Below are 144,179 nucleotides of genomic sequence, written 5' to 3'. Positions count from 1 at the left end.
ATATTCAATTCATGTTGACAGCAGGATCTGCCAGCTATGATTTGTTGGATATTTATCACCCACACTGCCAGTAGGCAGCAGATGCCTACGTTTCTATTACTGAAAACTCCCTGAAAAAAAAAAAAAACAACCAAAAAGGCTTAAATGGGACAATAATGTGCTGAAGCATCTCTTCACTCAGGTGGTAATTTCTTGTCTTAACTAGAATTTTAAACATCAGGCAACATGTCAGTATACCTATACCCCCAGTTCAGTGCTGAATTTTTAGGTCATTTTATTATTCTTTTCTGCTAATTGGTTTGTGACTGGCAGACTTTGAAGTAGTGTATTTTTTCTCTTATCATACTATCTGGAGAAGTGCCCAAAGCATATTAGCTCATCAGCCAGCCATTTGTACCTGCTGCTCACTGTCTGCTACTGCTAAATATATGCTAATGATGCTATCTGAATCTTGGGAGGACCGGGATGAATTTGTAAATTGTGCTTATGCCAGGAAAATGAATACTACTTACAAAGATGACAAAGAAAGCAGCTGCTTTTAGATGAGATGAATCACCACATTACATATTACTCTGGGGTACTAAATTATATTTTCTCTCTTTAATTCATTTTTTGGAAGCATGTGGTTGTATGGCAACTACAGCATGTGAGAAACCTTTCAAAGCCTTCTGAGATGGAATAAAGAGACAGTATCAGATTTATTATTTTTTAATAGACTTATGTTTAAGTACATACAATTCTGCTATAATGTGGGTTTTTTAGAGGTCTTCTCACATATTGTGTCCTAATTAGAAAACTGCAGCCTTTAGATATTTTATAAGGGTTTTTTCCTTTTTTTTAGCTATTAATTACAAGGGTCTTTTCAGCAACAGTGAGCAATGTTCAGCATGTCTGAAATGCTTATGTATAAAATATATCCAAAGCAATGGAATAATAGGAGAGCAAATCAAGCCAGTTTGAAATTCCAGTGTGGTGTGAAATAATGCAGCCTCTGTTGAATATGTTTGGTATGAAAGAACACTTTAAGCTAATTGTAAGTACAGCTGGAGTTTGAATTTAACATTTTTGAAAGATGATTAAGACACAGAAACAACTGCCTGAAAACTTAGGTTCTGCATTGGATGAAGATGCAGATAGGAGTTGGACTGAGAAGTAGAGGTAGGGATTATTTTAGAAAGCACTGCAGTTCCCCTTTCTTTGGTATTTCTGTGGTGCCCTTCCAAAGTGCTTTTTCTATATCTATCCTCTCCCCCCAAACTAAGACAGGAACAGGAGAGGTGAAGGGAATCGGTCAGAGACACAGAGCAGGTATTTTGGCCATCCCCCCGTGAAGTCGGCGATCGGCATCACTGGGCACGGACACCGCTCTCCCCTTGCCTGGCCATCGGGCTCAGCAGCTCCCAGTGCCTGGCAGTGCCACAGGCTGGGCTGGGAGGCAGAGTCTGGACTAAGGGGGGACTCCTGGGGGGGTCTGCAAATGAACCATTCTTTCGTCCAGGTCCAGAGCTGGTGAATCGCCAGGAGCTGGGCTGGCGCCAGGGACAGAGCTGCTGTCTCACAGGAAGGCTGGCAAAGGCAGCTCTAGTTTTCAAACCCTGTTTTCACGAAGTATCCAAAACATGCTGGACCAGGCAAACTGATCAGACGATCTTGCAAAATCCTATTCTCCAAAGTCTTAATACTTTCTGATTAAGTCATAGAATTTTCTTTCATATGATAAACCACTGGAATGAGAAACTTTTTTATTTGTCCTTGCTAGGGATGAAACAACATGAAAGGACCTTATATTTAGCCACAAAAAAATAGTTATCCAAAATAAATGGCCTAAAATATGTGCAGGAGGTGTGACTGAGAAACACAAAGATCATCTAAAGGAGTAAACTTAGGACACCGGGTTCTGCAGGGGGTATTGTAGCCCCCTGAACATCCCAGACCCCGAGAGCACCACGATGGCTTGCAGTCATCAGCCCACAGTCATTCTGGCCATAGGAACTGTGCTTAACCTCTTGGACACAGCACTGACATCCACTGCATGGGTTTTAGTACAACCCAGCAGCTTAAAAAGAAAAACTGAGAGGTTTCCTAGTCTCTGCACACACATCACCACTGGAAGATGACACTCTGTTAAATGTTTCAAGTGCTGGGTGAATGTATTGCTATTAGAGAGTGATTATGAGGACACAACCATCTCCAGGGACAGCAGGATTTTGCTGTGTAAGCCTGCAGCTCTGCAATGTGGTATTGCCTTCTAGCAAGAGGCCATGAGCTCTGCAGGGAATTTGCAAGGCCTCAGGACTAAGGCTTGTCAGGTGTGCTCTTTCTGAAAGTCTCTTGACCTGCCCACAGCTATGTTTTACTTTGTTTAACTGTGACAGTCATTTCTCTATTTGACCAGGTGTCTACAGCTAATTTGTTATACTTTTGTTTAACCTTGCATGGTACAACCATTGTTTTATATAGCTGGCAGTAGCAAGTGGTGATGCTATGTCGGATGAGAAGTTTAAGACTCTGACACAATGATGTAGGGCAGAGAAATAGATGCCTGGTACAATGGCAGAGAGTTTGAGAAGCAGAGACACAGGGTGCATCGCAGAGGCGTGCAGGGATGGAGTGATAAGAGGAGGGGCACAGGCTTGGCACCGGAGACAACTCATCAGGGGTCAGTTTTAGAAATATGGACCCAGAGCTGGATGAAACTGATTTTAGGCATAACAAAGAGAACAAAGAAATAATATCTAACATACATAAATGGTACCATACATAGTAAATACATTTGTAACATGGAGCTGTAGACCAGCGAAGAAAAAGAAAGGTGTAAAACTGTGTTGGCAAACATAATAAAATGTTCCCAAGTGCATCTCAGGGGAGGAAGAAGCATCCAGCACCATGAACATCACATTCCTCACAGTGCGGGACTCCATGGGCTGATGGTCAACACTGTTTTCCTCTCCAGCAGTCCAAATCTCCTGAAGGTCCAGAGGAGCAGTGGAAGGGTGAGCATAACTCCAAGGAAAGGGATAGAAATTAATAAATATATGCATTACAATTTTATTATTTCTATTATTGAGACTTTCACTGTACAGAAATGCTCTAACTGTATTATTAGTCTCCCTTTTCCTGCAATAACAACATCTAGACTAATAATGATTCTTGAATTAGACTGTTAAGATTTACATTATAGTAACAATAAATTCTTGGCTTTGTTTATATATATGGCATGCTTCCTCTTTGCCCACAAAGAAGATTTTGAGTGTAGTGGTGTGTTATTTCCCACAGAGAAGGAAAGGAAATGTTTATTGGCATCTCGGGAGTGCCTAAGCCAAGGCAGACAAGCCCTCCCAGCTCATTGCCCCAGTACTGACACTAACTGCATGGCTACAGTGGAGCTAACACCCTTTAAAAGTTATTTGCCAGGTCACACTTTTCTTTCATAAATTCATTTGCAGACACTGTTTCCTGAAGAAACAAGATGTTTCCAGCCATGAGCCACCCTGGAAAACCATGTCTATTGCTCAGTTTGGGGGCTGTGAGGTGAGCCCCTGCCTCTTGCTGAGTTCTGCTGGTCACACCCCTGGCCCAGGTCTGTGTCTGTGATCATTCTGGGTCATCCAACCACTTGCCCTTCAGCCTGGCCCATACCAGAATAAAAGTCATAGGTGGAAAAAAGACATTTAACGTATGTGGGCTGGGGAGCGGGAGGTAAGCAGGGATGATAATAACCATGTTGATCCCTGTCTATGGGAATGGGAAGACAGGGATTTAACAGTCATGGGAGTCACCTGGCCTTGACCTCAGGAGACAACATGTTTTGTCTCTTCCCTGGTTCTGCCTCGAGAGGTGTTATCCACATCAGTGTCTGAAGGTAAAAATATGACTTTCTTACCAGTAAAGACATGATGCTGAGGTTGTGTTGGGGTCACTGAAAGGAAATTTTGGCCATATCTGAAAGACTTGCACTTCCATTTTGGAAATGATGTGTTTATATATGAAACTGAGTTCAACTGTGAAAAATATTACTGTGCAGCTGTAAACATCAGAGGACCAGAGTGCTGCTTGAAATGTCGGGGAACAGTGGAAAAATCCTTACAGCTTTGGCAGAAGGAGATGGATGTGGGAAGAGAGGTTTTCATTACAGATACCATCTGATGGTAGTTTTACCAGGAAATAACTGTATATTTTTATTTTTGAAGGCAGGTTTCCAGTCTAATAATACTACTACTGCAGTCCGCTGAGAGTTGCTGTGCCTGTGAGAGTCCCACACGCTGAATGACTTGCCGTAAAGGAAGAACTGTGCTACCATGCAAAGTGAGGGCTTTGCTCAAATGGATCAGATCGGCTTGCTGTAGCTACATGGATACAAGCCTGCACATGTGTAGCGGGTGCAGAACAAGCTTGAAGAGAAATGAGCCCTTATTTTTTATTGCCTTTTCTGTTGCCTGAAATATCAGGACCATGATTGCAAGTTACAAATGCCTGTATAGTTACATACACACCCATACGTTCACATCCATTCTCTGTACTTTGAAACTAGCTGCTTATGCAAAATAAACTCTTGTGCATAATAATCATCACCAGCAGATGTGCGCCATTCTGACTACTAACTCCTCCCAATGAAATATCCTACTGCATACCCACTGCACAAGTCAAGTTTTCTTTTTGTTTTCCTCCAAATACACACATAATTTAAATTTTGTACTGATTTGCAGTTTCCTAGACTCAGAAGTTAATTACACCAACCTATACACTTGCCATATGTTCTATACACAGTGCTTTGAGAAAGTTCCAGAATTAACTGTAATAGTTTCAGAATCAGCATTGAGTGAGGTGGGTTTTGATGTATTTTTCAGAAAAAACCCCACTTGCATTAGGATTTGATGCAAAGGACTAGAATACATGCCATCTAGCCTGAAATGTGTAATTTGCATCTACATTAACTTTAGAAAGGTTTACTCTCGAATTATTTTTCTGTGGGAAAAGGAAAATTCAAGTCTATCCTGCTGAATTAGCAGTAATGGCATTAAAAAATACAATATTAAATGTAGTATTATCCTTGTTTGGGATTTAAATGAGGAGGTTAAGAACAAAATAAGAGATATTTCCCAGAATTATTCCTAGTATAACAGATCTTTTCTGTTAGGGCTGATATGAATGTATTTTTTATTCTTTACCCAAACAGCCCTCCAAATCTGCCTTTATTTAGGTCCTATCAGTGATTTCCTAATCTATACAGGTGGGTAAAATTATCACTGAGCTGAAATTTATGTTTCACCTAGGAGATACATAACCGAGACAAAAATGCTATCCTCTGTCCTTCTTGCGAATCTAATTCACAGCAACTGGTGTGAACGGCTTCCATGTATTTCCATTAGATTTGGAAGAGTCCATCCCACACCCTAAGTTTTAAAGCCTTAGTGCGGTTATTGTCATGATGGTCTAAGACTGTAAGAGAAGCAATATTCATAAATGTAGCAACTAATGCTTGAAGAAAAGAAACTTAACAACAATTCATAAGGTTTGGGATATACAAAATCTTTCTCAGCTACCTCTTCAGGACATAGTGGGCAGAGTTGCATACCCAAAAGTGCACGTTTTTCTCCAGTTGCATTACTTAGCCTGATAAAAGATTTCACCTCTTCCTTCCTCGTATTTCAAAGGAGGTTGCACACCTGGTGAATTTTTCAAAGACGATTACTTAAAAGGTTTCCATCAGTAAGAAAATTCTGTGTTCCTGTTAGGTGAAAATATAAGTATTTGAATCTCAGCTAAAACAGAACAGAATTTGTTCTGAACCGAAGACAGGCTGGGGACTTGACACCACATGGTAACACCAAGTAAATCTTACGTGGAATAGGATACTAGATTGAGATGTTGATGTGCCAATCCATAAAGACACAACTGAGATGTATGGAGGTATGAAGAATGGTGTGAGGAAGACAGATTACGCCTTACCATTCCACTTCATTGCACTGCTGAGTTAGCCTGACTTCCAATTTGTAAAAGTCTGCACTAGCCAGATATGGATATCAAGGAGATGAGGCTTCAATAGTGACCTATTGCACATATGCATAAGCACAGTTTCTTTAAAAACAGCAGCTTTCCATGGCCAAATGCAGACCTGAAGTGTATTTTCTTGGGTCGGAGGCAGTCCGAAAAAATTGGGATGCTCTTTCAACAATGCAGAAATCTCAGGCTCTGCTCAGTGAGCCTGATTTTGCTCTGACTGTGAGTTGCTGTAAGAAGGGAGCAAGTCGGCTCCTGGGAAGGGAATCGAGTTTGGGGTCATATGAGCCGACTCCAGCTCCAGCAGAGTAGCTGTGGATGAAGCACAGTGTTATAACTAATGGAAAAAAACCCTAACAATTTGTAATTTATAATGAATAGTTCCACCTACTTCGCATTGCACAGACCCCATTCCTCACATCGTTGTTAAAATTATTAATAGGAATCTTAATAGACAAAGTGGAGGTTGGCATTGGGAGCAAGAGAGGGAGGTCCCATTGGAGGCTGATCTGACCGTTCTGTGCTGCCTTGCTCTCCACCTCCTTACCAAAGCTAGTGTAAGAAAGCTGCCAGATATGTTTAATTGCTAATTTACTAAGTTAAATGTTTTATTATTGATACTTTCATCAAGAATGTACACTTCCAATATATGTTCCTCTCAAAATAACTGTTTCTTAACATCTGTGGCTGCTATAGGTAGAACAAATGCGCCAAGACAGCCAGATAGAGCCGGCTAAAGCAGAGCCTAAGGTATGTGATGCTTTTTGTGTAAACTGTGCTGACAACTAAAATGCATTCATTTTCATGACTAAATATAAAAGAAAAATGTGAGGTCTTCTCTATTATTGCAATTAAGGTACCGGGAACATTTTAGTGGAGCTCGAGTCTTGCAGGGACTAGCAAATATTCTGTACAAGCTGACCAGTTTCCTGCATTAATAGACTGGCTGCTGTCCAAACTGAGCCTCCTTTATGAAAATAGACACAGTTTTAAAGACATAACTTAGCAAATTCTTCATTTTTAACAATGATATAAGCAGTATAGTCAAGAAACACCTCCCAAATCTTTGCAGTGTTCACCTTACAATAGCAGGCAAGAGCATATAAGGGAAAATGATATACACAGACACTGGAAATAACTAAGCTGGGTTCCTGAACAAATGTCCAGTTATTTCAGGGAACTTTATATTTTGTGTTGGATAGTAACAGTGCTCTAACTTTTAGCCCCAAATAAAGGGAAAAGCCTGAAGAGTTGTGTTGTTTATGGAACATGGATTTGACTTTATATCCTAGACTGAGAATCTATGCACAATTTGGAAAGGGACTGCAGGGGCGGAGGAGGAAAGCGAGGAAAGAAACAGGATAAAAAAAGATTCAGAGGCAGACATTATTCAAAACCACATTCAAGGACACAGCCATAGTACATGGCTAGATACGAACTGGCTGATGAATAAATTCATTGCTCTACATTGCCTGTTAAGAAATCACATTTTATTCCTGCCAGAAGTTACTTACGTCCCACAAAGATATTTTTCCTTGAAGCTTTTTCTCTCTTTATAATCACTGAAATGAGATGAAAATAAAGTAGGAACCTTCCATTGTTGAGGTGGCTGGCAATATCTCTGAAACCTCGGGTGAACTGAGAATCTGAACCTGAATTTTTCAGATGGAAGTTCCCTAACCAAAACCCAAATCTGGATGCTTCATGCATTTTGCACACTCGAAAACCTACTTTGAATCTTTAATAATGTGTTTGAGGATCACTTCAAGTTAGATGTGCTCAGCTGTGTTGTACATTAAACAAGTTGCTAGAGGGAATAATTTTCTATAAAGGCAGGTAAATTTCTGTATGTCTGACATTAGGCAATTTTTTGTTTTCTCCCTCATTAGCAAAGCCCAATTGCGTTCTACAGAGCAAATTAATGCCTCTCCAACACAGAGCTGTCTCATTTTAGGTAACTCCTGCTCTTAAATTTGAAAGATAAAAATGACAAAAGTTACCTAATATTTACAGCTAATTGAAAACACATTCATTATAGATTTTAAAACCTGATCTTTTCTTTATAAAGTCATAGTGCCAGTGCTGAAGTTATTACTGGAAAACTAGATACTTTGGCCTGTATTTGTAAGAGACATTACCAAACCAAAACAGCTCTGGCCAAACTTGGACTCTGCATTAAACAGCATTTTGATGTGCTTAAGCTGGCATAAGAAGAAATTCTTTTGGCTGCTTCCAGTGTTAGCTGGGGAAGATGAAAGCTGTATACTAAATGCAAAAATCTCTGCTTTGCAGGCGGAGATGCTGTCTCAACTCTTCTTGCGCTACTCCTTTCCCCTTGTAAAGCAGCTAGATGTCAGAGGGAGCACAAGATGCTCCCCCATTGTGTGACAGTGATCTTTCCACAAAGGGAATGAGCTGATAACTTTATTATGAGCTGAAATGTGTTACGTCGCGGGGTAAGGTGCGTTACTGTGCAGGTGGAAGGTCACTGGGGGCAGCCGTGGGGTGCCAGAACATGCAGCAGGGAAGGAGAGCGGCCGTTCCTCTGGGCTGGGCCATGGGCAGAAAAGAAGTAGGTCAGTCTGACCCACCAGTAACAATGTGGTTTCAAATCAGGCAAGCTGGAGTCGAGCAGGTTTGCAGGTCAGAATGGAGTTTGCCCAGCTTACGGCAACCACCGGTTAGAACGGTGCCAGACAGGCAATTTTTCCCTGCTGACAGCGGCATTCCTCTCCCCACGGGAAGCGGCGGCTGGAAGGGGGATGCTGGACGGGGCAGCCAGGGCTTGGAGGCAGCGCGGTCCTGCAGAGGCAGCTGGCGGGTGTCTTTGGCATATATGCTCGCAGAACCCAGCTGCCAGGTGTCAAAGTGTTTCTGAGCTGTTTACGGAGTTCGTCCAAGCCGTTTGAAGAGAAGCAGGGTGAGGTTGCACTGCCTGCACAAACAAGAGCTAGCACAGTTGCCTGTTTCTTTAGCATAGAACTAATAATACAAAGAATAAATCATTTCTTTCCTTAGGAACAGTTTGTTAGTTTTAACAATCGATAAGGGAAATGGACCTGCAGTATAAGAGAGGTCACAGTTTTCTAGCTCCAAAACGCTCATGCTCCAGCAAGCCGCAAAAGCCTGGTACATGGGATGAATTTGTATCCCAGATTATGTCCCACAGAAATAAAAGCTAAAGATGTTTTTTGAATTTTCCATCAAAGATAAAATAGACTTTTATTACCTCTAAGTGCAATTGAAGTGAAATAAATTAATATGCAGTAACTACAAGTCCTTTGATTTGGACCCATCAGGGAGGTAGAGCCATAGGGAAGAGTTAGTATCTATACTCTATTGGTTTGGTTATAGTTTAATCGTGACTCCAAATGACAGGAATTTGAATATATTTCCATATATCTTATTTACATTTTGGAATGTGAAGGGTGAAATTGAGTATCTGGAAAATTATATTGCATATAACTTGAGAGATAGGTACAGTTCGATTTCCGAGTGTAGATGAGAGCAATTTCAAACTTAAGGTTGAATAAATGAACAGAAAAAAGCAAATGCCAAGTCAACCAATTGCACATGAAATTCAAACAGGGCCTTTTCTGGGAGCGCGAGAGTAGGGGGTCACCTCTAATGCAGACCTGGGCAGGTAGATGAGCAGAAACATCTGCAAGACAATTAGTCTGACTTAAGAGCCAGAGCAATCCTGCTGAGGCTTGTGCTGTAGAGGCAATCGTGTTACCCCTTGCATGTAAGTACTTGTTTGATGTCAATTAACAAATGCCTCACAACTTGAGCTGTGCCTGGTTAATAAGTGTAGAGAATGCAGATTTATACAGTAGGGCTCTGCAAAATGAACATGTGTGCTTTGGGCCTTATTCTCACCACTTCTTTTTGTGATTTCCTTTTGGCCATGTACCTGCTGCAGTATCCACAGTGAGAATGGTCCTCTGCTCGGAACAGCACTCCTCCAGCACCGGAGAAGGAAACAAACAACAGAATTTAGCCTCTGTCTCTTCTTTGCCGTGTCCCCATGAGCACATCAAGCAACCTGAACCTTTAAGGATGCAATTATCTATCCAGAACACCTCGTTTGGCAGAAGCATAGTGAACAGTTGCAGGCTGGGTTACTGCGCTGAGTCAGCTCTCTGATGGGTCAGAGGAACTCCCTCACTGGCCTGAGGAGGGTGGCACACAGGTAGAAACACCTCTCCTTAGTAAAGTAGAGCTTCTTTGCAGCCCCAAGCAGCCAGCAAGTTTTCATTCTTGCTCTCTGAATTGCTTTTTCCATCAAGTTTGGCTCACTGCTGCATGAGAACACTGCCAGGCACCTGTAATTTCTGCCATAACTAGTTCTCTTTGAGATTACCGTTATTTTCAAAATTGTGGTTTCTATGTCTATATCTTATCCCCAGAGCCCTGCGCAGTACCTGTAGAAAACTATGACACACTAAGTGCTAAACTTGGCCAAGAGGTAAGTTTACTCCAAGTGATATCAATATAGATCAGGCACAGTCAGGACTTACCTAAGTCCATCCTACCTGAACGCCAAAACCAATATACCCTTGCCTAGATAAGGAATATGCAGAACTCTTTTAAAAGATTAGAAGATCCCAGCCATTCAGAAGCACTTGATTCCTTGAAAATATGAATGCAGAACAAAGAGTACACTGGAAATGAATACTTTCAGAAATGTATATGGCAAGGACAGAACTAAACACTTAGGGACATGGTTTAGTGGTGGACTTGGCAATGTTAGGTTAACGGTTGGACTCGATGATCTTAAAGATCCTTTCCAAACTAAATGATTCTATTTTATTCTATTCTACTCTACTCTATTGTAATTTTGTTCTGTTCTGTTCTATTCTATTCTAAATATATTCACAACAACTATATCAAAACAGCTTTATTGCGCTGAGGACATCTGTGGCCAGAGACATGAAAAAAGTCAAGAAAGTCTTGACACTAGCACTTCTGCCAGAGATGAGTGATGGAAGAAATGAGGAAGCCCAGTATATTGAAGGGAGTTAATTTATTTCCAGGCTTGGAATAAACTAGAGCTTAACACCTTTCTGAGTAGCTGGCTGTTGGCAACCAGTATAAAGCTGATATATTAAATCTGCCCCTAGAATCAAATCTCACATACAAATGCTCTCGCATTAAAGCAGCTCAGCAGACCCGATGCATATTGGATTGCATCTGTAGAGCAAGAATGCAGGTAGTATTTCCTTGGCTCTTCTTTAGTGTCTTCGACACTGATTAAATCCTGCCTATAGTAGACAAACAGACTCAGCTGAGCAAAGAGCTATCACAGTCCCTCTGAAACCACTAAAATTTTTCTAGCTGGCCAGCCTAGCTATCATAACATCTGGCATGAGAAAGCACCCATCATATAAGCAAAGATCAAGCATGTCACTGCTCAGAGACAGGTGGGATCCATCCCCCTGAGACTGTGAGAGTCCTTTTTTGACAATAATTGGTCAAGATGAGATCACTTAGGTGGCGGTGCATCAGACCAGATGAGCGGTGACCTAACGGCAGTCTCCTGCACCACCTCTGCTGCCAGCTCAGCAGGTGCAGATGCAGCAGGAGCACTCTAAGAAGGGGGGGCACACCTGGAGCCCATGGGTCCAGCTACAGGGCTGTGGGGCAACACAACAGTAGGCTGCAGGGCTGCTCACCCCCCTACACCCACGCAGGAAGCAGGATGCTGCTGACTCAGGCATCCACGGGCAGCTCTGAATGGCTTAGCTGGGGTTTGTAATCTAAATCTTGCTGCATTTGTTTCGCCCACACAGCAAGGCAGCAATAAATAGCCATAGTAAAAATGATGAGCCATGAATCCATCTGTTTCTGTATCCTGTCTCACAAGGTGGGGCAGGAGAAAGGATGTGATGGGAGGGCATGGTCACAGGTGTGCAGCCGGCTTGGCAAGGGCACAGAGAGCAAGCACGCTCACCAGTATGCACCAAGGCTGTCCCAGTGATGGGGAGGTTCAGCTGGTAACAATACCTCTCCCAGAGTATACCAAGTTAGTAAAGGATCAAACAAAACCCTGATGTTCCATCTAATTCGTACTCATTTAAAGAATGTTTCAGTATGGTTTTGGCAATGAATGCAATAAGCTTGAGGAAGCACACTGCAAAAAGGACTTTATTGGTCAGGTTTTTATAATAGCACCCAGAAGAGATATTAAATACAGAATTAAATACAGATTATTCAAAAGAAGTTTGGCCAGTAATCAATAAAGACTATCAGTTAACATTAAACAAAGGCTGATTTCTGTAATTGTTAGCATGGCTTGTGCAATGCTCCAAACAAATGAATAGAAGTCAGAGTACAGCTGCCTTTTAAATCCATGCCCTAGATAGAAGACAGACACAGGGGATTTTGTGATTTGATCATGCAGAAGAATAGTCAGCTTTTGGCAATTGGATGATATGTTGTTGATTATGTGCATGATTTGTCGAATGTTTGAGGTGTCTGGGGAGGGGAGAGTTTCCAAGTTTCATTTAGAATATATATTGAACTTGTATTAGAGAAAATACACAGGAGAAGCAAGACCAGCAAAAAGAGCACAAACAAGAAGACATCCTGATGAGGAATCTGGACTTTCAGTTTCAGAGCAGATTAAAAGTACTTGTGCCCTATCAAATAAGAGTCTATAGAGAGAGATTTTAAAAGATGTGGGACACAGATTCATTTCATTGGAGCCACCTCTAGCATACTAAAGATCTGCAAGCATATTTAGGAAGTAACTTCACTCTTACACAATCAGACACAGTACCCCATCACATAAACCCACATGTGCAGTGCAGTGGTACCCTTCCCCTTCCCAAGGCAGCCCTGTTTGCCTTGGATAATCCACCTCTACACACCTGAGTATCTCTGAAGATTTAACCGTTCTTTGGGGCTACTATAAGCTACAGCAACTGCCAAAAGCACCCAGGAAAGTTGTTGCTAACAGAGGCCCCTACAGCATCTATACAGCCAGCCATCCTCCCCTGTGCAGGGGGTGGTGTGTGAGGATGGGGAGTGGGAAAGGGGAGGGCTCTTGTGTGAGTTACAGCCCTGCCACTGCAGCAGCTCTGTAGCAGCAGTGGGGTGGTGCATGGCTGCCCAAAAGAAAAGTGGGAAACCTGGGCAGAAAAAGACGAGAAAATGCTCAAGCACTGAATGAAAGACACAAGGAGTTGTGGCTTCCCCAAGGAGTTTGCCTTGATTAGTGTAAGGAATTAGGACATTGCACATCTTCACTTTGCATTTTGTGTTGATTGCAATGGCCAATGTACACAGCAATAGGCTGACAGGTGAGATCAGTAAAACAGATGCAAAAATAGGTGTGCTTTGAATCATATTTTATCACACAGTGCAATCTGATAAAAGAGCCAGAGAAATCTTTGTTTCCAGTGCCTGCAGTTACAAAGGATTTGAGCAGAGGTCCTCCACAAGAAATATTTCAGAAGGGGAGAAAATTAGGGTGGGGCTCTGTGACATTTCTCTGCCTATCAAAATGTAACTGAGATTGTATCACAAGGCTGGGACCATACAATGGACAAATCCGAAGGTTTTCAAGCAGAAGGAAGATTAGTCAAACTTGTGTTGTCCTTCATAATCCCACACGGAAACTCTCATAACTTTGGAATAATAGAGCTTGACACAGTGTCTCTGCTAGAGCTGCTGCTTATAAAGAATTGTGCTCCTTCCCTGCCACATGTGTAATACTGACAAGACACTTTTTCTTTAATCTGGCATTGGCTTCCTATTCTGACATTCCTCCTTTCCACATTTAAGTGGAATTTCCCTCCCAATAGGAAATCAGTAGAAAATCTCTCAGCAGCTGGAAAAAGTAATAAAAGAAGAGGATCAGAAAATTTGAATGTATGGAAGAATAAACTCTCCTTGAATCTGACTGCTAACAAAAACTTAGCTTGCAACTGCCTTCACATCCTGTTCTCACAAAGTAAGTAGGGCATGGATGATAAAATGATGGCCATACGAAGAATGGAAATTCTAGTTCAGAAAAGTGTTTCACATTTTGAAGTTTGACTTTATTTTAAGCTGGATAAAAGCCCAAAAATTCAGATTTCTTCCTAGTAAAATTCCAAAGCATTTTCCAGGCTGTTTGGTTTCAATATAATATACTTTTTTAAATGCTGTTCCAAAAGACAATGAATACATTACATTTTTTCCATTTTTAAACCGTTCCTGTGTACTCTGTTCCCTTTATAAACCATTTTGTTGCAATTGCACATTTCAGAGCAATGTTATTCCATGAAGTTCCCCTAGTGAGCTATAAGCAGATCTTCTACCTCCCTTCTCATCATTGCTCTGGACTACCCCAAACTGTAGCTCTCTGCAACTGGGGGGGTGGGGAGAAGAGACATTAATTCTTACAATGATTTTAATATGCACTTAAGAAGTGTCTTTTCTTAGTAAAACTCACTATGGTATTTTGAATAATCAGGCTGGCTGAAACATAAACACATTAATTCATGTTTCTGCCACAAAAAGAAGCTGCTGCCTTGGCAGCCCCGGAGGCAGGAAAATAAGAATCAGAGCTGCCACTGAACACTCCCAGTTGGGCTGCAGCGCGTCCATCTCTCAGCCAGAAACAAAGGAGCAAATCCCCGCTGTGAGAGCCCTGGGTGCTGCAGAGGCTTTCAGACCCTCTCCACGCCACAGCAGACAGCAGCTCCATAGATACAGAGGTGTGGTGCTGAGCAATGTGCAGCTGGTAGGAATTATTTATGGGCAATTTAGCAAATTAGGCTAACGATTCACATGAATTCGCTAACAGCGGTTGGTGCAGCGGAAGAGCCAGGATGGGGCTTTCCCCACTGGAGTGGGGAGCCCAGGCCAGCAGCCAGCGAAGCAGGATGGTGCCTTGTGAGGGGCTCCGCTGACCTCGGAGGGCTCACAGGGGCAAGCACAGATACCTGAACACCCAGGTTTGACAAGACTAGCACCTGTGATGATAATACTCTGCTAATACAGTGTTGATGGCTTTCCATTTGCCAGTGGGGTTGGATTCGCAGGTGTTTGGTCATGCACACCTTTGAGATTTGGCTTGTGTCAATGGAAGAATAGGAAATAGATTGATCCCTTAAAGAATTTAAAAATAATAATATATATGTCCATAAAACTGAAATAGCAATATCCCATTTCTATTTTAGATGTGCCTTGCCTTTAGACTGGGAGTGCTCTAAGTGACTAAAGTATGCAGGGTCCAGTGCCACATCCCAGTGCCTGGGCAGGAGCAGGGATGCCTGCCCGCTCCTGGCAGCACAGCTGGCTGAGGCAAGAGCAGCCAACTGGTGGGTCCAAACCTTTTGTTCCCAACACATTTCCCCACATTACAATGGTAAGCATGTAATCTACTTAGAGATATCAGTGATCTCATACAGGATTTTAAATGGGCTGGGCTGTAGGAAGACTATGACCCAACAAAGTGTTTACTTTAGCCCGTCTGATGGATTGCACGTCCCTGTGAGGTAATCCAGTTTGAGTAAAATCCAGCTGGCTCAAATCTCTGCTCCACTGATGAATTCAGTTAATATGTAAAATGAGTAAGGTGAGATGGAGTAATGCTAGAAAAAAAATGAAAAAGGGGTTCAACACCAGTGGTAACAGAGTTAGCTAAGTAACACTGGCCCAGTAACAGGTTTTATAATGTTTGTAGAACTCATTAAATAAAGCATTTGCTTTCATCACTTGCTTTTACAAAATTGCCTAAGTAGTTAATATTTTTCCCCAGGATTTGGGCTTTGGTAGGAAAGGACCTTGTCTTGTCACTGGTCACAGCCTCCTCCGCACAGCTTGGAAAATGGATCAAAATTAGGCAGTTTGCAGCGTTCATTCTCCAGAGAGAAGCTGGGCAGTGCTAGCTGGAGGTACTGAGGGTGCACAGAAGGAAGCCCAGGTGCCACTCCTGGCTTTGCTTTGCACGGTCATGTTTGTCCACCCATCCTAGCAAGTTGCATGGGAGCATTATGCTGTATCCCATACCATCATGCTGTATCCCATACCATCATGCTGCTGTTTGACCCTGAATGATTTGGTATTTCTCACATTAGTCTCCAAATCGAATGTAAGAAGCATTTCATATCATTATTTGTCCTGAAGAAAGAGCTATGCTGGGAATAAAGTAATTTTCAAAAATATAAGGTCTGGAGCTTCGGTTTGCAAGCCCATGCCTTTTCAGACCTAGGTTCGCTGCCTCAGACAAATAATTCCACAATATGGCATGCTGAGCTGGGAGCTGCCTGAATCTACTGCAGTGAAATCACTGACAATAACAACATACCCAAACTTCCATCCCCACTCCAGGGCTGAGGTGTTTGCTCCGGGATTCATTTTTAATGCTGCTATCCCTAAAGAAACAAGAACTCTTCTGAGGTAAGGTATCTAATGCAGAACTAATTTTTTAGGCAGGGAGATTTGCTCGTAAGTGGCCTATGGGATGAAATCTACTCCTTGTCTAGGAAAGTCTGCCCTTCCAACAAAGAATCCAGTAGGAGATAAGAAAAAATCTTTTGGTATTCTTATTCTTGAGATTATTGAGTATTTTTCCCTTTGAAAATAAGCAATTTACAAAAAGCATATTAAATGTATACCAATGAAACAACACTATGGTCAGCTGTTACACTTGGTTGACAACTGATGCTTATCTACAGCCACAGTTGCCACAGTCCTTATTCTGTCAGTTCTCCTACCAAATTCCAAAAAGGAAATCCTACAGTTCCTCCCCTCCTGATACTGCAAGCACTGTGGTCAGAAGTGAAGAATAAGCATGTGAGTCAGGTCCCTGATGCCATTATGCAGATATCCAGATGGGCCTGCTGACAGTTCATGGACCCATCAGCAGGAGACTTGACTGAATCGGGCTGGCCAGAAGCAGAGACAGATGGCCACCTGGGACTGGCACATCCTTACACACAGCTTGTGGGATCCACAGGAAAGTGGAGGCTTCCAGGAAAAAGGAGCTTTATCATCAAGTAGAATTTACAAGATCTGGCCAATGTGTAAGTGAGAAAGGGTACAGACTGCTAGTAATTGGTTTTTGAGAGGTGTACTTTCAAAATTTCCATCTTAGTTACACCAGTTAGTTGGCAGATCATGATTTTTCTTATTAGTTCAGCCAGCAGAAATGATGGAAACATCTAAGATTAGTCTGACTGCCAAGAAAGATTGTCTGTTTGGGTTATGGATCACAAAATGATGCAGCAGAACCACATGATGAAGGGTTAACACATGGTTTGATTAGCATGAATCTGTTATATGCTTTCAGGGTAATAATTACCAAGATAGCATCTGCTGAAGGCAAGGTAACCCAGGCCACATGGTTTCTTTCTTATAGAATCCACGCTCATTGTCATTTCCACAAAAATCCATAAACAATCAAAACCTTATTCTATTTCAGAAAAATATTTGTCTTGAAATAAGAAGAGCTGGGCCTAAGTTATGCCTTGCAAAGCACCTTTTGCAACCCAACCAATCCCAAATCTTCTCAGATTTACAAAAGACATTATTCAAAAACATACTCAATAAAACATGAGGTTTACCACAGAAGAACATGTTAAAAAAAGAATGCTTCTGTAGTCTGATTATTTTAATTAAGGAAGAATCACTAACAATTTCCTTTCTATTAATCTATTAAAAACCAATGTGTTCTTTTTTAAGCATTTTGTAAGTTACTAGAAATGGTAGAAAGCATCTTTCAACACCAAAGTAGTACATAAATCAAACTCTCACCCTAAATAAAGTAATTGCAGGAGGAGATCCGTATGGGAGTTTGGGTATACATCCCTTCCTGGCAAAGGGTATATCCCCCCTGGCAAAGCAGGGATTTGTTCCCAGGGTCTAGCAACACAGGTCAGAGGTCTGATCCAATTAATACATCTAATAGTCCTTGAATAACTTCTTTAGCCCTTGTAAATGAAGATCTGCTGCTTTCTGCAGCACAGATTCACTGAGGATTGAGATTACTGCATCCTGCTGGTTAGCCTACCTAGCCCTGCTGTTACTGGTCTTGCTCCTCACTGAATCCACCTTCCTTCCATCACAGCTGCTGGCACGGTCCTGCTGCTCTGTGCAGAACAAACTAGACAGCATGTAACAACAGCATCACCAGCTCAAAACCCCAGCTTTAGCCTGCCAAACCCACCTGGCAGTGGAAGGTGTGATTAAAATAAAGTCATCACTCTCCTCATCCTGCCTCACTTTCCTCCTTAAACTGTCTCTGTACTAAAGCTGATAAAATATTGACAGGCATTAGACAGCTGGCATGCAGAGTCCTGCCAGTTTATTGTGCAGTCTTATATGATTCTGTATGTCTACATGACAAAAATGAAGATATAACTGTGATATATGGTAAAACTGTGCTATCTCCATCAAGTCACAGTAAAGTCACAGTGATGTGTGCTTTAGCTACTGATAGCAGCATGTGCACCTGGGGCTGAAGGGCTTTTTCTACTTTGGGCACTAGTATATGTTGAAATGTGTCACCACATCTCCACTGCCTTGGTTACCCACAAGAATGGGCTCAAACTTGAACAGGCCATAATCACATCTATTGTCTACTATGCCTTGTACCTCTTCCAAATGTTGGAGCTACTTATTTCATATAATTTGAGAGGAGGAAAAAGATCTTCAGCCTTTTATTATAGGTCTGTTCAGTGCCATGGACAAGGCTGGAGCATCCTGGCACTGCTGCAGTATGAGCAAAGAGGGGTTAATTAAGAGGCTCAGAACACGATCATGAACAAAACAGCAGCATGGGTTTGGAAACACTGTCAATAAGCAAGACACACATAACCAAACAAAAGCTTTTCCTTCTGTGAGGCATCTATTTTGTTTTATTTACATCTCAAACATACCAGGGTCTTGGATTTGCTATACAGGATGCTTCTCCGTGGCAGGTGAGCTGAGAAGGCTGTGTTTTCAATTTAATGGTCATGGGAGTGAGGGTAGTAGAGGTCTTCAGTTGTCTACTCACTCTCCTTTATGGTTTGTGTTTTAAGGAGAAACGGATGGAGATCAAAATACAACTGAGGCCATTGTCCCAAGCTCTACTAGTCTACAGAGACGAGGTGAGAAAGACTAAACAGGACAGCCACCATGCATACCATGAGAGTCCACGTATCACCACATTTTTTTCCGCTTTCAGCATTCACATGCTGTACTACAAGTTCCACGCTAAGAATTTTAGCAAGGTGATATAGGATGTCATAATGGTAGAAAATAAATACATAAGATGTATGTGAATGCAACCCAAAATACAGATCATATTTTTAATACAATACAGATAAAACAGGTTTGAAGTTCAAATTTTACAGCCCTCAAGCCTAGTTTTTTGTACTAGGAGCACAGAAATAAATACCTGTGAAGACTCTGATTTGGAAACAGTCCTCATAACAATTCCTTTTAATTGGACATCGGGTTGCTAGTAATAGTATGAAATGCCAAAAAAAATGATGAGCAGGGACCCAAGAAGCCTGAAATGAATAAAACTCTGCTACATAGTAACTAAATCCTTGAGGTATCTTTGCCAAGATATAGTCTATTGTAAAATTTTACTGCTTTGCCCACTAGTAAGTTTTTAATGCCTTAAGAGTGAGAATCATGCTACTTACCTATGAAGTTATTTATTATACTGCATAATAATTCTTACCGTTATGGAAAATGTTTATGTGCACCTGGTAAGACTTTCATTTATTGCAATACTTGATAAAATTTTTCAAGATACAATGTAACTCAGCTACTTCAATATGAATATGAGAAAAAGTTTTTTATAGAGCTTTACAGATTTGAAAGACTTCAGAAGAAAACTTTGAGTTTGAAGAAGTTAACATAAAGAAGAGAAAAAAATCAGAAGTAGTGTATATCATTAACTATAAGAATTCTATCATTTAACAAATGAACATTACAAAAATATTAAAAGATTGATCTGAAATGCAATAAAACTAATACCAAAGCCATATCACTAGTTCATTATGATGAAAATGACTGGCATCCTCAGTAGATTCACATTCAGCCAGGCATTACCACCACGCTGGGTCACTTCCCTTTAGTAACAGCCTTGCTACTCTCTTCACCAGTTAATTACACAGACAGGTCCTCAGCCTCACCAAAAAAATGCCTCACATCTTCCGTAATGTTTCTGCAGAAGAAGCCAAGTCTTTCATATCTAAAGGTAGGCATTTTGTTTGTAAAAGCACTGTTTATTTTCTGTCCTAGTTCTGGTAACTTTTGACCTACCACACCAAATACACCATCATTTTTAGTATAGAAAGAAGTGTTAAATCCTTTTTTACCTCCTTAACCCTATTTACTAAACCTTAATGAATAATGGTCTGTTTAGTAAAAAATATGTGCTCATGTGTGTGACTAACTTGGCTGAAAGCATCCATATAGTACTCTTACTAAAAATACTAAAAAGTTTAGCTAATTGTAGAGCTGGCTTGAGATCCAGAACTCAAAAATTAGTCATAGATTTATGAAAACACTTCACCACCCTTGGGGAAAACACAGAAAAAGCACATGATCATCATTAAAAAGATTTTCTATCCCTGCCCTTTTCCTACACAAGACTACATTGTTTTAAGTGTCAGGACTAGTCTTCCTAGTTCCTACACCTTGTATTTTTTCCTGGATATCATTCATTATTTTCCTTGTGACTATCTCTCTGGGACTGACAGCTCCTGTTCTTGTTTTGTCCATCATTCCTGTGCACATTATATCCACAGCAGTTCTTCGGTTTATGACCTTCAGTTATGACCTTACAGGCAGCCTCAAGTCAGCTTCAGTCCCCAAGCTATTAACTTTTTAAAATATGTGCTTACATGTTAAATCCCTCAAAACCTTCTGGATATTTGACTGCAGAAAATTCAGAGAAGAGTAGTAGCAGTACAGCTAGCTGCTGCTTCCAGCTGCAAGGGCTGCCCCTTACAAAAGTTGCCCCTTTTACTTGTGAACACGACTTTTTACTGCTGGTCACAGAACTACAGCCCAAGCTGGGGTGAGGAAGCCCTGGCAGAGCTGTTTGCACCACCTATCACATCAGGGGAGATGTGGCTTCTCTTCATTCCCCCTTAAAGGACCTCATGTTTACAACAATGACTTCCTCAACACTGTGAGGTTGAAAATGGTGGCTGCGGCGAGCCATTCTGTCACAAGGAGAGAGAGGGAGAAAAAAAAATCCACAGATCTTATAGCTAACACCGATTAAAAAAAAAAAAAATACATACAGTATTTGGATGTACCTAGTTTTTCATAAATACAACAAAATTGGGTGTTTCCCCACTTAAGCATCTAACAGGCTTATGCATAAGGCAGCAGTACCTCTATATGTGTCAAACAGGTTAAAAAAGTTGTAGACTTATTTTCTTGAGAATGTTTTCTGTAGGGAATAACAATAAGGACGTCTTCTCACATCCTTCTCTATTCACAGCATCACAGAGCAGCTAAGACTAAAAGGCACCTCTGGCAATTGTCTACCCCAACCCCTTGCTCAAAGCAGGCTTACACAGAGCAGGCTGCCCAGGGCCCCACAACGTCTCTGGGCAACTTGTTACAGTGTTTGACCACCTTCAGATTAAAACAGCTATTTTTCTCTGTTTAAATGGAACTTCCTATATTTCAGTTCCTGCCTGTTGCCTCTCATTCTTTCACTGGGCACCACTGAGAAGAGCCTGGCTCCATCTTCTCTACTCCCCCATCAGGCTTTTATACACATTGATAAAATCCCTCTTGAGCCTTCTCTTCTCCAGACTGAACAGCTCCAGCTCTGTCAGCCTTGCCTTGTACATCAGATGCTCTAATTCCTTAATCGTCTTCATGGCCCTTCGCTGGACTTGCTCTTGTAGGTGCATGCCTTTCTTGTGCTCAGGAGCCCTAGGTTGGACACAGCACTCCAGATGTGACCTCTTACCATACTCTGGCCTACAGCAACTTTTCACATACAATTCCAGGTCGCATGAAGAAGTCGGTCTGAATGGAAGGATACAGATTTTATGTTATTAAACTGATTTTAAGTATCAGAGCTGCAGAAACAAACCACATAAGCCCTAGGGCATCATTAGAAGATGAGTCAAAGGCTATGCCTATCTGCCAAATACAAGAGGACCAGGAGTGAGTCTGAGCACTAGCAGCGTGATTGTCTACGCTGATTAACTGCTGGCTCACATCCTGGCTCTGCTCAGGACTCCTCCAGACAGCTCCCTCCAAAGCAGTACTTGGACATGAGTAGAGACATAGCTGACTGCAAGGACAAGTCCCAAAAGATAAGTCAAGTAAAATGGTACTTGAGAGATAGATACCAAACAATTGTGTTAGCTCTTCAGCAGGGGACTCTCAGGTTCAAGTACCATTGGCCGCACAACGGGGATATTTGTTCACCTCCAGTCTTTGCCAATTTCAGCTTGGAAGCAGAGGGGGAAACTCAAAACCAACCAAAACAATGCTACTAAATCTAATAGGGGCTGTCATCACACCTGACAGGGAAGGAGTAAAGAAGCTCGTTCTGAGTTTAGCCTAGACATGATTTGCATGACTCGCACCTAATTTCTTACCACCTACTGAAGGAGATTCAATTTTAATTATTTACTGATTACTAATTGCTGTTTTATAACTGAATATGTTTGTTCTCAGAGGAAATTAGAAATGGCCAGACTCATCTTTATTCATTTTTATATGCCTGTGCATTTACCCAGCTGTCGAGGGTAAAATGATCTAGACACAAACCACTAGGTATTTTTAGAACAATGTGTCTTAAGAATGTAAAACTGGCATGGCATATAGCTTTTAAAAGATCCTTCACCCAGCTCTTGTTTTTTTCAAGATATTGTTTAATACTGAGGGGCTGGAATCAAAATAATGCTACTGTAACTCCAGACACAAGAGACAACATTTGCAAATTCCATTTTCTAAATATGTTTTCAGATAGTAGATCAGTTCTGGTTATCGCATCCCACACCCCAAAGAAAACCATTGCTTTCTACCATTTAGAAGGACTGGAAGAAATGTTAACAGAATCAAGACTCTGCAAAAGCAGCAGGTGTGAACTAAATTAAACAGGAAGCATTCTGGTGAGCATGAATTTTGGTGGGGAAGGGAAGAGAGAAAGGCAGAGAAAACCTTCTCCTGATCCCTGCAGGGAAGGAGGTGATATTTCCATAAATAGAAAACACACGTTCACAGAACTGCCATTTCTTTTAAGCCAACTGCTGATGAGTCAGCAATTGAAGGCTCAAGTTTCAAACACTGCTAGTGTCAGCAAGCTCCTCATCCAAAGAAGCAGTGCTTTTGAATCCTCAAAGAATCAGAATACAGATACTACACAGAGATACTTTTTGGTGGCATTTCAAAAAAAGTTTGGGATCTCACTGTGGTGTAAATGCATCTTCCCTGTAGTGAAAACAGGAGGAGCAGTGCTGCAGATTCACAACATGATGGTTCTCAAGATAACAAGTATGTTCTAAGTAGAGATCTTCATTAATAAACAGCATTTCTACATCTATAGAAGCAACTATTTACCACCCCAGCAGCCAGTGGATTGACTGAATCAATTTTCTTTCTGTATTGCACCTCCTCCCTTTCACAGGAGACAGCAGGACACCATTCAGGCTTGCAGTATTTCTCTTTCCTTTTTCCTTGTTTGCATTCCTGAACATAACTGCAAGCTCCTGCTTTAAGTATGTGCAATCCAAGGAGCAATCACTAAGGACACATCATTATCATGCTGTGGACTGGCAGTCAAAAGAATTCACACATCAAATAACCCTCTCAAACCCACTGCACTTCAATCATCTCCAGTGAAAGAGCCATGAAAAGGAGGAGGCTTGGGCATCCTTCCAGCAAAGTGAAAGGTCACTCTTTGAGACTGTGCCCGTTGCATCACTTGGGCATCAAGGACTGAAAATGTGCATGGGTCAGGATATCAGAAGTTCAGTTTGCATTCAGGAGGCAAATGCCTGAATTGTTTGCATTCATAAGCAACAGTATTTTAGAAATGGCCTAAAACCCAAGAAAACAGTCAGGCCAGGATATGAAGATGGGTGCTGCACGGTGTTACAAATGAGCAGTCATGTAGCTCTGGGAGCTGAGCAAACATTCACTTTTGCAGTGAGACTTTGCACTAAATGTACCCAGCCAGTAGAAGGGCTCTGATGATTTTATTTGAAACAGGACACAGACACCCCCAACCAGCACATTTACGAAACTTAAGAAAACAAGTGGAGACTCTGAAGAGCAGCAAATGCCAAGGAAATGAAGAATTTGAGGCAAATTTCTATGAACCAGCAATGAAGAACAAGGTTTAGGAAACAGCAATAGGAAATGAAAAATAAAAACAAAGGGGGACAGTGAAGGTGAAGAAAGTTTGCAAGAATGAGAGCTGAAATCCTGCCTTTCCTGCAGGCCAGAGGACTTAGGTCATTGGCTTCAGCTGAGCCAAGGAGTTCACCGAAGGAACACTGGAGCTGTTAGGAGTCCAGGCAAGATTACTTGGTGGAAGATTTGAGGTAAAACTGAAAGACTTAGTGTGTTAAAAGCCCTGAGGAGAGCAAAAGCATTCTGAGCTGGAGCAAAGTTCAGCTGTGCTGAGGTTTTTAGAACTAAGAATACAAAAAACTATTACTGGCTTCGTCTCTATATAATCTGCTGTCCTGCTAACACACCACAGGGAGCTGAGGAAGAAGGTCCCTGGAGCCTTTTGTTTTGCTGAGAGCTACATGCAACCAGTGTACACTAACGTATTTCTACCTAGAATAAATACTTGGGAAAGGCTGTGATTTCAGAATATTTCTGAAGAGCAGGTTAGTGGTTGTGTCAGTGAGAAACAGCTTGGGAAACACCATAACTCTGGGAAACGGAGCAGTTGTGCCTGAGTGGCTGGCTATGCACTGCTTTGGCACATTTAGGCAAGCAGTTATGCAGAGGTGAACCAGGGAATTAGACTAAGGGGAGGACTGATGTACGCCATCACGAGTATCACCACTGACACTGCTGAAGGACCTGAGCATTGCAAACAGGAGTGGCTAATGCACTTGATTCCTCGATGATGAAGAGCACTGGCACATTTTTGAATAGTCACCAACCTGCAGAGGAAGGAGAGAAATTTCAGAAGAATTTTATACCAAGTTATAAATGTGTTTTGTAGATTTATGAACAACAACAAAAAATGAAACAAAATCACTGCAAAGCCTGGGTGACTTGGCAGCCTTGAAATGTTTCTCATGTGAGAATTTTAGACCTTTTCTTTCAGTATGAAACATGAGTTCTGTTGAATCTTTGGCCATTTATTTGCTAAACCACTTTCCCCAGAAAAGAGTAGGGAATTTAGCTATATTCTGCAAATCAGTCATCATGGATTTTGAAAATATTTTTTTTCCTTTTCTTTTTCTTCCCTGTTAGGGAGGAGGAAATGCAAATATGACAATCTACTTGGGTCTATGTGGAGTGAGTAGGATAACATCAGAAGAAAGAACTTGATCATTCATTGTGTTTCTACACTCCTAAAAAAACTCAAAACAAGCAAAAAGGTCAATAACTTATAACAAGATGCCAGTGACAAATGTAAGCTTGAGCTAAGCAATAGGAAGATCTAACCAGAAAAAGAGGGATGTCCAAAGCATTATATTGACATAATAAGAGCAAAATAATAGTCGCAGTTGCAGTCGCAGTAGCAGTAGCAATAATAATAATAATAATAATAATAATAATAATAATAATAATAATAATAATGACAACAGAAAAAACTCCCTGTGGTAACATAGATTTACCAGATACGCATTATGGGTTTTGTTAGATTCACATACCATTTGTGATACAGATGATCTCAGTGTCTGCTTCATAGATTTTATGACATAGTGTAAGTATGTACTAACTCTTGTGCTACTTATCAGACATAAATTACATTCATTCTTAGTCCTTTTGTAATTCTCATGTCAGAAATTTACAACAGATTATTTTCCACTCTACTTTATTGATCACAGTATCTCTGCTGCATCATGGAAAATTAATTCATTTTATGAAGTTACTGTGGTTTGGCTAAGACAGAGAAAGTGGTTTTATTGCATCTATAAAACATTTTCTTCTTTATTTAATGAAAAGATTTACTGGAATTTGCACTGAAGGAAAAATGTGCCAAGCTAGAAGATAGATAGTTGGCATAGTGCTCTATACATACATTGATGCAGGAAGGCTGATCCTTTTGTGAAGGGTGTAGCTTGAATAACAGAAAAAAAAGAAAGAAAAAAAGTATCCTTTGAAGAAATCTCAGAGATTTAACTTAAAAGAGTCTGCTATAAACCTTTCCATGTTTGACAGGACTAAAAATAGCATTTCACTTTTTTATCTGCCTGTACTCCACTTTTTGTTCCCAGAGCCTCCTCTGGGCAGACTCTTGTCAGAGCAGCCAGTACAGCAGTACCTACAAGTGGTACCTTGCTGGGCAGCAGTGGTGGAGGCCAAGAGCTGCAGCCAGGCTGGGAGTCGGGACAGACTTAACTGGGACAGGGGTTGGAAGACAGCTTGGGGGAGAAGGGAGCTGGACGGTGCAGCTTTACCTCTAGGGTGGGAGAGATTGCAAAATGGGAGTCTGTAGGATCTGGGGACTAAGGGTCTGGGTCAAGTGAGAGCGTTAACCAAATGGCCTGAGCAACGCATGCTGAACCCGGTTTGGGGGTAGGAATAGGCACATTGGAGCACTGCTCTTCTGTCTCTCTTCACTGTCTTCTTTCTAGCTCTTGGAAGCATACCAACCTCAAAAAAGAGAATTTCTGGTTTCTCTCTGACTTGCAAGTGTTACTAGTTAATATTAATATAAAACCATTGGAAGACTCAGAGTGTTATATGAAGTTATTGCAGACCCAATGCCTAAACATAATTACAGTAACACCACCGATGTAGAGACAACTTGACTCCAAAAACACTCAAAACTGCGTATTAAAATCAGACAGGTTTTTAAAACCAGGATGAGTAGCCAAAAACAAGTATCCCCACCACCACCCTCCTTATTCCCACCCATCGTGACCTTGCAATGTCCATCCTTTTTTCTTCTGGCTTTTGCTCTAATAACTTCCAGCAGCTTGTTGGCTTTCTAATAAACAGTACAGAGTCTCTCCTAGGTCTTTGAGGAGGTCTGCGTGTTCCGTAGGCATCTCGGAGTCTTGGCTCTCGCTTGCTCTTTGACACAAACAGGCCTCTGCAACTGCTGCGATGCTGCCTGGCCTCCCCCAGTTCTCCTTCCCCCCAGCTGAGCATGCTCAGGTCTCAGAGCAGACATGGCCTCCTCCCCATGATTTTATCTGACTTCGTGGAGCCAAAACAGGGCAAATGCAACAGCCAGATGCCAAGCTGCTCAGCCGCACTCTTTTAATGAAAGCTACCACACATTACAGACACAATAAGCTGTGAACACAAAAAAACAGTTACGATGTTTAAATTTATTGTGTTTACCCTGAAGCATGGTGTATTTCTAGTATACCAAAGACCCAAGGGAATGATATGGCTGAAACTAAGCAACGACTACAGCAAACTCAAACCAAGCCAAAAAACAGGCACCCACGTACACTCAGAGAATTTTTCTTCAAAAAATGGCCATGCCATATCTGATTTCTTGGTCAAAAACCCTCAAAGAAGGATGCTTGTACAAGCATCCGGGGAACTAAAATCCTTACTGAAAACTAAGGACTTAAGAGAGACATTAGACCCGTTATGACCTCCCTGATCTTCCCACCCTGCTGTACAGGGGTTAACAGCTCTTCACTCCCTGTATTGCCCAGGATGCAACTGCACATTTATCTACGCAGTTAATGTAATTAAATAGAAGTACAAGCAGTCCTGTAGAGCCTGCATTTATCCTGGATTTATATATAACTCAAAAGCCTTTCCTCATCCTTCCTGGCCATTTGGGGCTATGGGTCTGCGAGCAGCAGAGATGATCCAACAGGTTGCCGCTGTAAGGGAAGAGCTTGCTTCACCCTTCCTGCTCCTAGCCTGGGGCTCTGGCACTCCTCAGACCCTTCCACAAACTGATTAAACCAAGCTGAGGGTTTGGGTTTTTTAATTGTTGAATTTAATTGCTTGGGGAGAAGTTGGCACAAAGTAAGAGGAGAGAAAGAGCGGTGCTTTTTGGACCAGTGAGCTGTTGGGTTGCCTTATCCCACTTCACAGTAGGCTACCATTACCCTCTTGACCAGATGAAGGGTAGTGTCTCTCTACATAGGCTTCAGAGGAGAGGTGAGGGTGATCAATGTGCTGTATAGGGCACCGTCAAGGCAAGTGGTGAAATCCTCAGATCAAGAGCAAAGTACTCAGAAGGTGCTCCTTGGACAAACATGTTGGAAACACACAAAAATTCTGTGGTATGCAAGAGGTCAAACCACACGAGCTCATGGTCCCTTCTGGCCCTTTAATGGTCCCTTCCCACCTTCTAAAAATGTAAGAAAACAGGATAAATAAGTAAATAACTTGAAAACAGCCCATTGCTAGGCTTCAGGATTTCGGTTTGGACTTAAATCTAATTTTAAAGTATCCCTCCTCTCCTTGCCAAGTCTTTTAGACCTGAAAACACAGAAAAATTGATCCAGAAGTATGGGCTTCTAGAAAAAGAAAAAGAAGCCTTTACTCACAGATTTAAACGAGACAAACTGGCAAGTACCTTAAAGTATGTTTCAGTCAGAAGTTGCTGTACTAGCACTGCTTTTTTCTTCCCCTCCATCCTAAACAGCTATTGGAAACCTTTTGAGTTTAGATATTGCACCAACAGTGGGTAAATAGAGCAGCTCTTTGGTCTTGGCATGGGACCAGGATGAGGTCAGATTTGCTACAATAACAAAAACTGACAGAATTTAGAAAATGATTTAACAGTGGCACTGTATAGCTGCTGACACTGGCTGACTGCATGCAAAGGCAGCTGTACCGTAAGAGTCAGGGCATTTATTTTCTTGCTCTTTGGCATTCTCTTTCTTCAAGTCTTTATGCACCACCATTTCTATGGGAGATTATTTCAGAACAAACGCTCTGGGCTGGAACTAACCACATGACTGAAGTTGCTTCATTCAGGACTTAACTGAAAAATACTTTCTACTGTAAGGGATGATGTGAAATTAGGCTTCAAATTGTCTTCTACCCAGATACACTCTGTGAAAAGAATTCTTCAGTGCTGAGCTCTTGCCTTCATTTTTCCCTGGGTGGTACTGCTTTAGCTACTTTCCAAGGTCCAGATCTAAATTATGCTGTTCACAGTTTCAGCAGAAACTCCCACTGTGGCTAGGAAAGAAGTCACTTGCACCCCCCTACCTCTGCTGGCCTAACAGGCAAGCACACTGCTGACACTGCACTTTGCACTTCCTAGCAGTCTTGTGATTTCAGCTTTATTTTTTCCTTTCTCTGTTTTTTTAATTGTTTGGGATGCTTCAATCCCTCCCAACTCCCCATTTCTTAGGAGCCAAGATGAACATACTGTCAGTAGGTATGTATGGGCCTCCAGATGTTTTCAATCGATGTCCTAGCGCAGAATTGAGCCTTGAAGCTGAGAGCAGGCAGAACAGCGTGAGTCACTGTAAAAGGACAGGAGCACGAGGGCAGTTTAAAATAGTTTCTTTCTCCCAAGAGTGGTTCTTTCCCGAGGCCAGCTGCTGCTTCAACCTGAAAAAGGCTGTGAGTAGCTCTATTTTGATTTGGGTTCTGTGTCTTCATACTCCATATTTATTTGCTGCTCCTCTCTCTCCCCAGCTCTACATTTCACAGCCCTTTTCCTGGATTTTCCCTTTTCCTCCATTCTTTCTTTCCTTATAGGCCTATGCTGTGGCAGTGAGAGTGCTTGTATGCCTGGAGATCTGTCCCAGCTGCATCCAAAGCCTGTACCTGGGTGAGGTGCAGGTGTGCTCTCCCTCTTCCCCCAGAAGGGACCTATGCCATGGTCTCTCAGGTGAACCCATGTAGACTCCAGCACGACGAGGACTGTGAGGCATGCTATAAGGACCTAAGGTCCTTGCTGACCAGAATGTTTGCTGATTGCAGAAGGAAGAGGCTTTTGTATGAATCATTGTGACTCTTTGTTCTGAAGTCATTTTCCATAGAAGCAATGGTTGGTAGTCTGGCTGTGCTCAAGTTAAATGTTACATTTACCTGTTTAATTAACTGGACATAACTGAAAAAAAATCTGCTGTAAACAAGGTTGAGAAACAGCACCTTCAAGTTTGTTACTGTGTTTATGGAAGTCAGTCAAGCATACAGTGGCAAAATAATAACTGAGTTTTTGTTCTGTACATAATTTCCTTATTCTGGATTACATCAACTCTTGCCCACATACAATTAATGAACGTGACACACCACAGCTGCCAAATGCCGAACCCACCCAGACTCAGATATGTGTGCTCTACCCAGGCCACTCCCAATTTTTGTGTACATGAATTTTCACGCTGGTTTAGCTTCAAAAGGTTCAAACTGCAGTGCTATCAGTATGAGTGCTTCCCATGCTGGCTGGGGTAAAACCAGCTTAGTCTGCAATACACTTGGCTCAAACCCAGAAAGGTTTTTTAGGAATCACACTGTAAACCATGGCATATGGGCTAGCTTTCAGCAAAAAGCAGGGCTACAGCAAAGTGAAGGTCTTTGGAGAAGCAGAGGCTGTCAATCCAGGCTGCTAAAACAGGTAGCTCCTTACCTCTCTGTCTGGTAACTAGCTAAAACCTAGGCAGAGCAAAGACTTGAGGCAGAGAGAGGAGACAGTGCCTGGAGTCTTTAATCACAGAGGCACCAAGCACAAAGCCATGCTCTGTCTGTGGGGCTGGCGAGGTGAAACATCTGCCCGCATGTGTTGCTATCTTTTGGCCGAGCGAGCAAAGGCTGGACATGCTCCCTTTCTGCCTGCCTGCCCCACTGCCTGGAGCAAATGGTCCTGCCAGCCTCCCAGGAACGGCTCAGGCAGCAGGGCCTCGGACACCCCGACTTTCCTGAAAATCAAGAATGCTAACAGGGAAAATGGAAGACACGTGTTTTCCCATGTGGCATCTGTTTCACAACATTGAGCACTCCTGCAACTGTCTGTAGATCAAGCAACTGGTTCATGACTCCTGATGATGCATTGCAGTGTAGCAGTGCTCTGCTCATCCTTCCCAGGGTTTGGCCTTAGTGTCTGACACCCTAATAACTTCTTGTTCCCCTCACACACACACCCCCTGCCACAGGAAGGTGAATGCACATAACCCTGGGCATGGGAGAGCCTAGGGACCCTTAGAGGCAACTGTGGTCTGTGACACAGACTGTGTGGGACCCCAGTATGGGGAATGAAAGGATGGGGTGTAGACTGAGCCCTGATGTGGGGAAAATGTGCTGTGGAGGATCTGGGTAGACTCCTGCCAGCAGGGAGAGAGGAAGCGAAAGGAAAGCGTAGGGCTGCACACAGGAGAGGGGAGAGCCAAAGCAGCAGTAATATGCTCTGCCTCTTCCTAATTTAATCTCAGATGCCGATGTGAGACTTCTCCCTGTGCCAGCTTAAATCTGTTGTTCAGTTGCTCTGTGCTTATTCAGCCAAATATTCAAGCATGCAGTTAACTTTCAGGCACATGGTTCAGTCCCCAGGACTCCGGTGGGACTAAATCATGTGCTTAATTTTTAATTTGTTCTGAAGAGCTTTGTTGAACAGGAAGGGGACCTCCAGTGTACTTGAAGTTAAGCGTTGGAGGGCTTGGCTGAGTCAGGGCTAAGTCCGGACTTAGTCCAGCAAAATCAGTACCTCCAGAGTCACTAAAACAGAGAGAAGGGAGAGAAGAACCAGGCCCACTCTTTTTATGCATCTTTTCTTCTTGGCTGATGCTGTTAATGCCAGCAAAAGTTGGGATACTTCAAAAAAACAAAGCCATACTTCAAACATTATTTATGGGATAACAGAAACCAGGACAGGAGACTACCATTAAGCAACTTCCTATCTTAAAAGACACTGCATAAAAAGGCAGACTATGATATTGACCCTGGATTTCTTCTCCCATCACTTCAAAATTGTTATAAATGCTGACATGAGAGGTGCTGCTCCATGATGGCAGGGAAAGCAGAATTAGGACTGATCTTTACGATCATCTACTTTGAGCAATTCATGTTGTTGATCACATGAGCATCCAAACATTTATGTTTTATTTATAAATAAGCCAAGCCTTTTACAATTCACTTCCTGGTAAAAAGGCAGCATTCAAGCCACAGAAACCCTTTGTGTCATGTGCAGTGGTCATTATTCTGGGAAATCTTGACTGATGTCTATTGTATACTGAACGCTTTGTTTCAAGCTTGCAGAGGTCGTCCTGGGATGCTTCCCCACAATGTTACTGTGGCTGTGTTTAACAAGCACTTAAAACCCAGAGCGTGTATTTGTAGCAAAAATGAGAAAATGTGGCTGTATGTCAAGTGCTATTGAAAATCACAGCCTGCCCCAATGCTGGGGCGAGGGAATTTGTGCAATTATCAGCAGGAAACTTCTGGAAGCCTGAAATAATAAGAGGAATAATAGAAATCTAAGTATGCTTTAGGAATGTAAATACTTTTCCATTCCAGTATTGGGTATCTGTAAATAGTTTCATTTCAGAGATTTTTTTACAAGTTCCAGAAATATGACTATATGTATTTCAGAGTTGCTGGCAAGCAGTAGTCAAATACCTCTTGCTCTGGTGTGATGCAAAATTCTGCCTGTTTACATAAATTGCAAGGTTATTACTGTGAAAGCCAAGCCAGCCAGCTTGAGAAAATCCCAGTTAGCAGCCCTTGTGACATTAATTTTATGCTCCTTAAGAACAGGAAATACAGTGGTGTTTTCTAGAGGCTGAGTTTTATACAGACCCACTGTGTGCATCACCCACAGCAGTACAGTCCGTGACAATTTCTGATCCTCATTCTAGCATTCACCCACCAGTCAGCTTGGAAATCATTGAGCCCTGGGTACGTCCTTTTGCTCTGTCTTCAGACAATATGCTCACTGTGATGCACTCTAAGCAAAAGTTGCAGTATTCTTTCCTCTTTCACGGGTGTCTAGGAATCTCACTGTATAATTTGCTGGCATACCCGCTTATCAGGTTCAGAAGTAAACATCAGATGACTATGTGTGATAATTACTGTGCCTGCTGCCTTTTATTGACTTATTTTAACAGCAGGAATTGCATCATTTGTAAAAACAAGTCACTTTTCCCCCCTCTCAGAACTCCTATTAAGAGTTCAATGATTTAGAGTCCACCACCTCCACTTTCACAGTTTCTACAAATGCATTAACACTAAATTTTATAATGTGTTGCACAGGAAAATTATAGGACTATTTCTAGACTGAACAATGGAAACATTCAGTTGTCACAGAACAGCAGTGTGATGCTGACATTAATTTCCAATAGCCAAAGTTGCACCCTTCTTGAGATGAAATGGAGGGATGCTTGCAGCTGTAACCCCTGAAGCTTCAGCTGTGAGAGGTGCAGCATTAGACTGTCTTCATTCTGGCCTCAATTACTTGAATAACATTATGTCTGGTTTAAATAATTTTGGATCATCTGGTTCCTGGAGATGTCACATCACGGAAAAACTGCCAGCAGACTAATTTCTGCAAATACTTTTTTTTTTTTTTCCCCCCTAATCAAGTGGCCTTACATACAGTACTGCAAAGGTAACATGCAATGAAGAGTGCTCTTTTCCTACTAGATAAATCCAAGCTTGTCAATAACTGGATTCAGACTCTACCATCCCTGCTTCCCATTCCTGTTGCATAGTAGACCCAGAGGTAGGCAGGACCATTTGGGGCAAAACAACCTGCAGGAAGAAGAGTCAAACAAACCAAACTTTACCAAATCCCCTCGGGTAGCATAAGGGTATGTAGAAGATGAGAGCATCTGCTTCATTAAGGCCATCCAAGTAAGGACCTTTTCAATGTAAGCTTGATAATATATAAAGCAGGGAGTGCTAAACAGAGATACAAACCCGACAGATGAGGGATAGCGGAGATAATGCCAAAGACCAAAGGTCTCCAGTCACTGACTGATGGGCCATTGAGAAACTCTGGGCATAGCTTTGAAGAGGGACAACCTGGAGTTTGTAATGGATAAGAGGGGAAAAACAGGAGGAACAGGAGGATTTGGGATATTTGAGTCGGTCCTGTGGGACTGCAAAACTTATTAAGGAATGTTTATGGGAAGGGAATGGGGGAAGAAGGCAATGGGGACTGGACAGATAGGGGTACTGAGGCGCTGGTCACGTGTAAAACGGGGCTGCCAGTGTGCTTGTCTGAGCCCTGCTCCCGACCCTGCAGCCTCTCCTGCCTTCCAATTTAATCCTTTCCTAACTCTTTCTCTCCATAATCTCACCCTCTATCCCCTGTGTGTGTGAGGGCTGCAAGGATGAGGTGCCAGCGACCAGGGGGACGAGCAGGAGTGGGTTTGGTGCCACCCACTGGAGCCACAGCAGGGGTGGAGGTGTCCCAGGTGGTGACAGACACAGAGCGGAGCGAGTGAGGGTCCCGCTGCCAGCCGGAGAGCGTGCATGCCCTTGTGAATCCAGAGAGTGTCATGTCTGTGTGCCTGTGTCTGTGTGTGCAGTTGAATTTTCACTGCTGATGCTTGGCCCTGCACTGGAGCCCACAGTTGGGGTGTCACTGTTAGGTGTAAGGCCTGATTGAGGTCCTCATCCTCTCCATCTGGGGACCACTCTGGAACGTCCAGTCATGTCAGCTTTAGCAAACCATCCACCTCAACATCTTGCCAACATATCCAAGCTCCTCGAGCCTGGTTTCATTCCATCTTGCCCCTCTTCATTGCCGTGGTTTTTGCTTTTCCAGTGAGGTTCATGCACTGATCATACCATTCTGCAGTGCAGCAAGCAGATGCTCACATTTCTTCTTCTCTTGGTGTCGTGGCTACGTGAAGCAAAAAGCACTGAGTGTTTTCCAAAACATTTCTTTGGGATTTAAATTCCACCACTGAAGAAATTAATATAAGCCATTGCTACAAAGTCTTGTGCTTTCCAAAAAGCATTCTGCAAGGATAGAGTATTGGGTAAAAAGCAGCAGTAAACTTATGTGGAGGGTGTTTAGTTTCCTCCTGGATGAACTTTACAGTTGTTGTGTATTTTGGAGAATTACTAAAATATACATTATAAAGAGAGACTGATGGAATGTAGTTTGATTTATTGTATTTAGCTGTATATATTTTTGTCTCTAGAACAGAGTTGTCTGTCTCTAAACCATTGTCTGCTTCGTAAAAAACATCTTTTGCTCTGCAAGATCTATGCTCACACTTCATATGACACTTCATATTGACCATCTTTCTACTAAAACTTTATATTTTTACTGACTGAATTTTTACACTGACAGTGTAAGAATGAGGTAATGAGTTGGTTTAACTGTGACAGCTATTATCAGAATGAAATCAATGGTGCAGAAATAGTGGTTACTAGCATAATGCATAGCTGGTGCTTGCATCCTAACTTTCTTTTTAATGGCATACCAGAACACAGCTTCAAATTTGGATGCACTTCAGTTACAGAATTAATATTCTTATTCTTTCTGAAGAACTACATGCCTGCCCCTCCAAGAAAATGCTTAAGATCTCAGAGGAAAAGCTTTAAGATGATAATAGAGAGAAGGATTGACTTCAAAAGGTTTTTGTACAGAGGTAGGAAATTACCATTATCCGTCCACACCAAAATTCTATATATGTTTAGAGCTAACTGTAAAATTGTTTTCCTGCAGTTTAAAGCTGAATAAAATTCCCAGTGATGTCAGTCAATAAGCACCAGATTGTCAAATCCAAAGAAGTAAAAGTAAATATTATTTCTTCCTGTCCAGGTCAGAGTATTTTACTTTTAAGAGAAGCTGCTTAGGACCTTCATTTTTATTCATAAAATTCCCCAAGGAAAACCCTTGCAAGCACACTTTCAGCTATTTAATTCAGAGGGAAACGTCATGCATAGCTTAGAGCTGATGCACATTTCCCTTGCTGGTTTCCTGCAAGCCTCTCAGTTCCTTCAGGGATCATTCATGTTACAGCATATTCTATCCCTGGTTCGTTAATCACACAGCTAATAAGGAAGAATATTCTATCTGAATATATCTATATCTATCTGAATGTGAATCTATCTGAAATGTGAATATTTTATCACAAATGCCAAGCACTTGTTGAAGCATTTGCTACCCAGCAAGGCACTCAAGTATACACTCAGTAGAAAGATTTTGCTAAACTGTGATTGACTGCTCAACTAAGGCCTGACAGTCTTTCCCTGCAAATGTGGTACCAGTGAGTTTGGTGTCAGATCTGGCCGCCTCTAAACAGGTGCCTGTCATCGCTTCCAGATTTTCTGGCTTTTAACCCAAATTCTTAAAGTGCTGCCAGTGCACTGCAGCATGTCGTGGTTGGAAGGAGTCCAGCAGCAATTTAGCTTTAAGCATAACAAAGGCAGGAAGCAGGGAACATAGGCATCATCTATTCCTAAGCCTGCTGAAACATGCTTCCATAGATGTGCTGGTGAACAGCTGGGGAGTATTGCCAAAAACATTGATAACTGACCTTTAAGGGGGAAGTTAGTGTTACTTGTAACAGGAGCTAAAACTCTTCCTTTTAAAATATAAATCATTACCATGAATTTCACCAGTTACTTTTGTAGATGTGTTTCGAGGCTGCATTTGTGTTTTGCATCCCATCACTGAATTATTCCCCCTTTGCATTCCTGCTATGTAAATGGAGTCTGCTTCACTGCTTTTGCTGATTAGATAACAAAACAGACTGTAATGAAAATTATAAAGCTAAAGGCTATTTGTAAGAGCTGGTTGAAACCTTTCCAATTAATATTTCAACAGGATTTCATCTAAGATCTGCTTTCATAAAATATTCACTAGCAATGTAATTCTTCAAAAGGATCTATCATGTAAATATCCTAGAAAAAAAATCATCAACGATTAGGAAAAAAAGTCTAATCTCATCTTTCTTTTTCCAACTCAATTTCCTTCCTATTCCTGCTAGAAAATGTGTTTAAAATGTGCAACAATGTAACTGTTTATTATTAAAGGTAGAAAAGCACACAAAGCAGTCTCTGAATTGACGTTGACAAAAAAGAGTGAAAATTGTTCTGCCATATAGTTTGCCTTCTTTTCTCACTTCTTCATCTCTCAAAGGAAAGAAATTATTTAAACTCAAAGTTGCCTCTTCTCAAAACAGCAGCACTAAGATAGTGCAAAAATAATTAATTTTCTCATCAAGAATTACAATATTCACAGGGTTTTGAATAAAAATCCTATCTTCCTGTTTAACAAGAAATTCACACACAGAAAAAGACATCCCTGGTGTTGGCCACCTCTGCTGTTCACTGCAACTCACAAGCTCCCTACAGCACAGGGAAGGCTTTGCATGTGGGCAACCCATACTTTTCAAAGACATGGATCCATTAACCACAGTGTTATACCCAAGCCTCTGCCTGGATCCTTGCCTCAATCTATTGGCTTATATTGAGCAAAGAAAGAAGTCACAATTAGGTCTAAATAAGCTAAAATGTACTAGCTAAACCTAATGCAGGTGCAAGGAAATCTCTGAAAGTGTATACTCTTGATTACTCCCAGTGAGTTTTCTCCATTTGCAGAGATGTTTTAGGCAAGATTTTGCAGTTTGTACATTAAGGATGGATTGCACTACGCTCAGTTGCATTTGAAATCATGGCACCCATCAGCAACTGTGCTTCATTACACCAGTGCCCTCAAAGGAATGAAAAACTGGAGAGAGAGACCACTTTTTACTGTTTGTAAAGCACCTGTCAGGGAACTCTGAGCCCTGCTCATTAGACATAGATGGCTGCAACAATGTATGCTAGACCCTCAGTTTCTTCAATATTTATATGCTGTATAGAAGATGTTACATACATAACCTGCAATTAAATGAGGGACAATTTAGAGATTAGTGAAACAACTGGCTTTTAGCTTACACTGCCTTCAAGGATACTTAACAGAAAATATTCTCCAAAATATGAGTGTATCATCACTATTAGATCATGGATCCGTGATCCTCCCTGTCACCACTCTTTCCTGGAATAAAGGGTGTCACTGTGAAATCATGGTGCAGGGTTGGTGTGTAACAGGCTGCTTTTGGCCAAGTAAAATATGTAATCCTACATTAGTGCATAGCTGAGGTGTCTAGAAACTTTCCAGAGTAAAATCACTTGTGTGTGTAATTAATGGCTTCTCTAATTTCACCAAGTTGTCCTCTAAGTTGCTGACAAATTACATTATAGGAATTGCAGAAGACTCACAAGCATCATTACATTTTGTGTGATCAACCACCGCCAACTTCTCTTTCTGGGACCATGCTTCCTGCCTGTCAAAACCACTCTGGGAAACTTTTCTGCAGAGGCTGAAAAAGCCTCAAATTATAAATGTTTGAAATGCTATCAGCAAACCCTTGCAGCAGCAAGGACACCTCACCTCCGTAAAGGCTGTGACAGTTTGTGGGAGGAGCCCAGCGGTGCCAGGCTGGCAGCATCCATCCTGCAGGCTGCTGCTAAGCACTGACCTGCTGTGGCAGGGTCACCGAGAGAGCGCTTGGTCACTGCTGTGGGTAACACTGGAGGGGGGGACTCCTCTTTTAACACATTTGTGTTACTTGGCACAGATTTTAGGAAGAAACAAGTCTTGCGACACAGCAGGTTGGAAGGGAGCTCTGGAGCTCATCTAGTCCATCCCTCAACTCAACGCAGGGCCAACTTTGAAGTTAAGGCAGGTTTCTCAGGGTTTTTATCAGTTGAGTTTTAGCAGTCTCCAAGGAGAGAAATTCCATGGCCTTTCTGGGAACGTGTGCCAGTGCTTAATCACTCTCATCTTAAGTTTTTTTTCTTTAAATCCAATTGCAATTTGGATATGTGCCTTTTGCCTCTTGTCCTCTGGCTGTGCACTTCTGAGAAAGGCGTTGCTCTGCCTTTTCTATAACTTCCCTTTTTGTAGGATTATAATACAGCTTTGTTTTCTTCAGGATGAGTATTGAAGAAAATTCTCTTCAATATGTACATTTTGATATTCTAATATTCTTAAAACATTTAAGAATACAGTTTTATCTGTTTCATAAGTAACCCCATTTTTTAATTCTGTGAAAAGTTTCTTCTATAGTTTATAGTTTTCTTGAGTCTTCTCAAGAAAAATACTTTGTAAGGACTGTTTTTAATTCGACTGCCCTTTTCCTTGCCATCTGCGTTTACCTGAAAAGCGTAGGGTGAACTGAAATTTATTTGTAATAGTGAAGATTGCTCTGCTTTAGTTAAAACTTTTAAAACCCTTGCTCTTTCATTTTAACTAGCTACAGAGTGTTTTTCTGTTTTGTCATCTTGGCTCATATTCTTTTGCTGAGGAACGTGGGGGTTTTTTCAGGGCCTGTTCTACATTCAATACTTGCAGTAGGGAAAAAGCGGCATGGCTTAAGCACTAAACAGAGACTGCTGTCCACAGTCTCTCTGTACTTTTGCGATCAGTTAAGAAGCCAGGGTTATTGAAGAGTGATAATTCTGTCCTGGGCTGCTATTATAAAAGTCATATGAAAAAAGCTATACATTAGCATAAGTTATTCCTGGAGACAAGGTTTAAGTTCCAAACTCCCAAACAAACTTTCTGTCTATCATGCTGGCTGTTTCACTGAAACTCCGTGCCTTAGCCTCCACCTATAAAATGAAAACTGTCACACTTCCCTGCTTCACACAGCTATAGCATGGAAACATTCATGATACTTCTGGGAACCTCAGGTATTGCAATAATGTTGGAAAGGAACAACAAGAGGAAGGAAAAGATATGACTGTTCCCTTTCTATGCCAGAAACAGCAGAAGTAATTCTGCTTTATTCTAAGGCAGCTGAGCTTCTGAATTTCTGGTGTTTATTAGTTTCACCATTGTATTTTGATGGCTACCTGATTATGTACTAGAACTAGGAAATAGCCAGTGATGCCTGTATGCTATCTTTGCTTGGTCAAAGGTTGATTTTATCTGAGGATATTGTTGAACAATGAGACTTGTCTGAGCATTCTGAGCTGTACACAAATTCAGATCCAGTGTCAGTCTTCAAATTCATGACTAAACCTGACCTTTGAGAACTGAAAAAACCTAAGCTAATGTTTCAACCATTATAGATACACAACATGGTGGCGGGGGTGGGGGGAGCCAAATTCTTTCTAATGCTCAGGATTGAGAACAGAATAGTTGAAACAGACCTCAAGTGCTAAGGTATTAAGCTGAATTGATACATTATATGTGTTATTGAAAAGGTGATTTCACATCTCAAATGTAAATGCTTTTTTCTGAAGTTCTGTTGATTAATGCTCCTGAAACTTCCTCTGCTAATGACTCATCAGGGTACACACTCAGGGAAGGGTGATGTTGTGGCTGGAAAGGTGAAGGCAAGTTACTCAGAGAGATGTAGGCAATGGGGAGGGCGCATCCATCAGTTGGTGACAAGGTGCTCTTTACGTAGGATACAGACAGTGTGCAGGAAAGGATGTGTTGCCTCTTCTCCACCATGGTATCTTAGAAGTGCACTGGGCAATATGGGCAACCAACCAAGGAGTGGAATATTTCCCCTCCTTGGCAGGGTGATCTTTTACTTAAGTAAATCCATAATTCTGGTGATGCATCTGCAGACCTACAGTTTTTGGCTGGCACTAGAAAAGACTCAGCTCTGACTGCTGAGCTACAGCTTGCTGTTGTCTCCCTTGTCCTATCTGTGAGACCTGAAATGCCCCACAGGGTGTAGGAGTCGGTCAGAAAATCAGCATTATCTCAACATCGTCATCAGGAACATGAACAGTACGGACAGAAAATCAGCATTGTCTCAACATCGTCATCAGGAGCATGAACAGTACGTTATCTGACAACGGCCTGTTTGGAGTGCAGTGGCTGATCCCAAGAGCAGAATGCGCGGTACAAGGCTCCATTAAAGATAACCGCACAGCTACTGTCCAAAAGGGATGGATTGCAATTGTTACCATAACATTGATGAAGAAATCGTGAACTTTAGATGAACTTTGCTTCATTATAATACCAAAACACACCTCCAAGACTTACCACGCCTCGGACACTGACCCTGTGCCTGCGTAATAGCCTTGCTCGAGAAGGACGGAGACTCCTGAGGCAGAGGTGGAGCAAGGTGTGTTACTAAGCATAAAAGATGACTTCTGAACAACGGAAATTTGAAGCTTCCCCACCAAGGACCACAACGATCGATGACGCAGCATTAGCTGGACCCGGGACCGTTAGGACGTCTTGAGATCAGCGGTGGTAGCTATAACTTCTCTTTCTCCTCTCTCTAAACTTAACTTTACTTTTCTCCTTTCTTTCACCCATCTTTAACTATCACGTGCCTCTTCACAGGCAATACAATAAAGTTTTACTGTGTGATTATTGCTATCCCCTTTGGTGTTGGTCACCTTAATTTTGCACCTTCGAGATCGTAGCAAACGAACAATCACGAGTCCACCGAGTGGACCGTGACACAAGGAGATCAGGTGAGTGCCAGAACTAGGACAAGGGAAGGGACAGAAGCACCCACGAGCCATGCCAGAGACAGAGGAGGGGAGTGGGATTTCCCCTTTGACAGATCTGCTCACCCGATTTCATGAAACCGCACCCTCCATCTGCTCTTCAGCAAAGTATCTAAGTGTGCTTCAGTGCTTGACCTAAACCTGTGACACCCTGAGTGTGAGGGTACAGATCTGGTGTCCTCGGTTACTGTTTTTGACATGGCACATTTCTAAAGGAGCAATCCTTTTTGTCACAAAACGCTGACAAGATTTTGTCACTTTTTATAAAGATGTGGCTCCCATATAGGAACTTTGACTGTGAACATATGTCGGAGTCAAGCAGCTGAACTTAGTCAGCCTGCTTACAGGAATGCTTTGAAATTTAAAAGGGCTGGATCTCAGACATTACTCAAGAGAAAGAATGTGTGGAATTTAGGCATAGTAGCACCAGTTAGCTTAGCTCTGTGCTCACCACTGGCCATACATTGTCTGCTCACCAGTGTCATCAACAATGCCATGGATATTGCAGGACCAGAAAACAAACATTGGTTTTTTTAAGCCTGATGTCCCTGATCCTAAACTCAAGCTAACCCTTGTGCTGAACACACCTTAGGAATGAGAACCTGTCCCAGAATTAGGTGCCCTTGTTGGTACTAAATCTCCTGGCTTCCTGGACATTGCAGCAGAGTCTAGAAAGAACTTGGTGCCTTGCTGTCCTGAAACATAACCCTTGTTCCCAAACTAATGCTAGCTGTGAACAGTCCCAGTCCATCAGATGGCAAAACACTGAAAACAGAGCTGTCACTCTGTTGTGGTAAATGCAGCCGTACACTCAAGTTAGTGTGTTCTTTTGCTAGTTATAACTAATAAACATGTCAAAGAACATTTCAAGTCAAACATCTTCCATTTGTTTTTTATTGAATTCTGAAGCTGACAGCAAAACTTGGGTCATTTGAAAGACCATTAGAGAATTTTAAGTACATGTTTGGTTAAAAAAGAAAGAAACAACAAAAAAGTAACAAAGGACAATGTATTCTAGTAAAGTATTTTTTGTATGCAGTCTTTGCTGTCCCTCTCTGAGCAATGGCTTATTTCTTGCGATTCCCCAGCTTTCTGCAGGGTGAACTGAGTGCATGAACATGGTGTTAGCTGAGTGACCAGGAGCTGTATGGTAGCTCTCCCTGTGTCTTCACTGATATAATACATTCAGAAGATCTAAACACCAGATCTAAGTAATGATCTTTAGAAATCAACACTGCACTTAATTCATCCCTTGTGTAATTCTATGGGCTTCAGTGGAGTTACAATAAAGAGGAATCCAGACCATCACCTTCTAAAAGAGATTACATCATCTGCCTTCGTATAGCTTTAAAGAGGTTTCCATTCCTTACAGGTAGTGTTATAACATGGCTTGCATTCTGTAAGTTACCAGAATACACTGCAAGCGTCATTCAAAGCATGTTATTTATATTATTTAATTTACCAAAGTTAATGGGTAACGATTGATGCCAGGAGTGTAAATGCATGCTGGAGTGCTGTGGGAGCCCTTGCTGACCTGGAAGGCTCTCCTTCATGTACTTTCTTGGTGACCAACTTGCAGGCAAGGCTCACGTATAGGTGTGGGACCAAACAATGCCAGTGGAGTGGAGCATCTGATTGAGTTTCCTTTGAAGGAAATCTGATGAACACATAAAGTACTTGGAGAACAAAACCAGCACATGGTAAACAGAGAAACAAAATCTCTTCAAATCAAATTGCTAATACAGATATTGCCTGGAAGACATGTAAAAACTTTGGGTACCACTGTCCCTTTTTTTCTGCTGAGTTTTATGAGCAAATGCTTTTCTTGGAAATTGCTACAGTTACGTTTCTAAAAGGAAAACTGCAGCTTTCAAAACTCCAGCCAGAAATACACCTCTGCCATGAAACAGAGTTAGTTAAAGCATGAAACATGCTTTAGTTAAAGACTTGCAGAAGCTTGAATGTAAGAGGTCTTGGAGGATGATAGCTCCAGCCCTGCCATCGTTGGTCACAGAGACCAGTGCTGTGGCATTCTTGTGAACATAAGGCATGGAATAACCAACCCTCTAGTGTGTAAAGCTTAGGTCAGATTTCATTAAAACCTGCTTAAGTCACAAGCCTATTGTACCACCTTCTAAGCAGTGGCTCAGGTGGTGTAGAAGGAAAAAAAGATAGGTTCTCTGAGACAATTCTACTGTTATTGTGTATATTTTGGGCAACACTTAACTAATTGCTATTACTGAAGATAATTCCTTACAAACACATATGAAAAAATATAACCTTCCTCTTACGAGCAGAAGCAAACCAGCATCTCTCATGGAAGCTTTGCAGACACACCTAGCCATGTCTGCTCCATGTATCTGAGACATAAAATTTAAAATAACCCCAGCACCTTGCAGACACTTTTGGAATATGACAAGAGATGAATGCATTCAGATGCAGGTGCAAACTAATTGTAAAGAGTGGTTGCTGGTTGTTGCCATCTGATGAACTGCCAAGTTTGACACATCTCATACTTGGTAGATATCTACCTCAAATGTGGTACTACAGGCTGCTCTGTTAACTGTGTGAAACACTCAAATACCTAACTGCATCACAAGACAGGAGCTTTCAAAGAGCATTGGATGATATCCATTCCTCTCTCTAGGATTATCTTTCTTATTACATTGTAAATATATTCTGGCTATGATTAGCATGAATCTCTCTTGATGTGGCCCCTTGTTATGAACAAAATGTTTCACTGTGCATCACCTAAAGCACAGAATATAGGCCAAGTGTTTCAGAAGCATATTCATTACTTCACACTGGGAATTGCCATAGTAAAATATTAAATACAGTCAGACAGAAATAATAGCTACTTTAAGGGCTCTATTGTGTCATCAATCAAATGCAGATGGCCCAATTAATATTATGCAAACTCAATATTTTGCCTGGAGAATTTCTAGCAGCTAGGGTCACAACAGAAAATGTCTCCCAGGAAATAAAGGATAATCAGTCTAAAAAGGCTCAAAATCTCCCAAGGAAAAATTATAAACATCAATTTAAAATATAGTGTCATAGCAATCTCTGAAAGACTCTTTTACTAAAGAATATTAGAGACTCCAAAACACCATGGCAAAGGCAGCTCAGTTTGTATGATATGCCAAATAAAAAGGACGTCCAACACATTCATACAACTACACAGTTTAAAAACTGTGTAACATACAAATCAGAATGGATACATTTTTTCCAGAGTCTAATAAAAACATAAAATGTGACCTCAGTTATGATATCTTCCTTGGCTGCTACCAAATTCTGTACATGCTACCTAATAAGCTTAACTAAAAACATGGTAGGAAAAGCAAACTTCTTCCTCCAGGACAAGTTGAAGAATAAAGGATCATCTTGCCTAACTTTTGATGCCTACAATGGATATGTCTTCAGGTGAACAAATAACCCCGGGCTCCTTTCTAACACTAGTGAAGAGAAACACATTTTAGATGCAATTCACCTTGGCCCCCTTAGGAAATAGGTAAATTAAATCCTAAACTTGCCTCTTTCTACTCTGTCATCTGTTGCTATAGTGACAGATAGAGTCATTAGCTCAAACCATACATAAGGTGAGATAATTTCCATCAACTATGAATAAACTGTTGTCACCAGATCTTCAAAATAATTATATCAAGCCTTGAAAAATCAGGTCTTAAAATACAAAGCATTAAATATTCAGTAATGGATTTGCCTTCTCTTCCTTTTACCTAGAAAATATTCCTTAGGCATCTTGACCTGATTTCAGCAGGTGCTTATTTGCTCTGCTAGCTCTGAGATGTAGGAATAGTAGCCACTGGATGACCAGGAGAAACTTAGCCCTCAAATCCAACTTCCTTTGGGAACAGGAAGAACCCACTAAACCATCCACCTGGACCTTTTATTAGGGCTAATGGTACCAGTACCTTCAATATCATACTTTAGACAACTCTGCATTTTCTGTATCTTCTATAAAAAAGAGACAAGTTCCCAATATCTTTTGCATATCTCTTTTCTTAAAGGCCATGAAATCAAATGCTTTGCTTCATGTTGGAATAGTGTATTAATTCATAGAATAATAGAATGGTTTGGGTTGGAAGGGACCTTAAAAATCATCTAGTTCCAACCCCCCTGCCATGGCCAGGGACACCTTCCACTAGACCAGGTTGCTCAAAGCCCCATCCAACCTGGCCTTGAACACTTCCAGGGATGGGGCAGCCACAGCTTCTCTGGGCAACCTGTTCCAGTGTCCCACCACCCTCACAGTAAATAATTTCTTCCTAATATCTAATCTAATCTACCCTCTTTCAGTTTAAAACTGTTACCCCTCTTCCTATTAATTGCCTTCTAACAGTATATATTAATAATCTCCCCTTGAAGCAAAAATTAGAAATAAGCCACTTTCTTGAGTACAGCATTATAAATATGAACCAGATCTGGTAAGATCAACTGAAAGCCTTAGCATATGCTCCAGTAACTAGAAGGATAAACTTGTCCCAGAGTGGCTCCCAGGCCACTTGACCTACTCACCAGCGAGTCCTGCTCGATATGTGCTAGTGATCCCACACTCGCTTGCATATGCTCACTTGCCCCAGTTGCTGGCCTCATGGACACACTCGCCCAATACAAGTGGTCTGATTCCAATTGCTGGCCCTCAGACCCCCTGTACACACACATGCACAGAGTAAATTGAAATGAGACCACATGACTTTGATGGTGTCAAAAGCAATCATAAATAGCAAAATTTTGCATAGACTACTCAAAACTAGACAGTAAAATGTCTACACACACTATATTAGTGAAACAACTGCAAGTGAGGAACAGGAAACTGAAATCACGTTTTGTATGTATTTAATTCCCAGGCAGATGAACTGTTAGATGCATAATAAGGTGAATTACTTAAAATGAATAATTATTTGACTATCTCTAATAACAGCCTACTGCATTTAACACAGCTTATGATTACCTTTACAACTGGGCAATACTGTGTGCTACTCTACCAAATGAATTAGCTATTCAAGCCTGCCACAAGAGATGTAAGAAACGGGGCCCTGCTATCAGTGAGTGGTGACACCACTGGGCTGGCTGGCTGCCCATTCCCTGCCTTCACTGTAAATCCACATTCCTCTTCTGCTGCTCAGCATAACAATAAAGCCAATCTATTTACAGACAGTAACAACCTCTTTTGAGATTTGCATGCACAGAGGTGATAAAATTACTTCAGAAAGAAGAGTAGGACTAGCTCAGAAATCTCCTGCTTGCCTTATTTTTTTAAGCAGAGCCAATTTCTCTAGTGTGCATAGAGGAAATAGAAATCTTATCCCCTAAGTAAGTATCTCAGTAAAAAAGCCTATTTGTTGTTGCCTACATCTCAACCTGCAGCACTGGAAAGGAAAAATTTACGGATTTGTAGACCTCAGTATCCCAAACAGACAAGCAAAGAGCCCCTCGAAATGTGATGGCCTTGCCCTTCACTTCCCTCTTCTGCAGCAAACATTCCTATAACAGCATGACACAACTGTTGTAAGGTGTGCTCAACTGCAAGACCAAGTGGCTCTCTGGTAACAACGATGAAAACACCCAGCAATGCATACTGGAAAAACTAAACCCAAGAAGGTTACAACCGTAAGGTCATGCCGACACCTATGTATTGGGCTGGGCTGTGTCTTTCCTTTGGGGATCCACCAGTTAGACTCCACAGTCCAGCAGAAGAGTTTCTAATAAAACACTTTAGTCTCTTTTTCATTCAGTTTTATAAACTGCATCCTTAAAGGATTTTGAGGTTTATACGCTCATCTTGGCTACATGCTACAATGTGTGGATTCCCAGCTAAACTCTTCAGGGCTATATTGATTCAAGCTATTCCCAATAACCACAATGCTGCTCTTGAATTTTCATCTGTTGTCACAGACTTGCTCTTGCTTTGTCAAGGCTTATAGTGCCCTAATACCATGGTCAACATCCCTCTTAATGCTTTGTTCTTCTAATAAGAATAATCCTCTTCCATGTCCCTTCTAATACTTTCTTCTGGCATTAGTAATATGCAAATACTGAGCTGAAGATTATTACACTCTATTTTTGCTGGCTGTTTTCCTAAGAAATGTATTCTATTTATGGCACATGTTGACACAGCTGGTTCCAATTTTCCTTCTCATGCATAGCAATTTGGGGAAGCCTGCCACATTGCTGTATGTAAAGCAATCATGCCAGGCTTTTGCTTCAGAGAACACCCCAGCCTATGGGTCCTTTCTACTGCCTGGGGAGGCGATCCTTGTGTTCACTTGCCAGATTGTCCTCAGCTTCCTCAGCAGATGTGTAGACCCATCACTGGGGTCATGGCCAAGGATAATACTAAGAGGGAGACAATGCTTCTCCAGCCTAAGGCCTTGTTCTCCACCCACTATTCTGGAATAGGAGTGTCCACAGATGGAGTTAATCAGGGGTAAGTCCCTTTGCAGACAAGCCCTCACACTAAACATACCACTCTGAAGGATGCTGAGGCCTCTAACCACATCCTGGGTACTAGATGTTCACCACAGATTCCCTCAGCACTGTGCCTTTATGCTGCAATCTAAACCTGAGCCTTCAATCTTCACAAAGATCAAAAAGCGCGTACCCAGAGCTCTGCTATTAACTTAAAGACCTTTTATGACAATTATTAATGTGCTAGCTGTCACGCTTCACCTGCACATTTAAAAAGCCTTTGAAAATAACTAATTCATCTTCACGGTCCTACTGTAAAGAAGGTTATCAAATGTCTCACACCTAAGTTTAATCTCTGTATGTGTATGCCAGGCAAACCATGCTTTGTTTTTCTCTTTCTAGCTGAGCTGACAAAACACTGAGGGTTTTTTGAGTTGCATTTTTTTTGTGGGAAGGCATGGGGAGTGATTGGGAAAATGATTCAATGTGATGACCCTCTGAATTCCTGTGGGACTCCATGTCGAAAGCATACTTTTTTCTGCTTTCTCATTTTTGGACAAAATTAAAGGCAAAGTTCCAAGTTCAATTCCCAGTTACTGCTGTGTAAAACTGGAGTAGCTCCGCCAAAACCATGGGTATTACACTAGATTTATGCTGCTCTGAGATCAGAATTTGGACAGCAGGCTTTGTGGTCAGTGTTTGACTATAAAGCTTTTTGAATTGAGGGTTTTGTAATCATGTCTCCCAGAATTCTTTTCAGATGAACTTCAGAAGGCACTTCAGACAATGCTGCATTTTTATTTTAAAAATCTGTATTTCGGTTAGTAAGCAATTGTAAATGTAATCTTACAAGTACAAAGTAGAATAAAACCAGGGAAAGGAACCAGCAAGTCTGAGTTACTTTCATTTGCTTTTTCACCAATACCCATATTTGGATCTGCTCAGCAAATGCTAGAAATGGAATTACCCCCCAAAATTTTAATGAACCAATCAAATGAAGTTTAGTTAAAAAACGGATAACGTGACTTTTTATGCTTGCATGGCAGGGTTTGCACTGGAGAAGCATTGGGTAGGACCCAAAATTTGTGGACCCTTGGGTTGCACCATCCCTCAGGGCTTGGTTGCGCCCCACAGGTCTCTTTTGCCTCGTCCTCCTCCTCCCAGCTGCAATGTCACCTCTTGTGGTGTCCACAAACTGGCTGTGCAGGTGATAGCCCCACCATGGAGATCTGTTCCAGGCCCTCTTTCCAGCACCAACATGGCCTCTGTCTCCAGCCCAGTCAGAGGCATTCCTCCCATGGCAGGTGAAGAGCTGATTCAGTACTAATAGCAGCAATTTTTACTTCATTTAATCTACTGCCTATTAACACCAACTTCTGAGTATTGATTTGGGTACTGAGAAAAGAAAAAAATTGAGATCATAAACAAACACTCAAAGGAACAACTGTCCTCACCCCTTCATAGTCTCAGCTTCCCTTATGTTTGCCTAGGTTTGCAGTCAGAGAGGCCTAATTTCTTTGGTGAGGCAAAGGGTGGCACAAAAAGTTGAGTGTAAGAGGGGGTATAATGGCTTCCCCTGGACAGCCAGAGGCCTGGCACCTGTTTAAAGTGACCAGAATCAAGAACACCGTGTACATCATCATTAACTCCATTTACAGTCCTGGTACCATGTGTCAGGGATAATAAAACATTCAACCATACCAGTGTGCATTAGTCATCCATCCACTAGTCAGAGGGATGTAGAAGCAATGTCCATTTGCATGTTCTTAAGCATTTGTACCAGTAAGAATTGTAATCAGTAGATCCTGCTCCTCTCCCAGGTGCTGGGAGAGGCAATATCATGAGGCCTAAGGACAAAAGCATCCCAAGGACTGCAGCCAAGCTGCTGATGCTCTCTGCACAGAGTCATCGCAAAGTGCTCCCTGGCTGTAGTGTTTGCAGCAGAAGGAGCATTTTACGACTGACACAGTCAGTGCAAGGAGCTGGATGTGTTGTTATTGTTTCATTCTTCACGGTGTTCAAATAGGATAGGATAATTATGAATCCCATTTATTTTTTTAAACCTCACAAATAGGAAGTTGCCTGTAGCTTAACTTCTGCTGCTGTGAGAAAGTCAGCATTTTGTTCTTCTAGATTTTTGAGCCTTCAACAGCAGTCTGGAGTTTATTTATACATTTCTCTCACTCTTGCCCTTTCTCTCACACAGATGCACTCCACCCAGATCCTATGAGGCTATCTTTAGGCTTCCAGGCAGTTTGGATAGTTACTGGAAATCACCAGCTACTTCCATTTTAATTTCAAGTCTTAAAAAAAACAAAACAAAACAAACCACTGTAAACTGAACTTTAGCTTATCATAAACTATTAAAAATCTGCAGATGTCAGTGCAGTCTGGAGGCTTGTGAATTTTCATAAAAGCTTGAGCTGTTTAACATCTAAGCTTTTTCTGGAAGTTTCACTGCTACGCTAGTCAGTCCCCTTTAGTATCCTGCTATGCAATAACACTGCCAATGGATATGACAGAATTTGAATGAATCATGGGAAAGATTGGAGAATATCGCGAACTATTGGACATGCACCACCAGGTCCACATCAACTCCAGTATTTAGGAATGGAGGAGTGCAGGGAGAGGAGCAGAGGTGTAACGCCTGTTGGGAAATGTCCTGTCTCCATTCAGCAATCACTTCTACTGTTGAGTAACAAACATATTATCAAAGGCTCAGAGCAAACCAGACATTGAGATGTGCAACTAGCCAGAGCTTGAGTTAACTTTTCCATGTTCATATGATTTAAGTTAATTTGAATTAGTCTTTTATTCTTCACATTTTCTAGCATAGATACTGTGTTTGAGCCCTGACATAGGCCCTTCTATCCATACAAGTGTTAACATACACAGGGTGTATTTTCAGGGTGACGTGACTAAGCAGTTACATTTTAGTTGGCTGTGCTGAAAAGTTACCTTTTAAAGACCACGGATCATCTGTCATGTCGTGCAAGCTAAGCTTCACTAGTGTCTTTTCTAAATTATGGATGTTGTCTTAGATTCTTGCTGCGCTACCAGGCTCCATCCAGCTCTCGTGTCCCCTATGGCAATAGCTAGTTCCCTCATGCATTTTAATCTGAGGTGTTGCTGTAAGGCCCCATAGTTTTAATTACTTTGCTGCGAGCTCTCTTTCCTTCACCATTTCTTTTTTCTCCCTTGGGAAATCTACATTCTTATCCAACATCTGTCACCTATCTCATTCTTGGGAACAAAGGTTGATGTCATTGCAGTTTCCAGCCATGTGTCAAGCTGCCAGTCGACCTGTGTGCGTCTCTTCCCCACACCTTATTTTTCTTTCGCTGAGAGTGATCTGTTCTGTACCTCACCACAGGCAGTGGGGTAAAGCCTTTGTCTACACCTAGCATGGCTACAGCTCGTGCACTTCTTTCCCAGGGCTGTGCTGTCAGGGCCACTCCACAGAGAAGGCCATGGCCCCAACAAGTATGAAGCAGTCTGTGCCTCCAGGAAAAGTGAATGTGAATCATCCTACCTTGGCTGGTTTATGCTTATTGCTGACAGCAGACCTGGAGGAAACTGGGCGGATGGTAAAACTTGAATGAAATAAAAAAAAAGATAGCTAAGTCCATTAGCCACTTCAGTTTTGCTTGCAAAGGGAAAGGAGCACTTCAGACCCTCATTAAAATACAGTTTTAAGTGTTTGTGCTTGTTACAGAAGCAGATCTGTGTGCTGCAAGGCATGCCCATTTAACTGAGCCGGCTCACTGCCACAAACTTCCTTTCACAAGCTCTTGGATTTCCTTCATGCTTTCTTATTCCTCTCAGGGTAAATACAGCTGCCTCTTAGATATCAGCATTTAGATATAATGATGATAAATGCTATATAAAAGATGAAGGCATCAAGAGTATATATGATGGGAAAAAAATTAGTCTCTTGCCACCTATGGTGATTAAAAGTTTCATAGTACTTTTTGAAGTCATAGGTGTGTTCACTCTCCTTTCCTCCAAATTCCACCAAATTTCAAGTTAGACAGCATGCTGTCAACTTTATGTTATATAAAGCCTTCTATAGACTGGAAATTTCTCCCTTCACTTCCTCTTTTCCCTAGTTGAGCACCTCCAGTACTTAGTCCCATCCTGGAGGTGGTTGGATGAAGGTGTACACTCACATAGTGGTGTAACTTGCAACTGAAATTATTATTCCTGCAAAGGCTAACACAACTTCAGTACAAATCATACCTTCTGCCATATGAGCCCCTTATCTACCTTCATACATCTTGTTCACCTCTTCTTACAAAACTTTCTGCCCCAGTGGTTATTAGAACATTTTATCGTGGTTGTTCTTGCCATGTCCCAAATTCAAAGGCAGGGTAGTACAGTCACAAATAAAGGAAATGGTGATGTTTGATAGGTCAGTAGAGGGTGAGATGAATGAGTGTGAGATGCTGCAAAGCTGCTTGCCGGGACTGAGCTGGAAATGCCCCTGCTGAGGCAGAGTAAGATGGTCTGGGAGAAAAGAAGCACATTCTCTCTCACACTCCTGAGATCTGATTTTCCTGTGGCCCTCTCCCATGTGGTTTCCTCAGTACATAGATGTTTGGATGTGAAGTTTATAGTACTGAGAGCCCATCCTACCCTTTAATTACCCCAAGATAGTAGCTTAACCTTCTCCTAGTGCTTCATAAATGGGGCTCACGTTCCCAGGAATGTCCCAAGGTCTCATCCTCAAGGCCTGAAGCTTGCAGATTTCATGACTATTTTGAATACTCATTGCGGTGGGGATTGTGAAGTGGTTTTGTTGCTCAAATAATATTGCAGTCTGAGAGGTGCTGACCCTGTCAAAAGCTAATTCTAGTTCTCTGAAGTAGGCAAAGGAAATAGAGTTAGAAGAAAAAAAAATGGTATGTAGATGCTACTGGTGGAAGAGTATTCATTTCCCTCTATTGTGATAACATGGATACAAAAAAAATCACAGTTTGACAGACATCAGCCATAACATGCTTCCACCACTCTCTCCGGTTTTCATGTTTGTGTGCTTTTGCTTACAGACACTCAGAAATTTCTCAAGAGTGACCTTTTTCCATTGCTTTTTGGCATTTGCCATTTTTCCTGCTATTTTTCTTCTGGAATTATTCTTGTTTTCTCTTGAGGCATTCTGTTATCTACTCACAGCTTCATATTATTTCCTTTCTGTTCACCCCATGCTTATTTTAGCTGCTTTTTCCTTCCTCTTCCTTACTTTTTCTATCAATTTCCTATGTAATCCTATGTCTTCCTTGCTTTCCTCCACACTTTAGCCAGTTTTCGACTCAGAAACCTCTAATATTTGGACATTGGGATATGAATGTGATTCTTCAAAAACATCAGAAACCAGAACAGTTTCAGCCTCCTAAACAATGCCTTCATCTGAATATGACAACCACATTTGCTACTACTTTCCACCATATTTTTTCCCTAAAATAGAAAATCAGTTCACTGACTGGGTGCAGCACATGGGAGGAAGTGGGGCATGAGGATGGAAAAGCCACCAGGAGGGGTGGCAGTGCCTCTCTGACCAGCCCTGAGCCTGCAGGGACGACTTATTCCAGTCTAAACTGATGAAACCAAGGGTCTGCTCAAGGTGACCTCTTTGTGCCTTGTCATCCTCAGTAGATACATGAGGAAACGGAGCTCAGGCCCAGGACTGTAATTTCTCAACTAAAAGTGATGAGTATTCAACACATTACTTCCACTTTTGTCCAAGTTCCAGTCAAGGCTTTCTCCTGCCTGGAGTTAGAGAAATGAGCTTCTCCTCCCCTAGTAACAAACCACATCAAACTTACAGTGACTTTGCTGTAGGTAGGCTAATAGTACAATGCATGCATTACTCTCTCCATGGTTTCTGCTTTTCTTTCTCCTCTACCCCTCTGCATTATCTTCTGCCTATTTTCTATATTTACTTATTTCCTGGCTGTGAATATCAAAAATGTAGAGGGATCAGAATGAAATAAATGGAAGAATGTAGAGTGCAAATAAAGCAAACCAGAACATTAGTAACTACTCTAGTAAGCTCTCTTGCACTCTGTATGGTTACTACAAGTTAAATGACACCCACATGAAAAAGGTCCACCTGAATTTAAGATAAACTGTTCTCTTTTCTGTAGTTTGATTTCACATTGCAGAATTTCAGTGTTTTATCCCTGCTGCCCCATTTCTTTGGGACTGCAAAAAGAGAAACTTCCATTACATCCCACAGATTTTACAAAAAAATTCTATATGGCCTTGCTCTTTGCCTTTGAAATAGAGTGTGCAAAACTTTTTTACAGTGTATGGCTAATAATATTGCTCCTGGATACCCTGGTACTGTAACAGAGGAAACATATGTAGTTCATTTTGCAAAGCAAGCAACAGCATAATTTTTAATCTCAGCTATGTCCAATAGGATTCAGCACTTGTCAGCAGTCTGTGGAGCTTCCTGTAAAATCCTATGGAATTTTCTAGAAGGAATATAAAGTTTTATCAAGATTTTAAAATAGTCTAGTCAAAAGGATATTACTGTCTATAAAAATTGATGAGAAACTGCAGGTGTCCCTTCTATTGTGTTTTTTAATCCCTTGCAGCTCTGCACCTTTTAACCACATGGAAGTAGCTGAAACAGAGGAAAAGAATGGGGAAGTAAGCATAAAATATATTCTTATGGGCCAAAATGGTAAGATTCTGCATCCATGGCAGGTATTTATAATGCAAATTTAACAAGCTTTATAAATTTTTGTATTTTTTATTTTCTTTTTTGATTGTTTTATTGAAAATCAAGGGTCTGATACAATCCTGTTCTGCCATCCGCCAGATTCCCAGTGAGTTCAGTAAGGTTTAGAGTCTTTACTAAGGACAAATGCACAAAATGGCCAGCCGCAAGCAACTAAGAATTCACTCAGTAGATCTACTGAGAGTGCCTATAAGATACAAACCATCCCAAAGTGTCAGTAGCCTGAAGCCTGAAAATGTTGTATTATTACATCCACAGCCTCATCTCAAAGGTATCTTTGCAGCTACTATATGCTGTACAGTGACCTGTGTACAGATAATAATAAAATAATAAATATAACTAATAAATAAACGAATAAATAAGAAACAATTATAGCTAAACTGCAGCTGCAGCTCATGGTATGACACCCAAAGGAGCTTTAGACCACCCAAGATGCCAGCAGGATTGTTAGCTCCTTTTAGAAAGGAAAGCAAACTAGAATTATGCTCCCATATCCTCAGCATTCAGCAATCAACAATCCAAAGCAAGGCAAGCCTGAAAAGACAGCTCATCCTTAATCCATTGCTTTGTGAATGCATATTGTTAGAGACACGGAAGAGTTTTTTACCTTAGAAAAAAGGACACAGTTTTCAACCAGTGATCTGTGGAGTGTGCATGTGTCGGGGAACGTATGTGTACTTCTCAGGGGTCCTGAAATGATGACCAAGATAGCGAACCCATATATGTTGTCTATCTCTTCACATATATATGAAATTTCTAAGTGGTCTGTACCCATTCAGAAAAAAGAATGTAAAGGTCTGTGCATTGAAACAGACTGAAATAAAGGGACTTGCTGACTTCCCATTAGGGGAAGGGTCATGAGCTGGACAGGATTTCAAGTGCCATCCAGTATTCATGGTTTTGCAGTGATGTAGAATTGATGGCCTGTAATTGGGACTGCAACTAGAAAGCTTCAATTGCTGATGGTTTAACTCTATCCCAGGAAAGTTCTGAGTGCAGGAAAGTGCCATTGAGTGAAAGTGGATGTCTTTTTGCTTTCCTGTGTTTTGTGGCTTGAACCCAAATCCCCATTGGGAATTAATTTATCCTCCTATAACCACTATAAAGTCGCCTTTTGACTCAGCTCAATACTGAACAGGTACAAAGAACAGCCTGTGAAATGATTGCACCAGATTAGGGCTCAACTATGTTGTTTAAAATATTCAAAATACCTCCCTAGCAAGGGCCATTCTTTGTTTCTTCTTTTGGTTTGTGTAAAATGTCAAATCCAGAGGTGGCCTGTCACATGCACTACCTCTAATGGAGAAGGCATGGTTAGTGTGTATAGTTTTAATGAATGGTTTAAAGGCAGAGTTCAGGTGTTTAATTTTCTGGTCTTTATTTGTTTAACCTGAACCTTCTGTAGTATTTTAATCTATATGGCATGTCTTCATAACATGCAGGTAGATTAAAAAAGTATTGGCATGTTTTCGGACACAGTACTATGAAATAACCCCTTCTTAGGTGTTATCCAGTGCTTTTAAAAAGTAAGTAAAAGTAAGTAAGTCATTCATTCCTTTTCCCCAAAGCTTTGATCTGAAGACACATCTAAACAATTGGATGAATAGTTAGAGAATGCGTTTGATGTATATGCCAAGTTTCTTCTTTACAGAAACCTTGCTTCACAGATCGTGGGAGTGATATGAACAAGTCTGAAAATTTTTAAATGTTGATGTGATATTTAGCTAATATTTAAGAAGCTCACAATGAGTTCAGCATAACCAAGAGAAATGTATTTTTCAAAGGAAAAGAAAATAGCCTGTGTAGAGTATTGCAGTGTGTCCACTTTCAGCTCACACCTGCAAGCAACACCAGTGGTTTTTAATGTATAGTATTTAATTTCTTCGAAACAAGAGTCATCCAAAACCACAGCACTCTGAAATATTTTTTAAAAATGGGAAAAAGGACTTTGTACCTTTTCCTACCATTCTGGAAAAAAATGGGAGATTAAATCAGCTACCAGATTCTAAAGACTTTTTGAGTAACCAGCTAGAAGTCATGTTGACTTTTGTAGGTCAGTATTTCTCTTTTCCACTTCAGACCTTCTGCTGGCCTACTTTACAGTGACCAATTATAAACCAAGGAGAATCCTCCTTCCCCTATCTGACTGCTGTCTGATACATTTTTTGAGTTGCATGGGGTTTTTTCAACATGAGTAGTTCTAATGTTCAACATCACACTGTTAGAAATTTAACTTATTTTATATTTATAAGGGTTACTATTTTCATGCTTGTTATTGATGTCATTGGAAGTGAGTGATACATACATGAGAAGTAATATTAACCAAAACAACTATGCAGAAAGTTTGGATAATGTTATTACATAAGCAAATTCAAACAGCAAACATTTCTGTGGCAGGAAGCTGGAGCTAAACAAATGTGCATGATAGATGAGGAACCTTTTTTTTTTAGCATTCTGGATGGTAAATGTCTGGAGGAAATTGTCAGGAATGGTGATCTAATCAAATGAAATTACGTGCCCTGTCAGTTCCCTGACTCAGTTTCCTCACAGTAAGACAGGAATACTCATTGTCTACTTTCACATCCTACAGGATCTACTAGATCTGCCTAGTCCCTGAGCATGATGGCAGCAGGCAGCCGTGATAGCAAGATTCAGCCGTAAGGGTCAGCCAGCATTGATTTCTTTGTAGGACAGGGCCACAACATTTGCAAAGCATTCAGCCAACCACCCTGACCCTACAAAATTTCTCATGTGGGTAAGAACCACAGAATTAGAGGTACAAGATGACAAGAGACCATACCAGAGGAGAGGGATATTCTGGAAGAGTTCTCAAGCAGAAACCACAAGCAGGGTCCACAGCTTCTCAGGTGCCTGGGCTGCAGCCTGGGACAGAGCCAGGCTGTGCTGCGCTGTGTTTCACTGCGCAGAGTGTGCCACCGGAACAAGCAGTGCTGGCCTCACCGCATCCACAGCCTCACTGCATCCCCAGCCTCACTGCATCCCCAGCCTCACCACATCCCCGGGCTTGCTTCCTCCCATTGCTGAGGGGGACAGCAGCAGAGCCTCCTAGCTGGACATTCAACTGAGCGCTGGGTGGGAATACCACCTGAACTGGTTGAGAGCTGCCAATGGCTTAGGAGACAGCTGTAGGCCTTCCTTGTTCCAGCAGAAGGGCTTCCTATATTTGCGGCTCAGTAGCAGAAATAAAAATAAATGTTTATCTTAGACATTAAAAAGAGCAGATCCTGGATTCATTGGGTCATAAATAGAGCAAAACCCAGGAAGATGCACAGGTTAATGTGCAATGTGAACCAGATTTCCTTTCAGATTACATCTTCTTTGCATGGTCTCAGCTTTTTAAGGTCATCTCCATCTGGGACACTGGATAATTCCATTAGAAGATTCACTTTGACTCAAGACCTCATTTATCTTTTGGAAGTAGTAGCTTGTGAGTCACAGTACAAGACAGCTTCTCTGCCTTCCACCTTGCTCACTGATCAGACTGACAAGAGAACACCTGTCTCCAAGATCTAGAGGTGGTCTTTGTTCCCCTAGCAGTCTGGCTCCAGGAGTGTGAGCAAGAGTGAAGCAACTGAAGCAGAAATAACATCAAGTAGGAAACAAGTCATTTCCACGCTATTGGAAATGCATGTGCAGAGAGCAACCATGTGTAGCGTGAAATTATGTTGGTGAATAAATATTCCAGTTACCGTTCTTAGTCTGAGTTTATTGCTGGCAGTGGTCCTGTGCTGAACAGTGGTGTTATTGAAGCTGAGCTTAGTATTCAAGCTCAGTCGAAAAATGACAGCAAATGCACGTTTTCTGCCAATTTTAATATGAGCTTAGCAGTTGAGTGTGGCACTCTCTACACACATTACATTTTGGGGGTGGAGGGATTGTTTTGCAGAGCAGGTCAGGCAAGTAGGATTAGCCAGCAAGGCATCTCTATCATAGAATCATTGAATCATAGCATGGTTTGGGTTGGAAGGGACCTTAAAGATCATCTAGTTCCAGCCACCCTGCCATGGGCAGGGACACCTTCCACTAGACCAGGTTGCTCAAAGCCCCATCCAACCTGGCCTTGAACACTTCCAGGGATGGGGCAGCCACAACTTCTCTGGGCAACCTGTTCCAGTGTCCCACCACCCTCACAGTAAATAATTTCTTCCTAATATCTAAACCAAATCTACCCTCTTTCAGTTTAAAGCCACGACTCTTTGTCCTATCACTACCTGCCCTTGTAAAAAAGTCCCTCTCCAGATTTCTTGTAGGCCCCCTTTAGACACTGGAAGGCTGCTGTAAGGTCTCCCTGGAGCCCTCTCTTCTCCAGGCTGAACAACCCCAACTCTCTCAGCCTGTCCTCATAGGAGAGGTACTCCAGCCCCCTGATCATGTTCATGGCCCTTCTCACAGCAAACATTTTCTCTTACAGGGACTCCCCAAGGGACAACCCACCTGAATTTATGGGTTTGTGAACTTCTGTGTCTGCATTGTCTTGCCATGTCCAGGACTACCTGCTATGAGGGTGGCAAAAAATTCAACATGCATTTAGACAAATACGGCAAAGAATTCAACATGCATTTAGACAAATATAGTGCTATCCAATAAATAAGATCCTGAAGGAACTCAGATAACTGAAAATATAGAAGAGCTACATAGACTGGGACTGGAAAGAGCAAAATGAGAAGACATATTATAGACATTGATAAACTTATGAATACCATGAAGAGATTCAGGATTAGACTGTTTTCTCTTCCAATATCTGAACAAATTATTCGTAAGTTACAGATTCTCACACCACAGGAACTTATGTATGCAAAAAAATTACATATGTTTAAGAACAAATAAACAAAATCATAGTAGAGAAAGCCACCATGGGCCATTGAATAAAAAAGCACTCCTTTGCTTCTGAAAATCTGTAGATTGATGGATATTAGGAGCATATGAACAAATATTATGTATGCATCCTGTCTTGATTTGTGTTTTGGGTACATACCCAATATTGGCACTGGTGGACACAGGATGATGGGGTAGATGGACCTTTGTACCAGTATGGTGCTTGTTACATATCTATCTTCTTAAATTGCTACTGGAATTATCCTATTCTTCATAGGTATGTATGCACCTGGTGTGGAACAGGGCATCTTAATAAATTGGTGCTAACATGGAAGAAATGGCAGTATTTTTTATGCTACCAGTGTGTCATGGTTTAACCCCAGCCAGCAACTAAGCACCATGCAGCCACTCACTCACTCCCCCCCACCCAGTGGGATGGGGGAGAAAATCAGGAAAAGAAGCAAAACCCGTGGGTTGAGATAAGAACGGTTTAATAGAACAGAAAAGAAGAAACTAATGATGATAATGACAACACTAATAAAATGACAACAGTAATAATAAAAGGATTGGAATGTACAAATGATGCGCAGTGCAATTGCTCACCACCTGCCGACCAACACCCAGCCAGTCCCCGAGCGGCGATCCCCCGCCCCCACTCCCCCCAGTTCCTATACTAGTTGGGACGTCACACAGTATGGAATACCCCGTTGGCCAGTTTGGGTCAACTGCCCTGGCTCTGTCCTGTGCCAACTTCTTGTTCCCCTCCAGCTTTTTCACTGGCTGGGCATGAGAAGCTGAAAAATCGTTGACTTTAGACTAAACACTACTTAGCAACAACTGAAAACATCAGTGTTATCAACATTCTTCGCATACTGAACTCAAAACATAGCACCTTACCAGCTACTAGGAAGACAATTAACTCTATCCCTGCTGAAACCAGGACAGTAACCACCCCTTATTCTATACCATTGATGTCATGCTCAGTTCCCATACCTTTAGTTACCTCCTGGTCAATCATCATCACCTTTTCCGTCCCTTTGAGACATATGAACAATTATATATATATGTATATGTATATGTATATGTATATGTATATATGTATACACACACAGAAATATCATTCCTTTAGTTTAAGGGTCACATTCATAAAATGTTCGTTGAGTTCATTTAGTGCCCGACTCTGGGCTCCATCTGTCATACCAGTCTTTCTGGGCAGGAGGGATGGTGCAAAGTCCTCTCAGTTGGTAGAGCAGAATTGGGCGTCAGTGCAGTGTGACGAGCAGGTGACATTGGGCGCAGCAGGAGGATGGTGTGCACTGTTGGATTGTTGCATGCTGGAGTCAGTTCTGGTTCCATCAGTACTGTGCTTCGCTCAGTTTTATCACAGTTCATTCTTGCTTGATCTAAGTGATTCTTACTGTAGTACTATGGATATAGCATTTAACAATTATAGTAATGATAACATACAGTAGCAGGGTTGTATAGCAATTAATATCATACAGTATAATTCTGGCTGTTCTCACCTAAAATCAAATCCCCTTGAGGCACACATCGGAATTCCCCATCTTTTCACATCACCCACCAAGTGCACCCAGGCCCTTGAGCAAAAGCAATCCCACGAATGGGTGTGCCTGTGCCTGAGGCAGGAGTAACCCAGACTGCCTTCCCTAACATATTTTTTATGTGCACTACAGGGACTTTATCCCCTTCCACAGTACATAAAAGTTCTGACTGGGCAGGGCCACCCCGATTGGCAGATCCTCTGGCGTTGACTAACCAGGTGGCTTTTCCTAAATGTGTATCCCAGTGTTTGAAGGTTCCACCCCCCATTGCTCTCAATGTAGTCTTTAACAGTCCATTGTATCGCTCAATTTTCCCAGAGGCAGGTGCATGATAGGGGATATGATACACCCACTCAATGTCATGCTCTTTGGCCCAGATGTCTATGAGGTTGTTTCGGAAATGAGTCCCGTTGTCTTGACTCAGTTCTTTCTGGGGTGCCATGTCACCACAAGACCTGCTTTTCAAGGCCCAGGATAGTGTTCCAGGCAGTGGCATGGGGCACAGAATATGTTTCCAGCCATCCGGTGGTTGCTTCCACCATTGTAAGCACATAGCGCTTGCCTTGGCGAGTTTGTGGGAGTGTGATATAGCCAATCTGCCAGGCTTCCCCATATTTATATTTCAGCCATCGTCCTCCATACCACAGGGGCTTTAACCGCTTGGCTTGCTTAATTGTGGCACATGTTTCAACTTCATGGATGACCTGTGCGATAGTGTCCATGGTCAAGTCCACCCCTCGATCACGAGCCCATCTATATGTTGCATCTCTTCCCTGATGGCCTGAAGTATCATGGGCCTGCTGAGCCATAAATAGCTCACCCTTATGTTGCCAGTCCAGGTCCACCTGAGCCACTTCAATCTTGGCAGCCTGATCCACCTGCTGGTTGTTTTGATGTTCTTCAGTGGCCCGACTCTTGGGTATGTGAGCATCTGCATGACATACTCTTACAACCAGATTCTCTAGCTGGGATGCAATATCTTGTCACAGTGCGGCAGCCCAGATGGGTTTACCTCTGCGCTGCCAGTTGCTCTGCTTCCATTGCTGTAACCACCCCCACAGGGCATTTGCCACCATCCATGTGTCAGTATAGAGATAGAGCACTGGCACTTTTCTCTTTCAGCAATGTCTAACGCTAGCTGGATGGCTTTCACCTCTGCAAACTGACTCGATTCACCTTCTCCTTCAGCAGTTTCTGTGACTAGTCATGTAGGACTCCATACAGCAGCCTTCCACCTCTGAAGTTTTCCCACAATGTGACAGGACCCATCAGTGAACAGGGCATATTGTCTCTCATTTTCTGGCAGTTTATTATGCAGCGGGGCCTCTTCAGCACATGTCACCTCCTCCTCTGGGGACATTCCAAAATCTTTGCCTTCTGGCCAGTCCATGATCACTTCTAAAATTCCTGGGTGATCAGGGTTTCCTACATGAGCCCGTTGTGTGATCAGTGCAATCCACTTACTCCACGTGGCATCAGTTGCATGATGTGTAGAGGAGACCCTCCCTTTGAACATGCAGCCCAGAACCGGCACCTGGGGTGCTAAGAGGAGCTGTGTTTCAGTACCAACCACTTCTGAGGCAGCTCGAACTCCTTCATATGCTGCCAATATCTCTTTTTCAGTTGGAGTATAGCGAGCCTTGGATCCTCTGTATCCCCGACTCCAAAACCCCAGGGGTTGGCCTTGGGTGTCCCCAGGTGCTTTCTGCCAGAGGCTCCAGGTAGGGCCATTCTCTCTGGCTGCAGTATAGAGCACATTTTTAACATCTTGTCCTGCCCGGACTGGTCCAAGGGCTACTGCATGAACAATTTCCTGTTTAATTTGTTCAAAGGCTTGTTGTTGCTCAGGGCCCCATTTAAAATCGTTCTTCTTCCGTGTTACTTGATAGAGAGGGCTTACAATCAGACTGTAATTTGGAATATGCATTCTCCAAAAACCCACAACACCTAAGAAGGCCTGTGTTTCTTTTTTATTAGTCGGTGGAGACATAGCTGCTATTTTGTTGATCATGTCCATTAGGATCTGATGACATCCATCTTGCCATTTTATTCCTAAAAACTAGATCTCCTGTGCAGGTCCCTTGACCTTACTTTCTTTGCTTTAGCAACACCAAGGGAATCCTGCCAACTATGCCAAAAAATGTCATGACCCAGACTGGACAGACCAGGGAGTCATGTTTAATTCGAAATTCCCTTGGGCTAAATTAAGGTGAAATGACACCAAATGATCAGTTAAAGATTTTATTCATGACAGAAGCAAACTGAACTGGGGAGGTGTGGTAGTAGGTGACAGGGTTTCTCACAACAGGAACTGGCATAGGACTACTTCTGTAAGCTGTGTAACCATATACATCAATTCAGGGAATAAGGAGATCCCTCCCGTTGAGTCATGAGGTTCAGAGCAGACCCCCTTGCTTTCCAGACTCCTCCTCAGAGAAGGGCCCAGGGGCGGCTGGATCTACTCTTAGTCTCAGACTTGGTCAACGGTTTATGTCTTGAAACAGATGAGGTGTAGGGATTGTGGAAAAGGAAAAGGAAAGAGAGAAGACAGAGAGAGAAAAAGGAAGAGAGAAAGATTTCACTGGTCCTGGGTCCAGCATTGGTTCAGTCAGCCGAGGGGTCCAGTCCCGGTGGGCTTGTGCGCCCAGGGCTTCATTTTGTGTCCTTTTATCATCTTTGCCCCTCCTTCGGGTGGGCACCTGAACTCATCAGGTTAATGAGCAGTATGTGAGCCTTTGGGCTTGGGGGTCATTTGTGGAGTAACTTCTCCTTCCCTGCAGACGTGGCCATTGTTTGATCTTTGTATCAGAATGGTTTATCAGAACAGGGAGCTGCGCACCCTCCAGCACGCCCTCCCCCTCCTGTTGCTGATGTCTGAGCTGATGGGCTTTCACTTTGGCTCCTTGCTGTGAGGGTTTGTCTTTAAGCAGAACTTGCCCCACCACAATGTTTGAGACATTAACTCTTTCAGTCTCCCGCAGCGAGCCACTTCATCCACTGTCGGCGCCTCTTCGTCTTTCCAGGTCATTATCGCCAGTGAGTTGGCATAGGATGATGGTGCGCTCCATACAAACTTCCGCCACATGGGTTGTGTGCATTGGACTTCATCTGGATCTTTGGGTAATTGTGGGTTTTCTGGGTCATAATGAATAGTCTCTAGCACAGCTAATTCCCTCAGATATTGGATACTTCTTTCCATGGTGGTCCACTTGCTTGACTGACATATAACATCTTCCTTAAAGGGGTACCTTTCCTTCACACTTGACAGGAGTCGCCTCCAGAGGCTGATGGCTTGCGTCCCTTTTCCAATTGCCTTGTCAATGCCACCTTCCCTGGCAAGTGATCCCAGCTGCTTGGCTTCCCTACCTTCTAATTCCAAGCTATTAGCCCCATTGTCCCAGCATCGGAGGAGCCAGGTGATAATATGCTCACCTATACGGTGGCCAAAATCTTTTTGCATATCCCGCAGCTCACTCAAGGATAGGGACCGGGTTATTACCTCTGGTTCTGCCTCTTCCTCCTGTTCCCGTGATGACCCTGGCTCATCTCCCTCCTTCGCTAAGTGAACTGATCTTTTTTGTATATTTCTTCTTCTGTACGGGGGCAACTAATACTGGTGCAGGTTGGTCCACTGGTTCAGTTGCAGTACCGCTCACTGGGTTTTGGATAACCACAGCGTCTGTCACCGGGGTTTGGGTAGCAGCAGTGCTCGTCGCCGGGGCTGGAGGGGCCACAGTGCCCATCACCAAGGTCTGGGTGGCCACAATGCTTGTCGCCGGGGCTGGAGGGGCCACAGCCCCTGTTGCCGAGGTTTGGGTGACCGCAGTGCTCATCATTTTGTTGTTAGATCCAGAGACCTTCTCTTCCCCTTGAGGGTACTGAGTGGTGTTGAACAGGGCTCAATAGGCATGGGCCAGACCCCAGCATGTTGCAGTGATTTGTATCTCTCTCGAGTGGCCGGGGTGGCAGCAAACCTTTTCCAAATATTTTACTAGTTCTTCTGGATTCTGCACTTGTTCAGGGGTGAATTTACAAAACACTAGAGGTGCCCACTTTTCTAGGTACTTGCCCATACTACCCCACACACCCTGCCACTCATAATTATCCAGCCTTGGGGCAGATCTCTGGGTGACCTTCTTAAATAGTTGTTTAACCTTGAACAAGAGCTGAACCACATTCAGGAGCATGCTAATTCCTAGCAGTAGGGCTAGGCCTGTGGTGGTCTCAACATCCCAAGAGTATTCAAATTTTTCAAAATTCTCAAACACCATTGTAACTGGACTGAAGGAGAAAGAAGAGGGGAAGAAAGGTATCCCACCCATAGACTGGCTTTCCAAGGAGGAAAGGTAAATGATGTCATTATTAATAGCTTCCCACAGATGGGTCCTGAAGTATAAAGGTGACAATGCTGAGTGCAAATACCGGATTAATCCCACAGCCAATGACTTTATCATACCATAAACCAGTGTTATACAATACATCAAAGCAAAAAACTTAATCCACCTCCCATGGATGATAAGCAGCAGAAAAGGGACTACATACAGCAAGTGAGGTATACATAACAGAACTTTAAAAACCAGAGCAACAACCCTAAGAACACATAAATCGACATAGTGAACAGCGACTATTAGACCAATATAATGAACACTTATAACAAATTTGTTTTAACAAGCTCTGGCCAGGTTTGTTTTTATTCCAGCCCTTCGTGCCCCACATTGGGCACCGAAAAAGACTGTCATGGTTTAACCCCAGCTGGCAACTAAGCACCATGCAGCCACTCACTCACTCCCCCCCACCCAGTGGGATGGGGGAGAAAATCAGGAAAAGAAGCAAAACCCGTGGGTTGAGGTAAGAACAGTTTAACAGAACAGAAAAGAAGAAACTAATAATGATAATGACAACACTAATAAAATGACAACAGTAATAATAAAAGGATTGGAATGTACAAATGATGCGCAGTGCAATTGCTCACCACCTGCCGACCAACACCCAGCCAGTCCCCGAGCGGCGATCCCCCGCCCCCACTCCCCCCAGTTCCTATACTAGATGTGACGTCACACGGTATGGAATACCCCGTTGGCCAGTTTGGGTCAACTGCCCTGGCTCTGTCCTGCGCCAACTTCTCGTGCCCCTCCAGCTTTTTCGCTGGCTGGGCATGAGAAGCTGAAAAATCGTTGACTTTAGACTAAACACTACTTAGCAACAACTGAAAACATCAGTGTTATCCACATTCTTCTCATACTGAACTCAAAACATAGCACCTTACCAGCTACTAGGAAGACAATTAACTCTATCCCAGCTGAAACCAGGACACAGTGGGAACTACACACCCAAATGTCTTAAAACTGTCACCCAAGTGAGAATTTTTTAAAACATGCTACAGCTTTGCCATGTACAACACATTTTTCTATAAATGAGTCTGTCTACTCAGAAGGAAAGAGGTCTAGACTAAGAAAGGCTTTGTGGATCTTAGAACTAATGTGACTTCAGGGAAGTACTTTTACATTCAAACAGCACATTCTGCTTTGTCAATCCTGTAATGCTTCAAAATTGATATGTCACTTTGTCTTGATAAAGGCTAAGTGCAGATAATGGATAAATTGGATTATTGGGCTGTAATGAAAATGGTCCCAGGAGAGCACAGATGCACAAAGATGCATGCAAGATTTGGGACTACCCAGCAACAACTGAAAATACTTTTACTTTTGACAGGCAGATCATGATTTGACTTTTTAATGTTTACAGTTTGCATACAGTTTACAGTGGAGTTTTGAAGGGATAGTCACTATTGGTTTGTTATTTTCTTGAATGCCAAGGAAGATACATAACTTCTCGCAGTATCATTCAGTGTATTAATATTCCAGCCTTCCTGGATTAGCATCTTAGCTTTACTCGTGGCAGGTATGTCACAGTAAGCACTCTTTTCCTCATTTTAAGTAATTCAGACATTGTATCCTGCAGATGAAATGAGAGCAGTCATTTAAAAGCATTTTCCAATGCTGTTTCCTGGTTTACTGTTTTTAATTTATGATCTGTGGACTATTTCTATGAAATTCACAAGCAGCAACAGAAAAGCAAGCAAACTGTCAGCAGGCTTAAATTCCCTCTGAATGAACTGCATGTTCATGAACTGCACTGGAAAGGACCAGGGAAATCTGCAAATCAAAAAATCATATAGGATCAATTTGTGCCATCTCAGATAGAACTTTTTAAACACTTAATTTTCTCAGAAAACAGCCCCTGTTTTATAAAAGGGGCCAAGGAAGTGATTTACCAATTAATTCATACTACTGTAACTGCAGAGAAGCAGGAAAGGGTGCACTGTGCTTTTGTTAAATGTTGCACATATGCAGGCAACTGCATACGGAAATTGATGCCTTCCCTATATTTTAGCTGCTAATGCATAAAACAGCACAAATGTTCATGACCTAACGTCTGGACGAGGAACTTCCGTGCTCTCTTACTTCTTTCTTTCAGTTTGGAACTCGTGGGGTTTTTTTGTTCATGCTACCTCAAAATACCATAACAAAGAGAAGAAGGAAGAAAAATGAATTTAGGCAGCTAGTAATATAAAAGATCTTTTTTCACACCTTTTGACATACCAAAAGTAAGCAGGGCCAAATTTTAAGCCTTGTTAAATGTGAAGGCAGGTTGAATAATAATTTTATTTAAAAAAAAAAAAAAGAATTATTTACATACAGAGAAATTTCCACATTGGCCAGATGAACTACTCATAATGAATAATTCATCCAGCTTCATTAAATAACTTTAAATCATTGAAACCTCTATGCCAGGCTGCCCAGATATCTCTTCTAAGATCCCGATCACTCTAAAATGATGTGATCGTCTGCAATACTAGTTCTGAATACTTAGAACATACTTTTAAAATTCTGTCCTTATTTAAGGACAGAATAGGCCAGTATGGAATCAGGAACTGCATGTATATAAAACAGGCTCTTTCTGCTGAGGTGAAATCATCTGAATTCTCCAAGAAGTGAAGAACTGTCTTAGATTCTTCATTTTTAAATATGGGTCCTCATTTGTATCACCAGCACTGCTAGATCATAGTACAGATGTATTTGGTCATTCAGTTCAGTTGTGTGCAGCTGAAAGATCAACATTTCCTTGTTTCTTCAGGGTGTTACCTTATGTATTCTCTTCTACCTGAGCAAAATTACCCTGGGAAAAGTATTTAATACTCTGTCTTGCATGTTAAGGGGCACTTTGCCTAGAAGATGAATTTAGTGTAGGCAGCCTCAGCAGCACTTGTGATGTGTGGCAACTGGTATGATCAGGCCTTTTTTTTTTGGTCAGGAGACCAACTAACCCCAAGAATTACGACATTTCATTTAAAAATATATCAGAGCTAAGCCATTAGAATAGTAAACAGTTCCTGTTTGCTGGCAAAGAAGTCTTTTCAAACTTACTCAGCATTTTGTGTCAGATGCTGAATGTCTGTGGTCATAATCTCAAATTCCTGTTTATTTTCAGTGAGTCTACTGGTTTTTCTTTTTTTTTTTTTGCCAAAAAAACAAGTAGTTTCACAGGACTCGGTTTCCCTAGACATCATGGTTCTCACGAGCAATAGGGCATAAGTCACTTCTTGCCTTCCTCAATGCTGAGGTCATGAAAACCACTCTGATCACTCATTTCTCTCCTGTTTCCTTCACACTGAATGTCCTTTAGAGCATACCTGACTATTAATGGCTTACTTCACAAATGTAAAAAGTGCAAAAGCCATTCCCTTCTTGTGCAGAAGAATTCAGTGTGAAGGAAATCAGGAAGCCAAACAGTACATGGGAACACAGGTATTTGTGAAAGGTTGGCTAGCATAACTCATTGAAGTAAGCTCTGTATGACTGTGAAGCCACCGGTATTATATATTCTATCATCCTCTATCAGTTTTAGCATTTTGTCTCTGTATTTTGCTGGTGTGAACAGTCTTTTCTCTTTTCTGACAATGAACAGAATCCCAGCTTGATTTTATATGAGGAAATCTCCCTGGGGACTTTGCAGACTCACAGAACATGGGGCTATTGTTCACTGGGACATGACAATACCAGACCAGTGGAATATACAGCTGCGAGCCACAGGGCACTGCTGTTCTGTGTTGTAATTTCCTCCAGTGGACTCTTCCAGTGCACAGGGGAAAAATCTCTCTTTTCAAAGCGGCTTAAGTCTTAGGAGCTTATGTACTTACTTAAACATCGGGTCCAAGAACTCAAACATTGCCAAAAAAGTTATGTGACATGGTCCTGTCTTATGCTGTACCAGCTGTGTACTGAGGGTTAGCCTGGCACTGAAGTATGAGTCTTACAGATTGTGCGAGATAGACCAGCGCCAATGAATTAAATAGTGCTGTGGGATGTGCCTAGGCAGTGGCACTCCATGTTGTTAGGTCATTAGAATCGTCCTCAGCAAGGTTTTGATCCAAGACAACAAATAGACTCCCAAAATTTCCTAGACAAGAGCATTTCCAGTTGTGGCCATCATGTTTGTGAAGGCAAGTGGGGTTAATAGGCTGTGGGCTCTCCCAGGAGGATTGGCCTCTGTGCCGGAAAAAGATCTCTGTTATGCTTAATTTTCCAGCATAGATGTATTCACCAAGTTGAACTCTTATCTCAATGATTTCTGTAATTGTGATCTTCAGATTTTATGTTTATAATAGCTGGTATCTACAAATGATGCTGTTGCTTCTAAATCTGCTCCAGAGGATGCACAGCACAGCAGGTTAGAACCCATTACTGTAATGCCTTGCTGTCTGCAAGTCTCTTGACTTAACACTGGGTTAAATCCAATTTTTCCATCTTCCTTCTGAGATTGACGCAAATGATGTGAGACCTTCTCTCTCCACCAGCACCTTCCAGTGGAACACCAGAACTGATAAGTGCACAGGCGGGACTTGGGAGCCCCAGCACACAGCTTTCTGGACAGCTAACATAGGAAAATGGAACTTCCCTTTGGAAAAAAATAAAAGCACTGACAAGTTCTTGTGCTTTTGGAATGAAATTTAAAACTCTTTTTTCCTGGATGGGAAGAGAGAACAAATACAGTCAACAGCAGCTCAATCCAAAGAAGCCAACAGGAGTTTTGTTGTTGATATTTTTATTAGCAGACTGCATATATGAAGTGAACCACTGTTATAAAAATTGGTTGGATGGTTGCTTTTTTCAAATTTTACTCTTCAGATACAATTGAGGCAAACACTCTTCTAACACCCTGTCTTATGTCAGAATACAGCAAACAGGTGCAAGTTTCAGAAAAAGTGAATAGCATGTAGGCAGTCATCTTTAGTCATTGCATCATTCATACATAAATCAACAAAGTTCCTATACAATAAATAAATTTAAGAAAAAAAAAAAAAAAGGACTACCTTATTCTTTGTGCACTTTGAGAGTGCCTTGTTATTTAAGCACTTGGGCAATGATCTTTTCCTGATGTTTTCCAAGCTCGATTTTTCCCCCTGTGTTTCCCTTCCATTTTTTAACCCTATATCAGACCATGGAAAAATAAAATTGAAAAGAAGAGGTGCCTGTGGAACAAAAGGGAAAACAAAACAACATGGGTGTGGAGAACGTAGGGAATCTGCAACACTGGATTCAGCTGTAATTTAGTGCAGTTTGTAGCCTCATTTTTCCAGACTGCCCAGCGAGAGGCCACATTGCCCAACTTGTCATGTTTCAATGAAAGAGAAACCCATGACTATTGCAGCCAGGAAATGTTGACATAAAGGAGTTACTAAGAAAACCTGAATGTTAGTCATTCTGCATGTTAGAGACATTGCAGGCAAGGTCGCTCAAGCTTTATTCACATTAATACCACTGCTTTTTTTGTCTTGACAGGGTCTATGACAATCAGGCAAAATGGGGGTTTTTTTGTCAGTGCACAAAATGAAACAGCATTTTCCACAAACACTTTGAAAAGAAACATGTTGAGCCTGTAGCATGGTTGTATCCTGTGAATAGAGAATGGGTTTATTGCAAGGAAGGCGGCATTGCAGAGAATTGCCAGAAGGGCAGATTCAGACACATGTGGGTATCTTCCTCCTCCAGTTGCTATTATTATTATGCTTCTAATGCCCACATTAATCCTGTATTCAAGAATTCTCTCTTAGCATTGAAAAATCTGCACAATGAACTGTCTATGAGACTCCATCAAGACTACACCACACTTTGAAAAAGTCATTACTGGAAATAGGAGTAGCTGGATATATGGAAGATTGAACCAGTTAAATTCAATTAGAGGGAGTTACTATTGTAGGCGAGAGCTCTGCGGCCTGAACCAAGGAGGAGAAAGGCAGAGTTAGCTGTATAATTTTAGCAGGCTGAACAAGGCAAGGAGAGGGATGGAAAAAGGCATGAGCAGGTGTGGGACCCCGTACGGTTGGGGTGGGGGGTGGTATAGGTGGGTTCTTCCCCCTGCGGTGGGAAAGGAGGGGGTGGGTGCCACTGCAGGCTACAGGACCATCTGCCTGCTGCACACCCAGGAGGTTTGCATGAGAGGCAGTGAGAATGCGAGTTCCAAAGGCAGTAAAGCTGAGCCTGTGCACCTGCCTTTGCAACCCAGTCTGCTATAAGTCCCTTGCAGGGACCTTTGCTTTCAGACCAGTTTCTATTCTCACTCTTATGTTCCCCTATTAGCAGCAATTCACTTTCCACGTCTCCCACTTTCCGAAGACTGGAATATGGCTGTATTCCATTGCTTAATTCAAAATAAAGAACTCCAAAATCCTTTTAAAAACATGAATATATAAATCTTTGTGTCAGTTCAGTGAAGATGAAGATTATTGCTCAGAGTCAAGAAATTTGGGGCAAACAGAAGATAAGGCGTAGGTGTTTATTTAGCCATTGGTTTTTGATACCTTCATTTTTAGGCCCTGAATATGGTCCCCCCTCTAAAGCACTTCACCTAAAGACATTGACTAAATCAGTGCCAGTTAGGATTAGAAGCCAGGATTTCTAAAATCTTGATCTCCATATTTAGCTACCTCTTATGATCTATTTCCTCCTTGTCAGAGCAAGTGATCACAGAGGAACCATATATCTACACATTTTCCAAATGATGTTAAAATCATGAAAATACTTGGGGTTGAACTGATATGTGAGGACTGTACGGACAAAATTTGAGTTTCTTCCCTTATCATTCCTGCACACTGCTAAGCTTGAATCCTTGAATCCTCTGCTCTCTTAATTGATACTAGAATAGGAAATGTCCCTTTTGTTTAAAAAGTGATTAGTACACCAACTTCAACTGAAGTAAGCATGAATGAAACAGAAGCTTATATTCTTCTGTGAAAGCAAGTGACCATCTGTAGTTTCTGGGTAATGAAAGGGGTAGGTTTCATGACAGAGATATTAGGCAGAACTAATCATGAGTATGTGTCATTCATCATTCACTGTGAAGTTGAGAGAGGAAAGCTAGTCTGCCTTTCAAATTTGAAAACTAGAGGTCACATTCAAAACATTTTCAAGTTATCAGTGAAATTAAGGTTCTTACATCTGCTATAACCCCCTAAATATATAAATACTCTGCTCTGAATATGTACAGTTCTTGCCATTAGCAATGTAATCTGAGTATTTCAGGGTGTTGAAAAACACCCCATTTGGAGTTGCTTATCTTTCTAATTGAACTGCAGATAGGTTTCTGTTGGGATGGTATTATCATCTAATGACTCTAAAAAGTATAAAACTACTGAATTACTGAATCTAAGTTAAAGTCCACTCAGAGAAAAGTAGAAAACCCACTGCAAATCTGTTCTTGCTTAAAATAATTTTTTATTGTCAATCTGTGATTTAAAATAATTTTCTCAAACCTGATTTTATTTTGCTGACATATCATGCTTATTAAGATACTGCATATTTTTATCCTGGGAAAGGCTCATCTTTTTTATTTCTTAGGCTGCAACCTAACAGTGTTCTTCCCCTGTTATTTTCCCTATTGCAATAATTTGCATTGTTTTCACCCTAACAGTTTAGCTATCACAATTCAAAATAGCAGTGTTGAAAGATACGTGAGCTTTTTAAAAAGGAATCAGCTTGGTTTTATTTGTATTTTACCTCATTTAATTTGACAAGCGCATTTATTTCCAGACTAGGAATCTCAGGACTGGCATACAGCACCGATCATGTGGATCTTAATATTAGAAATACAGCAATAAAGGAAACTTGACCTTAGGGAGTCTCACAACACTTTTGTCTGAAAAAAAAAGAAAACAAACACCAACTAGAAACCCTCCACTGTTTAATGGTTTAAAAAATTAAGTCTATTCATTATGGAAAGGTTACTTAGACTGCATATGCCCCAGAGATTCTGGCTTCTTTACCAATTACTCTGATAATTTCCAATGATATGGACACCCGTTCTCTGGATACACAGTTCAGACTATTTCTTTATTTAATTGAGGACACTAAACAGCAGCCAGATGGCTGCTTATTACAAGCCTTTTAGGAATCTGAGCCCAAAGTGAGGAACAGAGTATGCTTTTCTCCAATTTCCAAGAGCATGAGCTGCATACACACTGTGAAAATGCAGGACAAAACAGTTATAACATTTTCCTCCAGTGTCATAGACATTTCTTTGCTTTACTCTTTAAGGTAAGGAAATGTATTTTGAAAAGCAATATTAATTTCCTCTGTTTAGAAATGGGCAAGCACCTAAAGTGCCTCCACATCAGGCCATAGGAGAACTGTGCTCTTGGAGCATGGCACTGTGACGACCACCCTTGCTGGGCTTTGCGCAGGCAACCGGCTGCAGCCAGAAGGTTACTTGGCTCTTCCAATAAAAGCATTAGTTAACAAAAGCCTAAGGAAGTATAAGGCAACCCTTCCTGCTCTGCTTTTTCCTTCCAACTCTTCAACTCCCATCCCAAACCAAAGCCTCACTAGACTTTGAGAAAAACATCTGCGTTTTGGGTGCACTGGGGCCAACATCTAAAATCTAAGGTATTTTCCATTAGACTCCAAAATGCCTAGCAGAATACTTATATAATAGCCTAATTCAATGAGGTAAAAAGCATACTACAGCTCTTTTGTTATTTTAGGAGAACTTTAGGCACCAACCAGCCTGTCAGGTGCGAGATAAGCAAGAGCCTAATGATCATCCCACCACCTCAGAAGTCCATGTATTCATGCAGGCAGTACCCGCCACTCCTGGAGCCAGAGACTGGAGATTGTTGGGATGGGAAAAAGTAGAGGCCAGGAAGGAAAGGCTCCATGTGCTGTGCCCAGAAGGATGTGCTTGGGCATCAAGACAGGCCAGCCCATTCATTTTCTTTTCCCTGAGAAAATGAGGTGGGTAGGATCTCTTTGCTTGGCTGCTGGCATTTCTTTTCTACCTCATTCTTTCACCAGGGCATTTCTGCTTAACAAGGCTTGACTCAATCCTTGAGTTCATAAATTTTCAGCTTTAAGTCTGTTTAGGCCTATTAATACATTTGGGTTGCAACACATATTTAAGAAAGACTTTCAGGCTTAGTTTGAAGACTTCCAAATAGATAAAAGCACGATGATGTTCCCAAGTATGTTTTTTGCAATAGTTAAGCTGGGCACTCAGAAATGTTTCCTGTTATTTCTAAATTTCTTTACAGTCAGCATCAAACTTCACTCTGCCTTTTTTTGTTACCTATGTTACCTGTTAACCTTCCATAGGCCATCATTAAGCCAGATCTTGGTCATTCTTTTGTAAAGGAAAATAATTGTGGCTTATTAGTCTTCTCATAAGATGGAAAGGTTTGATTTCCTCAAATATCCCCCATCACTAAATCACTCTGGTTTAGGTTCCTTTCCTACTTCAACTACTTTTCCAAACATGGACATCAGCACTGAAAAATCTGCTCCTTTTTGCTCCCATCAATGCAGTACCAAGATAATACTTCTTCCTTAAGCCACTAGAGCCAAGGATTATCCTCTCTGATGCAAAGCACTGGACTGCAGATCAGAGTGAACTGGTTTTCTACAGTCATCTGTAGTCATTTGTAGTTCCTGTTCAGTGTCACTGCTTTCTAGGAGGAGGCAAACTCCACTTTGACTTACAGTCCTTTCCTTCAGATATAGTTGTTTGTGAACGTGGTTGGAGGTTTTTCAGAAGCCTGGTCTCCCTTTACAACTGAAGCACAGCAAAGAAAAAAGGGGGTCAAAGGAAAAAATAAAAAAAACAACAAAAGAATGACTAAGAGGACCACAGGGAAGAGGAGAGGGAGGAGAAACTGTAGCAGGGTGGTAATAGCATCTTTGACAATCACAGAATGTGTTTTAAAACCTAATTCCTCATTCTTCAGTTATCTACAAAACATCATTTTACTTAATTGCTTCCTTGTAGCTGGTTTGTCCATTTCAGTCTTTCAATATATGCAACTCTGAAAACTTCCTTGAACTCTGAATTGTTCTGCTTCCTTTCTAGCCTGGTTTTATAAGGGAACAACCCCTATGCAACTATGCCATCTGCCTGTCTGCCTCCCAACTCCAGTTTCAGTGCAACAGCCAACTTGAGTCAACTTTGAAAGAGGTGCAAAGTTCTCAAAGATGCTAAGTTCTTACAAGTTCATCAAAAATTGGCAGCGAAAAAGAGGAAAGAAGCCCAATTAAATATCTTACGGCAAGTGAAAGACAGACCCAACTTAGCATCTTCTCTATTTGAAGAGTCAGCAGCCATCTGGCCAGTGTAGTCACAGTTTGGCTGGTTTGTCAGGACACACATAGTTCTGAATCAGCCACAGGATGCACTGGAGCTTTTCTGCGTAAGATATGTGGGAAGGAGCTGAAGGTGAACCTGAGGTAGGGCAGGACGAGGGCCTCGAAAACACACATCCAAGGGAAGCTAGATTTCATTCATGTTGCTGCTCCTCATCTTACAGTGATTCCTTTTAAAGAAATGACCACCTTGTTAATGAGGACAAGGAAAGGAGAACCACTGATAACTTTTGGGCTCAGTGCCAGATCATCAGAGGTTTTAGTTAGATATTTTACAAAAACAAGGAGTATCAGCACAACCAAGATACTAAGAAATTCCATGAGATTCCACAAAATTCAATGAAGAGATGACAGCATTATGCTAATACACCTTCTGTGCCATCTTGTCCCAATTCATAGTCATCACCTCACACCATCTTTACCATATGTAAAAGATGACGATGCAGACTGTATGAAATATTTGAGCTGGTTAAATTTTATACCAGCTTCCTATTAAATATCATTCTCATTTATACATGATGAGGGGCCTTTCTTTGTGCTTAGCAATATTGTCCCTAACTTATTCGTAGCTTAGATACGTGCAGCTGTTTGTATCACTTTCAGCCGAACACAGAACCAGGTTTTGAAATGCCCTGACCTGAGAAACCTGATGGCAAATCACAAGGGATTTTGAAGTTGAACCCTGCACCCTTATATTATTACTCCTACACTCTTAAAAGCAGCATTTAATAAAAGTAAGTTCTGCAGCAAGTTTGGGCAGTGTTCTTTGAAGACTGTCTCCTGCATTTTTATAAACAAGCCAAAATACCTTCTTGTAAAGTTGTTCCAGAACAGCATGGGTTATAAGAAAGAGTGTGATTTTGTGTTGTACACATCTGAGAAAGAGACTCTACTGTGGTAGATTCACATCTGCTGCCATTTGGGCTTTTTTATTGGATGTTAGAATAACAGTAGAAGCTGGAGCGTCAACAGGGAAACAACTTGTCAAGACAGAGCAGACGGAGATGAATATAACTCATCAAAACTTGAAAACTAAGTAAGCATTGTTGCAAAAGCAATGGAAAAATGTGCCTGTTGGGTAACTGCTGTGTGACAGTAAAATGTCAGAAAATTTGCTTTGCCTGAGACTGCAGAGAAAGGCATGATATGATTTCTGTGGGAGTGTTTATCTGAGAACCGAAAACAAAAAAATAAAAAGTTGTAAAACAATAGGGAAAAAAAACCCTTGTCATTAACATCTAAGGGCAGTTCTCTGGAGAAGAAAATTTATGCAATGCCTTTGTCCTAGAGGATTTGAATGCTTAGACAACACCACGCTGGGAGTCAGTGCCTTTGTATAAAAAGAAAATTAAAAATAAAAATCGCAAGCTAATGAGTGGGGCACACAAACTCATGCACACAGTATGAAGGAGTGTTAGATATCTGAAAAAGTTTTCATGGTAGCTAGTGAAATGTGCCTGGAGCTGCCTAAGCCAACCAGAAGGAAGGAATAAGGTCTGAATCACGAAAGCGAGGTTGGTTCCCAGCTGCAGGACAGGGCCAGTCTCCACTCAGCATGGTCTCCCAGCACTCCTCCGTCAGTGACTCAGGTAACAGCTAAACCAGCTCAGCTGTTTTCCCCAGAAAGCCTGGAAGGTTTCCCTGTAGGGGAACATACTTTTCCCTTGCTCTATGCACACAGTAGTGGAAAGGGCAGAGCACTTGCCTGACTTACCATAGTGTTGAGGCTAGTTCTCTGGAGAGCACCCTAAATGATGGTTTAGTGTCTGTCTCCTTGTTCATTCGATATTTTCGCAAAGAGCACCTCTAGCTCACAGCTTTGGGCTCTCTCCTGGGAGTGGAGGAGGACACCTCTCTCAGTCACAGAGGAAGAAAGTTTAAACCTGGATTTCCCCAGTATTACATGAATGCCCCAATGACCATCCCAACCTGCCACCACCAACTCTCCCAGAGCGTGTGGGGTTTGCAAACACAGTGGCAAGGAAACATGTAGTTTAGTTTATTAACCAAGCCAAGGTGCCAACAGTGTTTGCTCCCATTACACCTCCTGTGAGACATCCCTCTGAACTAGGTTTGAAGGAGCAAATTGGCACAGGGAAGTCACTTCCAACCAGCCAGGCTACAGTTCCACTGTGCAACCATCTGTGTTTCCAACACTTGTGTTGTTGTCAAAGGATGTAGGATTACTGTGTGTCTCCCCCAAAAGCAAGAGAGGCCGTGCCATTTCCTGAGCCTGGGGAATCTTCAAAGGCAGATTGCAGAGACTTTGAGTCAGGCATCTCCTTCTCTCAGAGTCACATGTTTGTGTGGAAGCTATCAGTCACTTGTGTCATCCATTCTAGCACGGGACAAAAAGTTGAGCTCAGTGGAGTACTTTATAAATATAAGTATCTCCTAATAGGAAAACAACAACTTCCGTTCCTCTGTGAAAACTGTAAACAAGAAAATAAAATACCTTCTTGAGATACTTGCTAGATACACCTTTGGTATTTATTCAGCACGTGCTGTGAGTGTAACCGGTTGGATGATTTCCCCATACAGCATCCAAAACACATTTCCAGCTACAGCTGCTCTTTGCTTGCTAAAGAAAGGCAGTCATAGTCTCAGTGGACTCTCTACTGGCCACACAACCAACCAGCCTCATCATTTTTGCTGTCTTTTATTTATGATATCAATAGCTAAGAAAGAAACAGATCCATGCCTCACATCATCAGAAAAGAGTGTGAAGAAGGTAGGGCAAAATATATTTTGCTGTTTATTTTAAACTATTCTACAGAGTTACCCATATGTGGCAGAGTTGGTTCGTTTTTTTCCCAAAGCAATAAAAGCTGGAGAAGTTGCCAACAGCAGCCATGCTGTTGCTTGAAATACACTTACCAGCTCCAAGAGCTCTGGAGTTACAAAGACTTTCAACCATTTGAAGGAAAACAAAGTTTCTGTTCTAAAACCTGTGTACTGGAACAGCTTCTCAGTGAACTTTCCCATAAACTAAAGAATTGGTGACTTCTGACCAGTGAGCATTAAACCATGTAACAGGTCCATAACAGAGACAAGTAAATCTCCTAGGCAGTCAGACTTGTTTGAAGAAAATGACATCCACAACTGACAACACCATAAACTGTCACTGAGGTAATGGGCAAAGCTGGGTTCAGGTATGTACATCCAGCCTATAAAGATTGTAGCTCTAACACCTGGGAGGTGATGCACTGTTTACAGCTAAACTTCTACAATTGCTCCTGGCAGAGGCTCTGATTTGTGTACATGCTTATATATTCTTGTTCTGGAATTATGTTTCTCAAAGAAGAAAGATTTGGGGGTTTGTTTGTTTTTGGTTTTTTTAAAAAAGGAAGTTAAAACTCTAAAGCAGAACATGGGTATGTCTAGGTTTCTTAGGAAAGTACTGCCCTCTGCTCACAGCTGCCAGCCTGAGAATTTCCCAGCAGGGTGGAAGCGGGGAAACTGTGAAACCAGAGGAGAGCTCTGCTACCTGACAGCCCCTGAGAGCAACTCCTTCTTCTGCAGCTGCACTCATCAGGACGCAAGAGAGGACCTCTCCCTGACAGCTGAAGCAGTGCAGAGCCTGGGCAGAGTGAAGGCTCTTGCCCTCTGCCTGTGAAACAGCCTGGTCTGGCACGAAATAGGCTGCCAAATGGCCAAGGTCTGCCAGGCACAGCGCGTGCTGTAGCTGAGCTGGCTGTTGGGGAAAGAAGCAGCTGCTTCCCGAGCTGTGCCATCACTGAGGAGCATCATGAATCCACCAGTTTAGAAACTTTCAGGCTTTCTGGGGAATCAGTGAAATGGAAGTGGGTATAGTGTGTCTTTCAGTGTAACATGCGGGTGCAGCTTAGAGTAGGCCACAACACAGATCAGTGGTGACCAACTGTTACCACCACATTGGCTCTTGAGCAGCACACACAGAAGTACTGGCCTTCTGAGGGCAGATCCCACACTAGGAACCAAGGAGTGCCCAAGAGACATCTCAGAATCCCAGAAATTAGCAGAACAGGGAAGACTAAATGAACCCAAGTCCTACAACCAGGAGCAAGGTGATTTAGGGAAGGAAAATGGGCACCTTGTCTCGCTGAGGGTTATACTGCAGCATTCCTAGCAGTGTATAGGACCTGGGACGGACAATACAGATTGACTAAGAGATGCTATGAAGTATGCAGTTGTTTGTTCTTCTAGCAGATTCATCCCACTTCTGCTTACTTCTACACCTGGTCTAATCTTAGTCATAGAGCTGCTCTTCAACAGTATTCGGTGCAGCCATGTATAAGTGAAATCAGTCCTCAAACTACTTTCATTTCTTTTAAGAACTAAGCTCAGGTCCGTCTTTATCTGCATTAGTTATCTCAGTGCTCAAAATCAAGACTTCTGTTGCCTTACTTATAAATACCTTTCAGTGTCTACAGATAACCAGATTTACCATTAATCATTAATTGTGATTACAATCAGTCAAAACCTGGGGCAAGTTCACCTTGTTTCTTTCTGCACTTTGATCAAGACATAAGGAACATTGCAGCTCTATTTTTAAGGCAATATTCATGCCACCAGGCTTTAACATCTGAGTTACACCCTAGGCAACTCAGCTCAGCCAGACTGGGCAATGGTTATATAAGGAAGGATTTTAGTGATCTGATCTGATGAATCCCCACAACTGGACTTCTTGACAGGCAGCCACCTTTGTAAGTCAACATTCAAAATGTTCATGCCATAGGAGATTTATTTACTCCTACTAGATCTCCTGACAGCTGCAGAGGGAAGCAGAAGAAAAAGCAAACTGAGCTTCTAAGTTTTGCCACCCCCCACAAGCATAACTCTCCCCTCAAATGGGAAGAAAACTCGTCATGTTGATTCTTGCTTTTCCCTTTCTCTGGCAGTGAGGTGAGCTCCCCAAGCAGCGTGGTGGATCATAGCCACTTCCCAGAGGCACAGCCCAGCACGTCACCCCTGCCTTTCAAACAAGGCCATAGGCCTGCTTCCAAATGACCTTCCCTGTTTAGACACTCCATCTAACCCCAGAGAACTTCTCTCTCCCATCCTCCTACCTTCCCCTGCCTCTCTAACCAACCTCTTCTTCAGCGCCCCTTGATAGCAAAGCAGCTTCCCTGGTGGCTTTGCATGTCTCAAACCAACTTCCTACATGCCTCTCCTGTATGGATTCAATTTCATTTTGTATTGGGTTTGTGTGGCAAGGTTTTGGTAGTGGGGGGAGTTACAGGGGTGGCTTCTGTGAGAAGCTGCTAGAAGCTTCCCACTATATCCGACAGAGCCAATGCCAGCTGGCTCCAAGACGGACCTGCCGCTGGCCAAGGCCAAGCCCATCGGTGATGGCAGTAGCGCCTCTGTGATAACATATTTAAGAAGGGAAAAAAAGTGGCTGTGGACACAGAAACAGCAGCCAGAGAGAGGAGTGAGAACATGTGAAAGAAACAACCCTGCAGACCCCCAGGTCAGTGAAGAAGGAGGGGAGAAGATGCTCCAGGCGCTGGAGCAGACATTCCCCTGCAGCCCATGGGGAAGACCATGGTGAGGCAGGCTGTCCCCCTGCAGCCCATGGAGGTCCACGGTGGAGCAGATATCCACCTGCAGCCCAGGGAGGACCCCACCCCGGAGCAGGTGGATGCCCGAAGGAGGCTGTGACCCCGTGGGAACCCCGCGCCGGAGCAGGTTTTCTGGCAGGACCTGTGACCCTGCGGGGACCCATGCTGGAGCAGTCTGTGCCTGAAGGACTGCAACCCATGGAAAGGACCCATGCTGGAGCAGTTTGTGAAGAAGTGCAGCCCATGGGAAGGATCCATGCTGGAGAAGTTTGTGGAGGACTGTCTCCCGTGTGAGGGACCACACAGTGGAGCAGGGGAAGAGTGTGATGAGTCCTGCCCCTGAGGAGGATGAAGCGGCAGAGACAACATGTGATGAACTGACTGTAAACCCCATTCCCCGTCCCCCTGTGCCACTGGGGGGAGTTAGGTAGAGAATCCAGGAGTGAAGCTGTGCCCGGGAAGAAGGGAGGGGTGGAGGGCAAGTGTTTTGAGATTTGGTTTTATTTCTCATTACCCTACTCTGGTTAACTGGCGATAAATTAAGTTAATTTTCCCCAAGTTGAGTCTGTTTTTCCCATGACAGTAATTGGTTGAGTGATCTCTCCCTGTCCTTATCTCGACCCACGAGCCCTTTGTTATATTTTCTCTCCCCTGTCCAGCTGAGGGGGGGAGGGGGTGATAGAACACCTTTGGCGGGCACCTGGCGTCAGCCAGGGTTAACCCCCCTCACATTTATATGTACTTGTATATGAAATACAAACTTTTGAGTCCTCCAATTATTTTTTATTCTCTCAAGAATTTCCTCATCAATGTGCTTTCATGCACCATACATAAAAGTTGCTATGCAAGATGAAGTTGTACAGTGTATTAGCTGGAGCAAATCACAGTGATCAGTCACACACTATAAATTGCATGTATTTATTCTTATCTATTGCCTGTGTTCTTGCAGGAAGTTCTGATGCTTGGTACCATCCAACAAATTTATGAGACCTGATGCTCCTCTCACTGTGATGCCATGCAAAGGTTTTGCAGCTAAAACCTCAGTCTGTGAACAACTTCATGTCTAAGCAGTGCTTAACAGCATGTATAAAGCATTACGACAAAAATAACCAAGCAGCAAGACTGGAAATGAGGAAATGATCACGTAAAGCAAGCATTTCACCATACAGGGTCTCCCTATGAACAGATGTGAAACTACAAATTTCACCAGTTGCAATGAAAGAACATTTTGTTCTGAGACTGCATTTGGGATATGCAAGCTCTGGCAGGAATTATTAGCTTGAAACAAGTGAAGATAAATTAATAGTTTCCATTAAATATGCCAGGACAATTATTTTCAGCCCATTTAGAAATATTCACAGAATGTACTTCAACATACATCACAAGGACTGGCTTGAAAAAAATGGTGCAAGCAGGACTGATGCCTGTAGCTCAGGGCACGTAAGTAGATTCACTGCTGAGTTTGGCCTTGCAGGTGGTAACAAGCTACTAAAGCAAAAGTTGTAGCTGGCCCTTACTAATACTTTAATAAAAACATAAAAGGTTTATGACCATTTCTGTCCTATGTTCTTCCCAAACCAACGTTTTCTGAGTTGTAGGAGGGCTGGGGGAGCAGGACACGACCCCAAGCCCAAGCACCACTACTGCTGACACAGATTTCTGTGCTCAGGTCACCGAGTCACAGCACAGGGGAAGGTGCTCCCCTGGGAACCAGCATTTCTGACGTTTCAAGAAAAAAGTTCCTTTTCTCAAGTTACGGGAACAACTACAAAGCAGCTAGGTTCTGATTAACAAAAAATCAAAATCAGGTCAAATAATGCATTTGGTGGGAGGCTGGGGTGAGTGTGTATTTTTGATCAAGATGAAAATCGAAGACAGAACAGCATTAATGTATTAACATTTAAGAATTTGGTATTTCAAAATCTTCCGAGCGTGTCCAGTTAAATAATACAAAAACTTACTGAAACAAACCCAGAGCAGTCCTGTTTGAGCAAGTTCAAATCAATGCCTTTATTTTGATGTTACATTCGTACAAGTGCTGAACACGGCCAGGTAGATGCATGATGAGATGTCTTCTCTTTTTCCAGCCACATGCATTATGTTAGAGGCACAACCCTGGGCACTGCACAACAGTGACCTCAGCACACGTGCAATTTAAAAAATAAGTATCAGAAAACTTGGAATAATGCTGTTAGTGGCAATGGGATCCTGTTGTGTTTCTGCACCAACTGCAGTACTTTACAGGTCTTCAAAGAAAGCACAAAAACATAAGTGTGTGGATTATAAACAAAACAGTTTATTGGTTTTATGTATGTTTTCAAGGTACTTTCATGCTGCAGTTTAAAACTCCATTTGGTAAGAAAGTGAACCTTCATAAACCCCATCTTCACTAAATAAAACACACAACTTCAAGGTTAAATGAAACAACCAAAAAATTCAAACCAGATCCTGACCATAAACTATGTACGCTCCTGGAATCACAAAAAGAATCCAGAAGTACAAAACGTTTTTCTTGGGGATTTTCTAGATTGACTGTTATTTAGGAAACCCATGATGAGATTCATCCCAGCGAGTTTTTACTATCTCAAAGCTGGATTTCTAGCCAAGCCAGTGACCTCAGCTCATCCAGAGTTGACTCCTCTCACCTATATTAAATATCTATGTAAGAACAAGATGAACTGTCCTCTGCCAAAGACTATTCTGTTGTCCACAGGAAAAGCTTACATTAATGCAATGAGATTTTTTTTTTTTTTTTTTACTAGGGATTCAGGGTAGGATATTAAAGCAAATCCATATGTAGTTATCAGTTACAATAATACCTCTGCATTTTGTATGAAACCCAGTAATCGTTGATACAATATACTTATATCCATATAAAGTTCTCATCAAAACATTCCATAATATGGCAGGCGTTTTGGCACAGTTGTCTCACCGTAGCACCAACTGAACAAGAAAACTGAATGCTGGCACACTTCACTGATTAATTAGGAATTTAGGATGGTTTTATTTAACAAAAACAACAAACAAACAAACAAAAAAACCAACCTCAATGCTTTAAAAATTAAGCCCAATGCTCAAAATACAATTCCATAATGCCTGATCTATTTGAGATGAACATCCGCCGTCAGCCAAAAGCATTTTGGAAACAGAGAAAAAGAGTTCAGCCCATTATGCCGAAGCCAAAAAAGCCAGCACAAATCCTACCACCTTTTCTGTATTTTTTGTGTATCATTTCTTGCTCAGAGCATGCAAATGTGAAACTCAAGAATGCCCATTGAATTCTGGAATTCTAATTGCATTGCTGCTTTTTTGACTCAGTTGCTATTATGTTGTGGTCTCATTTTTTACCTTTGCCAGCACTACAGCAGCCCTGCGTTCCATCTCCACTGCACACTGAGCACCACAACTTTAGGCACACCTGTCTTTACAATACGTTTAGCAAAATCTCATTAAGCACCCACTTCACTTCCATATTTCTGTTCAGCCTGTCACAGGTCCACAGTGTGGATTTTGTCACCAGACTTCAGCAGCTTTCAGCACCACACTATTTTGGTACCGAATTCGAGGTGTATCACTTGGTCTCCTGGTGGGTACTGGAGTATGACACCTCTTTTGCTGTTGACAGGAAGGTCTCAGTGGTAGAGAAATGTGAGACGGGCTTCTTTAAGCATCAGAGAAGTGCTGGGATTATAATTCTTTACTCCTCCTTCGACTGAGGCCTTGGAGGAGGTGTAAAGCGATCAGGTTCCTGCTATCACCTAGAAGGCATCGGAGGCAGGCTGTAGCTGACAGCTGGGATCTGGAGGAAGCTGTTGTCTGCTTGGCATTAGTAGAAGAGGTCTCAGGAAATGGCAAAAGGAAATGGTACAGCTGCACCTCCACAAAGGATGCTGGGTTGTCCCTGTGATGGCTGGCAGTACCACCTCTCTGGCTGAGAGTTTCTAAGAACAGTCCCAAAGATTTTCTTTGGAAAAGCAGAAAAGGTCTACAATGCAGGTTTGTAGCAGTCCACCTGGGACACCTGAACACCCCAGCCTTTTACACTGATGGCACTGCTTGAATTCAAACCTGCTCACACTGGCATCAGGTAAAAATGGTAATGACAGAGAAATAAAACCTGTGCATCAGGGTTCAAATACATTTTAGTTTGAGCATATAAAGGGTTCATATCTTTAGTCTCTAGTGCTCCACCAACCTGACTAGCAGAAGATGTGGCTTGCATATTTTCCACTGACATGGATTACTCTCCTTGAAGTGGGCTCTGAAAAATGCATTGCTTCCAAATGCACCACAATCATGGCTGACCATGGCCGAGGTGGTAAAGATGAGAAAGACTGCCCCCACTGCTCCCATGTTTAATTCCCAGAACACAGCAGTAAGCAGAGACTTAGTCTGGCCCTTCTTAAGGGTGAAAATTTCTCATAATTGAAATACATAAATGACAGAAACACAGCTAAAAATCAACAACAAAGAAACCCGATCCAAAACATAGCGTGAAATGAATAGCACCAAGGATGTTGAGGCCCACACATCTGTTCTATAAAAGCAAAAACTGCAGTACCTAGACTCAAAAACGATATTCCAGTGTTTACTGAGTGCAGTGCTGAGACTGCATCCTGATATTGAGCACAGTGGCTTTACAGAGAAGCTCACTGGAAACTGTAACAATACAAAAGTACAAAAATAGATGAGAAGTTCAGTGGTTAGTAAGAGACTGGTTATGATCACAGCACCATTCCCCTGAAGTCAGTTTGTTCTCTAAAGTCAACAAGAATTTTGCTGTTGTCCTCAGCAGAAGCAAGATTGGACCTTAACTGGAGACTGCACATCACTATTGAGCTTGGATTTCCAAAAATACAAAAATATTCCCTTTGCAGGGAAATTATTGCACATTTTACCACCAGAGCAAAATTAGAGTAGGTAGCACTTGCCATAGTGTTTAAGACACATGTGTTCGGTGTTCTGGGAGATGAAGTATAAATTGTCAAACTTCAGAAGGGGATATGTACTTCCTTGCAGGATTGTTTCTGTCAGTAGCTCCACAACAGATGACATTATGCAGCAGAGGACTTAATTCTACTGCCATCTGCTTGAACGCCCAGACTCTAGAGAGAGTTGTGTTTGCATCACTGAAGGCAGAATTTAGCACTTTGTCAGGAGCAGGAAATTTTTATATGCTTGCACTTCCAGACATAACCTAAGCCTACAGGTAATTCAGCAGACAGGCTAAATGGCAGATACACAGTTTTTGCCATGTGGATTAGAGGTCATGGATGCATTTTACCAGTCTGCAGACATTAAAGGCTAGAGTTCAGTATCAAATGAGGAAAAAGAAAAACAAACGAACAAACAACAACTCACAGTAAAAATATTTTACCAGAATCCTTATATACTGTCACTGCTGTACTATTGTTCCCGAGTTGAATTCTAGATTTCCAGTTCAGCGACTTGGATGAACACCTGTCAAAATAATCACAGCTTGCTTTGTTTAGTACTGGCCTCTGAACAGCCTTTGGGTCAAAATGACATTATTGAGATTAGCACCTTGGCAATTACTTACAGAAAAAGTTGAAAGTTTTTCAAATAGAAAGAATACCTTTATAGCAAACCTGGTTCTTCAAAAAAAGTAATTATATTAAAAATATATAATCCATGACAGAACATTCTATTTTACCCCTGTCACGAGAAATAAAAATATTGCATACACAGGGTGCACTCAAAATCTATGGGGCCAAATTCTGCACTGAATTAAGTGGGAATTTTGCTGAAGTACCAACTGGAAATCTTATTTTATGGCCATTGTAATCAGTAAGATTTTATTATTATTATTTCACAGGTATTTGGATTTCATCTAACAAACAGTGCATCATTTGACCTGTAATAAATATAAATAAAGAACAAATTACATGTCAACAACATATACTCTCTTTTCCATACTATCTCAATTAGCATGACCAAAACTGGCCATAACTACACCCAGTATTGATTGTGCTTCAAAGTTGGGTTTGTTTTTCGACAATACTGGATCATTTCAGGATCGAGGTTTAACCAGCTGTTTTGCAGAGACTGTTCTACCGTTGGAGAAACCACTGCGGGAAGCAGCTGTTCATGTCTTACTGCCATGAATGCTGAGGCTCTACTCCTCTCAACCCCCTTCAGGAGAGGAGTCACTGTAACACTGGGTACAGACAAGCTCCGTTCCAGACACCAATCCGGACTACTGAGGACTGCATCTGTTTGACTTTTGACAAGCGGTTTTGTCTTCTCTTTCTTCTGACACATTAGCAAAATACACACAGAAATAACAGCAACGATAAGTAGCACAGACGCTAGGACCAGGGGGATAATGATGTACCAAGGGTTTCTGCTTTCACCTCCCTGTTCTCTGGGACTCCTGGCATTAACCTGAGTTGTGGTCTTAGTCCCTGCAGATCCACTTGTTCCCATTGCCAGATTTAGCAACAGACCTTCCTCACGTAGATTTCCCCAGTGATTCTGCCCTGGCCACAGGGTTGGTTCAGTCTTCTGTGGTGCTACTGTAGGCTCTTCATTCTGAAAGGAGGCTGGTGCCTCGTCCTTTGAGGTAGTGTGAATTTTTAAAGTGGTCACGCTGGTTATGGAAGGCACTTCAGTTGTAAAACCCTGCACAAGTGGAGGACTGTATGGCATGATGGAATACTGAAAATAGCCAACAGCAGGCTGCACAGCATCTGCCCTGAGTATAAATGTGAATGAGTCATTTAACAGATCAATGCCTGTCATATTGGTATCTATGTCTAGAAGCACAACACCACTATCAATGTCAGCCTGCGTGAATGTCTGAGTATCTTCGAACACTGCACCATTCACGAACTTTTTCTTCACAATCCTTCCATGAGACGGGGGCACTATCACTTCAAATCTAGGATTGCTCTTTGTCAAATTAGCTAGCTCAGAAGCATCCAGGTCACTGTTTCTGAACTTATAAGCTGCTTGATTTGAAATCTGCATGTCAGGTACAACTTGTACTAAAGGCTTCACTGTGATGTTCAGCACTTGTCCTGTTAGATTGCCTTCTGCAGTGAAGAGCATAAACTCCAGTACTTCTTTGGATGCAGTGAGATTTGTCAGGTGGTAAGACAGCCTTCCTGAGTACAAATCTGCTTGCTCAAATTTAGTAACTTCCTCATTTCCAATCATCAGATGCCCGTATTTGAGTGGCTGAGTTATTTCATACATAATATTAGTGCTTTTTCCATTTGTGACAGCTGAAAGCTGCACATTAGTAATAGTGACAGATGTCTGGCCCTGTGGAAGTGCAACATTGGTAAGGTTGACCAGGACAAGAGCGATTGGTATGACTTCAAGACTGAATAGTTTGTATAAAGGGCGATGTTTACCATCAGTCACACTGAAATAAAACACCCCAGAAGATGAACTTCCATCCTGTACAAACCAAACTTTACCACTATCAACATCAGCTTGTGTGAAATCCTTTATAGAGACACTGAGATTGCTTTTCATTGCTAAATAACCATTATTGGGGTTGCTAACAATGGTGTATTTGAGCTCGGCTGGGGCATTATCTAGGTCTTCAACTTTCAGATTCTCTGATCCCAGCACTGACACATCTCCCTGCAGGACTTTCAAGTGCAGCCTTTTAGTCTTCAATTCTGGAGCTTGGTCATTCACTGGAACAACAGTGATATTAAACATCTCCTCTAAAACTTCGCTATGGGGCTTTGTTGCAGACTTGCTCTTTAGGTTTAACCAAACAGCAAAAGTGAAATTGTCGTTAAGCGATTCAGAATTATCATGTACGTACACAATTCCAAATTTGTTCAGTATGTATTGGGAGAAGTTAGGCTTTTCTTTGGTAACATTTCTTTCTCCAACAATAATCATGCCATGTTGGGGTAAAGATACAACTTGATACCAGACTTCATACATGGAGCGCTGTACCTCAGGTAGCTTAATCAATAGATTCGAAGCATCTAAATTTGTTTTGTTGATTAATACTCTACCTCCTTCCTGGACTATGGCACCTAGCAAAACGGAAAAGACAATCTTAATAATTGACTCTTTTATAGTTGCAATGTATCAGAAATTAGATATCAAACATTGATGATGCTCAGAAAAGTTTCTCCTTCATGGTATCCTTGATTTCCATATGTCAGGCTAAAAATATATTACCACTATTTTTAAAATACAGTCACATATAAGAGACAAGATTTTCTACTGATGCATAGATTAAGATTAAAGAAATATCAGTTATCTCACAGCTTCTGAGTGTTTCCACCTACCATTACAGCAAAATGGAGAATACCCCCTACAGCAGTAGGAAGGAATAAACATAGGTAGTTAATCTCATTTTTAAAGATGCAGTGATGCAGTTTTCCAAACTACTATCTACACTACACACAGAAAAGCATTCTGGTCATTTCTTATTGAAGAGAAAGTAGCCTTTGTTTTTTCACATTTGTTCACTGGAACCCTGACAGATCTGAAACAATTTAGAGCCCAAACAGTACAGCATCTTTACCTGTATTTGCCAGAAGGTGACTGTTCCGATCATGCCTGGTAATTTCGTAAGAAATGACAATATGGAACACCTGTAGGTCTAGAGCTGACGGTGGAGAGGAGACAGTAAAGGTAAAGAAATCTTCTGCACTCCAGCCAGCTGACTCGTCATGTAAGTGCTCATACATGACCACACCTTCATCCACCTGTTTCGTGTAAAGAAAAGCCACAGATATAAGAGGAGAATAATTTTAAACACAGAAGTGTAAGGAGAGAAAAAAAAAAATCTTAAGAACATTGTTCAAGAGAGGCCTTTGTACCTTAGTCCACGCACAGTGTATACAGAATCATAGAACTGTTTAGGTTGGAAAAGACCTGTAAGATCATTCAGTCCAACCATTAACCTAGCACTGCCAAGTCCACCACTAAACCATGTCCTTAAGTGCCACATCTATGCATCTTTTAAATACCTCCAGGGATGGTGACTCAACCACTTCTCTGGGCAGCCTGTTCCAATGCCTGACAACCCTTCCAGTGATGAAATTTTTCCTAATATCCAATCTAAACCTCCCCTGGCACAACTTGAAGCCATTTCCTCTCATCCTATCACTAGTTACTTGGTAGAAGAGACCAACACCCACCTCACTACAACCTCCTTTCAGGCAGTTGTAGAGAGCGATAAGGTCTCCCCTCAGCCTCCTCTTTTCCAGACTAAACAACCCCAGTTCCCTCAGCCGCTCCTCATAAGACTTGTGCTCTAGACCCTTCACCAGCTTTGTTGCCCTTCTCTGGACACACTCCAGCAACTCAATGTCTCTCCTGTAGTGAGGGGCCCAAAACTGAACACAGTACTCGAGGTGCGGCCTCACCAGTGCCGAGTACAGGGGAACAACCACCTCCCTGCTCCTGCTGGCCACACTATTTCTGATACAGGCCAGGATGCCGTTGGCCTTCTTGGCCACCTGGGCACACTGCTGGCTCATATTCAGCCGGCTGTCGACCAGCACCCCCAGGTCTTTCTCTGCCGGGCAGCTTTCCAGCCACTCTTCCCCAAGCCTGTAGCGCTGCGTGGGGTTGTTGTGACCCAAGTGCAGGATCCAGCACTTCACCTTGTTGAACCTCATATGATTGGCCTCGGCCCATCGATGCAGCCTGTATGTAACTTACATTGAGATTATCTTGCATTTCTCTTTTTCTTAAGATGGACTCTGTTGCCAGACAAGCTTACTTGAAGGTAGGTGAAATGTTACTGGGCATGAATGCTTCATAAAGGCCTTATGTGAAGAACAGAGATATAAAACATCGAGAAACTTATCTCAAACTAGCGATGGTAACGGTGAACAGGAGCTCAGCTGGACTGTATATTTAGTGAACTGGAGTATCATATGTCTAGGGTTTTTTCTTTATAAGGATACTACCGGGGCTGGACTCATTGTTCTGAAAAAGCATATGAAAGACTGAAGGCTTGAAAGGGACTTTGATGCAGGTATTTCATGGTGAATAGCAAGAGATATTTGGTAAGAGACTACAGAAAGCAGAAGGAGGTGCAATTACCATCGAAATACACTCTTATTTATAACCAAAGAGCTGATGGTATTACTTAGTGGAAAATTTCTACATCACAACAAGAAGGGGATTCCTAAGAGACAGGAAGAAACCTGGCCTGTCCTATACCTGCCTTCACTGACCTTGCAGATCGTCATACTCAAGGGAATCCTATCAGTCCCACCATGAGGATTTAAGCCTCAAAGTACTGCAAAATACTGCAGTAAATCTTCAGAGAAACACATATTTATACGAGATACAACCATTTACATCTTTAGGCCCCAAAGCAAAAGGCAGTATTTTCAGACTGGGATTCTCATCAGTTGGAACTACACCCGAACTTTAAGATCAATACCATAATACACTGAAACTGCAATAGGATTCCTAATAACCACAAGACTAGAACACTTACTAAATCTCATCCAGTCGATTCAGCGTCTTGTCTGCTTGATAATTCATTCACTGACCTGAAGAGAACACAGCTATACCTATTAAATCCTTGGCAACTTCCCAGGCAACTACTGACCTGTCTTGCATGTGTTAGTTTATAATTGCCAGAGATATCCCTGTCTGAGATGGTGCTGGTTCTAAATTTACTACTTGTAACATACTCTACACAGCTTGCAAACACCTTGAAGGAACTCATTAGCACATATTCCTATCACATATGCTTGAAAGGTGTGAAAAAAGAAAACAAAAAAAGCCCTGCTGCTATCACAGATGAAGCACTTAGCAGTATAGAATCTCAGCTGTGACTACAGAGAGAGCTAATCCTGAAATTACTGCAACAGCCCCCACTGAGATCACTAGAGAAACAGGGCTTTCAGGGTCAGTTTTCTCAGCAGCCTCAAAACCATCCCATCTTACCGTCTAAAAAATTCAGACTGATGTGATAAAATCCTATATGCACATCTCCAAGATTATGCTTTCCCTATACTGATTTAATTCTTAATGGCTATCATAGGACGAAACAAATAAAATTTATATTAAAAGGATATGTTGGTTCAGGATAACTTTCCAAAACATGCCTCTAGGGCTTCAAGTTGGAGAAAGCAAATTTTTATACCAAGAACAGGCACAATATGCATCCTTTAAATTCAGCAGTGTTTAGTATCAATCTTAATAGGGTTATTTTTTTTCAACTGCAAGACCATGCTAATATCTGGGCTAAGAATAGAATGGAATTAGTGAAGATTTCTATGTTTACCTCTGTAATGACTTTAAATATAATGAAGAAATGACTTTAAATATAATGAAGAAACTGTGGCTTGCTGTGAGATGAAAATACATCTAAGATACCATAGAAAGTACTGACAGAGAAAAAACCCCAAACATCATGTCAAAAACTACTGTGTTATTCAAGTGCATTTAACACAGAATTAATTTTCTTATATTGGCTGAACAAAAACTGTCCATGAAAAAACTTCTTGGAATGCAATAGTGATTTAAATTCTTTTTTTTTTCTTTTCTTTGGCAACAAAGCAATAAACCACAGGGCATAGGAAGAGTTCAGCACCATAGCAAAAGTGCTAACTAAGCTAGCTTAGTGCTAAACAAGCTAGCTGCATAGTACTTTTCAGAAGTGAAATTTCAAGCTCCACAATACAGAAGGGAGTCAATGAAAACCCAAAGAACTGAACTAACACAAAATATTTTCAATTCAAATCAGATTTACAGGCTTCCTATTACCAAACAGAAATTGAATGTTTTATTCTCCATTACATGAAGAATATACAATATTTTGTAATATCAATGTCATTTTCTCACTGATATTTAACTTCATGTGGCTACAACATGCTAGACAGTGAAAGTTTATTTAGGATCTCTTTTCTCTCCCTTATACCTCATTCTCTACCAGAATAAATAACAAGCTGGTTAGGATACCTTAATTCTACCTGCAATAAGTCACTTAGCTCTATTTGTTTGAAGTGAAAATGGCCAACACAAATACCTCCAACAGAGAAGAAAAGCATACACATTATTACAGCTCAAATCCTTACACAATTTACAAAGTTCAAAGGAAAGTTAGCTATACATTAGTAAGAACTAAAGCTCTAGAGAATAAGTGGCATGTTCTGACATGGCACTGTCTGATAAACATATCTAAAGATCATATCCATAGGCAAAACCAGTAAAACTTCAAAACTTTAGCTGCAAGATTTTCTGTCTGACATGCTTAACTGTTTCATCTAATGCTCATAAAAATCACACATTTTAGGAACAGAATCATAGAATCACAGAATCATAGAATGGTTTGGGTTGGAAGGGACCTTAAAGATCATCTAGTTCCAACCCCCCTGCCATGGGCAGGGACACCTTCCACTAGACCAGGTTGCTCAAAGCCCCATCCAACCCGGCCTTGGGACTCTTCCAGGGATGGGGCATCCACAGCCTTTCTGAGCAACCTGTTTCAGTGTCTCACCACCCTCTCACAGTGAAGAACTTCTTCCTTACATCTAATCTAAATCTACCCTCTTTCATTTTAAAGCCATTACCCCTTGCCCTATCACTACATGTCCTTGTAAAAAGACGGGAACAGTGTCATTATACAGTTCATCTCCCTCATAACGTAAGACAAAACTCACCAACTATTGCAACAAGACCAGTAACATAATGGGATTAGAACATAGTTTTAAGAGAAACATACTGTGTTCATCTTGATTTATAAAGTTCAAGTGGAGATTCATTCCACCACAGTCCTTGGTCAGGTTGTTTCAAAGTTTAATGATAACTAATAAAAATATCAACCTTTTTTCCAGGTCCTACTGGTCAAGTTTCAATTTCTGGCCACTAGATTTTCTCATTCCTTCATATACTAAATCAAACAGCCACTTTTAAAATCTGTAAACGTACATTAAGACCAAAGTATCTCTTAATTTTGCCTCCAGCAAAGTCAGAAGATTGAGCTCCTTTTATCTCCCCCACTTAGATTTTCTGAGAATAACTTACTGCACGCAGAGCACACAGTTATATTCAGATTCTGCACACAGACATTTCTTTTCATTTGCAAAAGAATGTTTTCCATCAAGTTACATGAGCTGCCACACTTTACTCATTCAAGTATGAGACCCTGCATCACAGTTAAGATTCTTTAAACACTTAATATCACAGCCAATCAAGTCAACAGAAGTCCTCTTGGGAACACCCATGAGGACTGTGTACAGCTGAAATGAATCTGATACTTGGACTTTTCACAGAGCAAAAGGCTACTCCTTCTGCCAAAAACTAAAGGCTTCCAACCTTGGACTGCTGGTTAATGGCACCAGAACAGCTCTTCTTGAAAAATACTGCTACAAGCAAAACAGTGGAAATTGCCAAGACCCTGCTAGTATCCAAGCAGAGGGGAACAAAGGCTCCTCTTGCCTTCATTACTAGATGCCAAATACTTAATGACATAGCAAATCTGGGTGATTGCACTGATGGGTCACATACGCCTGGTTACTTAACAGATATAAATGGATCAGACAAAGAACAAGCAACTGAGACGCCCTTTGAAGTAACAATCTACCCATGAACTACTTATTATAAAGTAAATGCTTACCATAGACTGTGTAAAACCGAGGATTTCCTGAGTGGTATTATCAGAATTTATTCTTATCAGCCTTCCAAGTTTTGGGGAAGTTATAATCATAAAAGTTATAGTTCTGTTCCCTGCATTGGTCACATCATTGGTTACAGCTTTCAGATCATGTCGTGAAATAGGTTTTCTGGAACCTAAAAAATGTCAATTACAAGGAACATAGATTTGCAACAGCAATTTTTCCAAAAGGGTAAGTTTCGTATGCACAAGTCACCCTCTCATCTAGGTATTCTACTTAGCATTTTAATATCATTTTATACAATCCGCAGGTTTGCCCTTTTTCTAGTTACCTTCTAGTAAGTCTTCCACAGCTTTTTCCATCAAAAAGCCCATCAGTAAGATGTACCTTTGTTTTACAAATGAAAACTGCAGTTGTCTTCAGCGTATGTAATTGCTGAACACTAGCTTCTGTAAAAACAACCCAAAGTAAGGAATAGAGCATGTATAAGAAGCTCTGTTCCTATATTACATGTCTAGAACTGAATTCAAACTCCAGCTGAAGTCACCATTGCCCACAGAAGGCAGGGTGATTTGGCAGGGAGATGCCTTAACACAGCAAACTTTCTAGTGAAAATACAAACCAAAATCGATTATTACCGGAAGCTTGAACCACACTTTATGGATATGAAAGATGATTTTCATTAAATGAAAATAAAAAATAAATAATGAATTAAACAAATTAGGAAGAACATCACATAACAGAAATAAAGGCCTGAACTGAAATAATGTATTATTAAGATGGATGGAGACTGAGAGATAACAAAATCCTTTTAATACATAGCACCACACTAACCAGTACCTTCTGGCTTAAATATTATAAAGATTATAAAGAACTTTCTGGCATTTAGTCAAACCAAGACAATTTTTGCCATAGCTGTGACAAAACCAAACCTAGTAATTTCCTAAAAGAAAAAAAGAAGTTTTATTTGGCTTCTTTTTGATACACTGTTTCATGGTACACACTCAGCAAACTAAATCTCACGTTTAATGATACTTTTGGAGGAGCAATAGATTCCCATAATCCTATTCTCCCTGCTCCACTTCTGCTTCCATTTTTACATTTACTCTTCTTTTCTTGAGCAACAAGCTTTCATAGGTATCAATACATAATTTCAGATACTAGCAGTATGTATCCTTGAAGTCCGAATTATCTATCCATCTTCAATAAAGCATAATGTTTATACGGGAATAACACAAAATAACATGTTCCTGCTATAATATTCAGAAGAAAAAATAAGGTAAGCAAACTGAAAAATGGGGATGTTTTGCAAGCCATTAGTAATGTCAAGATTCTGCTTGTTTACATGTAGTTGTGCCCTGGTTCAAACCACATCTACTTTGAAATAGAGTTGTTATAATGAAACAAGATCTTCTGGCTCTGCCTGTTTTCCCCTTTTTACCCTCCCATGCCTCTCTGTGTCCATACTGCTTTGAAAAGCAAAGCAATCCCTCAGGTCTAGAAAAATTCTCCCATACTGTATCTAATTCAAGGACTCTCCCTCCTCTTACTCTCTCTTCTTTTCCCTTTTTTGCATGACAAGCAGAGAGGGAAGCACGACCTTGTGTTGTATGTAGAGCAGATGTGGTCAGGAATGTGCAATCGAGAGCAAGAGTAAATCAGACCATGTGTATCCGCAAATACAGTTATTTCACAATAACCTCCTACTTATGCAAATCAGGCCTCATTGCCTTAACAGAGTAAGACAGAGTAATTCTCAAACATAGTCACACTGTAGTGACAGAAGTTACTGCTCCAATTTTTCATAACTATATCAGGTCATCACATCACCACCATCACAGTGCACGGACACGGGGACAGAGGATGTGTGCCACAAAGCCCCTGTTTGTTCCTAATAGACCTGATCTCAATCACTGCACAACACAGGCTGAAATACAGTGTAGGGCCCCAGATAATAAAGTCTCTCACACTTTCCTGTAAAATGGGATCCCCTCCCAGACATAACCTGCTCCTTCACCCACTTCTGTCCTGAGACTTGAGAACCTTTTACAGCACCCACAGTAGTTCTGCTCTGGTCTCACATCTCAACAGGGAGAGGAAGATTATTTGCCAGCCAAACAACTGGGTGAAGGAAAGGAAACTGAGAATACTGTCTACTTGTTCCCAAACATGGGAGCAGAGAGGTCGCAAAACCAACCCCACCCAAACGCAGGGGAAAGGAACAGAGGGGAGGAAGACACACAACAAGGATGGGTGACTGTCCTGGTTTCAGCTGGGACAGAGTTAATTGTCTTCCTAGTAGCTGGTACAGTGCTATGTTTTTGAGTTAGGTATGAGAAGAATGTTGATAACACTGATGTTTTCAGTTGTTGCTAAGTAATGTTTAGTCTAAAGTCAAGGATTTTTCAGCTTCTGATGCCCAGCCAACAAGAAGGCTGGAGGGGCACAAGAAGTTGGGAGGGAACACAGCCAGGGCAGCTGACCCAAACTGGCCAACGGGGTATTCCATACCGTGTGGTGTCATGCCCAGTGTATAAACTGGGGGTGTTGGCAGGGAGGGGCAGATCACTGCTCAGGAACTAACTGGGCATCAGTCAGCAAGTGGTGAGCAATTGCACTGTGCATTATTTGTATATTCCAATCCTTTTATTATTACTGTTGTCATTTTATTAGTGTTGTCATTATCATTATTAGTTTCTTGTTTTCTGTTCTATTAAACCGTTCTTATCTCAACCCACAAGTTTTACTTCTTTTCCTGATTTTCTCCCCCATCCCACTGGGTGGTGGTGGGGGAGTGAGTGAGCAGCTGCATGGTGCTTAGTTGCTGGCTGGGGTAAAACCACAACAGTGACGAAGAGCAGGGCCAAGCTAATGCGTATGAGTAAAATGCAACAGCATAAGGCCATCATCGGTACCTAATAATTTTGATATCCATTTTTACTGTCTACATTTAAGATTTGGAAAGGGCTTTGGCATGAGCATTCTGCCTATCACTGCTAAGCAGTTACAAGTCATCTCATCTACAGACTGCTTAGACAGCTCTGCTTCCGAATACCTACAAGTCAGGCTGCCTCCCCTTCTCAAAGAGCAACTCAGCTCCTTCATTCTTTGAGCAATTGCTTCCCTGAAGAGAGCAAATCCTCACATTGTAGATATCTAGCATACATAAGAAAAAGCTCATATATCTAGCAATCAATTTATTGAGCACACTGAATAAAACAAGCTTCTGTTGAAGAAAAAAAAAAATCCATAAAGTGTATAAACAAATCTGGTATATCCAACACAAAAGAAGACAGCAGTACATACTCTTACAAAATTGCAGAACAATATTCTCTTGAGAGAATAGATTACACCCAGTCATGAAGACATGGCAAATTCCTCACGATATATTCAATTTTTACTTCCCTAAAGAGAAGATTCTTCAAGTTGTCTCAAAATTCACTTTTTCTGCAGTGCTATGAACTATAGCAGGACACTGGTTATTGTTTTTAAATCTGTTAACCATTTGGCACCATCATTGTTGTAATAGTAATTTCATGATGAGCAAGTACAGCTGAAACCCATACAGCTCCAGAATGTCTTTTAAAAGTATCATAAAGAGAACAGGTGAAAAAGCTAGTAATACTTTTTAACATCAAAAAGGAATTTTGCTAAGCCAAAGTAAGTGAGAATTCAGGAAAAACGGTAGGCTTAGATGAATACAGCTTGCAGTGCTGAAAGAAATAGTGTATTTTGCAAACTGGAGAACTGACTGTCTAGAGACTTTGCCTCCTATGGATGTATCATGGATACTTTTCTTACAATTATCTTTGGCTTAAGATAGAATTCCTATAAATCCCTGTGCCTGAGGCAACCTTACACACCAAAATCGCAGACTAGTAAGCTTTTTAAGTGGATTTATGTGAATCCCATTTATACCGTCTGAATTAGAAGATCATACTGCTACAATCTCATTTTTTGTTGCCTGTGTTTGAGGCGTTTTTGTTGCAAGGCTTTTTTTTTAGACAGCTTATATTCAGGAAGTTTAAGAACCTAACATGCTCCTCTTCTGTATGAAATTAATAAATCAAGGTACAGATAAATACCTGTAGAGCTTTACCAATTCTCAATATCTCTCTCTGGCTGTACAGATCATGTTCACAGCAAAAAGAAGGTAGCAAAAACAAAAGTGTGACACAAGACATTGCTGAGAGAAGACTAATCTTCATTTCTCCTTTAGTCCTGCAATTAATGTTAGATTACTAACCCAATGAGGGATTACTCTTCTCAATGCAAAGCAGTAAATGGCTTTGGTGAGACTCTCTTAACACATCAACTCCTGCAGGAGTAGGATTTCATTAAAAAAAATACTCAGTTGCTGATCCAACTAGTTCCAAATGCACAAATACGAATCAAAGTTTTTAGTCCTCCTGATTCATCAGTGAGTCTGTGCTGCTCTCCATAACTCAGCTTAAACAATAAGAAAGTGAACGAGCAATCTGGCGAGCTTACGTGTGCTATTCAGAATTCCATGGACACAAGCTTCACTCTGCTTTTACCAGGCAAAATCACAACTAGCTAAGACACCTCTAAATACGTGAATATAATATAGAGCTTTTAAGCAAATCTGAATGGGGAATGTTCAGAACTTAGGCAGACACCGTTATTGTCACACTGTGCTTATATATTTCACTGGCAATTTCCATGACTCCAAGCACATGCGCGTATCAAAAAGTTAAAGACTGTAAAACAATAAAGCAATATGTAGTTTGAGAAAACATAACTGTTCTTTTAAAAATCAGACAGATAGATGTTCCCAAGTACAGTTTTCTGTAGTTCAGCCAGCTAGCTATCTAACAAATAACTGTATATTATGCAATGTTTTCAAGTGGACGAAATCATGGTAATCTTTAAAAACGGACCTGGAAAGACTCCGAGTCCTTTGTTCACTTCAAGGCTAATGACTAGCATCCGAGCTGTGATGCTAAAAATCTGTCGAGGTGCAAAGTTCAAGCCATCTGTTACCTGAAAGCTGAAGCCTCCAGACATTGCTCCTGTAGAAAACAAAAACATGAATTTATTCTTGTATTATTCTGTTTGTCATCCAAAACATACAAACATACACTGGACACCTTCTGCTCTTAGCTACAGTGAAATATATCCAAAGTCATCCTGAAGCAATTTTTGGTCAGTACCTTTGTATCTTAATTGGAATTAAATAAATTAATAATGCAGAGAACACCTTCTGAAGGAAGAACTACTGGCTGTTGTTTACACTGAAGGCCAGACATCCCTTAGATGTAAATCAGCAGAGTGCCCCTTCCTTCCTTTCTTCACTGACCCCAGTGGAGCTGAAACCAAGTTAAACTTGGGGAGACGATGACTCCCAGATTTCCTGCTCCTTTTGTGTCTTAGGAGGGACCAAAGCCCTTAAGCAGTCACATTTTAGCAAAGAAGGAATCTGGGGAGAGAAACAACCAGAATGTTCTTTCATTTTGATTTACATTTAAAGGACTGAATCAACTTTCAGGTTGTTTCCTTTGCCTCTTCACTCTGCTTCAGCTTTCCTGAAGAGCGTATGTTGTCACAGCTTAAACTATTTCAGAGGTTATGTGTACTCATAATAAACACACATTTTTTTTCTTTAATCTTAGGACCTGTATGTACTTTGGCACAAGCTATAGCAAAATACCTCCAGGAGTCTGAGTGGATTCCTATAAAAATACATCTCTCAGAACTGACTTACTGCTTTAAGTAGAGGCTCCCCAGATTGTTTAATTAGGTAGAAAGAGAGAATGAAAAATTGAAACATTAACTGTTGCAAACCATTGCCATTGCTTTTCTACTTGCTGTGCCCATTTTAGCCATGACATACTGCTAGATGAATATATATCCTGAAAGTGAGAGAGTGCCATGTACTTTCATGTAAAGATCAGCACTCCTTGCCTAACTATAAATTAACATATCAGAAGAATCAAATATGGGTTCTGAGATTATAGTTAACAACTGCCCTAGGCAATGCTCTTATATCCAGCCAGGCACTGAAGCACCTCTGGGACATCATATTGTTTTTATTTTAAAAGTTTTTATTCTCTGATGTTTTCTCTTGATAAAAATGCACAAGTAGGTGTACATTTAAAAAGGCATTGAGGAGTCTACTCTTTGCCTCAGGTTGGAAAAAAAAGGCTTACTTAGCCTCACCTCCTTTTTTGGCTAATGCAGGTCAACTGCTCGATTGACACAGACATTTTGTCATTGGCAGAGTCAGGAACAGAACTAAATCCTGAAGTGCTGCTTGGGTGGAGCATGTATTATTTTATCGCAATTAATTTTTAAAGGCATATCTGATCAGGGGTGATAAAAAGGACACCAGAAGGAGGATTGTAAAAATTGCACTGAAAAGACACTGAGACTTCAGAACCAACAAGACTTCAATTCAGTACTGCCCTAAGGAAAACACTGGCAGGGTTTAAGGGCAGACCCCATACTGTGAAAACAGGATAGGAGCACCCTGGAGTGAAGCAAGGGTGGAAAAGGGAAGGAATTCTCGCACTGAAAGAGGAGTACAGAAAAGGAAAGGTATGTTCTGCTTCTGCATTTTCGCTGGTGACAGAACAATCAGGCATTATAGAGGAAACAAACACAAAATTTAAGGGAAAAACATGAGAACAAAGAGTGAGATTTGCAACTCGCAGCACAGAATAAGCAGCATAATGCAACTCACAAGACTGAGCAAAGATGAAGGGAAAATTTTATGAGGTCTAATGTTAGAGGCATAAAAGCAAAGTATGGTAGTACTTCCTTTGGCAGTACAAAAGACCCTGAGGATGGAGAGTCACTGCCATGTACAGATGTAAAAGATCTGTGGTGCCATGAGGAACAGCCAGCGGATGGAAGAGCTGGCTCAGCCAAGAAGATGCTGCTTTTACCCTTCAGAAGGGCAAGAGTGAGTAGGAAGAGTATATGCCAGGCTGTAGAAAACATGAAGTAGGGGTACTTCCCAGGAGGAGCCAAAGAAGCTAGCACACACTAGAAGACTGAAGACGAGGGACAGGGCAGCTGAACAGAAAAGGGGTAAAAAGCTGAATGACAGTAACCAGATAAGGAAAGGTGCCAGGACAAGGCTGGAGCAAGAAGGTGAGAGGAACAAGTACATTTCTAGCAACAGCCCAAAATGAAGGAGGAAAGAAAATCACAGAGTGAGAAAGGAAAAGAAACAAAATGTCCAAAGTATCTTCTGAAACACTGGAGGCCGTGAGGCTGAGCAGATGGCAGAGCCAGAGCAGCTGCAAGAGCTGACACATGACCTGGGCAATTTTACATTTCAAATTTACTGTACAACCCACACTCCCACTCACTGGAGAATGAAATTTGCTGTTCTTTTTACTTTTATTAATCAAGATTCACTTCCTAAGACTACAGATGTGTATTTGCCCTTTCTGGAACACAGAGTGGATTCATTTCCTCACACTGAGACTACCACCATCCTGCCACCATAGGGGTTTTTACAAGTCAAAGTCTCCCTTGGAAAAAGTTCAACAGCTTGGCTCACTTCTGCCATGCTCTTGACCTTTCACTTCCTGTGCAAATTATTTGAGCGGGATACTTACAGCTCACCAGCAGCTGCTTGTAAAGCAATTTCAGCAACACATATGCACCCTACAAGACAGTGCATCGGAAGTCAGAGTACTTTAACCTGCACCAAGCCTCATGAAGACACAGCACAGATCTGGAATGACTGCTGCAGCCAAGGGAGCACTAGAAATAATTCCAGCCTGCCTCGGGGCTGGCAAGGGAGTGCTGCACCTCTCCCATCTCCTTCCCCAAAACTGGTTTATTCCTTCTTTAGCACTTCCTTTCTTCTTTCAGCTGAGGTAACACAAAAATACAGCTAGAGCAGGAGAAAAGCAGCTATTGCCCTGTAAAAGCCCCACCTCTTCCTCTGGCTGGAACCCCACTGGGATGTTCATTCCTGCAGCTTCCCAGCACTGCCACTCAAGGATGCATGAAGCTGCCCTGACTTCTTTTTTATTGCCCACACATTCTGTCTGTAGCAGCAGCACAAATAACCCAATCTCTAGCTCTGGCTACTGGCAGAAAAAAGAGACAATGGTTACAGCTGAATTCCTTCACAGCCTGAAAGGGAGGTTGACATCATGCAGATGAAGCATAACTTCATTGCCCAGAGGTGGTCAGGAACACAAATACACTGTGGCAGGTATCTGAGAGACTGTTGGTCCATTAATAGCTCTACACTGTAGCAAGACAGAAAGGCTTCAGGAGATTCTCAATGACAATGGTCAAAAAAATAGATTTCTTTCCTCTGAAAGCTGCATGGCAATGTTCCCCTACTGCAGACCTGTATTCAGAAAGAAGGCTGCTACCAGCTGAACCATTAATACACCAAGGATTCTTGGTGAGCACACATTTAAGTACTTGTCAGACCCTCTCCTGTTTAGTTTGTGACATCATGTATCACATAACCGGTGCTCTGAGATTTTTGTGACATTACAAGGAGACCTTCAAAGGATTACAAACACAAATATACCGAATAGGAGCAGTATTTTGGTAACAAATGTGGTATTTTTGAAACCACATACCATCATGTACAAATACCAGCTGTCCTTCAATTATATGAGCCTGGGTAAAACTAAGGATGCTCTTGTTTGGAGAAGACTTCAGAGCCAAGTGCCCATTGCTAGGTGGAGTAATGGAATATATCAGTTCTGATGGTGAGGAGTCCTTGTCTTCCGCACAGAGGTCATCAACAGTTACTTCTGTGACTGAACCCACCCAGACCTAGAAAAGCAAAAATAAAAAAATTATAGTATTAAAGAAAATGCATACAAAAGAAAATCAGGGGAAAAAAGAAAACTAAAAAAAAAAAGAAAGAAAGAAGAAAGATTTGTGCTGTGCAACACTAGCAGCTATGAGAAGTTTCCTTACTGTACATCCAAATCTCTAATGGACTGGAACAGTTCATGGTGGCAAATGGTTTTCAAAAAACAAGACCACAAAATAATACAAGCAAACACACCCTACACCAGTTTGAGTTTTAGAGAGCTGCAGCACGAATGCTCTATTTGTCAGGCACTATCCAAACTCTTACAAACATAACAAAATTGTATTATGATAACTGAGTCAAAGAGCTCCTTTCCAACACATACACGTGTATATTAGTGTCATGTACTTCACAGCAGGCAAGGCATTCAATATGCTCTACTTTCACCAGCAGAAAAGAAAAAAGAAAACAGCCCAGGGACAGCACACTCTCTAATACAAATGTAACACTTCTCGTAGCTGCATCATTACCTTCTAACAACATGCACTAAAGGCCCTTTTTTAGTGCACCAAACAACCCACAGAGGTGCTCAGTCCAGTGGAGATGAAGGACTCAACACCTCCAACAGCTGCTTAGCACTTTGCAAGGTCATGCTTCTGGACAAAATAGCTAACTAGTTTTTAGAAAGATTGTATAAAACCCATTACTTAACACTAGTAAATCTAAATGCGTCTTTTCTTTTTTTAGCTTAAGATACACACAAACTACAAGATCCTTCTTTCAAGCAGAAAGGACTGCTGCGTGAGCTTCATCCATATCTTACTGGATAATTTGTTTGGAAAGGATAAGCAACAGCCCATTTTACTCTTCATCTTTATCGTATCTACTTGGAATTACAGACAAAAGTACTAAGACTAACAAAGAACAATACATATTTATCTCAACATAAAATGAAATTCCCAAACATTCAATATGATGACACCAATTCTCCCCATGCAGAATTTATATCATAGTGTACAATCTTAAGAGCCTGAGCCTTTAAAAACCTCCACTTGAGCTTCAAACCACATACTGCATCATCCCTTCCTGCCTTCCTAGGACCTTAGTACACTTAACAAGTATCTGGTAGTAACATCACACCAAATGGTTGAAGAGAGAACACAATCCTTGAAAAAGGGCATTTTACCTCTGCCAAAACCAAAAATCAGCAATCACAGATTTTTCCCTAAGTATTAATTTTACTTTTTAATAAAAACAATGGAAGAAAACCTTTTCAAGCCACTGGGATTTTTGCCACAACACTTCAATAGAGGAAAGATTTCAGACTACATTGTGTCACAAAATATGTGCCATGGAAAAAGAGATACTAAAATGAAATTATATCATAGAATCATAGAATGGTTTGGGTTGGAAGGAACCTTGAAGATAGATCATCTAGTTCCAACCCCCCCGCCATAAGCAGGGACACCTTCCACTAGACCAGGTTGCTCAAAGCCCCATCCAACCTGGCCTTCAACAACTCCAGGGATGGGGCAGCCACAACTTCTCTGGGCAACCTGTTCCAGTGTCCCACCACCCTCACAGTAAAGAATTTCTTCCTAATATCTAGTCTAAATCCACCCTCTTTCAGTTTAAAACCATTACCCCTCGTCCTATCACTACACTCCCTGATAAAAAGTCCCTTCCCGTCTTTCCTGTAGGCCCCCTTTAAGCACTGGAAGGCCGCCACATAGTCTCCACAGAGCCTGCTCTTCTCAGGCTGAACAACCCCAACTCTCTAGCCTGTCGTCACAGTAGAGGTGCTCCAGCCCTCCGATCATTTTTGTGGCCCTCCTCTGGACTCCCTCCAACAGGTCCACATCCTTCTTATGTTGGGGGCCCCAGAACTGAATGCAGTACTGCAGGCAGGGTCTCATGAGAAAGGAGTAAAGGGGGACAATCACCTCCCTTGACCTGCTGATTACACTTCTTTTGATGTAGCCTGGAACACAGTTGGCTTTCTGGGCTGTGAGCACACATTGCTGGCTCATACTCAGTTTTTCATCCACTAATATCCCCAAGTCCTTCTCCGCGGGGCTGCTCTCAATCCACTCATTGCCCAGCCTGTGTTTGTGCTTGGGATTGCCCCGACCCACGTGCAGGACCTTGCACTTGGCCCTGTTGAACTTCAAGAGGTTCACACGGGCCCACCTCTCAAGCCTGTCAAGGTCCCTCTGGATGGCATCCCTTCCCTCCAGCGTGTCAACCACACCACATAGCTTGGTGTCGTCAGCAACTTGCTGAGGTGCACTCAATCCCACTGTCCATGTCAATGACACAGATGTTAAACAGCACCGGTCCCAATACCGACCCCTAAGGAATACCACTCGTCACTGCTCTCCATCAGACATCGAGCTGTTGACCACAACTCTTTGAGTGCGACCGTCCAGCCAATTCCTTATCCACAGAGTGGTCCATCCATCAAATCCATGCCTCTCCAATTTAGAGACAAGGGATGTCATGTGGGACACTGTCAAATGCTTTGCACAAGTCCAGGCAGATGACGTCCGTTGCTCTTCCCTTATCCACTAACACAGCAACCCCGTCGTAGGAGACCACCAAATTTGTCAGGCACAATTTGCCCTGAGTGAAGCCATGTTGGCTGTCACCAGTCACCTTCTTATTTTCTATGTGCCCTAGCATAGTTTCCAGGAGGATCCACTCCATGATTTAGGTTAGATACTAGGAAAAATTTTTTTACTGAGAGGGTTGTCAAACATTGGAATGGTCTGCCCAGGGAAGTGGTTGATTCACCATCCCTGGAGGTATTCAAAAAGCAAGTGGACAGGGTACTCCAGGGCATGGTTTAGGTGGCATGGTTAATGGTTGGACTCGATGATCTTGAAGGTTTTTTCCAACCGAAATGATTCTATGATTCTATGATTCTATGATCTTGCAGGGCAGAGAGGTGAGACTGACTGGCCTGTAGTTCCCTGGGTCTTCCTTTTTTCCCTTTTTAAAAATGGGGGTTATGTTTCCCCTTTTCCAGTCAGTGGGAACTTCACCGGACTGCCACAACTACTCAAATATGATGGATAATGGCTTAGCCACTTCCTCCGCCAGTTCCCTCAGGACCTGCAGATGCATCTCATCAAGTCCCATGGAATTGTGCACCTTCAGGTTCCTTAGATGGCCTTGAACCCGACGTTCTCCTATGGTGGGTGGTTCTTCATTCTCCCAGTCCCCACCTTTGCCTTCTGCGTCTTGGGTAGTGTGGCTCGAGCGCTTGCTGGTGAAGACTGAGGCAAAAAAGTCATTGAGTACCTCAGCCTTCTCCATGTCCCAGGTAACCAGGTCTCCAGTTTCCTTCCGGAGAGGGACCACATTTTCTCTAGTCTTCCTTTTATCACCAGCGCACCTATAGAAACTTTTCTTGTTGACCTTGACATCCCTGGCCAGATTTAATTCTATCAGGGCTTTGCTTTCCTAACCTGATCCCTGGCTACTCAAACAATTTTTCTGTATTCCTCCCAGGCTATCTGTCCTTGCTTCCACCTTCTGTAGGCTTCCTTTTTGTGTTTGACTTTGTCCAGGAACTCCTTGTTCATCCATGCAGGCCTCCTGGCATTTTTGCCTGACTTCCTCTGTGTTGGGATGCATCACTGCTGAGCTTGGAGGACATGACCCTTGAATATTAACCAGTTTTCTTGGGCCACTCTTCCCTCCAGGGCTTCATCCCATGGTTCTCTACCAAGCAGATCCCTGAAGAGGCCAAAGTGTGCTCTCCTGAAGTCCAGGGAAGTGAGCTTGTTATGCACCCTCCTCGCTGCCCTGAGGATCTTGAACTCCACCATTTCATGGTCACTGCAGCCAAGGCTGCCCTTGAGCTTGACATTCCCCACCAGCCCCTCCTTGTTGGTGAGAACAAGGTCCAGCATAGCACCTCTCCTCATTGGCTCCTCTATCACGTGGAGAAGGAAGTTGTCATCAATGCATTCCAGGAACCTCCTGGATTGCTTATGCCCTGCCGTATTTTCCCTCCAACAGATATCAGGGTGGCTGAACTCCCCCATGAGGACCAGGGCTTGTGAACATGAGGCTGCTCCTACCTCTCTATAGAGGGCCTCATCAGCTGGGTCTTACTGGTCAGGTAGCCTGTAGCAGACCCCCACTATATATATGTGTTTTCTAAATAGATAAAAAGGTTTGAAAAAGAAGTTGTGTTAACATTTTATAATAGAAAGTATCTTGCAACCACGAAATAGCTACTTTCTCCCTTGAAATACGTATTTCACTGTAATGTAATTACTACTATTGAAGTTTGATAAAAGACCCCACCTATGAACACATAGGATGATAAGTAATAGCAAAGGCTGACTTATTGAGCGGCACCACATAAGCACATCTGTGTCACTGGTTTTGTACTGAGACCCTTTAACTCATCTCAGTAGCACTTGAGTCAGATTATCTTACGTAGAAAATAAAAGGTCACACACAGAATATGCAAAAACATAAGAAAGGACTATGCAAACATGTTATTATAAATGACCCATTAAATGCCCTAGAGTTTCAAAATTTTTTTACTAAAGGAAAAAATGAGCTTTTTTTCTATAAAGCCAGTGTTTACTTCTACTGTTCCAGCACACTAACACATAATGCTTTTTAAAGTACTGTACATGACCTGCAACATGATCCTTGAGGGATGAAAGGAGATCCAAGAGCTGAAAAGGGCTGTAGGGAAGCAGACACTTACACTTCTGCAAATACTGTACAAGTGTCTTATTTTCCACATCTGGGATCAAGTCCTCCTTGAAGAGCACCATGAAAACTGTACCTGAGCTTCCAGGATGTAGCATTACACTAATTTTGCATGTGCCTAACACATTCCACAGGCATGGTCCAAAAAAAAGGTTCATGACACTGCCCAGTGGGAAGTAATTCATTCTGCTTTACTTACAGCATTCAGCTTGTCAGTATGTCGTTGTATGCTACATATCCTACCAGACACTATATTCACGGCCATTTTAATACTCTGGTGAGTGAGTGATTTAAAGAAAACAAAACGAACAAGCAAACAAAAAAATCAGTGGGTTTTTTTTTAAATCTAATTCTAGGAAAATACAGCCCTCTTGTGGCAACAGGAGGATACAGTCATTTCACAGCATCACTACCCATAAATATATTTAAACACATCATAAATGCAGCAAATAATGCCAGGATAGTGATTTTCTTAAAAACATCCTATTTCCCTTCCCCATTCCCACCCCAGAAAAAAAAATTACCATAGAACCTGTGGAAATTTTAGGATATTACACCTAAAATGCTGTATAGTTTCTAAATAAACACATCCCTCATGCACTTACTGTTCTAATGGAAAGACTTTAAATTAAATGCAAGGATTACTAGCATACATTACAGAAGCTCTCAGGACAGTAAAACCTTCTGCATCTCATATGTTACAATTAATGTAAATACTTCAGCATGTCATAAATTCTCAGCCAAAAAAACCCCCAACCCCCTAAAAATTTCACTTACTTTCATTTCCTAGAGAAAAATCAGAAACAACTCCCAAAATGTTTGGTTGTTTGTCCTCCTGAAATCCCCCCATGGTGTTCATAACCCTGATGGTGTTCATAACCTTCATAACAACAGACAAGTTTGTTTGAAGAAGGGATGTTACGGATGCCTTAGAAGTGAGGGAGCTAGAGTTGAAGGACTCATTCAGCATGTGTACACATGCCCAACAGTTTCCTGCATTTGGCCAGAAGCCCCATGGCAAAGGCCAAAATTAACTTTCATATATCCACGCCAACCTCACTGGCCACATAATGCAGCTCTTTACAGAGGCTATTTCTCAACAGCAGATGCCATATGCTAATCTATTCTTTAATTGTTCAGCAGTTCTTTCTCACTCTTTGTATTGAGATCTGCAAAATTTCTGAGGTGCTAAACTTCAGTCAACTCAAATGGTCCTACTGGACTTCAGTTTTCACAGTACTGGTCCCTCATTTTATACTTTTGTATATATTGTACATTTCCAATCTTCCAAAAGATATAAAAGAGCTACTGCTTTTTTAAAAGCAACACACAGTTTATTACTCAACATTCGCCACTAGCAATGTCCTTGAAGAGCACAGACTGCTTGGCTAGAACGTGGAGCAAGCAAGTTATCACCCTACATAGGAATGCCCAGCTCATCTCGATATTTAGCAGGACTAAGAAAAACCCATTTTCTCCCACCTACGTCGGATGTGCACGTTTGCTTTGAAGAGGATCATCTCAGTGTAATCCTCCCAGCATGTAACTCAACTGCCAGATTTGTTTTAGTCTGCGCATGAACCCAACACGTGTGCATATTAGTACCCACTCATGACAAAAATAAAAGTCATTTCTCAGCAATAGCTTATGCATGACCAGCAATACCACAGGCACAAAAGCAGCATCCTGGTTCTGGGTATGCAAACTGCTTCCCCAGCAGAGAGGACCAACTTTGGCTAGGTTAAGCTGTGTTATTATTGTTCTTGGGAAGCCTAGACTTACAGATATTTTTAGAAAAATCCATATGCTGCACTGCAGTGCACTGCACAGCCTCAGTTCCGTTAACAGACTGCAGTTCAATGCCAGCAATGCACCTGAAAGGAGACAGAAAAATTTCTGACTGGACATATATCCTTTTTGTCTGTGACTAGACAAACATTACTGGGTGCTGTGCCGATGTCTGTAGAGTACCATTGTAATTAATTTAACCAGGGAAGGTTTTACTCTGTGAAGCAAGTCTGCCCTTCTGCCAGCAGTCTCTGCACAGGGCAGGGTGTCTTGTGTTGTGGGCATATGCAGATTATTATGGACTACTGCTGTCACTGTGAAGCTGCACAATACTACCCCTATCGCTGTTTAAAAATTATGTCTTTTCTCACGTGAAAAGGCTAAATACACAACACAAGGTTATGATAATCTTTACAGTAAACCATTCTCCCTCTGCAATGCACAACTAAATATGTAAAATTAAATGCATGTTTTAGGTGCCACCAATTTGGAAACTGCATCATGCAGCACTAGGGATGATGTAGCCTCAAAATAACCTGCTTAGCTTCTTTCAAACCTATTCCTAAATATCTTCTCTGTCTTGACACCTCTCAGCTGGTTTACTGTGACCACAGGTTTATTAGCTGACCCATATCCATTTTGTTCTGCTTTTCAGAGTCACCCGATTTGTTTTCACTCACCAGATCTCAGATTGGAAGCCTTTACATGTGGGGACTTTTTGGTTTACATGGGCACAGTATCCATAATGAATTGGTCCTGATTACTGAGTGCTCTTATTATAACACAAACAAATAACAATCCTATAAATACACAAATCTGAAAAAGCACTGAAACTGAAGTGACAGTAGTGACTTTTTTTGAAGATCATAAGATTAAAAAGCCAGCTATGGTTATTAAGAGCAAAAGGTAGCATCAGTCAACAATTTTTAAATTTTCTTCAGGAATGGGGGAGGGGGGGGCAGAGTTAGAATCAAGTTACCACATCCTTTTTTTAGCCCATGGTATCATACAGTAATAACTTCAGTGTCTGCACTAATATTTTTATGACTGCTAACACCCTAGGTTTTCACAGATTGCATTGCATTATTCTTATCAGAAACTTCTAAAGAAGGGAATATTCCTGTTTTGTATCATAAATACCCAACACATAGTCAATTCTCTAATTAAGTGTCAGTGAGAATGCTGCTCTTTTCTCTCGTCCCATCCCAGTGGGAATCCAGAGAGGAGCAGGCAGCAGACTGCACATCAGCAGGTATGACCCTTTGGTACACTTAGTGGCAAGAGGCACAGGGTCTGAAGGCTGTGCAAAGACAACAGTGAGATGTTTGCACCCTCATCATCACTACTCTTGGTACTTTTCCAAGCTACGCTGTTCATTAACAGTCTTGAAGATGCCCTAGCAAACAACACTAAAACACAACAACGATCCAAGTGCAAGCCATCCCATGCCACAAGCCCTTTGTCAGTCCAAGAGACTTCATGTATATTTAAGATCAAAAGAAAGCTCAGTCAGCCCTCTAGATAAACTTTACAACAGCAGAAAATGTTCCTCATGATGACTAGCATCTCCCTAAATACACATTACCCATGTACTACCTCCCTTCAGTAACGCTAATTTATTTAAATCCCATGACCACCATTTATTATATTGACTATCCCACCAGATACAAACCTAATACTCTGTTAATGAAGGTGCATTAAATGGGATCAGGTTAGAAATAATTTTAACATTTCAAAATGTTGACAAACATACCCGAAGAATTCTGTTAACTTTTATAACAGGAGCTTCATCATTTACTGCAGTAACTGTTACAAAGACAGTTTGGGGCAAACTTTGTTTCCACAATTCCGTGTTATTTACTATCACAGTAAAGTTGTCCATCAGTTCCTCGCTGTCATCGTGAATGTAGTAGATTAATTCTTGTTCCACCTGAAAAATATAACAACCTGAAAAATTAAAATGGCTGAAAGAAAATTAATGCCATATTAAAAAACCACAAATATTCAAGTGTAGTCAAGCCCCTCCGTATTTATTGCCTCAACTGTTTATGACTTCTAAGACTTTATTTATGCTCCTATCTGATCTGTACCTCTATCTTTGTTCTGTCCACAACAGCAAATTTTACAGCTCATCTGTCCATTCCTCTAGCCAGAATATCTTAATTTGCCAGTCTTGGCATTCCCCCTTCCTCCTGAAAGGAAAACGGAAAATCCAGTCCCATTATATTTACCACAATTTTTCCTGGAATCTATAAACTGAACATAGTATTAGTAGATGGTGACTTATGACACAGTTTTGCTTCTTAGAGCTAAAAGACTGAAAATTAGCTTATCATGCACATATTGGCTCTCTGTGAGCAAAGACATGACCTAAAAAAATAATTTTTTTCCACTTTCCTCCTTGATCAATCTACACACCATTTCCTCTGGTCTTTTCAAAATGCACCCACAGTCTTGTCTGTCTTAGGTTTCCAGACCATCAACAACTCTGCCTAAGTGTGAGTGGCCCATCAGTCTAGTGTGATTATAGCACATTAGTCTGTGTGATCAGTGAAACACAAGGAAGTGATGTTCACCACAACAACAAGGCACCCTCCCTCCCCACCCCTAATGACCAGCTAGCAACTGCAGAAAGATCTTCGGTACAAGGCCAGAATAAAGCTCAAATGCATGCATCACACCACCTCCCACCAAATCATCCCATAGCTTTTAGCAATACAAAGAATTAATCATGACTACAGCAAAGCAGATCTAAGTGCATTACCTGTTTTCTGGTAAATGTCGTTAACTTCATTCCAGGAACACGAGAGTCTTCAACAAACCCATGTTTTGGCTGCTCAGTTAAAATAAATTCACAGCTGAGTCCTGCAAAGTGTCTACTAGAAATTTTTAGATAGTCTTCCTTTAGGGCTTTTGAGCCCCCTTCAATTACTGTGAAGTTCTGTACTTCCAGTGGAATCATCCTGGGGATGATGTCTACAGACATGTCTATTCCACTCACTGTTCGGACACCGTTGGTCACATCCAGAGAAAAACGGTCATCTAGTTGGTCAGAAACTGTCTGCACATACTGAACTTTGCCCTCGTCAACATCTTGCTGTGTGAAGCTCAAAACTGGCCTTTGGTCAGCACCGAGATAACTTTCTTCTGAGGAAAACTTCCGAATGTATCCATGTAATGGAAGCTGTCTTACTGTGAACACTATCTCACCTGGAGAACTGTTTTCATGAACAACCTTAAATTTAAAAACATACCCCAAAATTATTTAAACAGAAGTGGGAAAAATTCTATAATTCTCTTCTGAGTTTTTCACTTTTAACCCTGGGATTGTCTTCCTAATTAACTGGCATTCCATATTTGGGTTACACAGTTCCTAATACAATACTTTAAGTAGACATTAAAGAAACACATCATGGGAGTGTTTTGTAAATTTTGAAAAGGAACACACTGTGGAATTAACTGACAGCCTAAGAACCGTAGAGCCCTGCCTGAAACAAGGATTTCAACAGCACAGCCATGTGCTGCCAGAGTACCCTCACAGTGGTTACTGAAAGGCTACACACAATGGGGAGGAAAGTATTAAGCAGAGAGAAATGACCTCAGATTAGTGACTTGGTGGTTTTAAAATTTTGGGTGTAATCCTCAGTGTTAATCGGGCTAAGCTCCAAACTGAATGAAACAAAACCCTTTCTTCCTTGGCACTTCCCACCAGCTCAACTGATACATGAAGTACCAACAATTGTCACAACTAAAACAAACATACAAATACAGCATCTCCAAATCTTAACTTTCTCAAGCACCAATATGCAATGGAGTCAAAGAATATGGGCAGCCTTTTTCTTTAACATAACCAGTTTTCCCTTCTAGAAATGGAAGCTTGCTAGTCTCTCCAGTCTCTCCACAATTAAGCATCCAGAATGCATTTATGTTAGTGAGAACTAAAAGAAGTTAAAGAAGAGAGAGACTAACCACACTGCAATGGCTGAGAAAGCAGTGAAGAAAACTCGCTAGAAGATTGCAGAAATGGACAGCACAGTTAACTTACTTGCAGTTTTCCTTTACTGATTTTAACTGGTTTTCCTTCTTCAACCAAGAGATTGTTTTTGTTCACAATCCTTGGTGGCCACTGATGACCTTCCAAATATATGCGAACATGCACTCCAGCATCCAGATGCACTTCTCTAGCATGGACTGTAAAGTTAAATGTGTCAATAAGGTTGTTGCTGTCATCATGCCTGTAGGTCACATACCCCTTTATCAGATCAAACTGAGTAAAGGAATCCATCAATAGATTATTTACATATATTCTTCCATATTTTGGGAAAGAGAATATCTCATATGTAAGCTCATGATCATTTCTTATGTCTTGGTTTGTAATAGCACTTAGGTTAGCTGTTGTAACAGTTTCCTCTTTCCCTTTTTGAACCAACAAGCCTGTATTATTTGCCAACCTAACATAAGGATCAGTGGCACTAACTTCCAGAAGCAAAGAGGTATAGTGCTTGCCATCTGTCACAAAGAGCACAAAACGCCCCAAATCTGCACCACGGTGTTTAAACAGGACTTGCTTTTGCTCCAGGTCCACTTGTTTGAATTGGTAGAGTCTGTGCAAAGTATCATTTGTTAGCACCAAGTCCCCATTGGAAATGCCACGTCTAGTATATAGCAACTGTCCATCATCAAAATCAGAATCAGGATCATGATAGCAAAGATCTGCCAAAGTTAATAATCGCTGCCCATTTCTTACTATGTTAAACATCTTATCAATTACACGTACTGGTTTCTCATCATTCTTCAGCTGGACAGAAATGTTGAATCTAATTTCTACTGACAAAGGTTCTACTTCTGGATCAAAGTTTGCCAACTTTCCTGACTCTTCACTGGAAGCTCTGACAACAAATTCATCAAACGCTGTCTCAGAATCATCATGCACATACATAACGCGCTTATCAGTTATATCTTTGTTAGTGAAAGTGGTGAGATTATCATTATTCTTGAATGAGCCTGAAAAATTAATGAGTTTTAATTTCCCGTGCTTAGGAAACTGTGCAACTTTATATTGGAAAGTTTTATTATCCAGTGTTTGCACAAACAATTTTGTGCTTGTTATTAACTCTCCTTCACCTTCAGTTACAGTAAGGCCATTGTTAGTCAAAATAATGTTTCTGAAATCTGATTTGATGTAGACTTCAAAGTCATATAAATTTGATTCCAGATACTTTGTAGAAATGAGGAATCTAAATGAATCACAGTTGTCTTCATGGTATCTGCTGATTACTTCATATGCCACTTTTTGATCAGTAATATCTTTCTGGCTAAAGACTGAATCTTTTTTCAAAGGCTGGTCATTAAGCAGTATCTGTCCATTCTTTGGTAGGGACAGCAATTTAAAATGAACCTCATCTTCAGGTATTTCTAGATCCACAATCACAGCAAAAAGGTTATCTGAATTCAAGTACTTCCTTTTTGTATTTTCGATTTCTAGAGGAGCATGTTTCAATAAACTGTACCTTAACCATTTCACTTTGATTGGAAACACATGCTCTTCACTGATTCTGTTTCCTATGCTAACTTTGAATTTAAATTGGTCAGTAACATTTTCCAGCTGAATTTCTTTGAAAGTGCTAGAGTATCTCACACGGCTGCGCTGAACAGAGCGTTGAGAAAAAGAGTTGACTTGCTTCCATTCCCCCCTTGAATGCTGCCTTTGAACTTCCCCAAACTGGGGTGCCTCTGTGATCTCATACCGTATCTCCAGCTCCTGGAGGTTAGCATTTGTTTCAACTGCCAGATGCCTAGGTGTGATCAGAGCTGTAACACCTTGGTGTAGTTTTATTCCTGAGTTATTGACAACTCTGTAATCCAAAGGAACTGCCATAACACGTAATACAACAGTGTTGCTCACCTTCTCACCATCACTTGCCCTCAGAACAATCCTTGAGTTCCTGACACCTGTGTGGACAAAGAAAACAATGCCTTCTCTTAAGTCCTCATTAGAAAAAGTAGTAATAGCTTTTCCAGGATGCTTTGAATTTTCTAAAAATCCTGCATCTGCATTCAGATTTCCAAGTACTGAAAGACTGAGACCCACAGGATCTGTATCCTTATCTAGAACTTTTATCAGATCATTAGTCAAACATTTCTTTGAGTTCTCTAAGAGAAGCAGCAAGTTTCCCTCAGGAAGTGTGATCTCAGGCGCATCATTTACTGGAGTGACAGTAATGCGAAACACATGCTGCTCATTTCCTTGCAAATATGGAGGTACAATCTTCTCACTGCTGGTAGAAATGGAGAAATTAAAATAATCGTAAGTGTCCTCAGAGCCATCATGGACATAAAGAATCTTCCCTTGCCACACATCCTGCATAGTAAATGTATTTACCTCCTGCACTGGTTCAACATCTAGTTTCAAGTCTCCATGAGAGGGTGGTTTCTTTATTTCAAAAAGAATTTGTGATTGATGAATCCCTAATTTCTGAAAGTCTATGTTGACTTTAATATGTTTAGATTCAAATGAAGCTTGTCCGCCCTCTGGCACAATCAAGTTACTTAGAACTAAGAAGTGACTTTTGTCTTCCTTGCCCAGAGAGACAGAGTTTTCAGGGGAAATGGCAAATGTTGGGGCTGCTTTCACAGTAGGGCTCTTTAAAGCCATCTCTAAAGAAAGATTTGTATTAAAAGCAGTCTTCATTTCACATCCAGCTGATATGTCCTTTGTCACCAGAACATTCTTCAGCGATTTCTTTTCTGAATTGGCTTTCAGGTCTCTTAAGCAACCTTTGAAGGATCCTCCTCTGGCATACTTCCCAGACACCGAGATTAGCTCTAACTTAATAACTTCTGACCGTGTGCTGTCATCTATACCACCTACAAAGAGAGACCCCTTCAAAAGCGGCAGCTTGCTGTGGGGAGGCAATGATTTTTTCACAGTTTCTTCATCCAATGTCAGCTGCAAATATTCTGCAGTAAATTTCAGTTTGATGTAGTGCCAGTGACTATCATTGACTGACCTACGAGAGGAAATCTGGGTTCTACTTTTATGGTTTCCAACATAGGCTTTAATTAATCCATCTTCCATTTCCATTGCAATGAAATCTCCCACTTGCCCAGGATGGTAAAGCAGCAAGCCACGTGCAGCTGAGGTTTGCAATTTATACTCCAAGATTCCCTCATCATCAACATTCCATGATGGGAAAGAAACATAGGATCTGGAACTGAAGAAACTAATGGGTTCATCTTCATCTGCAAAGAATTCATCACTGCATCCCACCAAAACTTCATGGACATTTTTAAAGCCAGGAGAAGGTCTCAGAGGCATCAGAATGTCTAGCTGATTGAACAACACATCATCAATACATCCTCGGAAACTAGGTAGTGCTCCAACAAGGTAGGGAACATCAAGTTTACCAGTACCACCTATGTAGAATCCATAATCAATATTTAATTCATAGAGAATTCCAGGCATTTTTGCACTAGTTCTATCATGTTTATCAATTACCAACGTGACATCATCATGTTCATGACGTAATTCAACCAGGTGCCAAGCTAAATCATTCAGCTGAGATCTTTGCTGAGAATGCAGTACTCGTTCCCCCATGCCAAAGTTAATTCTCAACTGCAAGAGACAGAATTTTAACCGTCAAAATCCAAAGCAGTATTTTTCATAATCATATATTAAGATATATTTAATACATTAATTTTCATAACTTTTCATATTAAGCACATAATTTACAAAATATAATTGAAAAAATAAAATCCCACTAAAATTTTGTGTAGGTTTACTTGCCATCACAAATATGACTTGAATAATTGCAGAAGAGGAAATAGACTCCTCTGCAGTTCTGCTAGGACCAACAACTCCTGAGAACCCAAGTGACAATGATCTTTCAAGAACTTACCTTGCAGAAAAACTATTACTTGGATCCAAACATTTTCTATGATGCTAACATCATCAAATCTGAAATTTTGCCTTTACTGAACCCCATGCTTTGAATACAATGATCTTGATTTTAAGATCTAGAGATCAAAAAGGCTTTTAGAGGCCAATTTTAATAACTATCATTGTAAGAAATAAAGACCATCTTTTGAAATTATCAATTGTATTATGTGATTTTTCCATTTTTTAAAAAATAAACTTTCAGAATTGTTATAGATAACAGCTTAAAGGAAAACACTAAACAATACAGGCTACACATATCTTTTTAGCTATAATTATAAACCATACCTGTAAATTTCCTGAGCGTAGCTCCATTAAACAATAATCCTTCTTCCCAGCTGCAAGAAAAAGCAGCCCATGTGGCTTGCTTGTTCGAAACTGCAACTGTAAGGATGTCTGAGAGGATGCTTCTGCCATGTTCAACTCCACAAAGCTATCACCATAAAATGATACTGAAAGAAAGAAAGAAAACAAACAGGAGATTTAGTCACACAGAAAAATACCTTTTTCTTATCTACAGCTAAATATATATAAAAAACTTATATTAACTCTCTATATACTTATTTAGGTATGAATGAAAATAGATCTCACATATCAAATTCACCAGTCCAAGCAACTGGGTAAGAGCCCAGTGGCCACACCAGTATGGACAAGCAGTGAATATAGCCCAGTATTCTACTTCCGACAGTGACGACAGGGAATCCTAGGAACAGTGCAATCATATTTAATACTTTCCTTCAAATACTCTTCCAATTATTTTTTTATTTCAGGTGTTTTCCTGAGCTTGTCACAATTGGTCTATTTTGTAACTGCCAAAGGATTTCTCTCTGAAGTACTCCTTTATTTTCTCTTTGGAAACATCTTTATCTTCAACATGCTCTTATATCTCTGTCAGAGACATCCTTTGTCATCTCTGATGAGAAGACCCACAGGTCTCCTGCCACCTGTGTGGTTCTTTCATATGTTCTCATCCATCTCTTTTCCAGGCTGAAGTGCCCTCTTGTTTCCTGTATGCAGTCTCCAACCACCTCTGCTGCCCTGCTGGCCAGTGACTCAGTTCTGTACAGGCCACCTTCACCCTCTTCTCTCCTCTTTTCTGCCTTGAAGAACAGCAACACCAGCAAACTTTCTCATTTGACTACTCACTGGCTTTACCATCCCCATTATTACTGCACTCAATAGCACAGATCCCAAGACCAAATCCTCAAGAACTCTGCTGGTTAACTTTCCTCCTACACCAAAAAAAAAAAAAAATCAATCATTTACCCATCCTCCTATCTTTTAATCCATTACTTAATATACAAAGCCCTGCATTCCTATCCAATGGCTGCTTAAAAGCCTTTGATGTCAAACTCTACCAAAAGCCTTTTGGGAATCTAAATCTTAGTCATCTTCCCCACCCCCATTAAGAAAACTCCAAGAGGTTTGTAAAGCAGAACTTATCTTTAAAGAAATCCTACTGACTCTTCCCAAGTTGATCCTACTTACTCCTGCATCTTCTATCCTTTGTAACACTATCTATAAATTTGAATGGTATGGATGTCAGGCTTACAGTCCCCTGGTCATTCCTGTTTTAAACTTTGGCATAACATTTGCCATCCACCAGGCTTCAGGTACCCAGGGATTTTAAAGCATGAGATCAGACATTACCCTTAGCAAGTGAGCAATTTCATCACTGAGTTTTTTTAGGTCAATCCCTCTCGTTCCCCCCCAAAAAAATGAATTTCAGTTTGGGACTCCTCCCAGTTAGCAGTAAACACCATTTCATTTAGCTTCTCTGTAGTAGCCATGCCCTTTCTGAGTGCTTCGTTTATACTGATAACTTAATCAACAGGCTGCACAGACCCTCTGCAGGGTTTTTGTTCTTGATGTATTTAAGAAGGATTTAGTACAAGCTTTGATTCCTTCAGCTAGCTGATCCTTGACCTTTGGGTTTTTTTCAGGCATGTCTATTTTCACATTACATCTGCCAGGGTTTATGATGCTTCAGCTGTGTTTGGACACAGCTCTTTAAGGATGCCACCAGTTAAATATTTATTTTGCAGCTTTTAGCTTCATTCTGAGACAACTTTCTCATTTTAACACAGTTCTTTTCAAAATTAAGCGTAACTGCAGAGGACTTTTGAGGTTTAATTGTTCGTGGCTCTACATTAGCTGTCCCTCTACTGAATCTAACACACTCTGATGACACTTAGAAAGTGTAACTTTAACTCAGACTCTGAACTGAGTCTGCACATTTCAGAGTACCAAATCAAAGGTCCCATTAACCAGCCGTTTCATGAAACAATCATTAATAGTATCTAAAAACTTGCTGTAATATACATAAAAATTCTAGGTGGCTTTCCCAAGAATAAGATTTCAACAAACCCCACAGCCAAAAGCTATGTAATAGTGTGTTATATTAAGTACCCAGAGAAACACAGGAAAGATTTTTAGATTACTGAAGTACACATATTTGTTGCAAAGGAAGAGTCACCACTGTGCATAGAAAAATTGGTTCCAAATCGAACAAAAAGGAATTCTTCCCCACCGGTTTACTTCTAGCATAAAAGAAGCTTTCACCAAAGAGCTCTAATATATGTTACAGGTCTTCCATAAAATCTATACAGTAAGAGAACCAGTGCTGTTTGTTGCACATAGAAATGTTATTACTGTGGGGTTAATAAAGAAATATCTCCCTTTTAAAGCAAGTATTGGAATAATAGAACTAGAGACAAACTCCCAATATAAGTGAGGACTGAATTTTACTAATAAGCCAAGAAGCAGGTTAAATGTTTATAATTTTTATATCATGGCAAATTCATATTATGGCAGTGGCTAGGACTGTCACTATTGTATCTACTGTACAGATGGACTATAGGGAGACTGTCCCTACCCTATAGAGCTTTGGACCCAATAACACAGGTAAGGGAGTCCCCTGACCTCCATTTCAGCAAATGAGCCACATAGATACTGTCTTCCTGAAGATCACAGGAGGCATAACCTAGCTGTCTGAAATAACCTGTTGTAATCAAAGGATTACTCCATTTCCTTCAGCCATTGTAGTAACATCAGAATATCAATATGTTATGGCTACAAGGTTTCACCTCAAGCAGACCCTTCTCCTCACCCTACTGAGACTCCAAGAAGCAGTTACATTCGTTTTGCTACATTACATCCTAGCACCCCTACAGAACTGGCAAGTAAGAGATGTCATTATACTTTTACCAGTGAAGTTCCTCAGAAATTAACAAATGAAGATGTTAATGTGCTGAAAGTTTCATTATGATCACTGTAACACAGCCCCCAAATTTCATTGGTGAATTTCTGAATCAAAACTAATGACTGCTGAAGGAACCTGAAAATAACTTTTAAAGACATCACATTTTCATTAGACTCAAGTCTGTGGGGAAGAAACATTGGATTTTTGGGGAAGCAATTGAGCAGAAAGATAAACTTATCCATGGCTTATTAAGTGCAATTTAGAATAACTAGAAATGAAGTTGCAGAGTCAATATTTTGTAGTGTGCCACTGGGAAACAGTTTGGTGTTTATACCATACATGAATTTCCTGGAAAAGAAAAAAGAAACATAAGTTAAAGCTTTTGCCTTCATAAAACACTTCAGAGTCAGAATCCATCACTGAAGGTGGGGCAGGAAGCTCAGCATCAGCCTAGGCACTGATCCAGCACTAAATGAGATCTTGGGCCAAGACCACCTACACTGCTTTGGTGTGATTTCTGCTTCAGTACCCACCAAACTAAAAAGCATGTTACTATAATATAGGAATCAAGTTCCTCTAGAGCAAACACTTCTAGAATGATTTCTGGCTGAAACTGTGTTATGAGTGACCTCGAAATGAATCTGGTGCCACAGCTTTTGAAAAGGGGACATTTTGTCATGGACCATCTGATGTTAACCATACCATTACGGAAAGTAAGTGACACTCAACCAACAATACCAGCCTTGAAGCTCTCTTGCTACTGGAACAGGCAAATTCAACACATCATATAGGGAACAATTCCTCTGGAGTACCTGGGCAGACAACCTATTCTCTAACAGCTCTATGCCTCGAAGTGAAAAGATGGGTGGAAGCACCTGAGAATAACAGCCAGATCTACATCAGCTATAATGTCCCTTCATGGACATGGACACATATACACAAAGGCTCAAAAAAATAGAGGCATAATCACATGGAATGCCAATTTAAAGATCTGTTCAACCCGAGCTACTGGCTAATTTGTGGTCCTCATCTCTTCCTTCTCCCTTAGAGCCAACCCTCAAGTCTGACTAGAAGTACCACACTGGGGTTACAAATCCTTCCTAATATTTCCATCATAACAGGTAACATTTATATGGGAAGTGTAAGTTTTGAGAATTTTGTTTCAAGTAATTTTACTGAAGATTCCAGCTCTGTCCACAGGTTTCTTAGAAGTAACCATGAGAAACCAGGCCAGGCACAGCAAAAGCCTTCATAATCACAGAGCAAAAGGTTCTTCACTAGTCATCTAGTGGTGGCATTAGGCTGGCATTTTATCCTTTTGTGCAGCTTTCATTCTCCAGTGTTAAAAATATCATCAAATTCAACAAACAGCTACACCTTGAATAATTTTTCTCTTGGTTTCTGTGCTCAAAACGCAAAGCAATAAAATCCTTGTCTCTTCCCCATTGGCAAAACTAAATCCCTAGAAATGTATGTACAAGAAACCAAACTGGGACTTACTACACAGTTATCATGAGCTATGCACATCCATCCAACAACAAAACCTAGACTAAAGAGCTAATTGAAGGAAGGGATTTTTTTCTTTTTTCCCATTTTTTCTGTCAGTATTTCTCATTTCAGACTAGATTATGAATCTTCTCAGCAATGCATAGGCATCATAAGGAAGAACAGTGATCTTGGAATCGCAATTCCATGCTCACTCCTTAATTGGAAGTAATTTAATGCAGACTTCATGTCTGCTCAACTCCTTTTCGTCTCCACTGTGGACAGCCAAAGCTCCACATACCTCAGTCCTTTCCTTCTTCGGATTCCTTTTACACCTTCTTCCCAAAGACAGTCATATGGAAAGGCTTTCCCTACTGTGCCTGAACAGTAACCCAGAAAGGCTTCTATACTCATGTAATCCATAAAGGTTTTTACATTCACAGATGAAAAAGAGAAGAGGGACATTTTACCAGATCCCTCCCCTGCCTTTAATATCCACCCTTTTACATGAAAAAAACATTGAAACACATAATTTGATCTTCAATCGGGAAAGAAAAATTATGTAGTTCCCATGTAAGAGAGTATTTGGACAATGTTTTTGTCTTCAAAATGTTCAGGAGGTATCAGTGCCAGGGCCCTTTAAAGATAATGCTTTGGCCAGAAGCCTACAGTGTATGGAAAAACAATGTAGGTAACACTTAAAAGTATATTCAGACATCCTGAATCCTTCTGATGTAGACAAAAACATTTGTTTACTTTTAATACCCAATATATTGATCTTCTGTTTTCAACACTACAATAAATGTCATAATTAGACCACAGAATTACTGCTGCTCAGACAAACTGTTCCCAAACCATTTCAAGCCTGCTAATTTGCTTGAAAACAACTATATATGACTTGATGGGGGGGGGGCAGGGAGCAGGGCAGTGTGGGGAGTCATGCAATCTATTACACTACTTAGTCACTAAAGATAAAATCATAAAAGTAAAGGATTAAATCTAACATGGCCCATGTATTTTCAGTCAGGATCCTCTCCAAACTCCAGAACTGCCATACCAGGAGGCTTGGTTGGCTTGTTTGCTGTCAGCTGCAAAGACAAGAATCACTTCTGTGCCACAGTAACTCCTCAGCTGAGACCACAGTTCTTGCAGTGGCCTCACTAATAATCTGCATCAGTGAGCTCTACAGGCTGGCTGTATAAAAAGGAATTAAAAAGAAGAAGGGGGGGGGGGGATCAAATTCGCTAGTTTTGAACCTGCTGTCTCACCGTCTACTGTTCTCCTGTGGTGCACTGGTATCTAGGAGCCCCAAACACAGACAAGGTCCTTATCCACTAGATGTTTGATGCACACACCTCCCAAGATACTCCAACTGTGCAACGTCCCTTCAAGAAAATAAAGGTACTTATCTTTCTATGTGAAAAATGCAAAGTCAAAGTAAAGGTTAATTCATCCATCCTAACAGCACACTCAAAGTGCAACAAGCGCGTACAACGTCAGTTGTGACTGGTGAGGTACTGGCTTCATCACCTGTAGTATATCTAGAGGCAAGACCTGTTCTAGTTATTCAAATAAATAGTCTTCCCATTGTCCAGCTGAGATTCGCACCTTGAAGATTTGTCCCCTGCAGCTCATTCACAAAAGTGTAACAGGAACAGAAATCAAGTGGCACAGACAGGTAGCTCAGATAAATAATAATCTTCCAGGCAACAGTGGTTTTCTATCTGTCTGTTGGCAAATTTGGGTATGTTTTTGACTCTCTGCTATTTTGGATGTGCAAGTAGAAGCTCTGGCTAACAGTGCAGCCTGTTTCTCCCTGCATTTGGTGAAAAAGGAATGATCTCTCCTTTTGCAGAGCAGACCTTTTCACGCATGAGACTACCAGGCACATTCTGTGAGAGCTCACTTCAGGGCTGCAAAGAAGTCAAAGTGGTATAACTTTGTCCCCCCTCTCTGCCTTTGTCCCTCCATTCTCAAAACAGAGCAGTTGTTTTTCATACTGATAAATTTCTTTTGTTCTACGAAGTCTTTTAGGGTGCTCCAGTGAAACATGGAAGGGTTGTGCAATCTAGAGATGAAGGCAGGTTTCCACATCGTAAGAATACTTTCAGGCTATACAGAAGTACAGCTTGAAGCCTCATTAAGGGTTCTCATGCACTAAATGCTAGGCAAACAATGAGAGACACCTTCAGTCCCAAATAGCTTCTGCTGTAACTAAGACAAAATATGCAGGTCCCAAAGGATGAAGATGCAGGTCCCAACTTTGTTCCCCTAAACCACAGGAAAAACAGCATGCAACCTCCAACATAAATATAATAGGAAGACTCTCCCTTGGGATAGGATTTGAGTGATGGAAACAAGTGTTCAGAGCCTATTAATACCAAATATAAATAAGCTGTTGTGATATTAATAACTTTTAAAAGCCTCATTTACTCTGATTGTACAGCACAAGTGGAGACAGATTAAAAAGCAAGAGAACATTAGTGAAAGAGTACCAAATTCCAGGTACTCAATGTAACAAGCTTCCAACAGCCCTCTGCCAGAAAAAAAGGCAGAACGAGAGATTAAAGAATACATTTGGAGTTATTGCATGGGCTCACATTCTACACTATAAACATGTTTAGGGCTGCCCCACAGAACCAAACCAGTTCTCTACCTCCTTCTAGCTAACAGAGCTTCACACCCAGGTCCACGACTTCAATTACTGCACCACCAGAAAAGCTGTCAGTCCTCTCCAAAGTGAATTCCCTAGTGTACAAATACTGACACTACAGAAGTTTGTAGCTTCAGCATGTTTCAGTCTTGTGCTGAGGAACTTAGCTGGAACGATTTATCAGAACACCCGAGCCAAAGTGATTCTTTCACACACTGCACTGTTCCAAAATTTTGTGATTTGTACATTTATTTCCCTATCTAGTTGTATTTCCTTCTTTCACCTTGAATCTGCCAGTAATGTGTTTGAAACTACTGTGACTATAGAAGAATCCTAACTTCAGAGTATATAAAAATATTTTGGAGAAATAGACGTTGGGTTCTAGCACTCACATACAATTACTTTAAAAGTCATTAATTTATACTAAAGTTTCTGAAAAAAACTTCTCCAAGTGGTATGAAAAAGCTGCTATGAAGATACAATAAAAGAAGAATTCATTTTATGTAGCTGTCCTAACTCAAAAATAATTCTTTCAGGCAAAATATTTTACATGGCTAACAATTTGTTGGAACTTTGGAAAGGTCTGCCTAGAATTTATAGCACATCGGTGACAAAAATCACTATTTTTTAAAATATAATGCAAATAGTAAAAGAAATTGCCATAGGTTTCATGGAGTTGTCAGGAGCTGCATATTCTAGAAATAAAGATTAACAGTTCTGGTGATTCAAAGCTTAAGTAAACTAGCAGTCAGAAAAATAAAATTTGACAGCAATTACTTTCTTGAAGTAATTTCATATTTGCTTTTTTGCTCCTGAACAGCAGTGAAGAATCAAATTCGTAGCTGTTTTTTCCCAAGTTTCTGATTGAAACCTGACCTCATTTGATCACAGATTTGATCAAATTCAACTGGTGAGACTGAAAAGCACTACCAGTACCACAGAATACCTTAGGTAATACAGGTTTGCTTACAAATCTTACGCTCTCCAAAACACAGTGCTGATATGTCACAAAACAGGAGTTTGGTTAATGAAGCTTTGCTACAAGGACAAAGAGCAGAAATAATGCAGCAGAATGACAGAAAGAAAACAAAGAACCCAAACAGGACACTTCATAATGAAAAAATACTACTGCCATCTTTGTCCTCTTATCTAAGCTTGTAGCAGATGACATCAACAGCACACAAGGGGCACAGGAAAAATGGAAGTGGAAAAGGGAGCTGCCAGATTCACTGGGAATGCCCTTTAAGGCTAATGTAACTATTATTCAAAAGTGAATTCTCAGGGTTGATTCACACTTTCTCAGTGTAGGATTTACAGTGAGATTTTGTGTGTAAATCAAACACTATGACAGTCTGTAAGCCTCTTACGCTCACCTAAAATGTACACAGTGAGTAACATCCTTGTGTTGCATCTACAAATGCTTTACATACCAGACGAGATGGTGTTTAAAGGTCCCTTCCAACGCAAAACATTCTATGATTCTGTGATTTCCAGATAAAAGATGGACCTGTAGTTAAAGCACTGAACGTCAAATGAACAGAGCTGACGTTAATTTCTGGTTCTACCACAGAAACACACTGAAGAATTGGGAAAACCATTTAACACCTAATTTCAGTTCACTGCCTATAAGAAGCTGTTAGTGCTTTTTTTTCCTTCCAGCCTTTGACTGGATTTCCATTTCACTCTAAGATTTTTGGGAGCAGGAACTCTCTATCTCTGGGTACGGCTACAGCTATAGCAGCAGCTGGTGTAAGATCGGAGAGCTGGAAGTTAACAAGCTCACCTGGTAGCGATGCAAGTCCACATGGCTCGGATGAGCTGAGCTTGAAGGCAGCTCAGTCGGAGCATCCTGCACTGCTGCACCTAGGTTAGCAAAAGCAGCAGCAGGCTGCGTTGCTGATGCCCCTACCTTGCAGTTTGCAGTTTGGAAATGTACCCTCTGGCTCTGGCTTTGCCTTGCACGGCCTGCAACACCGGGGATGAAGGACACTACTGCAACAGTGAGGCATAAAGTGGTTGGTCAGCTTCACATTTTCAAAACAGTACTGGTTGGCCTAACATTACTGCCAGCAAAACCAATGACAAAACCCTTCATCATGACATTTAAGACAACACTACTATGACTACAGAAATTTCAGTGGCAATCAGATCTCCCTGACATCCTTGATAGCTCTGAGACATCTCTACGAGCAATAAAAAAATTCCCCCCTACCCTGCATGCAGGCTTTTTGTTCACAAAACCAGTAAGAACATCACTTAGAGCTCCACACATTGAAATTCTCTTGTGGAAAGACAAGAGAGGTATATTTAATTTTTAATATCTGAAATTAATCCTGTAAGAAAAACTACCAATTCAGCCTTCATTAATCTCTGAATAACTGAAAAGTATTTTTTAAAGTTACAATTAAATATTAGTTTGTTTCTAACTAGTCTTCCCACATAGTGAAAACAGCCACCATACAATCACAGAAACCAACAACACACTCCACATTTCTAAAGAAAGGGAGTTACGGCAATTGGTTCATGTCACATGGGATTGCAGAGTACGAAAAAGCACACTTCTGCAACTGCCTGCTGGTCCATTATTTTAAAGAGGTATTTAAATAATAAAATTTATTGCCAGTCTTGGATGCTTTAATTACAATTTACTTGAAAATGTGCCACAGAAGAAGAAAAAGAAATTCCCAGCTGAAGTTTTTGGCTGTCCCAACGGTGGTCTTGGTGACCACCCAAGACCTGCACTTAACGTGCATCACCATCAGTGAGAGCTGCAGACCCTTGGGATGTCTGAAAAGCCAGACGTAAGACAGCTGAATTTCGATGCCAAAAAACAGATAGCCGCAGTTGCTGGCCAATACTTAACGTCGGGACTGCTAGTTCACATGCACACTAAAGCTGGGGAAGGCATCACAGAAAATATTCTTGCATGTGCCTTAGCGCTTTCCTTGTGACATATTGCAGTTATGATTGTAAAAAAAAAAGGGGGGGGGGGGAGAGGGATGGTAATCCACGTTGCTTGGGTTTTGTTTGTTTTTATTAGCACGTCTAGCTATGTCAAGTCCCAGTATCTCCACTGTAGGGGGGGAAACAGCCATCGACCCAGGCTCAAACCCGAGGTGACAGGCTCGGCCTTCACCTCCAAGGAAGGGGACACCTACGCCTTCACAAAACGCCTGCTGCCCCCAGCACCTGCGAGGCCGCTGTCGGCAGAGCCGGCCCCGAGGGGCAAAGCACCGGCGCCCCGAGCTGCCCGCCAGCCACCCTGCTCCGCCGCGCAGCCCGGCGGCTCCCGCCCCACGCCGAGGGGCTCCGGCTGCGGCTGCGGCTGCTGCCAGGCCTCGCCCGCCGGGGCTGCCGGCCCGGAGACCGGGGCCACGGCGCCGCACGCCCCGCCGCCCTCCGCCGGGCCGGGGCAGCGGGGCGCCCTCCGGGCGGGCCGCTCCCCTTCGCGGAGGCCACCGGCGAAAAGCCCGCTTCAGCTCTCAGGCGAGCCCCACCTTAGCCCGGCAGCCGGAGGACCGAGCCCGCGGCGCCTCGCCCCACCGCGCCGGGGGCCTGCCGGTCAGCCGGCGCCGGGCCGCCCCCTTCCCCCCTCGCCCGGCGCAGGTGCCTTCCGGCCGCCGGGCCCGTTGGCCGGCGGCGCCACCCGCCATGGCGGCGCCCCGCGGGCAGCCCTACCTGCGACAGCCGGCCGGCTGGCGGCCAGCAGCGCCAGCAGCACCCGCAGGGCGGCGGGCGCGCTGGCCCCCCGCCCGCCCGCCATGCCGCTGCGGCGGCGGGGCCGGAGCCGCGGCCCGGCCGGGCAGCACCGGCGCCGGGGCGAGGCGCGGCGCGGCGCGGCCCGGCCCGCGGGAGCGGCGGGAGAGTGTCACCGCCGCGGCCCGGCGCTCCGCGACGGCCTCCTCCCTCCTCACAGCGCAGCTGCTCCCGCGTCCCGCCCCCCGCTCCAGAAGAAACGCCGGCCTGGGACGGGAGACGGGCCCGCGCGCCTCCCCGCGGCCCCGGGCCGCCCCTCTGGGGCGGCGGCTGCCTGACCCCCGGCGGGCAGCGCAAGGCCCGGAGGGGCCCCGCGGGCCGCCAGGCCTCCTACACAGCGGTCACGCCAGCCCTAAGTTACACCGTGCGGCCAGGCCAGGCCGCTCGGGGTTTTGTTGCTCCGAGTTCGGAGGCTGCAGAGCATCCCTGGGCCACCTGCCCCCAGGAACAGGCTTGGCTCTCCTCACGGCTGTAGTTTTGTCTGTGGGTCAGACGGGAACTGCCCGGATGCCCGTTGTAGCTGTTGCCCGTCGTTCGCCCGCGGTACGCCCTCTTGGTGTCTCGGCCGGAGGAGGCCGCTCTGAGGTGTCCCCAGAGTCTTCCCTGCTCCTGGCTGGAGCAGCCCCGTCCCTCCACAGTGTTTGCATACGGTGCGTAAAGAAGGGCATCGTACCTCTTTATGGAAGAAACGTGTAACAGGTAGACAAAGCATTTGGAACATAAAGTGAGATGATTATAACCAGTGTTCAAATTAGGCAAAGTTCTGCATTTCACACCTTGTTGTTGGTGTCCTGTGCTTGAAAGCACAAGGTTTCAGTTTAGAAAATGTTTTAAAGGGCACACTTGAACCACTGTTGTATAAGCCACTTATCATACGTAATTCAAATATGCAGACGTGCCTTCAGTTACATCCATCATCCGTGCCAGGAACAGCCTTGCAGTCATAAAATTTGCTCTGATGTTATCAGCTGGCAGGGTGCATTGCAATGTGTCTCAACAGGTCGGTTGTTTTTTTAACTTGTTACTCCCTTACACATAGGACTGGAATTTGTGACCTGAAATCTGACACTAAGCGAGCAGAGTAAGTAACTAAGATAATATTCCAAAACTGAAGAAAGAAGAAAAATGGTGATGGCATGAATCTCTTTTCTGGGTCAGCCGTCTGGTTATTCTCTTCCTTTGAGGTTTGCAGTCATCATTTAGTCTAGATTTTCCTTAGTGATTTCTGGCAGGCTTTGCTGTCTTTGCATTTTTAGAATAATGTACATGGTGGGAGAGGGGTGCCCAGAGGGAAATTACGGGGGGGGTGATCTTCACCCATATATCACTTAACAGCTTTATTAAAGATCTCAAAGGCAGAGGCCTAAAAAACTTCATTCTCTTCAGACTGGCACTCAAAGAAGATTTGTGAAAAACCTGGAGAAGGAATTGTAAAGAGCGTCAATCTAAGATGTGAACAAGAAGGGCAAAAAAAGGATTTAATGTGGAATAACAATCGATAATATGACTGGGGCTGGAAAAGCTGACCTCCAGGTGTGCAGCAGTGAAACTGTGCTGTGGTGGAGAAGCCTGGGGAAATATTTTGCCTTTGCACCGTTCATGTGTTGCACAGGTCTGACTTAACATTTCCCCACATAGGAGTACTTGGCTTCACTAACCCTGTGCAGAGAAGTTTGCCGTGAGAGTCCTTGGATATACTCCAAAAGGGACAGCATCACTTGCACAGTAGGCCTTGGGAAGTAATACTCAAAACCACATTAGGAAAAAAATAGTGCAGCAAGATGCTTGGATGAGAGGCAGGAGGTATCATCTGTGGCTTTTATTACTCAAGGATTTTTTATGTCTTGAAAGCATGACAGGACTTGTTTCCTAAACAAAAAATCCTGGTCATGCGGGCAGACAGGCAGAAATCCAGTATGTAAAATGTTCTGGTTTGTGTTCTTTCTTCCTCCTGTGTAGGACAGTTCCAGTATGCCAGCTCCATATCCAGTAGTCAGCCTCAGTGCTGAGTACTTCTGTGCAAATGTGAAAAATCATTCAGCTAGTTGACAGATTCGTCCCTATTAATGATGGAGATCTGCTTGTTTGCATCTGACAGCCTATCAGTTTAGTAATTAAAGCAGAATGCATGATGTTACTGACCACTATAATACACTACACATCAGTTCCTTTTTATTGGTTTTGGTTGGAGAAAGGTTTCAATGAGAAGAAAGGAGTCTCGTGTGGTACCAGAAACCACTTTAGAGATTAGTTTCTCTTCAGTTTTCAACCAACAATACTCTGCAAATCGCTGCTTCAGCCAAGGCTTCCTTAGGGTTCCCATAGGCTTTCAACCAAGTTAAAAAAAAACAAAACTCTCCACATATTTTGAAACAAATTCTAACAGATTGCTTTGGTTTTGGTTAAATTGTGCTGAAGTCACTGTTGTGGATAAGTAATAAACACTCAGAAGACATGCCTGGATAATTCTGATGGGAAAGATTGAACGCTGGCTGCAAGCAGTCAGGGGAGGTCCTGTGCTAATAACGTAAAGATCTCCAGCTAAATAGAAGAAATGAATAGTCTTTAGGTAAAGCAGTAGTAACCCAACATTTATTGCATTAAAATGATATTTCAATTTGACATCTTAATTTTAATTTAACACTGTGTCAGATGACAAATATGCAACTTGGATTTCCTGAGTGGAGGGGCAGCATAGTGAACCAAAGCTTCTTAACGTCTTAGATACAAATAAGTTACAGAGGTGTGCTCTGTAGTCTTCATCGAAAGCAAACACAAACCTGCAGTGGTCCGTACAGATCCCCGAAGAGTCTAGCTGTAATGACACTAGAGGGAGTCCTGAGGCTGCAAGAAAATCCTTTTCCTGTAGCAATTTCTTAAGCAAATAGTGCCTTATAAATGAAAGTGTTGTTAAAATAGAGCTTCTGGGGAAAATGAAGGAGCCATTCAATTCAGATGGGATCAAACAGTATTCAAGTTCTATATTCCAAGTTTTCCAATGATTCATTAAGCAAGCCAAGTGAATTTAAAAAGGGGCATTGTTAATAAGGACTTTATTTTTTCAATAAAGAGGATATTTAAAGTCAGCATTCAAAATGGAGTAAAAGAATCTCTTACATTTTTGTTCCGATAAATTAAATTACAAGGGCCTTGTTCTACAATATCTGTGTTCTTTTTGTGGTCCTTCACTGAAGACTTAACAGGTAGACCACGTGGTCCTGAGTTTTCAAGTTAGGCAATGGAATTTTTACTGAAGTCAATGGCAGCTGTCAATGCTCAGCACCTTGAAGTTCAGCCTACACATTTGCAATAAAAATAGGTTTCCCAAAAGTGCATAGGTGCCTCCCACAAGTTACTGTGGGATGCTGGTCCATGCATGTTCCTAAATCACTTTAACAGTTTTGAAAATTGTAGCAATCTGAAAGAGAAATTCACATGCAGCCAGGACTGCCAGTCCTCAGTAGCTCAGAATGATAGCTTATCCTGTGCTACTGGGATTGGGAATACTCTTTGTGCTGTGGGAGATCATAATGAGCAAGCCTAAAGCAAGGCAAGGTTGTCTGCTCTGAATGAAGAAGGATGGCATTGGCATTCACTAGGGATCCAAATGCTTCCTTTCATCCCCTTGGTGGCACATGCCTCAAACCAGGGCCTCTATACCTGCTTCAGGTATTCACCATACAAACCCTGTCGCTTCCAAGATGTCACAGAATGAGTGCTCAGCTCTTGTTCCTCTCCTGATGTTAGGTGAGCTCTGCCAGAGAGCTCTGAGATTGCATTCAGGAACAGCTCATCCAGGAAACTAAAATCTTCCTCTTTTTCAGCCAGAGTGGCAGAGCCTGAGGGACTCAGCACAGGAGGCTGCAGCTGCTACTAGAAGGAAGAGGTTTGACTGTTGGAGGACCCAGAGAAGAAATTGGTGGAATGACATTGGTGGGTAGTGCTGCCCTTTACACTGCACAGCAATAGAGTGCCTTTGAGAAGAAGCTGCTAAGTGGTAGTCCTTACTGAGCTGCTCATGTAGCCAGCCCAATGGACATCCTCAGTGTAGTAATGTTACCAGGGCAAGAGGAAAATCACAGCCATGTAGGCAGGCCAGATACTGCATTTTCTACCTGGAGCTGTCCATGGGGTGAAGGCTTAGGCATGCTCCTCCTCCTCTGTTTTTTCCTTGTGGCTGGTAGGGCCCATTACATCAGTTTGCGGCTGTGCATATCTATGGGCTGTGCAGTGGAGGACCTGCTGTCCTCACCTGCTGTCCTCATGTTCATGCCTGAATTGTCATGGCTGCTCAATTACATTAATAAAGGCTGCTCTTTCTGCAAAAGCAATACAGTTTTAGAAAAGACATGCCATGAAGAAGCATGAGTATACATTATGGTGCTGCTGTGTTGTAGACTCTGCCTTATTCCCTATAGGATATGTGCTAGCAAACATAGGATGCTCTCCATGTGGTCTCTCCTAGTCCCAGATCAAACTCCTGTTATTTCTTAGCAACACAGTTCCTTAATTTATGGAATATAATAATGAGTATATTAGCTTGCATATTAAGTGTTATTGAAATCAAACTTTGATTTTTAAAACAAATATGCAAAGTGCACCAAACAATGCAGTAGCCTTAGCTTGTATTATTTTTGCTTGTTTGTTCAGTTTCGGTATGTGAAGATGTGTTTCTTTATCCTGGGTATTTACTGATACACATATGTACAAGAGTCTGAACTGTCACACTGGCCTTAAAAGAAATATTCATTTGCCCAAAGTTCAGTGTTTAGTGTTGCAGTTTAGTGTCCTCTCTTCCGCAAATCTGTATGCAAGTCTCAGGTCATTTCTTTCAAATGAACCTATTTAAAACTTCCAACTCCAGAAGCTTCCTCAGAGATAATCTGTCAGAAATGGGAGTCTTGAACCAGATCTTCACCACTATCTGCCAAGGCAAAACAACTGTTAGTCAGCCTAAAGTCCAGCAAAGAAAAACCAGAAACACAACTACAGCAAAACTATGCAAGTTATCTTAGCACAGGGAGGAGACTAGAATTCAGCTTTTGTACAGGTCAAAGGAGGCAGAGGAACTCGAAGGGATGGTGCTAAGGAAAATGCTTTCATGCCCCTGGCTTCAGTGTGCTGGAAGAGAAGAGCAGCTCCCCAGAGAGGGCTTCACTTCCAGGGCGGTGGCGCATGGTCTCCCTCAAGACATTTGCAGAATTTAAGTTCTTAGGTTTTAGTGAAAAATATCATCTCATTCCATTCAATGGCTGATTTAGAGACTGTGTAGTGATCAGACATTGCAGCAGCACATTTACAAGGAATAAATGTCAGAATGTTTAATAAAAGTAGTGAAACAGAAAAAAAACTTTCATACAGTTTTGAGTTTGGGGGTTTTTTTATGCACTTTGCTTCCCTGATTTATGCAGTTTTTCTAATCCTTTTTGGCTTCAGCAGGTTTTTTTATGCCACTCCTGCTGATCAGTAACTTTGTGGTTGTTGTTTGTAACTCAGTCCCTTTTGGTTAGACCCTTATTTTCTGGGAAAATCATCTATATTCATCCACACTGATCTGTTGTTCTCATTTGCCTGTGCAAGTGGTTCAGATTCTTCCAATAATGGTAATACATCTTTCTTTTACCAAGTGAATCCTGGATTAGTGAGAACTGTCCTCAGCATCATTGTTATTATTCTGGTTGAGCATCTGGCGCTTTTTCATGTGCTGCCTTTAACATCACTAGAAGTGAGTGATGTCTTTACAGCCCTCCTGCTCTGATACTCACATGGCTGTCATTCCTGCTGCCTTTATTAAAAGGTGCATTTGTAAATGCATTTTGTACAGCTTCGCTTTTGAGATTACTTATCAAACTGCAGCTGTTCACACCACTGCTATGCAGAAAGCTGCCTCTTCCTGTAATTCAATACCCTCTGCTGATAGTTGCTTTTGCATCTGGATTGGATTCCTGTCTTGCATCAATCTTACACAGGTGCGGCTGCGCTTGCTAAATTGTCTCTGGCTCATGCTAGCTATTTTCACAGCCTTCACAATTTTGACTGTTTTGCTCTTACTAAAGCACTTGTATTAGAAGTAATGGGAGCCTCTCTTTTTTTTCTTGACCATGGGTACAGAATAATGTTGGCTGCAGGTGCACAATAACATAGGATGGAAGGGACCACCTGAATCATTAAATTCCCCCTCCTGGCTACTGCAGACATTACCTCATATAATAATCACTGTTATTCATTTATTGAACTCTGTCTTAAAAACACTCACATGGCTTGGTCTCATCCCTGTCCTGTACATGACTGCCCCTTTGCAAAACTGCTCCTGAATGTGATTATTCTTACGGTTTGGAAATTTCTGATTTTCAGCTGAAGTTCTTTATGGGCAGCTGATATCTCATTTGTGCCAACATTGCTTTTTAATCTAAACAGTTACCAAACCCTTGGTGCTGAGTTTTTCCTCAACATATTTGTAGATGGCACTCTTCTTCCCCTCAGCCCTGGCTGAACAAGCCTAGCTTGTCTATCTAGCCTCCGCTCACAAATTAGGTGCTCAATACCCTCGCTGTTCTTTTCAGCCTTCTCTTGCACCCCTTCTGGTTTGAAGCCATCTTTCAGAAACACAAGTGACCAGAGTAATATGCAGCCATCAAGACCTGGTAGTAGAAAGGCCTTGTCTCATGCCTTCCCCTTTTCATTTCAGAAGGTTTATCTCTGCCTTAGTCCATGGACCAGATTGTCAAATCCAGGGGAGACCCATTTACTTCAAACCTGACAAAGGAGAGGACAACTCCAACATCTGGCACATGAGATGGCCGTCTTCTTGCTGCTCTCTGGAGGCCCCAGCTTTCTCTCTTTGTGCTGTCTGATAGCAACCTCTCAATGATGGCTCAGACCGATAGGAATTGCTGGACTAGCTCCTATGCTTCCCCACCCCAGATGTGTGGAGCACAGCTGGGATTGGCGTGGGCCTTGTGACACAGCAGGATGTACCACACCTCTGACGGCAACCTGGAGCCTGTGTAGCACACAGTATATTTTTCACTATTGTGGCTCTTTATTACTTAGAATTTGGACATTATTGATTTCACGCACCTTTTAGAAGCTGTGTTGTTTTGGTTTTCTCATATCTAAACAAGTTGCCCCTTTGCAGCTTTTTCTTGAGGATTCTCTGCCAGTTCTCTGTCTCTTCATCATTATCATTTATTTGCCTGAGGTAACAGAAGTGCTGCGCAGTTTAGAAAGAAGTACAGCCCAATGGGCTAGGAAATGGGTCTGATGAATAGTGAAGAAAGAGTGAAATGGTAGACTGAGTTGAGGTGTGGTGAGCTGGGCTGCAAAAGGGACATGATGTAGAACTGCCTCTAGGTTTTTAATATTTTGGTGATATGTTTCTGTAATGGTTAATAGGGTTAATATTTTATATATCATGTAGGTTTTGCTACAGAGTTTGGAAGAATGGGGTTTGAAGGCTCAGCTGTTGGCTTGGCGCTCAGGTGCTCGGGAGTATTGCATCAGGTAAGAGGACCTGGGAAAGTACAGGAGGGATTTTGAGTGAAGAGAACATCAAAAAGACCATCAAAGCTAGTGTCCTTGATGAAGCAGACGCCACAAACTCGGTGATGTATGGCCTTCAATGGAAAGGCAAACAATAGTACTAACCTAAAGGCCTGCTAACACCAGCAAAAGCATTTGCATTGAGCTTGACAGGGCTGAGATTTAATCAAAAAAGTTTTAATCTAGTACACATAGAAACATGGAGACATGGCAGGTCTCAAGATGCCTTGGTCTCTGGTAAAAGCTGATTCCTAATGGCTACAATTTTTGCAGGCTGGGGGACAAGTCCTTACATAGCTTCAGTTTTTCTTGCTCTGTGGCTAACTTGTCATCCAGCCAGGTCTCCCAGTGTTTCCCAGACAGGACAATTCTTTATACAAAGAAGAGCAAGATTGTTTTAATTTTTAATCTATTAATTTCCTTAAGAAGGAGGGTGTTGGTTTGAAAAGCTACCTCTTAACACTTGTGCTGGTTTTGGCTGGGGTAGAGTTAATTTTCTTCATGGTAGCTAGTATGGGGCTATGTTTTGGATTTGTGCTGAAAACACTATTGGTAATCCAGGGATGTTTTCGTTACTGCTGAGCAGTGCTTACACAGAGTCAAGGCCTTTTCTGCTCCTCACCCCACCCCACCAGTGAGGAGGCTGGGGGGGCACAAGAGGTTGGGAGGGGACACAGCCGGGACAGCTGACCCCAACTGACCAGAGGGGTATTCCAGACCGTATGACATCACACTCAGTGTATAAAGCTGGGGGAAGAAGAAGGAAGGGGGGGGACATTTGGAGTGATGGCATTTGTCTTCCCAAGTAACTGTTACAGGTGATGGAGCCCTGCTTTCCTGGAGATGGCTGAACACCTGCCTGCCCATGGGAAGTGGTGAATGAATTCCTTGTTTTGCTTTGCTTGCATGCATGGCTTTTGCTTTACCTATTAAACTGTCTTCATCTCAACCCACGAGTCTTCTCACTTTCACCCTTTGGATTCTCTCCCCCATCCCACCGGAGGGAAGTGAGTGAGAGGCTGCGTGGAGCTTCGTTGCTGGCTGGGGTTAAACCGTGACAACACTTCAGGCATGTTTGACTCATCCTGTTTGGCCAATCCCTCAGTGCCCTAATAAACCCGGTGTGAACACTTTGTTCTGGTGTGTGGTATTTCAACCCTGAGATTACATTTTGGAAGGAGCCTGGTTATTGTATCCCACTCCACTGTCCAGACCAACTGAACTGGAGCCAGTTCATTCTGCGCTGTTACTACCGAGGAATGTTTCAGTGGTTTGGGTGGCCCCATGAGAGCTGGGAGAGAGAAAGACATACTCTGTAAATGGTGTCAATGATACCTACTCCATTTTATGGAGTGCCTTCACTACTCCAGGTAGTATGCCTGTAGACTACTGTATGGGAGGTACTGAGCTCTTACCCCCTTCCCTACCTCGTGTGTAAGCAGTCCATAAAGCCAACCATTGCCCACCCACTGGCAGTGCACATAATCCCACATATCACTGCACATCTGCCCAGCCACCTGTTCAGATACAGGCTCCAGTATCAGTAACACTGTCACTCCATGGTTTTTTCCAACTGTCTGATCACGTGCTATTGCTGTATATCTTTTTTAGACTGATCACTGATGAAAGCTTGTTTCCTTGCTGTTACTTAGCTAGGAGAACTCAGTGCAAAAGCCACAGATGGCAACAAGATCATCTGAGAGACATCAAGCTTCTCCCTTGACAGCTCATGTTCATGAAGGACTGCTTGTAAGACAAGAAACAGGTGCTCAGGCCCTGACCAGTCACAGGTGATGGTAGGGCTCATCTGCAATGTCTTTCAGTGCAAAATCTCTATCAAATGCTGGGAGAGCTAGTTTCTCCTTCCAGCTTTTACTGGTCATCTCAGATCTGCGTAGTGCAGTTGTTCTTCAGCTGGTGCTTTAGGGTTCTGCTGCGATGGGAATCGCTTTTCTCTTCAGCAGTGTAAGAATGACAGCTCTCATCTGAGCTGGCTTTCCCCCCACTTTCCCACTGTCCCCAACCTGGCAGTAGCACTATCAGCACTAGTAAAACTTTGGCCCTTGTTTGAGACCAGGTCTCTCAACTTGCAGGGACACTCTAAGCTCTAGGTATGGTCCTCCCAGCCAGGGCAGTCTAGTGATATTGTGGTTGAAAACAGCAGCTGGGCCTGGAGACCCACCTTCACTGAACTGTGGCATCATACAAGTGGACCTCAGTTAGCACTTGAAAGCAGAAATAGGGCCAGGTATGTGGAGTGCCAGTATTACTTCCCAAACTATATCCAGGCTGCCCGAGGCTGCTTTAAAGATATGTCCACTCCCCGGGGCAGTTTCAGAGTAGAAATTCTTCACAGCAGCATCACTGGAGTCAAAAACAAGCAGAGATGAGTTGGTTCAAAACAGAGGGAGCCTGGATGCTGATCATTGGTTTGACTTCTATCAGGAATCAGGAAGACTGTGGGAATCAGGAAGACCTAGAAAGAAAGAAATGTTGACAGACAAGGAAAAACAAAAACAAAAACAAATGTGTAAAGTGAAAATGAGCAGAAGAGAAAGAGAAGGGAAAGTTTCTTCTTTGCTTGTACCTGCTTTGCTGTCTGCCCTGCAGGTGGTAGGTAGCTATCTCTGGGATATAGATACCAGAAAGAAGAGTAAGTATCCTAATGAATTAGGGAAGAGGTTTCACCGATCATTTATTTTTACAGTCTGTCAGCATTTTCCCCAAAGCCAGGGTAATCCAGAGGGCTTATAATTATTTCATAGGCAAACCCCCAAGCTTCCAGTCGCAGTCCTGTTCTCCTTCAAAAGAGGGGAGCTTCTCTCCCCACTTTTTTATGCTCACAATGAAGTGTGATTTTCCGAGGCTCTAGATTTGTATTCTTTGCACAGAAGAACAATACTTTTTATTATTACATACTCTGGCCATGCTTCTTCTGCAAACACTTTAGCTTTTAGGCACAGCATGTCTGGTTTACTTTGGCTTCCTTACTCTTTTTACCCAGCATATGAGGAAAATAGATGTACATCTCCATTGCACTCTGCTCAGCTCTGTATTCACAGCACACGGATCTATGCTGTTTTCTGGAGACACTCTTGTATCTCCTAGCAGGGTTGATCTTATGCTGCCAGTGAAAACCCTTTGAGGTAGACATTGACCAAAACACCCTAAAACTAGAAAAAACTTTGCTTTCCCAGTATTGTCCCAATTTTCTCATTAACAGTGGCAGAGGTCAGCCAAATCTAATACAATTCCTCTGACGAGATCTCAGGCCTAACTACTTGCGTGGGTGTTTCCTGAGTAACAGCCTGCCCGCAGAGAGCCTAACTCCCTCCTCACTCCTACTGATGTGGCACCACTGAATCCAGTTGAATTCCAGTGTTTGAAAACTGCTGACAATGAGAGCAGCATCAGACCCACCCAATGGTGTGTGTTTTATGGGTCTTTAATTTTTTCCAACCCACTCCTGACTCCACTTCAGGGCTGTAAAATTGATGCTTATAAAACATCATGCTTGGTAGATCAAGTGAGATTTTTCTGTAACTCTTGAAGAGTGTAGAGTTTTGAAAGAAAGCAAGCGGTTGCCTTCCTTTGTGCGAATGTGGTTTTTCATATGGAAAAAACAGAATTAGTCATTTGATAGCTGACATTGGAATAGTGTTTTGTTGCAGATAGTCATTTTTCCCTTACGTACAGTGTGGAGGCTTTTTTTTTTAAGCAAGCCATAGCTTTCAGCCATGTGATCCAATGAAAATAATTAGACATAGGAAAGGGACTCCCTCTGGATCTTGGTGATCCAAGTCTCTGATGACACAAGTACCTGCTGCTTTGACCATCAGAATCCATCCATTGTAAAAATGTCCTTAACATTTGGGTTTGCTCACAGAGGTAGTTTTAATACTCCACCTGACAGTCAAACAGGGATTTTGCCAGTATGGGCAGCCTCAGAGCAGTATTTTGCAACTGCTCAGAATTCTCTGAATACAGGATGACTTCAGAAATAGACCCACTGAGAGCATTACTTTCCCTGATAAATAATCTTTATAGGATATTCCCCCATCTGTGCAGCAGACCTCAAGAGGGAAGTAATAACAAAGGAAGAAATTTGCTTGTTCTGTTATCCTCCTCCTTTGATGCTGTCACCGTGCAGGGCGTGCATGGCTGAGCTCTCCATCCTCCAGCAGAAAGAAGGATTTCCTTTGTGTTTCCAGTCCTTTTCCCCAAAAGTTTTGAGCATCCAGCATCTTCTTCCAGTTCCAAGATAATCTGCTGCATGGCCAGTTGTTTTCAGAAACCAGACAGCCTGTTCACCTGCCTAGAAAATGGAGTTAGAAGTTGTACACATAACCTATGGGGTTAACATCTTGTCTTTGTCTTGAAATTTAATACTCCCCAGTTGCTGCTGTTTTGGATGATCAAACTAAGCAATTATATTATTTTGACTCTTTAACACATCCCTCATTATGTTAATTTTCAGTGGAAAGGTTTGCAGTAAAAGGTCAATGTTTGCCAAAGAAACCACAAAGTCACCAATTATTCTACTTATGAAATAAGAGTAGCTGTGGAATCTCGCATACGCTGGCTAGTGAGGATAGGCGCATGCCAGCACTGATGTGACAGACACCATAGCAATATCAGGCAAAGAAAAAGAAAACTTTTGAAGTGTGGAAGGAGATGCTTTGAAGACCATTGAGACTTATGAATAAATGTCTGTTATTTAATCACTGGAATATGAACACTGCAGTGATTTCCTTTTCCAAGGGGGACTTGTGAAAGTTTATATCAGACTAACTGGGCCCCAAGTCCAACTGAGATAGAAATTGTGTCAGTTCTGTTTCAGTGAGTGCAGCGATGGTGATTTACACCATCTGAGCATCTGAGTTCGTGTTGCTGCTTGTAGCCATGGTGAGAAAGGTATATTCCAGTGAGCTAACTGAATAACATAGCATGCTGGGGTTTAATTCTTATTTTCTTCTAGTAGTACTATGTCATGTTATAGAGCCTTCCCATAGAAAAAAGAGAGCTCCTAACTTTCTCTTTGTCTCATTAATGTTATAAGCAACAGCAAGAGTAATATGAGAAAGATACAGAAATACGGATGCAATTTTTTATGAGTAGCTTTTACAAACTTGTGCTTGTTGTGATGGGTACACAGCAAGTTGGTATGTTTATTTGTCTGCAGGTATTTTGGTAAATTCCAGGAAATATTACCTACTGTTCTTGTCAAAAGATCAAAATCTTAGAGTATTATATGCCATTCATTTTCCAGTGTGAATGTGATTCATTCCTGATTTTTCTGATGACTCATTCCCTCTTCTCATCTTGGCTTCTCCAGATGTAAATTGGAAAATATATGCAGTCCTTGTCTAATTCTCAGGGCTGTTTTGGTACCTAGGTAAAGTTCACTAGGTGTTTCAAGTAGTTCTTGGGAAGCATGAAAGGCAGTCACATTGTTCTTGCAACAATGGACAATAATGCTTAGATTAAAATTATCTGTTGTCTTTCTTTGTTAACCATTTTCCGAAAACACTGAGAACAGTCAAAGAAGCAGTTAACTCTAAAGTATTTGTTTCTTAGTCATACGCTTGTAGAAAAGTGTGAATTATTTGATTTTTCAATTAGGGGGCTAAACAAAGAAATTGGAGGAAATATTTTGGGTCTACCTTGGAAAAAAATGTGGTGGGAAATAGGGTGAAATGAAATATTTTATCAGATCCATAAACCAAACATTCATTTCATTTTTAGCAGTGCTGGGAAGCAAGCACAGTGAAGCAGAATTTGCTTGGTTATAAGCATGTGGATGTTGAAGCATTTCTCCTAAATAACAAGCAGACGAGTTTGCCCACTTTATCACAACAGCACTGATTTCATCTTTGTCAGGGGCAGCAGGGAGAAAAAGCATCTTTAAAACTTTTCTAATTGCATTTAGATGAGCTTAATTTTAAGCATGTCTTTTAGCTTTGGGTTTTAATCATAACAATCAATTGAAAGAATACTTTTAAGAACTAGTAAGCCGAAAATAACAACTCTATTGCAGACACTACCTCCCCTTCCCATCCAGCTCTGGCAAGTATTTCCCTTCCTCTTTTTCACCTCTTATCCAGCCATGTCCTCCAACAGGACCAGAGGTTGGGGTCTGCAAGTATACAGGAAGGCAGCTGGGGAGAGAGGAGATACAAGTATTTTAGGTATGGAGAGGAGAGATGTTTTGTCTTGTTCCTTATATACTTTCTAAGCATCCTGCCTGCCTTAGAGGGAGAAGACACATTATCTGCCAATGAACTTTAAAGTCTTTTAAACTGATATCCTTTTCTTAATCCAGTATTTAGAACACTGGAATGCCAAATGACAGTCCTGAAGTGTCATTTCAAAAGAGCATTTGAAATGGTTTATTTGGAAACTTTCTAAAATTACACATCTTGAATTTTCTAAAAATAAATAAATTCTCTCCTTTTTTTCACCCTGAAACTGTTTACAGAATCAACGTGAACTGTGCCGATAGCTCCATCCAGCCCCAGCAGTGCCTTTTTTTAACAAACTGAACGTCTGCAGCCTGCTCTAGTGCTTTGTCAGATCCCAAATGTCATCTGCAACCTGCCAGCCACTGACTTACATCTTGATAAACGGTGTTTTTCATTCCATGTGAACTGGGTTTTTTTCTTGTTTATATCCAGCGGTATAGAACAGCTCCTATTGTCCATTGTTCCCTTATGTACTTTCAGAAAACCTGTTTGTTTCTGGCAGCCTTCTCTTCGAGGAATGTGATGCAGAGCACAGATAAAAGCACAAGCATCTGTTAAGATGATTGTGATTGGTGTTATCCTGACAACAGTGTAGAAATTGTCTGCTTGGGACGGCAGGCAGGCACAACCAAACAAAATTAACAGTAGCTTCAATTTACAGTGAGTATGATAAAGCATATGCTTTAATTCAAGGCGACTGTGCAAAGCTGCTGCTTATTTCCTATGCTTCCTATGCATGACAGTCGTGCACACGCTGATTCATTCAGGAGGAGTTGACACTTACATAGGTGCTAAGCTCCAAAATACTTTTGAGGATAATAGTATGGCTAAAGGCAAAAACTGAGAGTTCTCCAAATATTAGTTCATTCTTGGGAGCTTTAGGGAATGTTTGCAATCCTAGAAGCTGGTACTTGCCAGACTTCAAGTGTTGATGCTTTATTTCAGTCCTGAGTGATGGAGGAAAGTCTCCCCAGTCATTGGTGCTATTTCAGGCAACACGAAGAAAATTCTTGATGTGTTCTCATTCAAGCTTTGACCTGACCTGACCCTGCTTAACTTTAAAATCTGACAAGCATGGTCTGGATTATTTTTCTATAGCTAAGGGTTCAACGCGTATTTAAATGCTTTAGGCCTTTTACTATCAATGTTAGTCTTCTGTTCAAAGATATACT

General features: G+C 41.8%; 1 protein-coding gene and 1 long non-coding RNA gene across 2 annotated transcripts; one reads left to right on the top strand and one right to left on the bottom strand.

The window, feature by feature from the left end:
• Positions 1-83,598: 83,598 nt before the first annotated feature.
• Positions 83,599-129,265, bottom strand: LOC128136868 (chondroitin sulfate proteoglycan 4-like). The gene is made up of 10 exons (XM_052777172.1): positions 129,146-129,265; positions 118,416-118,579; positions 114,237-117,806; positions 112,956-113,426; positions 111,945-112,121; positions 103,485-103,683; positions 99,807-99,938; positions 94,908-95,080; positions 89,844-90,027; positions 83,599-89,346 (listed from the first exon to the last, which is right to left on the bottom strand). The coding sequence occupies exons 1-10, from the start codon at positions 129,228-129,230 to the stop codon at positions 87,293-87,295; spliced, it is 7,209 nt and encodes a 2,402-aa protein (XP_052633132.1). The 5' UTR covers positions 129,231-129,265; the 3' UTR covers positions 83,599-87,292.
• A 266-nt stretch (positions 129,266-129,531) lies between these two features.
• LOC128137312 (uncharacterized) lies at positions 129,532-137,898 on the top strand. Its single transcript, XR_008233662.1, has 4 exons — positions 129,532-129,873; positions 133,048-133,156; positions 136,644-136,726; positions 137,584-137,898. It is a non-coding gene; the product is annotated as an uncharacterized LOC128137312 (long non-coding RNA).
• The last annotated feature ends 6,281 nt before the right edge of the window (positions 137,899-144,179 follow it).

The sequence above is a fragment of the Harpia harpyja genome, chromosome Z (assembly GCF_026419915.1).
Source record: "Harpia harpyja isolate bHarHar1 chromosome Z, bHarHar1 primary haplotype, whole genome shotgun sequence".
NCBI classification, from domain to species: Eukaryota; Metazoa; Chordata; class Aves; order Accipitriformes; family Accipitridae; genus Harpia; species Harpia harpyja.
This window is presented reverse-complemented; position numbering and strand designations above follow the sequence as displayed.

What these genes read in the sequence shown, in the direction of transcription:
- LOC128136868 (XM_052777172.1), bottom strand. Translation starts at nt 129,230, where the DNA reads ATGGCGGGCGGGCGGGGGGCCAGCGCGCCCGCCGCCCTGCGGGTGCTG. An exon ending in AAGTTAACAGAATTCTTCGG is followed by an intron (nt 103,684 to 111,944) that starts GTATGTTTGTCA and finishes TTGCTTTTCTAG; the next exon opens with GTCTGGGTGGGTTCAGTCAC. An exon ending in GCTGGTATTTGTACATGATG is followed by an intron (nt 99,939 to 103,484) that starts GTATGTGGTTTC and finishes TGTTTTCTACAG; the next exon opens with GAGCAATGTCTGGAGGCTTC.